Source organism: Glycine max, chromosome 18 (assembly GCF_000004515.6).
Source record: "Glycine max cultivar Williams 82 chromosome 18, Glycine_max_v4.0, whole genome shotgun sequence".
Taxonomy (NCBI): Eukaryota; Viridiplantae; Streptophyta; class Magnoliopsida; order Fabales; family Fabaceae; genus Glycine; species Glycine max.
In genome coordinates, this window is record NC_038254.2 from 3,017,676 (window position 1) to 3,161,854 (window position 144,179).

A 144,179-nucleotide genomic window follows, 5' to 3' on the forward strand; every position below is an offset into this window, starting at 1 on the left:
GAAAATTTATTTTGAAATTTCCATGAGAATATAAGATTTCTCACCCCTTTAGATGAGAATAGGAATATGAAGAAACATATTTAATATGAATTCCTTGAAATGAATTATGTCAAAAAAATATTTTTTTAAAAATATAAAAATATATATTCTTGTCTTTAAATAATTTATCTTACTTTCATATGTTAAAAATGGATGTAATAATATTGTTAAAAATAGTGTTCAATATCAAGTTATGCATAAATTACTTTTATATTGTAAAAAGAGTTACTAATAACATTTTATATTAATAATAGAAGTTAAAGTAATAATTTAAGCTGAAATATGTTAAATAGAATTTAATAAAAATAAAATTCATTTTTAAAATAATATAACATATATAATGATTATGTAAGATTAGTTTATAGATTTAAATTATGATAATAAATTAAAAATAATTGTGAAACTGAACCACAAAAGATTGACTTTTTAATTTAGATTTAATGTTATATTTAAATTAAACTAAACTGAATTACATCTTTATTTTATGTTTGTTTTATATGATTTTTTATCTAAAAATCAAATCAAATGTCACAAGGATCAATCCCATAATTCCATCGAATTTGATGATATATTATTTAATTTAAAATTTTAAATATTTATTATTTTTAATTTTGATCTTATTAGGTGTTCTCATGGAACTATATTATATATATTATTATATATATGTGTGTGTAATCTTTAACTTTACATATAAATATAATATTTATGCAGCCAAAAAATATAATGATAATTGTATTAAAATAATTAATAGTAAAAAAGATATAATAATAAATTTCACATTTTTTTACTTATTTTATAAATATTATATCATTAAATTCACTTACATAAAAACTATAGTATCTAACTATTGACAAATAAAAAAGGAATAAACATGATGAAAGTCACATAAAAAATGAGTCACATGAATAACTTAAAAAATGATTTAATCTAAAAAAAATTTATTTTTTCTATTATTCATTGAATTTTTTTTTTCACATGACTTCGTTATGTTTATCATTTTTTTTATTCAAACATTATGAGTTTGTAATTTTGAATATAACTGAATTTAATGAAATAATTTTCACGTATCAAATTGATAAAAAAAAATATTCAAAATTATGTCCCACATAAAAAAAATGATAAATACTTCAAAATAATTATTTTAACTTAGAAACACATCAAATTAAATTTAAACTTCTAAAACATAAAATGATTAAATTAACAGAAATTAAGACATAAGAGACCAAACATATAATTTATCCTTACAATTTTGAGACTAGTAATTCCTGCTATTAAACAAACATTTTGGTCTCCTAAAGAAAAGTAAAAGAATTTGTAATTACATACAAGTTGATGACATTGACGATACACTTTTTATATAAAAAAAAACCGTTAAATATATTTCATTAATGAAATGGAAAAAAGAAAATGAATGGCTGGAAAATTGGGTAGATCATGTGGTGGAAAGAAAAACGAGGGGCGAAAAAAGTTGTTGGCGGTTATTTATCGATACCATACCATACCATACACTAACATACGTATAACAATTTCGTGTCAACGTATGTCTGCAGTTATTAACATTTTTTTGTTTTATTACTTCATCTTATCCGTGCTGTGACTCATTGACATCACTTTCTTGCGGGTCCCACCTTCTTTTATTGTTCCAAACGTGTCAATTCCTCAATTACCTTTCGGGTCAAACATAACAACCCCTGGCGGGTTTGGGTCCTCCGATGGGTCATTCGTTGCTTTGTGCTTCTTCTTAGATCTTTCATGTTCTTCTAATAAATATATCATTATTTATACAAATATTTGGTTACCAATGCTTAACTAATGGAAAACAAGGAACCGGGTTCAGCAAGTTTTCCTTAACTTTGATCTTGTGTTAGAGAAGCGTACAAGCTACAAACTATGCACGTCGTCTTTTTTTTTTTTTTCTTAATTACACGTCTCTTAAAAATTTTAAAAAATTACACATACTTTTCTTTTTTCTTAGATTTGAATACATCTAAACTTATATATATTATGGTAGAAAGTGTTAAGTTTTTTTAACTTTTTTACATCAGTTATACATATAAACAATATAAAAAAATTTAAAAACATAACACTTTCTACAATAACATACATGTATGTTCGCATGTACAGGAACATAGCTTTGAACAAAAAAATAATTGTTTTAAATTTTGCAAATAGATAATTTATTTTACAATGACAGATTTCAAACATTTTTTATATTTATGAGGACAAAAATCATAATCCAACTTTTTTTAATCAAAATTGTAACACTGATGACTTGTTACTATCAAATATTTATATATCATTTAAAGAATTTGTGTAAGTTTTAAAAACTGAAGGAAGACATTTGTAATTTTCTTAAACATGAAGGGAGACATATGTAAGTTTTACAAAAAAAAAAAGGAAAGACATATGTAATTTATTTTTTTTCTTCCTCTTCAATTACTTTTTCCCTCTTCGTTCAATCTTGTTCCGTTTTTCGACCAACTCCGATTGTGAACCAAGAAACCACCACCATCAATCGCCTCCTCTTCATGTCCGCAACAAAACCCCTTTGATTTTAGTCTTTGTCGTCATGAGGCAAATTTCAGCCACCACGTGTCACCGTCATTTGTTGCGGAAACCAATTTTCGACTGCCATTGACTGAATCAGAAAGTTAATCGACAGAAAAATTCTACTTGCCTTCCACATCATAACCCACCGACCAAGTTCTCCATTCACTGTCGTCACCATCTTCCATCGTGCGCCACCACCCTTTGCTGTAAGTGGCGATTTCTAGTCACTATTACCAAGCTTCAATCTCCATGTTGTTCTTCTACTTGGTGAGATGAGGTTTTCTTGCACATAACTTGTCTATACAAACTTCTCTTTGAAGGCAAATTCAATTTTCTACTATACAACTTAATGTTTCATTGATATCTGGCCTGTTTTGGCTTATTAATTTTAGCCTTTTAGGATTGTTTTGATGATTGTAGCTTTTGTCATGTGTGGTGGTTAAACGATGTTCATTTGTTTGCTTCTGTCCATGGTGGTTTGCTTCTATCTATGATGGTTAAGTATTGTTTTAGCTTCTGCCATGGATAGATAAGCCTTGATTGCTTATGTCCTAAGTGTTTAAGCATTATTTAACTTATGCTTTTGATAATTAAGTTTTGATGATTTGAGCTTTTGTCAAGTGGCCTTGTTGTTGCCTTTGCTTGGTGGTTAAGCTTTGATTTGTTTCTTTTGGGCTTTGATGCTTGCAAGATCGAGGAGCCCGATGTTGGTCAAAGACTTCTAGGAACTATGCACCATGACTGCACCTACATTTTGATTTGTTTCTATATTTCTGTTTTGGCCGATGTATTTTCGGCTTGTTTAGCTAAATTTTAATTTTTAGACTTTATTTCCTCTTACTTTGATGTAGATGCATTATTATTAGAGATATAGGATTAGTGACTATATAGGCCAAAAAATACACATTTTGTAACTAATTTGTTCATTTGAATATTATCCCAATATTAACCACTTTTTCCTTTTCTCCATTTTTCTCTCTTCCACTTTTTCCTTTTCTTTATTTTCTTTCCTCCGCTATCTGCTTCTCATGAATTATAAGATTGTATTAGAGCATATTCAAGATTAATTCAAAGGACATGAGAGAGTGTATTGAAAAAAAAAATTAAGAAGTATTGGACGTGAGGGAATGCATTGGAAAAAAATCAAAATCCCACATTGACTAAAAATAAAGTCAAGATAGAGTATATAAGTGAGTAATAATTTTCACTCCTTAAACTAACTAGAGTTGAGTTAGGTCAAAATCGCACATTTTAAGATCTATAATACTTCGATAGTCATATCATCTTCTACAACTCTATTGTTTCAAAATTGATCCTTTCTTTCTCCTTTGGGAAAAAAAGTCAAGTTTCTAATTTTCATAAATTGGAAAGATCATTGATAAAACATAACTATAATAGATATCTAACTAACTAGAGCTCAAACATGAATACTAATAAGAGGAGATGCTGCCAAATTTGATCTGATATTTTCTTCACTTCTGAAATAATTTACACGTGACGATGTGAGCTATATAAGTATGTAAAAAGTTGCCACAATTTATATAGTACTCATTTTCTAGCAGCATGTTTTTACTCTAATATGAAAGTCATTGTGCTTTTAAATATACAAAATCATAGATCAGTCATATGGAAGGTGTTCGGAAGGATTTAGCACTTCCAAATGTGGTGGACGATTCAAGCGGCAAGGATGACTCCAGCAAGCGGCAATGGCTTCTTGTGAGCATCAAGACATGCTGACACTCTGATATATAATTAAGTTAATGAGTATAAGACATGAAAAGTGAAGTTTACATCTATAATTGTGACATGAAATGTATGTATCATACAATCAGTAGATGACCCTTTGAAAATTAAGTTATGAGTGTAATAGGTGAATAATGAGGTTTATATTTATACTTGTGGAATGAAATATCTTATACAGTCGTAGATGACGGAAAAAATAGTTATTATTGTGAACCTTGAGTCATGTGATAAGCTCAAAATGGATCCAAAATAGAAATATATTATTATATATGAACTCGGATTAAGTGTAATCTAAATGATAATTTTTAGACGAATTTTGGAAAGGTCCAACAATATAAATGTTGACCTCGGTCAATATCAAAAGCATGAAAACTAACATGTATTCATGTACAATGAACCTTATCATAATGAAGACTAAAATTTTCTCATTGTTACACCAAAATATTATATAGGGATTGTTTGAGTAAGTTAATATAGAAATAATTCTAAGAAAAAAAAGTTTGTGTATAAGTTAAAATTAGTTATTCATTAATTAACCACAAATTTAAAGGATAAGGTTATTTATCCAATTATGTCAGTGGAAATCTTAACTAGATTTGAAACAATAAAAAATGAAACTCCATTTTTTCTTTCATTGTGAAATTATTCAACGCAATTTCAGCATTAAAATATTTATTTTACTAAAATCTATAAAAAAAAAAACCTCAAATACATTTATGCAGAGGAAAAATAGTTTTAAAAAATACAAATCAAACAAGCGCTCAATTCCTCAAAGCTTGGATCTGTCACTCATGATAAAATCTAAAGAAGTACTCAATATTATATACGATGAGATTTTGACTAACTAATAACGGTGAGATTTAATATTCTTAATGAAGAAAAAAAAACTTTGACACGAAATTAAAAGTAAACCTTTTATTTTCATTGTTCTCCCCCATTACCCAAAACGAAATTATAAAAAAACGAAATAACATTTAAAAATAAGCTAGAAATTAATAAAATAAAACTTGTATAAATATAAATTTATTTTAAATCAACTTATAAACTATTTAATATAACTTATCAAACACACCATAGGAGTGACAAGGACAGATATGAATTTATGTTAATTAAGGATTATATGGACATCTCCAAATCCTCCATATGATTTGCGAGTACTTTTATTATCCGTCTATTGCCTTAATTAAGGAATACCACGTCACGACTCACCAGCGTATACACCAAACGAGACAGGACAAAAGTATTCGACGGTAATAAATTTGTCACGTGCAATATTTTTAAACTTAACATGAGCAAGAGATAAATGGGTTTCTTAGACCAATTTAATTATGTTTTTAATCTCTAAATTTTTACAACTTTTCATTTTTAGTCTTTGAATATTAAATTAATTAGTTTTAATTTTTTATGTTTTCATTCGTTAATAATTTTAGTTCTCACCATTAAATATGTTATTAAATGGTAATGTAAATATGATGGGACATACCTTTTATGACAGTTAGTTTTTTTACATCTTCAAAACTGTCAAAAAAATGTTTAGTTATCAAGGATTAAATAATTTTTTGGGACTTTTGACTGCTATAAATTACTTCATTTTTGTAAATTCTACACTCTGCTTCACAGTAGAGTTTTTCCCATAAATTACTTTGTTAAACTTATTCATGTAAGAGTTTCAATAGTGTACTTATTACATTGTTTTCTTCTTTTTCTAGCTCTATCTAATTAATAATTATATTTGTTTAATTTTTTAACTAATAACCATAGTTGATGTCATCTATGAAGTTGGGGTTGTTCCGGATCCCACCCAAATTAATGTCAAACTCTTTAACCGTTCGTTATAATGCCAATTTTAGTAAAATAAAAAGACATTCTTGTTTAGGGTTCAATACTCATTATTAATTAAAAATGATGAAAAATCTAATGTCGGAGTTGTCAAAGCGATTGCTCCTATAGCTTTTTGAGTTGCTCTCTAGCGAGTTCTTTGATGACAATGAACACTTTATAGATTGGTTTGTGTGTGGCTGATCCTCAGAGGTCCCTCGTTCTTGTGTGAGGTGAAGGACAATCTTGTGCTTCCTAATCCAACGATGAAGGTCTTTGTGGCAGCATTTGCCCTTGTGGCCGCAATGGCCGCCCTTAAGGCTTCTGACTCCATGGGAGGAGAAGACGGAGTTCAACTTTGTGATTGAGGGTGTGCTGAGCAATGCGGGAATCACAATGATTAAGGATTGCGGTTAAGGGATTTTCAAGGAATCTCATTCTTGAAGATTTTTTTTTATGTTTCACCTTACTAAAGATGAATAATCCAAATGAATCATATTATCTTTTTTTATGTAAATTAATTTGTTACTAAAATATTGGTTTAGATTTATTGGGTACTTAGATCTAGAATATTCTTATGGGAGGTGAAGTAAAGTAATTTATGGAACTTTTAATTGTCAAATTATTTAATGATATATTGATTTGATTATAAAGACTAAAATGAATGAAGGATGAAAATATTAAGAATTAAGACTGGTCAAATTTTTTATTCAAAAACTAAAAGTAAAAGTTTAAAAAACTTTAAAGAATAAAAACATAATCAAAACCTTGTTAAATTTGAACGTTTTGAAATTAATTTTGAGAGTTCTGGTCTTTTTAATTGACAAAGTCTGCAAGCATTAAAATAATTTGCGTTTAATGCATGTGCTGATTCCAGATTCCAGATCGCATACCAAACCCCATTGAAAATTAACAAAAGACCCAAAATTAAATATCTACCATGAGGATGAGATGACTCTTACGTTACCTTCCCTGACATTAAATTAAATTAACACGTACTTATAGATAAACAAGGTCAATTTCAGTTGTTGGCTTGCTGCTGAGATGTTTCGTTGCACATTTGAGCTTGACTTGACTCTAGAATTCAATGTTAAGCAAGCCTATATGTATTTGTCAAACGGTTTCAGATATAAATGACATTTTTAATAAATAAAACATTTAAAATACTAAAACTTTTTAAATTTTTTGAGTCATTATCTCATTGGTATAAAATATCGATCAGCTTTGACAATCATTAATTCAATTAAAAAAATCTATCCGATTATCTTTCATAAAATTTTGGAGATATAAGATTGATTCAGTGATTGAAAAAAAAAAAAAGATGAAAGGAGAAGGGATAAAAAGAGAAAATTGTGTTTGAATTCTCCAAATTGATATTTTTAACCTGATAAATTAGAAAGAAAAAAAAAATTCTTTCTTAGAATCTCATCTTTCGGATTGTTTTTCTCATCGGAACTCAATTTCAAACGTACCAACAATGTCAGTGAATTCCATATAACTCTACCATTATTAATGTTAGCATTATTCAGATAGTAATATTTTTTTAATTAATGAGGTGTTAAATTAAAAGAAAAGTGTGTGCATCCAAATATTTGGCCAAAATTAAACCATTTAGAAAAACTTCAAAACATATTGTCAATCAGTATTATCTTTTCAATGATTAATAAAATACTATCGATTTGTGTTAATGAAATTAACTATATGAAGCAAATTAGTGAGTTTCAAAATCACATAATGGCATTAAGCCAAACCAATGGGACAAATTGAATTCAACCTTAAATTCAAGGACGAACCTCTTTATCATAACATTTATTGTTATCATGATTGCGAGTTACTTAACTATGCCCTTTTTTAGGACCTCTTTCAATAAAATATAGTTGATGAAAGAGTTCCTTGTACAACAAATATAGAAGTTGGTTATGCTACTTTTTCCTAAAGCGGTAGCTGGAAGCTGAAGAAAGGAATATGGTGATTGGTGAAATTGAAACTTTTGTCAATTAAGTTAATTTGGTGGGCTGTAATTACGAGATGACAGAGAATAATCCCGATATGAATAAATAACTTACTCATCTCTTAGATGCTACGATCAAGATTAGGATAATGTATGCACAAAAAGTTCTGTGTAGGAAGCTTTTTTATTTTTGGGGCATTGAAGCAAAGAACAAAAATACAAACTACACACAGGGTATCATTTCACCTAGCCATGTCATACATTTTAGTATCCTCAATTTGTGGAGTTAGATGCCTGTGTTTATTTACTTTGATAACTTTCTACCCAATAATTATACTTGCATATTTTATATTTATAATTGGGGTAGGGTAGCATACTGTGTACAATGTATTCTGACTTCTTTAATCTATCACGAATAAAATAATGTGTATTCACAATGTGGTGCTAATTTTTCTAGTACAAACTAGAAAGATATGTTCTTCTATAAGAATATCATAAGAAGCATTGAAATCAGATTGCCATTAGAAGGATAGAAAAAAGGGCAATAAAGATTCCGTTGTAATTAAAGAAAAGTTTGTTTTGTTATGTGATGAGAGCTGGGAAGCACGTTCCAAAAGTGTAAGTTTTCTCGGTGATCACACAATGGGAAGCAATTTCAACCAGGATTCTCATTGAAATTAATGATCTTGCCTAGATCTTTCAAAAGATATAAAAACACATATAATATATATAATTAATAGATATTGGATTAAAGGAAGCTAGTTAAGTATAGTTGAGAGAGAAGGTGTATCATGTTTCATGTTTGTAATGGGTTTGATTTCCCAATTTTTTTCCCCCTAAAACAAGTTAGCATGTGATAACTGGTGAATACAGCATGTCTCCGTTTGCTCCGCCAGCTATTTGTCCCCTGGATACATAGATATGAGAGAGAAACTGAAAAGGGTCACTGGCTAGCGTGATCCACAAGGTTGGGTATATGGGGCGGCAAAAGAGGCACACATATAATTTATATTATATGATATGATGCAGTAAAGACAACCATATAAAAAAAAGTCACTGGTTTAACCAAAGCCAACAATAAGGCCATCTATTTTTTTCCCCACAAAATCTGCATGTTAAATTAGTAACCCATTATTGTTAATTTTACTAATAACAACTGTTCAAACCATTTCTTTTAGAGACCAAGTTCCATAGTTTGGAACATTCTAGGTGACAAGTCTCTCATCTGACCAAGCCTCAAGCCTTTGAGGCCAAGATGGAAACCTTTGCCCAACATCATCACATAAGGGGTATCTTGGAGATACAAAGTTGGCTTAATGGTTGAGAAAGAATAAAACAAGGAAAGAGAAAGAAATTACGAGTTCGAATCTTCCAATTGATATTTCTAATCATCTAACATTTATCAATAAAAAAATATACTCAAGACTTAGATCTCACTAGGATATAATTCTCACTTATTCTAACCAAGTCAAATGTCATGACTTGAATCATAATCACAATCATCACATAATGTTTCCTCAAATAATGATGTTCATCCTCATGTCCATCGTCTAAGTTTGAGCCTTTGAGCTCAATTAATCAAATGTCGCCTTAGACCATCATCTCAATCCTCATGTCTTTCATTTAGGTATGATCTTGAACCTCATGTCTCTCATTTAGGCAGGCCTAGGGCAGCCATTAGAAGGTGAATCATGACCAAAATAGATAATGGCAAGAATGCTCCATTCTCATTAGTCTTTCAGCAACTACAGCTACTTTATCATTTCATAGTTTCAAAGAACTGGTGACAAATTAAATTCATTTAACATCTCTCAACCATATATCAAGGAACTTCCACTAAAAGTTGGATTTAAGAAAGATAAGGATTGATTTATTCTAGTTATTCGTTTATTTTCTTAACGAACTTATAAATGATATTTAACGAACTTGGGATATATTATTTAGAATATAATCATGTATATCAACTTAACTCCCACAAAAAAGTACAGATGTTCTGCTAATTAATTCTCCCTCATTTTGAGACTTGCTAAATTTGACTTACAAACAAAAGAGTTACTTGAAAAATACGCATGCCTAGTCAAGTTGATATTGGCGGTGGTTGAATTTGGAATTGGATCGCTAACAGTTACATCTTTGCTATGTTTACGTCTGCGTGTAAGCTTTAAATTAAAATTTGCATGCATCAGTGACCAAAATGACGAAGGAAAGTAGCAGTGCATGTGATCCAAGATTCTTGGCCATTTTGCTCACCCAATGAAACCTACGTTATCTAGAATTCATTGTTTTTTTTATCGAAAAAAATCAAAAGATATATATATATATATATATATATATATATATATATATATATATATATATATATATATATATATATATATATATATATATATATAAGGTACCAAAAATACCAATTGAATTACATACAAAAAGCCCCTGGTCATACTATATTTATCAATAAGGTGTATCTAGAATTGATTGTGAATGCAGAATTAGTTTGCCTCCTTCAGTCCTTTTCATAGGAAAACGAATAATAGTTCTGACATTTCAATGTTTAGTTCGGTTGTTATTGTCAAGAGATATGTTACCACTTTCTTATATTATTAATTTGGTAATGTATACTTCTTTAAAAAAACTAATAATTATACAAATAAACCAACATTTAGATCCAATTTCCAATGAAAAGTAAAGTCTTAATAATTTTCGTAATAAAAATTCACATTGAAAGTAATTTTCGTCACATGTGAAACTTTAATTTTAATAAGGAAACAACACATATGACGAGGGTCACCACGAGAAATGTTGTAATACTCGTATAAGAGAAAAAGAAATTGTTATTATCATTTTAATTTTTTAATGTAACATTAATTTTTTTCCACTTATATCTCATAATATTAAATATTAATGCTAGAAAATAAAACCTATAAATGATTTAATGATGATATATATTCTCTGGCAAAAGTAACTTTATCAAAAGAGCTAAAATATAATTGTGAATCTATTTATATATTGAGGTAAAATACTATTAAAGAAAAATATAGTAAAAAAAATAATTAACTAATTATTTATTTTTAAAACCATAAATGTTTCAAAATCAATTAAAACAAAAATATGACATACAATGTGAGAGAAAAAATACTAGTAATAATTTTGTTATGATTTCTTCAATCAACTTATCCCATAGATTATTTGTAATATTATTACAGGAAATAAATGTTGCCCCTTACATTTACCGAAGGAGCAGGGGAGTTTAGAATAAAAAAAGGGAAAATTGTAACCACAAATCAAAATACTCTCTCTAGTAAACGAGTGATTTTTTAATTAACATATAGATTTTTTATATTAATTATTTTTATATTTTTAATTTATTGCGAGGTTTGCTAATGAGGCACTCGCTCATTCTCTATGCAAAGTGAATATATTTGTTGATTTATTAACAATATAAATCACATTGATAGTAAAAAAATATTTCTTGAATTATGAGAATTATCATTAAATATAACCATAACTTAATAATTTAATCCATTGAGTATTTTTGGAATAAAACTTAAATTTATGATATCATCATTTAAAATTAATTAATTAATTAAATTATATTTTTTATTAATTTTAATAAATTAATTATCTGTATTATATACATAAAATAGTACTAGTGAATATCAATTTTTTTTGATAAATCTAAAATCTATAGAGGAGAAGAGAAAGATTGGGTTGGTGTGCTCAATAATTGTTATTTGTTGTGTGTATAAGGATTGGTTGCAATGACCATCTATTGGTTTGAAACTGGGCTTTCACGAGCTTTTTCTGCATGTGCAATGAATGAACGAGAGCAAGTAAGGACTATCATTTGCTGTCTTCAAACTAGTAACGCGTCTTAATGAATTGGACTGAATTGAATTTTTTTTATTAACACAAACTGAATTCAAGCATAAGTGAATTTACAATAATTTCCACACATTACCCAATCAACTAAATTAAGCCCTTGAATGGATTGAATTGATTTTCAAAAAGAAAAATATTTAATAAAAGATATATTTACATTTTCTTATCTAGAAGATAGTGTCAAAAAGTTTATACTAACTCAACATCCTTCAACCAACTATACTAAATTCACTTCACAAACATATATTTATGTTTAAAAAATATGGTTTGAGTTTTTAATAATAAAAAAAGTAAATTACATTAATATAATTGAGGAGGCTCAGGCCCACCTTACCCCCTTAAATTATGTCCATTCTTCAAAAGGTGTAGAGCTGAATGACAAAATGGAAGGTGCATGAAGTAATTCCGGAAGTAGAGAAAGAGGAAAAAAAAAAGCCCAGCTGAAATGGAGAGGAGTTTTGGGGTTCGTATCCCGCGCTTTTGGGCCTCTAATCAATCCAATTCTCTTAACTTACTCAAGGAAGCTTTCTCTATCAATTGTTATGGAGGTAATATTCACACTCTCATTGTTATTATTTCTACTACCACTTTTTCAAAAGTAGTAAAAATAAACAAAAGTGCCTCTTGACACATTTTCTCCACCCCTTTCCCTTTCCTCTTCCCCCATTCTTCTGACCCTCCTTTCCCCTTTCCCTTGCTTTTTTTTTTTACACAATGAAAGTACGATTTCATTGTTCTCAGGGTTGAGATCAGAACAGAATCATATTTCTATTATAGTTTTTTTGCTTTGTTTTGGAAAACAACACAATAAAGTACGATGTTGTTATGATTTTCAACACAAAATATAATGAAATCACACTTCCATGATTATTTTTTTTTTTGAAAAATAACACATGAAAGTATGATTCTGTTGTACAATGAGGTGAAAGTAAAATTACAAAATAGGATCTGGGGTTGATGAAAAATTGCACGACAGAATTATGTTTTCATTGTGCAATTGGAGGGTGAAAAAAAATATACAACAAATATGTGATTTTGTTGTGTACTTGTACAATAGAAACTAATTTTCATTATGTATTTTTTCACCTCCCAATTGTATAATAAAAACACAATTCTGATGTGCAATTTTAGAATATGGGTAAAATACACCCACATAGGTGCCATTAGCAAAAAGAGCATAACACAAACTTCAACAAACGACTAAAACTTCTTGGCTCTATTTTATTGTAATTTCTCTAATATTAGCAATGTGAAAATATGATCTCTTAATAGTTTTTTTTTATTTCAGTTTAGTTTTTAATAATTGCAATCCATTAAATTTTCAATTTCTTAGTTTTATTCAAATAATTTGGATTAATTTTAGGATAATTTAGATAAGAAATTATTTGATGAAAGGTTTAGAAGTAAAAAAAATAATGAAACTGGAATGGGGTTTTAGGATAAGCTATCAAGATTTCATTGAAGGAGAAGATTTAGAATTTTATTTAAATGAAATATGATACTTTGGTCAGTAAGTTTTGAAAACAAGATTATTTAAAATAGCTGAGTTGGTTCAATTAATAGACTTTGAGGAGGACATTAGGAATTTGAAATAGATAAAAACTGTGAGAAAAACTTACTTACAATAATTTTAAAAAATAAGTGACTAGTTTCGTGTAAAAAAATATTTAAGAATCAAAGTTTCACATTAATTTCATTATAAGTATATGATATAAATTATATCTAATATTGACCTCGATCAACATCAACACTTGTAAGTTAAGGTGATAAAGCATTTGACTATAAAAACAGGTTATTATATGAATTGGGCCTAGACTCAATTCATAACAAATTACATTATTAGCAAAATATGTTCCTTGGCTTTTTTTTCTTCATTAGTACGTTATATGGGCATGAAAATGAATTACGAATCACTATCCTCAGTACTCAGCAATATTTATAATGCGTCAACCACATATAACACTCCTCTCTCTCTACATGGGTGTGGGTGGTTAGGCACTCTTGTCTCAATTACACTACCCCAATTTGCTATTTAAACTAATTAAATTCACATGATGAGCAGCTAGTGCTACTTGAATAATGTGATTCATTATCATATGTTTAAATTGCTCATGATATATACCTACCCTCGAAGTAAAGAAGTGCGAGTTCAACAGTTGAAGTTTTCGTAGTTGCTATTTTAATTAAATTCATATATATAACGAGCAGGTAGTGCTAGTTGCGTAATGTGATCCATTATAATACGGTTAAATCGCTCGTGATATATCCTCAAATTAAGTAAAGACGAAGTATGAGTTCAACAGTTGAAGTTTCCGTAGTTTCAAAGATTTGCGTGTGAAAAAAATACTACTTTTGAATATACCTTTAAAGTGTGAAATTGCCCATGATATACCTTCGAAGTCTCGCACTCCACCAAAACTATGCTCGATTTGATATACAAGTAACATTTAAATGACAACTACCAATAGGCCATATTCAGTATAATCATCACTGTCACAAATAAATATGTCGGAATCCTGTTGAGTTGGTGATCCATGGTAAAATTATGGGTCGTCTTTAGTTAATTTGGATAAACCATTATATCATTTACAAAATACAAATATACAGTAACTTAGGATAAAGTACTTTTTCGATATTATTTGTCGTAATCAACGTGAATCATGCTAATGTACTTGCAAGATCAGTAGATCTCACAATCAGCTGTTTTTCTACTTCTTGTACTAATTAAAGTTTTTCATTTGAAGGTTCTGTCATCCCATCTCCAAATCAAATCAATTTTCTTTCTAAACAGGGACTTAGAAGGACAAATTCACAGACAAATAGAAGACCCTTCAGGCCCAAGTCCTAAATTCCGTTCCTTGAGATTATTGACATAGATAGCCTTAGAAAAGAAAAATCAATTAAGGATGCCTTGAAGATTCCTTCACCCACTGAATAAAATGGCCAACTCTTCCAATAGATATATTTTGATACATTCATATTAGGAATCAAATTTCTAACCACATATTTAAGGAGATAAGATGTATCTACCAATTATATCACATGTATTAATCTAGTTAAAATATTGATGATTTATTATCATAAATAGTTTAGAATTATATAAAAAAAGTGAAATGTTTTATTTCATTTAGAATATAAAAAAAATCTGAACCAAAAAAATTAATATACTTAATTTAAATCTTGAATGAATATATTATATTTTATACCCTTCTCTAGAAGTTTTATCCTATAATTTAAGCAGGTTTAACTTGAGTGAGAGAGTGGGTATGCCTGTAATTTAAGCAAGTTTTATCCTAACTAATACCTTTGCAGCATTGGTTAAGAAATTAAAATAAAAATATATATATATATATATATTTATTGTATAAATAATAGGAAAGAAAAAAATTATAAATAATATAATTTTTTATTTTCTAATAAAAATATTTTTACTTTAAATTTTTTAATCAATATCCTTATAAGTCCTAAGTGCATTGAATAATATTTGCCTAAAAGAAAAAGGGTGAGGATAAGATTGGCAATCTATTAGCTTTAATTACTACAGGGGAAGCTTGGGATTTTACACAGGGATTGCGTAAAGCTGAATAGAGCATGCAGAAATTGAGTAAGGAATTTCAATTTGGGAGACATGACATGGTAAATGATCTTAATGGTCTAATATTGTCTTACAAAGATTAGACAACTTTTCAATAATAGCATACATAAACAAATAGGTTGAATTAAAACATATTAAACATTATTACCAAGTTTATAAAGTGTAAATGACATGCACTCTTTATAATCGTTAGAGAACATCAGTTCTCATTTCTCAATTGTGCTGCATAGTCGTTGGAGAACATCAGTTCTCAATTTTAATTTCACTGCAGCAGCTACCTTCCAACCACTGCATATTAATCAACCAGAATGCTAGTGCCAAACTAAGGCATAATAGTAGCTTTATTTAATTTATCTCAATTTTCATTTTAATTATTGCTTGTAAATTTATAAACCGAGAGAAGTAATTCATGGACTTTCATATAGTTTAAAAATATCTTATTAAATTATTTTTGTTGATTTTTAAATTTATTTTAATCAAATTGACTCTAAATATTCAAATAAAAATCTGTAACTTAAAAATTCAAATAACTCTGTTAGGCTCTTTTTTTTAATTTTGTTTTCTTTCATTTCTCTTCTTATGTATAAACATAAACTATCAATGCATATGCACACATAACATATCACATTAGTGCGGCTGTTTTGTATGCAGAAGGAAGCTAACTTCATCATCATTGAAGCACACTGACAAGTATATTCTCTGTGTTGAACAGAGCATTGCTCTTTTCAGAAGTTTCATTCCCATATCTTGAACTTCAAGTTTATCTATCTTATTAAACCTTCCTCAAGCAAAGACATGAGACATCTTCGCATCTTCTATTTCCATAAAGATATGCATCACTCTGTGACCACCTTTAAGGTGGTTCTTATCAAGCTTCTTGAAAATAGTTGAAGTCATATGAAAGGACGATTGCTTCGGTAAACAATTATGTTCTTTTTTTCAAAAAAAAATTGTAAAAGAAAAGACATTATTGTCATTATTATTTTCGTAACTTTAGCATCGTTAAAGGTGTTTTAAGATTATTTTTTTTTGGCACACAACACTCTTTCCCCTAAATAATAGAATATTAGTTCAAATATGTTTTTTATTCTTGTAAGTTAATATTTTTTTTTTATTTTTGGTCCTGTAAGTTTATTTTTTTAATTTTAATTTTGGTAATTTTGTAATTTTTAATTTTAATCCTTATAAACACAAACTTATAGAAATTATAAATAAAAAATTAAAATTATAAAAAAACACAAATTTATAAAGACTAAAAATGAACAAAAAAAAATTGATAGGAACTAAAATTGAAAAAACACTAAATTACAAAAATTAAAATTAGAAATATAAACTTAGATGAACCAAAAATAAAAACGTTAACTTTACCAACAACATATTTAAGCATGGAATATTATCTATGGCAATTATATAGAGTTGAATGCAAATCTAGTGCTAATAATTAACTACTCAAGTTCAAGTTAACTTCTTAATTTCCGTTTGTTTTGAAGTTACATAAGTTGATTTTGATATACTTAATTATGTCTCTATATTAATCTTAATTATAATATTTGCATTAAAATATCTACATGGTAAGAATAATTGAATATGATTTTTTTTTTAGAGAAAGAATTGATTATGATGGGAAACAAAACATGTTGATAATTCGATTCTCTCATGGGTGGCTTAATAATCAAACTTGTACCACATTCATAGCTCTTCCCTACCTCGATAAAGGATGTCCCAAGGAGTGAAGAAGCTACTATTTGGTGTCCATTTAGAGGGCCAATAAAGTTTCATAGATTGTTCCAAATGGTAATATCTAAAGTTTAAGGGATAGCTTTGGTAACTTTGTCGTACAATCGGAAAAGAATGTCTTTGAATCATTGTTGTTGCTTTGGCATCCGTTAGTTGTCTGTACCTTCAAACCGAAATACCTAACACCGATTGAAACTTGTCACTAAAGAAAATGTACATAGTAATAAATATGAAACACTCCTTTAAAATGAGTTATAAACTTTAAAATTATTTTACATTTCAATGAATGAACTAAGATCGTGACATAAATTTACTTTTAAAATAGAATGATGTCTCTTCATTTCTCTACTACTGAACCATGTATCTTGTATATATTGTACTAATTCAATGTCAGATCAATCAATTCATTGTGCACTTGAGAGTCATAAACATCTGAACTCGAATTTTTTACTGTAACTCAGATTTGTAAAAAAAGTGAATTAATGTCCAGTAATCGAAGGAGGTGAATGTCATGAGTCATGACTATGATTCTCAGGTAGGTAGTGCCATGATTTGTAGAATGAAAAAGAATAAAAAGTATTTCACTATTTCCTCCTTCTCCTTTTCTTTTTCACTCCCATCTGGTCATAAATAATTACCACAAAGATTTAGTATGTTATTAAATATAAACTAAACATATTTTTATTAGTTGAATCTATATACAGATTACTTCTAATTAACATTCTACAATGTCATTAATTGAAAACAAATGAGAATGTGTGACCATGAAGCAAAAATATTGGTCTCGATCACATTTACAATCACAGCATTGGGTTTAAAGAAGTCAACTCATCAAGTTGTAATGGTGAGCAGGCATAATTATGTCCATCCAGTGGCAAATTTTGTTGATATATATGGTTGAAAATATGATTGGACATTGGACAATCTCTTTTCGTGGTCCAGATATGATTGGAAAATATATCATGCATGCCAAGTCACGCAAGTGTCATCCAAGGAGTCCCCGATGATATAAGATAAATTTTTATACTTGAAGAACAAAAAATTTGATCTAATAAGTTCTTTCATGTACTGTACCAATACTCTTATGTTTAAAAGTCGTGAAAGGCTAAGTACCAAATATTGTTTAGTTGCGATTAAATTTACATTTGATTTAGTTCATAACAAGGGAGTTTGTGACTGGTGATTATTAGTACAAGTGAAATATTTTTTTAAAGAAAAACCTAACAATTAGGAATTGGGACTTTCACGTATGAACTAGACGTGAATCTCACATGGAATACAACGTGAATCTAACAAAAATAGCCAGTATGTATCTCTATCTATGTCTAAATTGTGATATGTGTAAGAGTACACCAAAAAAAAAAATGTGATGTGATTTTTTCAAAATTCCATTACATATTCTTAATAAAAAATATTTAATGCTAAAAAAAATCTTGTATCATTATTTGGTTTTAAAATATAATGGTGTGAATATAAAAAAAAAATTCAAGAAAATTTACAACAAATACCTCAATTTAATTCTATACTTATGTATTATATCATGCTCTATATTAAAAAGGAAAAGAAAATTAGAATTGGGTATCTGACATCAAAGAACGATACATATTAAGTCAATATTCATTATAAAATAGCATAACAACAAAAAGGAAAAAAAGAAGTGAGAATCATAATCTCATCTAATGGCTAAGTTTTTCACACACTAAAAGATCCGTCTAGTGAAAAATATTGCATAGTATCACATATGAAAGTAAAGATCTCTAAAAAAATCAAGTAATGATGACATATAAACTACTCTCGATTATATCTGATTAACACTTATAATTTTTCTCTATTTAACTTTTAATCACATCATATCACAACACTTTCATCTCAACTATTATAATTATAATTAACTGCACATGTCAAATTGTGTATGTGGTGTGGTGGGATGGGGACAGTACAGAATTTCCAATATCCAAGTAGAGAAGGTTGCTTGATAGCACAACTTGCAAATGAAGCAAAGCGATTTTATGTCAGCCTTCTGGGGACTGAAATTCCTTTGTCTCATTCACTCTTCCACTATCTTTGATGCTAACTGCTACTTCCTAGCTCCTCCTTGCTTTTTCTCCCCAAATTTGACCGTTACTTGTTATAATTTTTGTAAGATGAATGTAACTTTTTTTTTTTTAAAGAAAATAAGATGAGCGTAATTTAGTTAATTAACAATCACCGTGAACACATAGAGAAAAAATAACTTAGTAATATGCGGTTATCATTTTATAAACAAAATTTATAAGTTTAAACATTTTTCTTTTCCTTCACTTACACGCGCTTCTATATTATTTTGTACAGACCTATAGTATTTTTTACTCAAAATAACCATATTTAAACTAAATAGGATATTGTAAACTCCACTTTGAGTATTTAGTACATATCAAAAACTTAAATTTTTAATTATCGATTAAATTGAAATAACTCCATATAAAATATTTCACACCTGTTTGATGATCAAGCTTCTATATAAAATCACTTGCATACTATTCACAAATTTGATTATTGTATTATTATGTACCATTAGTAGCCTAAGAGATAATTATTTGCTGAAATAAGTGTTTATTTTAATAAATTAAGTAATTTTTTTGTTTTTTAGTGTGTTTATTTAAATTATTTTTACTAAAAAAATTAGTTTTTTTATTTTAAAAATTAAATCTTATCTGTTCATTAAAAAATACTTATTTTAAAATTTAAACAAAATCACCCGATAACTTAAATAATGATATATAATTTGTGCTTAACAAAAAAAAAAATGATGATATATAATTTGATCCTCGTAATATCACCTTTTATTCCCCACTCTCTCCATAAATACAAGCCAGCCCTTCCTCCATTTCCTCCTCATATAAACTCTTCTCAATAACCAGATATTTCATTGCATGAATATTCAAAAAACAATGGCCATGCTCAATATCATCTCCATTCTCTCTCTCTTACTCACTCAATCCCACGCCAAAATACCCGGCGTCTATTCCGGTGGGCCATGGCAAAGCGCTCACGCCACTTTCTACGGTGGCAGCGACGCCTCAGGAACTATGGGTACGTAACATTATTATAAAGTTTTACATAATTAATGTCATAATAATGTAACATACTATAACACCCCATTCTTGTTGTTTTTTTTTGTAGGAGGAGCGTGTGGGTACGGGAACCTATATTCCCAAGGCTACGGTGTGAACACTGCGGCACTAAGCACTGCTTTGTTCAACAACGGTTTCAGCTGTGGAGCGTGTTTCGAAATCAAATGCACGGATGACCCGAAATGGTGCAACCCCGGTAACCCTTCCATCTTGGTCACCGCCACAAATTTCTGCCCTCCAAACTACGCTCTCCCCACCGACAATGGCGGCTGGTGCAACCCTCCCAGGCCGCACTTCGACCTCGCCATGCCCATGTTCCTCAAAATCGCTCAGTACCGCGCCGGCATCGTCCCCGTCTCTTATCGCCGGTATTTACAACAACTCACATATTCTACTTAACCAAATAAATAAATAAAATAGTATAAAAAAACTTTAATGAGCCTAATTTACTTTTTAAAATGATAGAAATCTAAATCATTTAAGTTGGCATCGTCTATGAGATGGTTGTTCTTTCTCGAAATGACAACTCTGCCCAAGATTCACCCAAGAGTAAAATAATTAAGTCTCAAACTTTAAATTCACTGGTAAAAAAAGATTTTCTAATAATCTTTATAAAACAAAAAAGACAAAAAAATATACCATATACTAATAAAAAGATCTCAAATTTAGCTTTCACATTTAAATTGAAAATAAAATTCTAGCTCTTAAAGTTTACTTTAAATTTTATTTATCGGTCCCTTGATGGTTTGTACCTTTGTGGACTTTAATAAACTTGCATCTTGTGGAATAATTATTATTCTCGATCTATTTCTGTCGCTTTCCCCCATGTTTCAATCTTCTCACGTAGCTTTTCACACAACAGCATCGCGTGAATTAGAAAAAGAGAGAATAATTCTAGTTCTACCAAGCTCTACTATAATTTTTACGTCTCAAATTAATTATGATTGAATAGTTTGAATTGTATAATCATAAAATAAATAGTATATAGAATGATAAATATAAATATTTTTATATAATTATAATTCATACCTAAATATATAAAATTAGAAATTGTATTTTAAGTTTATATTAATAATTTATTTGATGTGTTTGTTGTTTAAACTATAAAGTTTGGGTTTGAAATTTGCAAATGTAAATGCCGCGGCAATGGCTGCATGTGGTGAATGTGATTGGGTGTGGTGGGATGCAGGGTGGCTTGCAGGAAACAGGGAGGGATGAGGTTCACGATCAACGGCTTCCGTTACTTCAACTTGGTTTTGATCACCAACGTCGCGGGTGCAGGGGATATCATGAGGGCGAGCGTGAAAGGGTCAAAGACAGAGTGGATGAGCATGAGCCGCAACTGGGGGCAGAACTGGCAATCAAACGCGGTTCTGGTTGGTCAGTCACTCTCCTTTAGGGTCACAGGCAGTGACCGACGCACATCCACCTCGTGGAACATTGTCCCACGTAATTGGCAATTTGGCCAAACCTTCGCGGGAAAGAATTTTAGAATCTAATTACTATACCGTGTTTGGATCATTTGCGTTTTTGAAAGCGCTTTGTTTGATTTGCCACCTTTTATTTTTGGTTGTTTGCTACCTACATGGGAGAAAATGGTAGCCAACTTTTTGACTTTTGATCATGTTTTGTGGAGTGGAGTGAAGGAAATGAGGCTAAAGAAGTGTGATTTTTGTCGGGAGCTCAAGTGCCTGCAAGTGCAAATTCATAAGTCCCACCAATGCTTACTGCATATTTATTTATACATGATTCAGGATTCATGTACGGCTTTTTATATTCTTATGGATTTTTTTTTTTACTTGTAAGTGCTATATATATAAACTTAAATACTAGTGATGGATTTAATCTTAACTTTATTACATTAACCATTTATATTCAATTATTTGATTTGCAAGTGATATATTAATAGAATTGCTTGGAGACCCGTGAAGTAATTAATGATTTAATTAATCAATTGCTATTAGTAAGTAGTATTTTCTTTTATTAGAAGTATCACTGGATTAGTTTCATTTCTTTTGCCTAAAAGTTATTCATAATAAATATCATATAATAGATAAATTATTCAAGAAGAGCGTAGCCTTTTTGCATCGTTGATTATATGCCGCTTTATTTTATCTGGAATTTGGGCATGTTAGCCAAGCATGGGATAATCGATCCGCGTTAATGTAAGTTCTACATTATGCAGCTTTCAATTCCTTTAACAAACCGAAGATAACATTTTTTTCTTCTTCTTGTTTTGACTAACCAGGACAAATAGCAATGATATGACAATATTATCGGTCAATTGAAATTAATGTTTTGAAAAGATAAATTTTGACTTTGTTTCTCTTTTTTGATTTGTTTTGTCTGAGAACATTAATATTTGAAAGTTACGTTGAATCCAAACAAAAGATAATTTTACCTTTAATTTAAGATGTATCATGATTGATTTTAACTGTTGAATGATAATACATTTTATCTTAGAGTTGTAGTGGATATTATCGTCGTCATTATACTCAGTTAATTTAAGTATTTTAAAAGTAAAAGGCGATTTTATCGTATACTAAGTTGCTTGTTTTACTATGCAATTCATTTCCTTTTTCTTAATTAGTTCATAAAGCTTTCAAAGTAAGATTTATTTTATCATTACATATGTATTGAGATTCATACTTCAGTTTTTAATTTTAGATTTTATATTTTATATGCATTCTGCACGGGTCTCGTTCTTAGAACTTATTGGTAATTCTGCATTTGTCATTGTATAGGATATATTTCCTTTTGGAAGGCTTTGTAAGGGGTGTATGTTACATGTATCCCGTGCTGTTATCTTGGATCATGTCTTGTGTGCCAAGATCTATTAATATTTTTTTGTTCCTTTCGATTTTTTTTTTTAAAAAATTTAGTCTAATCTATCATCCATAACTCAACCTGAGTTTGGACTTTTCATAAACTTGAGCATATAAACTTCAAGTTGATTTATATAGTGCTTAGTCATTTATATGATCTGATAAATGACAACAGCTATACATTAAATTGTATGAAAATTGGGTACTAGTATTCTTATATTTTTGACAGTTTCTCTTACCCCAAGTCCTCAACTAGTAAGTTCATAACAGCAATCAAGAGAGAACGAATCACATTTGGTGTTGCCAGAAGCCCAGGATGGTATTATAGGGCCCTTTGTAGATGGGATGCCAACAATCATTTGAAGTTCAGTCCTACTAACGATTACATGCAGGCCTAACAATTCTAATTTTAGGGTAAGAGACGGAAAAAATATAAAAAAACTGAGAGAAAGAGGAATATCTTTTTATTTTTAGTTAAGATGTGGAAGGCAAAATAGGTGAGAAGAAAAGTTTTTATTTCGCAAAGTAGGATGAAATTAAGGACGAAAGAAAGGTTGCATAAACCTTTTTTTTTTTTATCTGGAAAGGTTGCATAGATTATTGGTGCTAATCAATACTTTAGAATATTAGTTAAAAAACAATTTTTTTTATTAAAATATAGAAAATTATATTGTATATAACTTTTTTTTTACATTTTCTTTTGATATCGACACTAAATACCCATGATGGGACATGTGTATCCAATATCCAATGCTTTATATTTGTCACCTTGTCTTTGGGGAAGAGATCAATTCACCTTAAACTTTGCATACTTAACACTAATCAACGAAAGCTTTCAAGGAAGTTAAATCATTTTGGGATCATAAAATCAAATTTGTGACACATCAACATTTGCAATTGAATATACTCTAGCAGAGTTCTCTCTGTCTCTTAATATTGAATTAAGGATGAAAAGGGAACATTTGAATATTCTAAATTAGGCATCTGGAGAAGCTTCGTTCAACGATTCAATCCCCAATTTAAACTGTGAACCTATTTGTCTACAGTAGGTCAATGTAAAAGACGGTTAATTAATCGGGGATTAAACTTCTTAACCTTTCATTTGCAACTGCACCCAAGCAAACAACATTAAAATAGATAAATTAAATAACAGACAACACTCCCAACCAACTGCAAGCTTGCAACACAGTCACAGGACCTCATGCAATGTTGAAATTTTGTATTGTCATTAACTCTGTTGTCACGATTACCAAGTTTCACAGCAAATCCTTCTCATCCCCACAAATTGATTCCAAATTTCCAATTACAACAAACACAAACAACTTATCTAACATATGATGTCTTCTTTCTTATCACAAGAGTAAAATAACACTAATCACACAGAATTGAAGAAAATTGTCAAAACTTGATTGTGTAAAATAATATTTAATTATTGAATAGACTTGGCTGAAATGTAAAAATCACTACTTTTTCCTGAAAAAAAGTAATATACCAATTGAATCCATTTCTTATATATCCTACTTAGTACCTTCACAAACTACATTGATCTAACATTTCACTTTGAGAGAAAAAAAAAGAAACTTAACTCAAAAGGACCAAAATAACATTTGACTCAATTTGATTTGAGATTAAAACAAAGAAAATGTGGGATGGAATCAGTAGAGAATGAGAGAAAGAAAAACCCATAATCTGTGGATACCATCTCTACGGTTGTCTGGCCGCTGCCCAATTACAGCACAGCCACTATATTCCGAGAAAACGCTTCCTTTGGCGAACAAAGGGTTTTTCTTCCTCGGAAATAAGCAGTGGCTCTAATGGGGCTTTCTCTGTGCGCACTGAGACTTCAACGAGAAAACAAAATCCAAGTGTTTCCTCGTACAGAACACAAACAGTGCAAAAAAATTAAAATAAAAACTACACAAGATCGAACAGAAATTGATGAAATTAAATAAAAGAAAATAAGGAATGTGGAGGGCTCATATCAAGTGTAAATTTTGAAAACACCGTCACTGTGGGAAAAAAACCGAATTCAATTTCAGAGAATGAGATACCAAACCAAAGGAGATGGCGGCACCTTCAATCGAATTAGGTTTCCCACTCAAGCCTCTCTCTTTGTAATCACAGCCCCCTTTTGACCTCAGCAGAACCACAAATATATACCATCACGATTTTTTTAGGGTTTCACTTTAGCTGTTTTTTTTAATTATTAGAAAGTAGTGTAAATATTTTATAAATTGATTGTTTACAACTAATTTATTGATAACGTAAATATTTTATAAATTGATGACTTTTTTTTTTTAAACATGTTACTTAGTACAAAAATGTGTGTGAAGTATGGAATGATATCTTTTTTTTTTGCCACTATAATATTAGTTTAGTGAATCTAAAATTTTATCGGATAAATTTATGTTCATTACTATTTACTTTAATTATATTGTGGATGAAATAGATAAAAAATAAACTAAAAAATAAAGTTTAAAAATATATTACAATTTGAATGAATTAAATAAAAAATAAAAAGATAATTTTTTCTACTTATTTATATAAATAAAAAAGAATTAAGTTAATTATATAAAAAATATTTGTTGGAATGGCCCTCATTTCCAACGACGTTGCTTGCACATTGCAAAACAGAAAGCCCTTGCTCATATACCCAGTTGTTTTGGAGGCCCAATTAAATTAAGAACATATGTGCGGATATCCAACCAGAACAGTATTGTCATAGGCTCAAGAGCGGGAAATGCTACGTGCACCATCCCTTTTGCTTGTACACCCAGCACAACAAATGTAATTCCCATATATCAGCAATCCGTAAGTCAATTATGGATTAACAATCCTTATATGTTATACTGATTGTTGATTCGTAATTGGCTTACGAATAATGAATCCATAAATCAATTATGAAAGGGCAATATGGGAATTACATTTGTTGTGCCGGGTATACATGATGCACGTAACATTTTCCCTCAAGAGCTCATAAAAAAAACTTTAAAATGTATTAAAGAAAAAAAAAAAAAGTAAATGATCAAAACAACTTCAAAAAGTTATAATTTTTATTTTTTCAAAATGAAGTTATAATTGTCTTCATCATTTCTTTCAAAGCTGTCACCACTGCATTATACGCTCCAACACCCATTACTTCTTTCAATCCCTTCGACGTTTCATCTTCATCATCAATAATTTCCTGAAATGACAAAGGTTATAATCATTTTCTTAATATACACTATCACGTATAAAAAATTCAATATACATATCTTAATATATAAAAGGAAGTCTGTGATAACTTTTTTCCCGCTCAAACTGGAGGTAAAATAGTAAATTAACCTTTGATTTGATGAGATTTTATGAAACAAAATCATGATCAGTAAACAATGCTATGAAGTAAGCCACTTTATGAGATTTTATGTTATTACAAAGCTGCACCTTTGATTTCAATTCCAATCAACTGTGATTATTTTGCCATAATGAACACGTTTCATAAGGAATGGTTCAGTGTCTATTTCGCCCATTCTCTTCACACCAATATTACCAAGATCACTTGATATCTCCGCAATGCCCTGCAATAAAGGAAGATATTATTAGTAGATCATACAAGCAATACTGAAAAATAAAATAAAATAAAGAGAGCTTTTCAAAGTTGTACATTTGAGAGAATAAATAACAAGAGAAACTTTTATTAATAGATTACGAGTAATTACATAAGTACACCTTAATCTAAAATCAAGGTTGAAGTTTATGAATTATTTTCTCACATTTTCGTGTCACACTTAGTCAAACAATAGGTCTATTCATTACAGTACAAGAAAACTTTAATTAAAATGCACTGTAAGAAAACTGTAAATTGATATCACATTTTTCTTCAACTTTCATCATATGAATTCCATTATATCAATTAAAATTGTAATTCAAATGCAATTAAATAAAACATTAAACATGCAAGTAAAAAATCATCATCAAATACATAATTAACCAAGGCCATAATTTTCCCAAATTCATTCAATGAAGTATCACTCATTAACAGAAGATAATTTTTTTAAAAAAACAATACCATAATTAATTTCTTTCGAGCTTTCTGAAGCTCGTCATTCCTCTCACGCTCTATAATGATTAATGATTGGCTGAAATCTTCTGCATCTTTAAGTGACCCATCCTTTTCCATTGCTTTCAAATGTAAAGTACCCACCGTTTTCAGAAGCTCATCTTCCATGAGCTTCATTACGTCTAGCTAACTTCCCTTTAAGTTGCTGATTCTCCAATTCCAGCTTTTGATTACACTGTATTTGATTTTCCAGCTGAACTACTTTCGAATTGAGCTTTTGATTTTGAACCTGAATAGATAATAAAAGGTGATTAATAACACACTATTCTGAAAATAACCAAGATACTTACCTCATTTACAAAACTTTAAAGCAAGTAACACTAACCTGTAACTCTTCTTGTAGCTTCATAGCTTTCCCTTTAAGTTGCTGATTCTCCCATTCCAGCTTTTGATTGCATTGTATTTGATTTTCCAGCTGAACTACTTTCGCGTTAAATTGTTCATTTTGAACCTGAAAAGATAATCCGGATAATGACCAACATACTTTCTTCGTTCACAAAACTTAAAAACAGGTAACATGACCCTTCAGCTCTTCTTGTAGCATAGTAGATTTCCTAATGTTGTTAATGTTATATAACAATACTTTCTGAAAAAACAATAAACGCCTTCAGTGTTAAACAAATTAAAGCCTTCCAAAAGCATTTTCAGCAAACATAAAATTCCTAGAATAAATAGACGGGGTAAATTTGATCATAGAAAACCATATACATCAAAGGTAATGATTGCTACTGACCCATGATGATCGTTTTTCCTCGGTAAGTTTCTTCTGCAGCACATCATTCAAGTTTTTACTCTCCTCCAATTCCTTTTTTTTTCCATCCATGTTCTGTCTTTACACATTCCAGGTCACGACTCGTTAGAGTTCATGACCTTTATCTTCTGTAATTCTGATAAGTATAAAAGTAAACTAACAAAAAATAGCAAAAAAAAAAAAAATTGGAAAAATCAAGACAGAAAAGAAGCTCATAGATGAAAAGATCAAGCCCTGATTCATGAAAAGAAGATACATGGCATATATAAATCCAATGGTACATTTTAGTTTAATCTTCTGCATTGACCAAAGCTGTCTACAATGAAAATATTATCAGTAGGTATTTCCTTTCAACTTCAAGTGACAATACTTTTGAAGTTCTCAATCTATCCTTTCAAGCATCTCTGAAACAACTGATTTACCGCTGGCGCTGTATGCACTAAGTAAATTCAATTTTGAACCGCAGGTATAGTTTGCAAATATAATGAAGAAATATTTAAAATCTGCCAAGTTTTTTTTTATATAAAAAAAACACATCACAAAACAATGTTTTTTTTCAAAATAAACATGATATACCTTGCTTGCATTCCTCATGCTAATTTTCCTTCTTCATCATCTCCATTACCATGTTCAAAGATTCATTGAGTTTTTTCATACAAACATCTTTCTCAATATTCTTATGTTCCACACCAATAATTTTCTGTTTCTGGCCTTCAATTTCCTCCTTAAGGCTAACAAAAGTATTGCTCTGCTTACTCATAGCCTCCTCAAGAATATGGGTCGTCATCTGCATAGTGATATTCAAAGTGTGCAAATGAAAAACTACTTAGTTTTTGGACAAACCAATGGGCCTAAAACTAAGTATTAAATCATCATCAACGTTTTTTACACACTTTAACTTTTACATTCATCTATGATAATTGTTATGCTTACATAATTATTTACTTTCTTCTCTTTTAATGCTTTTTCTCGATTAAAACATTAAAAATTTAGTTTCTTCTGAGTTTTTATCTCGTGGATGCTCAAGTTAGTTAATTTACATTGTTTTTTGTGTATTTTTTTTGTAGAATTAAGAGGCTTGAAAGATGGTTGAAGAACTAGAGTAGCGCTCAGCGCGTTAATAACTGCTCAACACGAGGAGTCAACCTGGAGTCCAGTTGTAGCGCGCATCTGGCGGCTTAGCCCACATCTGACAGCTTAGCGAGCATCTGGTAGCTTAGCACACGATCACTTATGTGACTGGACTTTGCACATGCACTCAGCGCGCACACTATGCTGCGTTTTAAAGGAGAAAAGGAGGGAAACTTGAAGAACTGAAAGGCAGTTGAGACATAAATAGGGCTAGGGCATGAGAGAAGAGAGAAAGACTAAATCACCAATGGTTGGGGAGCTCAACAATCAAACACTTTTAATATAATGATTCTCAGTATCTATTTAATGTTATATATTTTGATATTATTGTCTCTTTTCTGAGTTTATTGTCATGTTTCTGGCCTAATCATCCATGCACATGTAGTGTTATAGGGTTTATGTATTGAGAAATATTTACATCCTAAGAACTTGAAAAGAACATCTAGGTAATCCATATCTAGGGATAAAATGATATATATTTAGCCTGAATTATGCATCTTTACTCTAATGCAAATTATTTGATGTAGCTCTTAAGGGATTAAGAGAAATTAAATAATTTATGTTCTTTCACAATAGAGATCATGATTAGGATAAGTGAATAAATGAAGGTAATAATCGGAATAACGTTAAATAATGAAAATTTTTTAATGTTGCATCATTATGTATATCGTGACACCACCTACTTATGACAATGGGTAAGGAGAAAAAATATTAAAAGTTAAAAAATTAGTTAATAATTACTACTTAGTTTTATATTTCAATTATGATGATTATATATTATAAAAAAAGATATTTGATTAGAGTGAAAAATAGTGTTAAGGAGTTTTTAATATAAAACTACCAGGGGAAAATATCTAGCAAGGTACTACGTATTAAGAATAAAACAATATTATCTATTTTTTAAAGAATAAATTTAAGTAGTAACTTCGTTCCTATCTATAAGATTATTTTTAGTAATTTTTATAAGATTTTTTTTTTATTTTTAGATGTATTAATTATTTTTTTTCTATGTACCTTTAGTTAATTATTTTTTTTCAAACATTAATAAAAAAACAATTAATTGAATAAAAAGATAAAAAAATGAGAATTTTGTAATAATAATATAAATAATTATCAGATATTTAATGTGATTAACTAAATTAATTATTTTTATAAAGAGTGTGAATTAGTTAAATATTTTTTATGCTCTTAGTTGAAACAGACTTATAACTAAGGACCTGGAGAATAACATTTTAAAAAATATTAAAAGTAATCACAATAATTTTTTTATTAAATAATATGTCTTCTTTCTTTCTAAAACAGGTGAAACTTTCAACTTTGAATGGTTCATGCTAGAATTTTTCTTTATTTCCATTTCGTTTTGTCTGAGAATAAAGATTTATATTCATTGTTTTGTTGCTCCTGTTAACACTACACCTCAATGTTTTTGTAGTGTAGAATATTACATTAAACTCCTTCCTCCTTAAACATTGTCAAAAAATAAAATAAAAATAATTGGCATTATTTATCCTCAATTTCCGGCATTCATTCTTCTCCATGACTACATAACATATACACATTATTTGTCAAATGTTCATTTGTTCTTTTCTTGCAGGAAATCTCTTTCAGTTTGGGCTCATATTTGTGATTTGACTTCTTTTCGCAAGCGTTTCACTTCTTTGCAGCGCATTACTGATTCTTTAATTAGGGACAGATCCACATCAGGTGTTCAAGGAAAATTTCGTTGTCTGACTATAGGTCTATTGCATCTGGCTGTCTATGAACAAGCTGATTTTTGAAGATTATCAATTTTCTATAATAAAGGTTATTAGCAAGATTAAGTTTCTTAGACAAGCACACATGTTGCATTTGTTTTAACATCTTGATATAGACCTTCTTGTATTAGGGAGATTTTTTATTTTCTCTAGCTTCGGGATATGCCCCGTTTATTGTTGTATCATTTTGGGTTTAATATAATTTATATTTTTCCCAAAAAAAAGAAGCCTAGGGGCAATCGAATAAGCTAAATCAACTCACACTTATCTTTTTTGTCTCTCTTATCAAACACAATATATCCTGCCCAAAACTTAAGATGATGTTGGAGAAGATATTTCAAATCGTTTTTAATTTTTTTTTATTAATTAAAAATTTATTTGATTGTTCGAAAAATAAACTTTTTTAGTAGTTTCTAATGTTTTTTAAAATACTACTTAAAATAATGTTCTTTAAAACTCTAATTTCTAATTTTTTTTTATTTTTATCCTCAATATATTTATCTAATTTCCTAGTTACTCTTTTTAAATAAATCATGATTTTATAATTTTTTTTTATCATTTTTCATTATTTTAGCTATTTCAATACTAATTTTATCGAATATTTATAATTTAATTATTATTAACTAACTTTTTAAATAGTTTTATGCAACGTAACTTAAACCTAAGCTACTACAACTTAAGCTAGTGGCCTTAACCTTGACAAGATGTAAATAAAATGAAGACACAGTTATACTGTAATCCCTTTTAAACTAAAACCAGAAATAAAGTGAAGTTCAGTTTGATAATCTTGATGCAACACATTGAAAGCCTCAAATTCTGTGCATTCTCTCTGACTATAATATGAACTAATGGAAATACTAGTTCAGGTTGGAATTACTTATAATAACCTATAGTTATTGTCAATTTACATTTCCAATAATTACCAACCCTATTGTAGAACATCCTGACTGTAAAGATAGAGGTATCTTCATAGATGAACATACAGCAAGCAATGAACACATGGAATGTAAACTGATTCGTATAAATAAATCATTTCCACTTAAACTGGATAGAAAAGGCTAAACAAAGGAGAAAATAACCAAACTTGCGAGTTGCAACTTCTACGGTGAAATAAAAAAGAAAGACTAACATAGTATTGAACGAAATAAAGTATACCAAAAACACATCCATGATAAATGTGATCTCCAACACTAATGAAACAGTAACAAGAAATCTGAAGAGAGGAACAACAGTGTTTGTTAGTACTTTAGTCACGCGTCAACCTGCACTCAAAATGGAATAAGCTCACTATCGACCTTGGTGAATTATACATCTTTTCTTGCAGAGGGCCTTCGAACACTAGACACTTCCTCACTATTCTCACCTGATTCATCATCCACCATTTGATGTATTTTCCTTCTTTTTGTTTTTGTTTGATTTAACACGAATTCAATTCCTTCTTCCAATGTAGCTCTCCTATCTTCTTCGTTGTTCCACAATTCTCTTACCATGAACCTCCCACTTGGATTGTATTCATTCATTTCTATCAGAGCTGCCACGACCGCTTTATATGCTCCAACACCCATTTCCTTTTTCAATCTTTTTAGCCTTCCATCTTCGTCATTTATAATTTCCTGAAAAAAACCCAGTTCATACACATTCTCAACTTCTTTTTCATGATATTCATTACCTTGTAAAAAACATACAGCACACAAATGTTAACGGGATGAGACAAATTCTATCAAGAGTGAAAGATACTATTACTATCATTTAAGGAGATCAATGTGTCTAACAAAGTTGCACCTTTGATTTCCCACCAATTGTGACTATTTTGAATGGATACCAATGGGGGTCTCCCAGATCCTTTTGCCATAATGAACATGTCTCCAAAGCTATTTGCTCTGCTTCCTCTTTATTATATCTTCTCCTCCCTGTCAAAGCCTTAACAAAAGGCTCTGTGTCTATTTGTCCCATTTGTTTCACATCAATATTGCCATCAAGACTTGATATCTCCGCAATGCCCTATCATAGAGGAAGACATTATTAGCAGATCTCGAAAACAATATAGAAAAGTAGAAAACTAAAGCAACTTTTAGCCAGAGTCTGATTAGATAAACTTTTCCAGAAATACTTCAAAAAAAATAAAAATGAAACATGTTTCTATAAGTTAAATTCAGCTTATAAGCTAATGGGGAGAAACTCTCTCATATTAGTTATGATTTTTAACTTATGAGTAAACTAATTTAACTTATAAAAAAGTTCATAAAATTTTCTCTTATTTTCTTTTCCTAAAATTACTTTTGAAATTTTTTATCAAAATAGTCTTAGGAAATCCAGAGTGACTACATCATTCAATTAAAATCATATTCAAATCACAAAACACATCAAACATGCAAGCAATATCATCATCAGATGAATGACAAAGGCCCCTAATCATCCAATGACTGCCAAATTAAAAATAAGAATCATAAAACTAAACCTGATTGACATGCTCTCCCAAATTCATTCATATATAGAATCATCACTCTAAAACCAAAGATAAATATCACCATACAAATAACAACAAAATGCCCTATCCCATTAGGAAAACCGAAGATATATGTCATAAAAGAAAATTCTTACCTTAATCAATGTCTTTCGAGCTTTTTGAAGCTCATCATTGATCTCACGCTCTTTAATGATCAGTGACTGGTTGAAATCTTCTGAGTCTCTAAGTGACCGCTCCTTTTCCACTACATTCATATGTAAAGCACCAACCATATTCAGAAATTCATCTTCCATGTGCTTCATCACATCTAATTTCTCTTTAAGTTGTTGATTCTCCAATTCTAGCTCTTGAATGCTTTCTAATTGTTTTTCCAGCTGAATCACTTTGGCATTGAGTCGTTCATTTTCAACCTGGATAGGTATTCAAATGCCATTGAAAATTTCCTATTCTGATACCAACATTGATACTTCATTTACAAAGCTTAAAAACATGTAACACCGACCTTTAGTTCTTTATCCAATGCTGAAACATTATTATCTTTCTTTAGCTTCAGAGCCACCTGAAGGGAGCCAATTTGCATTACATTCTAAAAACACAAACAACTTTAGTGAGAAACAAGGACCTTTTACAAGCATCTTAACTAATCACACACTTAAACAGATAAAATAAATAGACAAATGGGTGTATTTGACTAGGAATGTTAATAGGATGGATTCCATCATCCGAAAAGATATTGCTTGAATGTCATAGTGTATGAAGTTTACTTGATCTTTTTACCATCAACTAATTTGCGTTGGTGACGATTGTGTTGAATACGAGTGTATGAAGTTTAAATGTGAAGATGATGTGGAAAAAATATTTTTCATCTTTTTAAAATTTAGTAGCAAAGGTCTGATTGAGTTGAATGTAAATTTTGGCTGATCTCTCCTTATCCTTCTATGCAAACCGATGAAACCAAGATCTGATGATGAAATTTACTCTGATGCTTGTTAAATCAAATCTGTGTAGATATATTTTTGCTTTATCAAAATAGTACGTTGTTTGTTTACTTTATTTCAAAAAAGCCTATATTATCAGCATTTATTTAATTGTTGTTTATCCATGTTTGTTTTATGGATCAATTGAATAATTATTGTTACTACTAGGCACGTGTTGTTTAAACAGTCTACAAACACAAAAAAAAAAAAAAATGAAACACACTATCAACTTAATATATATATATGTCAGAAAATCTAGAACGGATTTGTAATTTCATTATTTCAGTTGTAGAGACATTTATAGCAAAATCACAATTCTGTTGCTAACCATAACCTAGAAAAAAAATTATCAGAAGGTTGGGTAAGGGATGGTTTGCGGAAAAAAGTGAGAAGGGAAGGGTTGAGGAGGAGGAGTAGGTGGGGAAGGAGAAGGGAAGCAGAAGAAAAAAGGAGAAAGGGGAATGGGGTGCCACTTAGGGGTTGAGGGAAAAGGAGGGGTTAGGAATTTAAAATGGGCTAAAATGGACTTTTTCCCTCTAAGTAGGGGTTAGAAATAATTTTAGTAGGGATCAAGAGTAACATCCTAACGCAAACTCATCCTCAAATTATACCAAAACTAATTTTTGGATTCACCTGATCAGATTATTGGAACAAACACATGCTCAGTCATAAATAACCCTATAATTGGTTAAAGAATACACATGCTTCCGTTGAGTTAACCATACATCCAAAGTTACTTATTGTTACTAACCTTTCGAATCTCTTCAGTGAAATTTTTATGTTGCATATCATTGAGTGCTCTACTTTCTCCTAATTCCTTCATGATCAGCCCATTTTGCTGTGTAAATTTTTTTTGCAGTGCTTTGCTCTCTTCAAGTTCCTTTGTAATCTTCTCGTTCTCTTTCTTAATACATTCAATGTCACGACTCATTTTAGAGTTCAGAACTTTAATCTGTTTTAGTTCTGAAACGTATGAAGTTTAATTTTCACGGTACAAAATACAGGAAACATGCAATACTAAATTACAATGATGTTGTATGCAAGAAACTAAGTCCAGAAAAGAAGCTCAAATATGAAAAGATCAAACCAAAATCATGAAGAAGGGATGAGACACTGACAAAGCACATATATTCCGAGTAAAATTAAATAGACGAGACTTCTGGATTAAATTGCAAATAACAACTGAAGATTATTAATCATAATTTGGATTAAATTTTAGTTTTACATTTACTCGAGGTTTAATTAAGGTAAAGAAATCAGCACAGTTAACAAAATAAAAAAAAATTATAGTGTTCAGTTTATGAGAATAGAACCAAAAACAGTAGTAAAGCAATCCGTTTATGAAATAAAAATAAAGGAAGAAAATTTATATATTTGGACAGTAGGTCAATAATTGTATCATGATTCATTGAGATTCACAATCTATATATCCTTTCAAGTATCTTCTGAGTTTTACATGAACAAATGACATGTTGACAGAAAGAAACAATATCCAAATAAATTCAAATACAGACTGCATGCATAATTTGAAAAAATGGTGAAGAAAAATTTAAAATCTCCAAAGTTTTGTCAAAAGAAATAACACATCACAAAACAACAATTTATTTCTAATGATAGCCTCAATAAATTCCAGAATAAAGATAATATATACCTTTCTGACATTCCTTATCCAGCATAGCTTCCTTCTTAACCATCTTCATAACAATTTTTAAGGATTTGTTGAGTTCGCTCTTGCAGTCAGCTTTCAAAAGATTATTATCCTCCACATCAATAATTTTCTGTTTCTGGTTTTCAACCACCTCCTTTAGGCTCACAAAAGCCATGCTTTGCTTGCTCGTATTCTCCTCACAACTATGGTTCTCCATCTGCAAATCAATACGGATTCAAATCGCCAGAATCAAAATCTACTTAATTAAATATCGACATACTCCCCCACTTTTTACATTCACCTTACACTCTTGTTTCTATCTCCCCTCCTTCTCATTCTAATAGCCTTAATATAAGTCAGTGAGATAAATTATTTTTTAAGAAAATTAATAATTTTTGTTATCATATGGAAATAAAATGAAACGTCCAACAAAATAAAATATAAAAGGAGAAAAACATAATCATTAAAAGATAAAAATTAACAATAAATTAAAAATTAAAGGCAACGGGATCAAATTATAAAAACAAATTTCGAAAAAATAACAATATATAAGTATATACTCCTATGTTTCTTTCAAAATAAGGACCCTCAGCTCAACTTGGATCCGGCATTATATTTATCTCCTTTCCTCTCCCTCTTTCATTTTCTATTCCTCTCTTCCTCCAAGGTATATGACTAAATATATACACTCCATTGGAGATGTGAAATCATTTTTTTAAACTCTTATATTATTTCTATTTTCTACAGCCAACCTTAAAATATTAAAAGAAAAATGCAAGTAATAACAAGGGGGAATACAAAACTTCAACACATGTAGAGAAAACACTAGTATATAAATGAGCCCAAATGCTTATGAAAGTCATGAACCCTTGCATGCAGCATAAAAGGTAAAACTGAAATGGAAAAGTCGAAATTCTTATATTAGAAGTCTCAGAAACAACACCACGCGTCAGTTTTTTATTTTTTATTTTTTATTTTTAAAACCTACGACAAATGCATATCATAAACATAAAAATAAAAAAACGAAAAGGCAAAAGAACGTAAACACGAACAGAATGGAGAAAGAGAAAACCTTGGCTCAAACATCCAAATGCAAATGAAATTGTACAAAGAGAAGTAGTACCTGAGAAGAGTGCAATATGACTAGCTATGTTGAGGTAGAGTAGGTACCTTGCGAAACTATAATTCCATGAGTACTTTTAGACTATGGAAAATTACACAGATTTATAAAAGTAGCTTAATTATCAGATTCATTGTACTAGAGTTATCTCATTGGTTAAATTTAGGTAAGACTCTTCTCATTCCCAAAAAGAAATGATATTTAAAAGTTTCTTTTCCCAGTTAAATGAAAAATTATAATTATTATTTTTAGCTTCTTTCTATTAATCTACATCTACATATATCTCTGCAATGATAAAGAAAATCTACATTTATCAGTGTAGGGAATGGTAATGGTCACACTAGCTACTTTTGACAATAAACTTTTCACTAAAAACTAAATGGAACTCACACGTTCAGTTAAAATATTAGTACTACTCTTTTTTTTGACTTAACAAATATTTGATAACTTAATTAAGAAAAAGTTAAAGGTTGATAAATTAAATTAAAAGTATTTGATAAAAATAGATGTAAAACTAGTTAATAAATATTTGATATAAAACAACACCAAAGAAATATTTAATTTATCAATCTTAACTTAAAATTTAGTAATTATATATACAAAACTCTCTTTTAGGCACGCAAATGGAATGGTTTAGTGGTTTGTGTGATGAAGAGGAAAGAAAGGAACTTGGATTCATGATGAAGAATGCCATTTTTTTTATCATCAAGAAAGGAAATAAGAAACTACATACACAAAAACACAGTTCCAATAACATCAGGTGTGAGACAAGAATCCAGAATAGCTGCATAAATTAAAGGAGGGATGAGGCACCAAGCTTTAGCAAGCTTGTCGGCACACATGTTGCCTTCTCTATCTTATGTTGTTGATGAACATGATCGACGTGAGAGAATCTGATTCCACAATGAAGTCCATGATAAATGGCTAGGAGTTCAGCGTGGATGTTCGTTGTATGATCGCAAGATCCGTAGAAAATGAAGAATGACATTGATAGTGGCCTCATTGGTTAGAAATTAAAATAAGGTAGCAAGACTTTTCTCATTCCCAACGTGAACGAGAAAGTTTAAATCCCAAAGATACTAATATTTAAATATTAAAACTCATTTTTTCGGTTAATTCAAAAAATCATCATTATTTTTTTTTCAATTTCTTTCTTTTCATATATCACTATATCATATAAACTTTGTGTAATTCAAATAATGGCCCCTTTAATGTAAAGTTTTATTGTGAGAAACAAATAATTTAGTAAGATAATATTTGTTTAATTTTTTTGTTATGTAAAATTATATTGGATCAATGAAGTCATATAATATAGATTGAGTTAGTTTTTAATCTAATAGATTGAAGTAGAGTCAGTTTCTATGAGAAAACTCACTTCATTTAATTGGAACTTTGGTGGAAATTTATAAAATAGTTAAATATTAGAAGTAAAAAATTAGTGAAAGGTGGATAAACTAATTAATTGAATTAAAAACATTTAATAAAAAAATCATATTATACAAAGCTTATAATGAAACTTCCTCAATTTTAGATTTGTCTGTAAGGCCATTATAAGTATAAATAATTCATTTTACTTCCAGAAGAGATTGAAGCAAAACAGCAAGCTATGAATAACTAATTTAACCAGTAAAACTGATTCCTTTAAAGAAATCATTAAACGAACCCAACCATGCAAGTTATACGATGAAATACTGTTCATTAACATCTAATGTCGAACTTATGAAACTTAAGCCAAACAATGGACGAAATAAATTACACTGAAAAAACATCCATGATACATGCGCTCTCCAACACTAGTAAAACAGCAAAAATAAATATGAATACTTTAGAAATTTAGTCAAACATCGATCAACCTGCACTCAAAATAAGCTCACTATATAAGTCAAAAATCTATTTAGTTCCTGATTTATCTTTTAAAATCACTTTAATCCTTCGCTTATTTAAAACAAGCCAGTCACTTCTAATGTAGAATCAAAGTGAACATTTTAAAAAGTAAAATAAAAAAAATAAACAAAAAAATAAGATAAATTAAAAATTAACAGGTGATTTTGTCAAATATCTATATTGATTATTCTATTTGCTCCTTTCAACACTACACCTCAATGTTTTTGCAGTGTGGAATATTAAATTAAACTACTTCCTTCTTATACATAATCTAAAAAATAACAGACATTATTTGTCCGCAATCTCCTGGAGACCTGGACTCATACTTCTAAGGAAAGGCTAACAGACGTGAAACAAATTAAACCGAACCTTGCAAGTTATGTGGTAAAATAATAATAATAAAAAAAAAAGACTAGCATATTGAACGAAATAAAGTACACTAAAAACACATCTATGATAAATGTGTTCTTCAACACTAATGAAACAGTAACAAGAAATCTGAAGAGAGGAACTACAGTTTTTTGTCAGTCCATAAAAGAAATTTAGTCACGCGTCAACCTGCACTCAAAATAGAAGAAGCTATCAATCTTGGTGAGAAGAGTACAAAGTACTGAAGCACAAGCACAGTTACAGTTTAGGGAAGTAGCAGAATTTATAAACGATGGAAAATGGCATGATAAGAGTTGCAGATTTAGGAATGGTTTGATTGTGTTCAAATTACATTATTAGTATTACATTTTTATTATACTACTTTAACTTAAATGTTTATTCTCAATTTTCTTTTACTCCTTTCATTTTCACACTACAAAACTCATCCTTAAGTGGGGTTGGAAACCGGAACAGACTTTACATATTCACATTTCACATAATTATGCAGATCGTCAAACCACCTACTTTGGCTACTTATTTATGATAGTAGAGAAAAAATAATTAGAAGTTTAAAAATTAGTAGTTAACAATTAGTAAAAGTTTTAAGTTAATAAACTAATTAATTAATTAAAATTTTTGATAAAATTAGATATAGACTCTGGTATTGTATACTAGACTTAAAATCCGTGAATGCATAGGTTTGTTTAAAATATATTTTTATATTTATGTATAATATTAATTTTGAAATAACTATATAAATAAACTTATTAATTTTTTAAAATATTTAAGAGTACATGAAATATAATTACAATATGAAAAATAAGATTAATTATCTTTTTAACTGAACGGTTTAAGAAAATATTAAGCTTATTTAAATTTATTATGATTTATTTATTTTTAATTAATAATAATGATATAATATTTATACTTAAAAAGAATGCATTAAAAAAACAAAAAATAGAAATTATCCGACCAACACATGATGACAGCTGAACAATTATGTATATATGGAATTGCATGACTGTGGTCTTATTTTAAAAAATGTCATCATTAATTTCTTTTTAAGCATACAATTAGTTTATGGACAAGTACATTCTCAAAATGCCACAAAACCTAGAATCACACTTGTCACATTAACCCAATTGTCTTGTTTTTTCACGAAACAACAGAGGAGGGAAGGGAGAAGGCACATCAATCAACTCCCATTTTATTTTGCACCGATTTAAAAATAATAAACGGTGAGGATTGACATTAAGGAGCCCTCGCATATATACAACCACACTAAATTATATTTCCTAAGCATTTTTTTTTCATTTCTATGCTTCATAACTAGAGGATATTTTGTTATAAATTTAGACAATTATAGAAATACACGCGTCTTTCTACAGGCAAAAGATTTTTTTAATTAAAAATTTAACAAAATCTTCCGTCTATTAAACCATAGTTTGATGAAGTGCAAGATCACCAAAATACTAGCTAAGTGAAGCAACATAAATTGCGAAATCGCCAAAGTTATTTCCAACAATGGACCATTGTTTAACGTGCAAAGTTTACCAAATTTAGCGGGTTATGGCTAATGATTGGCTTGATAATTTATCTGTCAAACAAACTAACAATTTCACTCATGTGTCCCTAATTCATTCATGTGTCCCTAATTCATGTTCTTTCTCTTCTAATTATCGCATACTTGTTTAAAGCAAGTCATCTAACATCCCAATTCACTCAAATCATGCAATTGATCAATTTCAAAATCATTCACAAACACAGAAATTTCCAAAACAAAACAAACCACTGCACTATATGTAAACTGTTCAAAAAGCTGTAAAATTTGCTGAAAAAGTAACATACTAAACTAAATCTTAATCATAAAAATCAAGATAAAAATCATCCTCATCCTCGAAGACCTCCACTAGAGGTGTGGCAGCAGGAGAAATCTGTGGAGTAGCCTCTGGTGTGACCTCCGACTCTGGATACGCTTCTGGCTGCGGCTCTTGGGCTGTAGGAGCCTCACCTCCCCCCAAAGGAAAAAACTGGACTCCTGGCCAGGCCACCTGGGCCATGAATGCCTCCATGCTCATAATCGGTCGATGCTGAGCCAAGTCATGGATATTCTGCATCAGCAGGCATAAGCCATGGTAGAGGCTCTGCAGCATCAGCACTAGAACGTCTGAGCTCTGCATGGAGGTGCCAGAGGGTGCTGGGACTGATGCTGGTGGTGCATTGAGTTGTTCATTCTTCTCCTAGATAGATAGATGGTCGAATAGCAAAATTAATATGATATTTTGATACTGACAAGTATACTTTAATGTAGTCTTACAAAGCTTAAAAACTGCAGGTAGCACGGACCTTTAGCACTTCAGCCAGCTTCAATACATTCTCATACTCATCTTGTTGCTTCAGAGCAGCAAACTGAAGAGAGCTTATTTCCATTACATTCTGAAAACACAATGAATGTCTGCAAAGTTAAATTAAAAGCCTTCTGCAATCATCTTAAGCACATTTACACTGACACAAAAATATAGACAAGCGGTAAATTTAATCAAATAAAACAAAGACCATTTAGTTTAATCTTTCAGTAATTGCTATAGCATCCCACTTCCTGAAGAATCGCATAATTGCAGATTGGCCCTAACGTAACTGATAGATAAAACTACATGGCCTTTGTTTTATATAGTTTATGTATGAATGAAGTTACGACCATGATGATGGTTTAGATTATAATTATAAAGACATTCATGTCATAGAGCTTTCTGTGCTTGAAAAGCATCATAATTCTCACAAAGTGTTTTTCTTAATACTTAACGTCACTGAGCTATCTCATTAAATATTCTAGTGTTTCCAACTAACAAAAGAAGATGTTTCAAATTACAATTCAAATGAGTGTAAGTATGAGGGGTGATGAACCCAGTTCTAATGTACCAAAATAAATTATGAGTGTTTACCATAGAGCATGATTGTCCTGATCTTATGAAACTGTTCATGTATATATACACAATGTAGTTGGCTGGTTGTGTATAACAAGAAGGACTGCATGAACTTTTATTAAGTTTATGTACATGTAATTAGTGTCAAAATTAATTCAAAGGGTGACCCACCATGTTATTCACACATCAAGCCCAAGAAATGTTGGGTATGAGAAGATGTATTGGAAAAAACCCAAGTCATACACATCGACTAAAGATAACGTCAAGTTAGAGTATATAGTGAGGGACAACCCTCTTCGAGTTAACTTTTGGGGTTGAATTATGCCTAAACTCACATTCTAAAAATCTAAGAGATACTTAAAAAAAACAGTATGTCATCCTTAACAATGCCAAAATAATTTTTATTTCAAATAAACTACACTTTCAACATAAATCTTGGGCAATAGCATGTACCAATTTATTTCTCAAATGAGAATTAGGAAAGTTAAGCATGTAATATACACTCTTGATGCATGATACAATAGCTACTGACCTTTTGAATCACCTCAGTAAAGTTCTTCTGCTGCAGATCACTTATGGCCTTATTCTCCTTCAGTTCCATGCTGATCTGCTCATGCTCTTTTTTCATACATTCCATTTCATGACTTATAATAGAGTTCATGACCTTCAACTGTTGTACTTCTGAAAAGTATAACTTCATCAGAATGAAATGAAATATAGCAAATATATAAAGTAAATTCCGATGAAATTACAGAAGAAAAAATCATAGCACAGAAGTAGGCCTATATCAACAAATGCAGAAGAAACAAGTATTTGTGTCAAATAAAAGAAACAAGGCCTACAATCCTGAATAGAAGAAACACAACATATATAGTCTTACTTTTACATCCAGTGGCAGATATGCAAATATCACTATACTGGATATCAAAAGCAACACTTCTACTTATCAAACGGTTGTAAGTAGAAAAAAAATTTGTTTCTCTTTTTAATGTGTTTCTTCCAATTTGTTTGTATACACACCAATACTATAATTAATTTACTGTACTCCCAAGAAAAAAGGGAGAAAGGAGGAATAAATATTTAGTGATTTCCTTTATCTCGGTATATACTGATATAGTTTACCTTTGTGACATTCCTCATGCTTGGTATCTCCCTCGCTCGTCAGCTTCTTGATTATGTTCAACGATTCTTTATACTTGTTTTCCATTTCTGGCACACTTCTTTGCATGGACTCAATGTTCTCAACTAGCTCGGGAATGAGTTTGCTCATAATAGTAGCCTTCTCACTATGCATATGCTCCATATCTAAAGAATTTTGAATGTGGTTTTGAATGTCTTTCTCAACTCTCACAATAGCTTCGTTCTGTTTACTCAGAGCCTCCTCCACATAACTATGGTTCGTCATTTTGCTACAAATTCAATGTGCCTGCATTAAAGACTATTTAATTGTTTCTATGCCAAACCAAACAATCTTAAAATTTAAAACGAATCAAGCATCAAATGATTTCCAGAAACAGCTAGCCTCAGTATCACAATTTAGAAGAGAGAGGAAAAACACCCATATATTCATGAAAATCATGAATAAGTTGATTTAATACAAGAGGCAAAATTATGAAATGGGAAGGTCTAAAACTCTATAATGTGAAATCCTAGAACATGGTTTCCTAAAACTAAAACAGTGTATGCCTCGTAAAATAAACTTGAAGCGTTAAGAAAAAGAAAAAGCAAGAACTAAAAAAGGATAACAATGTAAGCATGTAATGGGGAAAACATTTGCCAAAACATCCAGTGCAAATGAAAATATGCTAGAATGAAAAATTTGAGATAAAATGAAAACATGCCATACCCGATAAAAAAAGACAAATGGTTAAGGCAATATTACAAAATTAGCACATTTTATGGTCAATGGTGATGAACCAGTTTTAATTTGTGCAGATATCGACTAACGGGTTTAAACTTCAAACTGAAACGTTTCGTATTAATGAAAAGTAAGAGTAGTTAATTGAGCTGGATTACCAAGTCACCGCATAGAAATCCGAGAAGAAATTTTTTTATTGAAATACACAAAATGGTGTTATTTATTTTTTTTTTTATAATTTACTATGATATTCATAATAAATATTTTCTTTTTTTACTTCTTTAACCAATGAACTAAAGACTAGTTAAAAAGACCTTTAGTTTTATTTGACTTTGGAAAACCGAATGTTATAATAAAAAAAATCTTGCCTCAACCAATTTCTTTCGAGCTGCTCGTCCTTAATCTCACGCTCTTTAATGATTAGTGATTGGTTGAAATCTTCTGAGTCTACAAGTGACCGTTCCTTTTCCATTACATTCATATGTAAAGTGCCTACCATATTCAGAAATTCATCTTCCATGTGCTTCATCACATCTAATTTCTCTTTAAGTTGCTGATTCTCAAATTCCAGCTTTGGAATGCTTTCTAGTTGTTTTTCCAGCTGAATCACTTTTTCATTAATTGAACTTTTCATTTTGAACCTGGATAGATAATCAAATGACACTAATAATATACTATTCTCATACCAACATGGATACTTACTTCATTTACACGTTCTGTTTCTGGCTTTCAATCACCTCCTTTAGGCTCACAAAAGCTATGCTTCGCCTGCTCATAGACTCCTCACTACTATGGTTCTCCATCTTCAAAATAATACAGATTCAAAGCACCTGGATGAAAATCTACTTATTTTTTGGACATACCAAAGGTAAAGCAATTAGCACAATAGACATTTGAAAATGAAAGAAATTTTTAATGTTCACTTTATGAGTATAGAACCAAAGTATTAAATTATCAACAAGATTTTTTATCCCACTTTTTACATTCACCTCCCACTCGTTTCGATCTCTATACCAATCGTCAACACATGTAATAAATGTATCAACAATTCAACATGAGAGGCATGGAATGGGGATAACCTTTTCCTAGACATCCAATGCAAATGAAAAATATGATTAGATGAATCAGAGATGGAATGGAAACATGCCGCACCTGAGAAAAGCACAAGTGATTAAGATACTTTTAGAAATTAGAAAAGTAGCAAATTTTATAGTAGACAGTGAAGTTGTGAAAATTGAGGGTGTATGGATTCAATTAAATATCAAAACTGAACAAATCTAATAATAATAAAAAAAAAAGAATGTTAGCTTCACTTTCTCTAACACTCTCCCTCAAAGACTCTCTCTCTATAGTTATAATTTATTGAAAATTATCAATTTTGATAGGATTTGTAGCTAGTGTTGAGTCTAGCTTTCTCCCATGGGACCATCCTTTCATTAAATTTAACATAATTATTTGACTTGTCATGCAATTAAACAATCTTAAATGCTTCCCTGTTCAAAAATGATTTCAACAAGTATTTATAATGTCAAAGATTAAATATTTATATGTCCCCAAATGATCTTTTCACATTAATTTAGCTAATAAAGATGATAGCCATTTTGATACACAGTGACTTTATAATCATGTACCTGTAATATGCCATTAACCTCAATTTTTTTGAAAGGATGCCAAGTTTGATCCTTCAGATTATCTTCCCATGATGAACATAACTTAGCAGATATCTCCTGCCATTGTTCACCTGGATACTCATGCAAACACAAATCTCGAAAAGGTTTTGAATCTAATTCTCCCATTCTTTTAATTCCTAGTTGAGATCAGCCTTTGAACATATCTTGCAAACTCTAGAAGGTAAATTAATGAAAACTCACGCTATTTTACACACCTTGCATGTGTTATCATATTATAGACATAGTTTTTACTGAAAGAATATTAATTGAGTCAGATCAATTACAGAGTGATTGCAGCGTGGCAGAATAAGAAGAGACGAAATCTTACATTTATACATTCTTTACGAGCATCATGTAGTTCTTGTCTATACTGTTGCTCTTTAACTACTAGGAAACTGTAAAGGTTTTCCACAAGCTCTAAGTATTCCATTTTGTCCTTTAATTGACTTCTAAAAGTAGAAATTTGATTGTTCAAATCGCCACCACTTCCTACATAATTCTGATTTCCTAACTCTCTTTTTAGCTGTATATTATTAGATTATTTATTCTAAATAAATTGTCCTCACTGGCTCCGGGTCCTAGATCCGTCACTGCACACATGAAATGTAAATGCATAAAGGGCAAATGATAATTTTATAATAAAACACTATGCTCTAATAGCTGCTTCTACATTATTACATTACCATTTTGTTTTTTGATATATCAATTACATGCCTTTGAACATAATAAGATAAGTTTTGGTAAATTAAACCAGAAAAACAAATAACATATTGGAGAGTGAAATTTAAAAATGCTTAAAAGACCTAATGAAAATGCTCTACTTTCTTTTGCGCTTGTGACTATTCAATTGCCTAATAATATGTTGAACAATTTCTTTCAAAGTGGCTTTTCTTCCCTCCTTCCAGTTCCAAATTTCAGCAATTGCATATCTTCCACTTGAATTGTATTCTTCTATTTCCATTAATGCATTTGTTACAGCCTGGTACACAGCTTCACCGCATTCACTTCTCAGCCCTTTCAATTTTTCATCATTTTCATCTAATGTTTCCTGAAATTATGAGAATCTCAAAACAATTTACTCGACCTTATTTATGTAAAATATGAACTATCTCAGTAACAAATATTTATTCATAGTAGATTGAATGAATGTGTCCTCCATCAATCATGACAGTTTTCTTTGTTATATATCAATATCAATACTTTTTTACAACACTTGGGCCACAAATTAAGACATTGAAATTCTATGGTTGTTTTAGAACTGCTACTCAGTTTACATCCTGAGAACAATCAATTTATTCTTTAAGCTGTACAACCAGACAACTATCATTTGTTGCTATTGTTGAGTCTAACTTTCCCCAACGGGACCATCCTTTCATAGTTTCATTAGATTTAACATAATTATCTGACTTGTCATTGCAGTTAAGCAATGTTAAATGCTTTTAACAAGTATTCATAATGTCAGATACTCAGATTCAATATTTATATGCTCCCCATATGATCTTTTCACATTAATTTAGGTAACAAAAATTATAGTCATTTCGATGCATGGTGAAAATATATAATCATGTACCTGTAATATGCCATTGACCTCAATTTTGTTGAAAGGGTGCCAAGTTGGATCCTTCAGATTTTCCTCCCATGCTGAACATAACTTAGCAGATTTCTCCTGCCATTGTTCATCTGAGTACTTTTGCAAGCACAAATGTTGAAAAGGTTTTGGATCTAATTCTCCCATTCTCTTAATTCCAAGTTGAGATCGACCTCTGAACATACCTCGCAAACTCTACAAAGAAAATCAAAGAGGTCATGCTATTTTACCCACCATGAAAGAGTATTCGTTGTGCCAGAATAAGGACGGATGAAATCTTACCTTTATAGATTCTTCACGAGCATCATGTAGTTCTTGTCTATACTGGTTCTCTTTAACTACTAAAGAACTATAAAGGGTTTCTACATGGTCCAAATATTCCATTTTGTCCTTTAATTTATTTCTGAAAGTAGAAATTTGAGTGTTCAAATCCCCACCACTTCTTACATGACTCTGATCTCCTAACTCTGTTTTCAACTTTGACAATAAAAATTGGAAAATCAGGAAGGAAATTATTCAACAAGGATAATGAATTAAATAGAAGTTATGAAGCAGACAAATATATTAAGCATCAGAATCAAAATATAAACAATTAGTTAATTAAATGAAAAGAAAACTCAAATAGTTTTTTTTTCATATCCCGATATTCATGTTGCATTATATCCTAGTCCTATGTCGTATCCATGCTTTCTAATTATTCTAGACAATGCTTTCTATTTATATTAGGAAAATTAGCAGAGATTTCATGCTCTTTCACCCTCTTGAATAGAGAATGCAGCCGCAATACAAGTATTTTGATTTGAAGATACTGATGTAGCAGAAGTTAGCTTCTTGGGTATAATCTCAGATTGTTTTACTTACAATTGGCATTCAGTGTGCCAAAAGTAATTGAAATAAACATTTGTTGTTAAAAGCTGGATTGGAAATACAAAATACCTATAATCCAAATTTTAACCAAGTTAATACAATTAAACCTGCAAGAAATAGATTTGGGGTCTGATTATAGAAAACCACGCAATTTCCTGTGGTTTATTCAGACACCTGAATGGTCTAATGACTCTTACTGTTACTTACCTTTTCAATCTCCTCAATGAAGTTCTGTTGTAGATCATGTAGAGCTTTACTCTCCTCCAGTTCCTTGATAATCTGCCCATCGTCTTTCTTTAGACATTCCATGTCATGATTCATATTAGCGTTTGTGACCTTCGTCAATTGTAAATCTAGAAAACATAAACATAAGAGTTGAAAAGAAGAAAGCATAGGAAACAAACACAAATTTCTACAATATTGTATAAGCAACTCATGGAATAATGCAGGAGCGTCACATGAAAGAAGTTTAGAGATGAAAGATTAGGTCTTGAATCCAAAGACGAGGCACAACATATAAGTGCATCCTGGGACTGATCCAAGTAGTCCCAAGTCTTGTGAACAAAATTGCTTTTACAGAAACAAATGACTTCACGAAAATGCTGTTTCAAACCAAAATCAAAGTATGGAATTCATGTAGAATTTGATGACAGAATATAGAACTTAGAAAATTTTAAATTCTAGCAAGTTTTCCAAAAGAAAAGATCCACCACATACAGATATCGCTTTCCCTTTCAAACAGCATATTTTAATGTTTTGTGATTCCCTCAATCTCAGATTATGAAATACCTTGATGACATCTTTCTTGCAATTTATCTCTCTCATTCATCAACTTCTGAACCATGTTCAATGATTCACTATGCTTGCATTCCATTTGAAGCAGACTTCTTTCTTTGCAATTAATATTCTCCACAAGCCCTACAATAAGTCTGCGCACAGATGTAAGTGTCTCACTATGTTTGTGCTCCATCTCCATTAACTTATGATTCTTGAACTCAATCTCCCTCTGAAGGCTCTCAATAACCATTCTCTGCTTGCTGAGAGCCTCCTTACACTTGTAACTGTGTTTGCACATTTCAACACAAATTCAAAGAGCCTGCACAAAATAAAGCCAAGTCATCATTATTATGCTTTTATTTGACAAACCAAAACACCCCAAATTCAATGTCAAACAAAAATATATGAAACAGTGAAGACGATTTAGTATCACAACATTTGCGGAATTGTCTTGGCATTGCAACTCACAAACAGGAACTCAAAATACTCATGAAAGTTTTGAACTTTGACAAAGACACAGAAAAGAATTGAGATGGGGAGGGCTGTGACAGAAATGAAAGTTTTCAATCCAACAGTTTTCACAAAGCCCACACTTTGATGCTTACAAGTGGCGGAAGCATATATTTTTCATTTTGTGTGCACCAAATGCAGCTCTGAAACATGAAGAATACTACTGTCTACTACTACTACAATTACAGTTACAGTTGTAACTAACAGAATAGAAAAGAATGAAAAAATGATCAAAACAGAAACATGGAATATAGACATGATTTAAATAATAAATAAAAAGGCATGGATTGCAATACCTGAGATGATGGCTCAAGATTGTTTAGAATGAACAGTGGAAAATGAAAATTTTGAGAGCAATAATGAGTGAAGCAATGCTCAAAACTAACTAAAATTTGAATGACTTAAATATATTTTCGGTGATCTAGGTAAGTTAAAATCTTACATGAACCAAAATCGAAAAAACACAAGCTTATAAATAAACAAAATATTTTATAGGAATCAAACATGAAAAATCGTTAACTTAGATGCCCCAAAATCATATTTAAACTAGTCGGAATGAGCTCTCAACGTGTATGGTAAGCTACTTTGACCGCTAGTTTGACCAACGTTATAGCAGTCATGGATTCGGTGTGAGTGTGATACAAGTTGAGTTTCTCATGCTGTACTGTGCACACGCTTAAATGATTATTTTGTTTAACAATTTTTGTAATATGGATATTTATAAAAAAAAATATAAATAGTTAACGAAATACATGTATAACCTTAATCTAATGATATGTTTTATGTCCACACAGAATTGTTATCAAAATATTTTTTTTTTGGGAATAATATTGCTTGTAAAAGATGAATGAAAAGAGTTATACCAACGAGCGATGAAAAACACTATCAAAATGAAAAAGAAAAACAGAAAAGATAATTCATATGCTTATAAAAAAAAACACATGTAAATGAGTAAGAAAAAGTTGTTTAAATGAATAGGAAAAATTATAAAAATGCGTAACAAATTATGCAAAATTATAAAAATGATTGTTACTAACACTTCTCTTTTCTGAAATAAAATCTGATAACACTAATTGATTTAACTTATGTGTACTTGATACAACACAATGACATTAAAAAAACTTATGTGTAAATAATACTACAACACAATGACAGAATTTTGTATCTAACAATTGTCTTAGTTTGAAAACAAATTTATATAAAGGGACTAGTCCTCTCTAAAGGAGTGAACCTTAGTCTAAAATTCTAAATTCTCGGTGAGAAAGACAACCACATTACATCTGACCACGCCGTAAAAAAATTATCCAGAATTATCACGATGTGTAAATATTAACAAAAAAATGGCAACATATTAAAGTACATGTTTTAGCCAAGCCATCCAAAAAAAGTACATATTTTAGAACATGAATTTTGATAACTATGTTTGGAATTGAGAAGCAAGAAATCACATTTAAGACATAGAAGTTATAACTATTGAATTTTTAAAATCACATTCAAAACACAGCCAAGATGTGAAACCCAGGTAAAGCAGGTCTTGACCCGTCCATCTGTTGATGCAATCAGAAATATTGAACCTATCATCTTCAATGGATTGGACTATCAATGAAACACCCCCAAAAGAAATAGGATTGGAGCATCATAGGGAAGACACTAGAAATGTTGATGGCTGCTGCTCTTTGCCTCACATTTGTGGAGCTCCATCTTTGCTGACCAATTCTCCAGCTCTTTGTTTTTGGCCTTCAAGCTCTCGTTTTCGGCCTTCAGTTCTAAGACCAACTCTGCCATCTTCTGCCTCTCCTGTTGAAGCAAATACACCCTTTGACCCAAGATGAACCAGAAAGAAGCAATCCTTATCTACTCTGCTTCCTACTCAAGCATTGCCTGCCTTTTCCAGCTCATCTATTATGCTCATCCCCTCCAACTTTAAATCTTTCTCTGGATTATCAAATACGCGAAAGAGATATAAGGTTGGTTGGATGGTTAAGAAAGAGGAAAAGGTCGTGTGTTCGATCCTTTCTGCTAACAAACTAATAGTTAACATTTGCCAATAAAAACAAACTTCCTCCAGCAGGGACTCACTCTCCCAGACAGAGGGATGCAACAATAAGCTTTTCAATTCCTTCCTCTTCTCCTTTGATGGCCAACCCTTGATAACATTTCTTTCAGCTTTTGTTTGCTTCACAGCAGCAGCCATAAGATAGTTATTTTTCATTTTATCCTGCAAAAACAATAACTGCCAACACTGTTAAATAAAGCCAGGCTTTCCACGACTCTACAAAAAATGCATGGCACTCGGCTTATAACTGTTCATTGGATAGTTTTAATTATTATTCAATAATGACTGTTGATATACTTTCCATTCTGTTTGTTTCAGTGTCTCCTGTGACAGCAACAGGCTCACTACCTAGGTTAACATCACAGACACAGATTATTAACAAACATTAATTTTCTCTTGGTTTCGTTTCTACCCATTTTTCTTCCCATCTCACTCTACCTTTCCTAACACTCCATTTATTAAATTTCTTCCTTCATCACTTTAAGTACTACCTTGTCATATTCAAGTTCAAGTTCTCGTTTCCTTGTCAGTTGATATTCTTTTTCAATGAATTTAGCATTGAGTTGTTTAACTTGCTCCTGGATAAATAGATGGTCAAATAACATAAATAATAAGCTATTCTGATGGTGACAAAAATTCTTTAACGTCAATTTACAAATCTTAGAAAAAGGTAACACGGACCTTTAAATCATCACCCAGTTTCAATGCATTTTCATAATCATTTTGTTGTTTCACAGCAGCAATGTGGAGAGAGGTAATTTCCATTACATGCTGAAAAACAATGAATGTCTGCAATGTTAAAAAAAAAAAAAAGGCTTTTGCAACCGTCTTCATGCTGACACAGCAAATACACAAGGGGTAAATTTCATCATAGAAAACCATACAAGCTTTCTTTCAACAAGTTAACCATCCACCCAAACATAAAAATTGTTATAGCATACCACTCCCCAAATAACTAGGTAATTGATTTTGGCCCCAAGGTTGTAACTACAAGGCTAAAATATACTTTTGGAGTATTAGTTATTTATACTTTAAAAGATTCATTTTGGTCCTTTAACTTTTAAAGAACCATGTGAAAATATTTTTCATTCCAGATAAACTAGAATTCAGCATAAATCTTGTACAATACCACGTTACAAGTTTATTTCTCAAATAAGAACTAAGAGATAAGTATGTAATCCTTTCCATGCAGAGGCATGTTACAATTCTTACTGACCTTTTTTGAATCACCTCGGTAAACTTCTTTTGCTGCAGATCGATCAGGGACTTATTCCCCTTCAATTCCTTGCTGATTTGTTCATGCTATTTCTCTAAATGTTCCATGTCATGACTTAGATTAGAGTTCATAACCTTCAACTGTTGTAATTCTGAAGAGCATTAAGTGTAACTTGATCAAAAAGAAATATGTAGAGTAAACTCCAATGATATTCTAGAAAGAAATAAAATCACATATACAAGCCTATATACATCAACAAATGCAGGAGAAACAAGTCTTAGTGTCACTAGATATGCAGGACCAGGCCTAGAATCCTAAAGAGGAGAAGAAACACAACATATAGTCATATATTTTTACTTTTACAATCAAATGCAAATGTAAATACTACTACTTATCAATCGTTTGAAAATACAAAGAAATTTTGTTTTCCTTCTAATGCATTTCTCGCAGCGTCTTTGAGTTGGCGTTTTAAACACATGTATCACATGATTTTCATGTCAAATATTATGTTGATGCAGAAGCTAAAAATTGTGGCTTCCGAAAATTCACATCAATTTCGGTTCAGAATCGTTTAGAAACACACACAGTGATTTCGTCTATCTCAAAATATAATATTATACTTTTGTGACATTACTGGTGCAACGTATCTCCCTGGTCCATCAAGTTCTAGATCATGTTCAACGATTCATTATACTTTTTTTTCCATTTCCAACAGATTTCTTTGCCTGGAATCAATGTTCTGTGCTAGTCCAACCATGAGTTCACCCATAATAAGAGCTTTCTCCGCGTGCTTATGCTCCATATCCATAAATTTCTGATTCTGGTTCTGAATTTCCCTCTCAAGGCTCACAATAGCCTCGCTCTGTTTACTAGGACCTTCCTCTTCATGATCACAGTCTACCATTTTGCTACAGAAGGTCCCTGTGACTATTTTGATTATTTCTATTCCAAACCAAAGAACCTTGAAATGAATCAAATGTCAAACACTCAAACTGTTACAGTCTCGTGTCACAACTTAGAGAGAAAAAAAAACCTCAAATATTCATGAAAAAGACAAAAGACAAGAGTGGATTGGTTTAGAAAAGAGAGAGAACCTGTACTGTACTTTACTCTTTAGGGTGCACAGCGTAGCACTGTCTGTGTTGTAGATAAACTGAAAACAAAATGTAGAGACAAACTTGAACTCCAAGAGCTCTTTTAGCTTCCAAGTTCCACCATGCTACGGGATCATTTTTTTATTTTAAAATAACCAAATTCGGTATGAAAGTGTGTTCCAATGACAAATTGATTCCCCGTATTTTTTTGTTACCTGAAAATATCTAAAACTTCTTATTTGCACTCAATTAATTATTCTCCCACCAAGCCTACCAATTTTTGAACAAAATGATAGTTTCATGTTAAAATCAGAAATTGGACCTGGTTAAATAATATGTGTCGACTCACTTGTGTCAAAATTTTTGGTGTTGAATTATCATTTGGTTGGTAGAAAATACATAAACATGTAAAAGTAGATATAATAAATGAAGATAGGTGAAAAATAAAATGAAAAGAAAAATATTTCGTTTGAAAAAAAAAAGATAAAGAAAAAATAAATAAGTGAATAGAAATACGTAAAAAGATAAAATAGTAATAAAGAATTAAAGATATACGAGATTCATTTTTTTTCTTCTGCTAAATATACTCACTTTTTTCCTACTTATTTTTTTTTGTCTTAATAAAATACAGGATGATGGGAAAATTGAAGGGGATGTGAATCATCGCATTCAAGCAGAATGGATGAAATGGAGAAAAGCATCGGAGATGTTATGTGATGCAAAGGTACCGATCAAGCTAAAGGGAAAGTTTTATCGTGCGGTAAGACCGGCGATTTTGTACGGAACAGAATGTTGGGCAGTCAAGAGCCAACATGAGAATAAAGTAGGTGTAGCGGAGATGAGGATGTTGCGGTGGATGTGTGGTAAGACTCGACAGGATAAAATTAGAAACGAAGCTATTAGAGAGAGGGTTGGAGTAGCGCCTATTGTAGAGAAGATGGTGGAAAATAGACTTAGGTGGTTTAGGCATGTAGAGAGAAGACCGGTAGACTCTGTAGTGAGGAGAGTAGACCAGATGGAGAGAAGACAAACAATTAGAGGCAGAGGAAAACCCAAAAAGACTATAAGAGAGGTTATCAAAAAGGATCTCGAACTTAATGATTTGGATAGAAGTATAGTACTTAATAGAACATTATGGCGGAAATTGATCCATGTAGCCGACCTCACCTAGTGGGATAAGGCGTTGTTGATGTTGTTGTCGTCGTCTTAATAAAATATAATGCAATTAAAAGCCGTCACTATTCATAAAATTAAGTTGTTGGAACCTGTAACTTAACGCCATCAATTCCAATTGGACAGGAAGGGTTGCAACGAAGCATTTTTAAAAATTAAGGAACTCTATTGAATTTTAAAAAAATTAAGAGACATAATTAAACATTTTTAAATAATTAAGGAACCAAATAAATAATTAAGTCTATTTCTTCCTTCTCCACCCTATCCCCCCAAATCAAACTAGTGTTCTTTTGTTTTTTGGTTTCTTTTTCTTCTTTTTGTTTTGTAATGGTAATACCCTTTTGTATTTTATTCATCATTTTCTGTATTTCCTTTACCCTGTTTTTATAATATATATTTTTCTTCTTAAGTGGCTTAATTTGATTTAAAAACTAGTAAAAGAAGGTTTAGAAATGGAAAGCGAGACAAACTAGTGTTTACTCAAAATTATTTTTTTTTCATTAAATAAAAATATCTTAATCTCATCTTGATTTAATGTTTCACATTAACACTTTATGTTTATTAGAGGAGATGAGATGAAATAATGTAAATGAAGTTAAGGGTGCGCTGTCAGACCCCTGAATTGATGCATTGTCTTGAAGTAGAGGAGAAAATAAAGTTAAGAAAAATGTTAGCTTTGTTTCCTGCTTCGAGCATGTTTAGAAAACATTATTTCTCAAGATTTCAGTTGTTTTTGTTGTAAAAAAGCTGTATGTAAAATAGACTGATTTAACTTGTGTGAAAATAATACAACAGACAGGTTTTTATATCTAACAATCGTCTTAATTGGATCAAGGTCGAGAGACTGTAAAATATAATTTGCACCAAAATGACAATTACTCAAAGAAACATGTTAAAATTAAAAGCCAAATGATATAGTCATACAAGTTTAACTTCAATGTCTTCTGCCACACAAGATTACAAAGGCTTGTCATTATGAATGCAGTTTGCTTCTGGGCACATGCCCACAGGAGCTAAGTGCCAAGTAATGAAATAGCTTGACATTATCGAAAAATAACTTAACCTAAACAAAACCGCTAGGTTTGCTGCTCTCCCAATATGGACGCATGCACCAGGCTGCCATGCATAATTCTCTCCCCGAAACCAACATCAACCTTTCAGAAATACAATCCTTAGTTACATGGGCAATAATTGAAACGATAACACTAATCATATAAATAGGTGGGGGTTGTGAATAATGAAAATTAACCACTAATTTCTTGTTATCTATAATTAAGTAAGCCACATACCAATAGCTTTTAAAATCTTTTTCTTTCTATGATCTAGCTATAGCTATAAAGTTTAAAAGACAAATGCAGTAACCTAATATACTTATAAACAAACCTTCACGTCATTCCCCTCTTGCGTTTAAGAACTTTCCATTGATTTGACAGAAATTGTACTCCTTCTTTCAGAGTTGCTCTCCTTCCTTGTTTATAGTTCCATAATACTGAGGTTAAGTATCGTCCACTAGGATTATGTTCATTTATTTCCAACAAAGCTTCCACCACTGCTTTATATGCCCCTTCACCCAAGTCATTTTTCAACCCATTCAGCTTTTCATCGTCATCTCTAATAATTTCCTGAAATGAAAAATGCATGAAGCTAGATTACAAAGTGCATAGAGTCCATTTTAATATAATTATAGACTAAAATGAATTAATAACCCTTGTATACATCAAATTGTTATATTAGAATGATATTTGTCCTAAAGCAGTAGCAGAACAATTGAAGGGTGTACTTCTGTTCCTGCTTAAAACAAATGCTAGCAAGCAATACACTCTAATACACTATTTCTAGCACACTCCACCATTTGGTTAAATTTATGGGATGCCCACTAAATGATGCAAGTCCTATCCCCTATTCAATGACTGCTATTTACTATTTAGTGGGACTCATGAATTTTCACCCAATAGTGGAAATGTTAGAAAGCTTGTGTTATAGAGGAACAGAGGCAGTGTAATCCAATTAATTTTAAGGTGGCGTCCTGATTTTTCAAGTATCTCAGGATGTGTTAAGAACTGGAATCTGATACGAGTATTCCCTCTTCATTGATATTAATCTTTTATAAGTATCAGTGGAGGGATTACTGAGTGTGTCTCTCATTCTCTGATGCTGGAAAACAGAAAAATACAAGGTAGAAGAAAATGCAACAGGTTTGTCAAAGGACCTGGTTCCTCCCACCTAACCTAATATCCCTCACCAATCCTTATCAGCATGGTATACACTTATGTTCTAGACTATCAGCATGATATTCACTTTATTTCACATTGTATTCTCCTTTATCAACCACCCCCTTCTTGTACAATACACTTAATAGGGATATATCAATAAAATACAAGTTAAATACTCACCTCCCAGGCTCCCATAAGCACCATCATTTTCGTATTTGACCATAAGCACAGTTTTTTTTGCAATTTTATTTTGCTGTTCAAGCCTTCCAGGCTTACAAAATTACATGAAGAAAATGCAATTTCGGGGGATGGAAATGAGCCAGGCTAGGCAAGGCTAGGCCAATTTATCAGACTTGAGTGTCTATAAAATGGCCTGGCTTAAAAGGTTATTTAAAAGTTTGAAACATTAAAATTGGCTGCTATTCTTAGTTTCCACGTCATGCTTCCCCAATTAAGCAATAATCACCTATGACTCTTCTAGTTAGCACAAACCTTCCTCGACTCCATTAAACATCAGACCCTAAGGGTGTATTCTTGGGTTTCAGAGGGGAAGGGAGGCGAGAGCAATTTTTTATTTTTAATTAAAAGAGTCATGTAATGTTTATAATAATAGATAAAAGATTAGAACATTAGGTTTATGCCAATCTATTAATTTATTTTTCTCGTTTTTTTAAATAATCAATTTAGAGAATATGTATTAAAAAAAAAACTGCCCTCCCATCACCATCCAAAACCCCACTTCCGAACACACCCTAGAGTGAAAGGATCAATATAAAGAATACCCTTAGATAACACCAGGTGAAACTAGGAAGTATTACAGGTTCTTAAAGACAAATAGTGTTCCAATCCAGAGAATGGAGATCGTCAAAACATTTATTGTCTCATTAAGGACAATAAAGATAAATAACAAAGTGAACCATGTTTGATTAAGAGTGACAGGCAATGAAGCACATAGACTTCAGGATAATTTCAGGAGACCTATAAATATGTTTAACATAGACACACCTTTTCTTTTCCTTCAACCATGATAACTTTGAATGGATGCCAATCTGGGTCCTTTAGATATTCTTCCCACAATGAACACAGTTCTGAAGCTCTCTCTTCAGCATCCTCCTCATTATATCTTTGCTTCATTGCTTCAAGGAATGGTCTAGTATCAAGTTCCCCCATTCTCTTCAAACGAATATTTCCATGAGATTGCAACTCTTTAATGGCCTGCAAGTGAGAAAAGAAGATTACTAATAAATCTTGAAAGCAATATTAGACAGTTAAAAGTCCAAGAAAGCTTTAAAAATTGCAACAACAAAAAAAATCAGTACATAACACCCATGATAAAAGTAATGAAAATATAGGCAGAGAATATCCACACAATCATAGTTAGGACTCGTCTGGATAATCAAATGAGCCATTAAAAACATTTAAATTTTATTCAAATCACTTTGCTACCTTGCTATGAATCATAAAAGGAAAAAGTGCAATGCTCTATAAAAATGTAAATTCATAACTTATAACTTATGAGACCATGTGTGCATCAATTCATAAAACACTTTAAATGGGCAAGTAAAATCATCATAAAAACACTACCAGCCCTTGACCCAAGTGAAAGAATAGTTACACTCGACTGAACCTCATTGAGATGCTCTAGCAAATTCATTTGAAGAATTAGGAGGAACACATATTTGAAAAAAAACGCTTACATCAACCAATGCTTGTCGAGCTTCCTGCAACTCATCATTACTCTCACGCTCTTTAATGATTAGTGTTTGGTTCAATGCATCTAAGTCTTGAAGTGACTGCTCCTTGTCCCTTAAATCCTTTTGTAGTGTATCTACCTTATTCAGAATTTCTGCATCTTCGTCATCTTCCATGTGCTTCAGCACACTTAATGAACCTTTTAATTGCTGAATCTCCAACTCCAGCTCTTGTTTCATATCAAGTTGTTTTTGAAGCTGAATGATTTTAGCATGGAGTTGTTCTTTTTGCCTCTGTATAAAATATAAATAGCATTAATACTTATACTATGTCATTCTGGTGCTGATGAGGACACTTTTGGTTACTAACAAAGCAAAAAATGGGCAACACACCTTTTGATCTTCAGCCAGTTTCATAACATTTTCATCAGCTTTCATTTGCTCTAAAGCAGCCATCTGAAGAGAGGTATTTTTCGATGCATTCTGCAAAACCAATAAATGTCAGCAGTGTTAAATAAAACCTTCCACAAGCTTCATGAGCAGATTATAATTTTAAATGATTTTAAAGACACGGAAAAAACAGATTATGTAAAAAAAAAATTGATTTACAGTCCTTAAGCAAAATCCTTAATGAGAGTAAACAGAATTATGGAAAAACGGAAAACCAATGGCATGAAATGCTTTGGAATACAACTCTAGATTGATCACACTCTTGTCCCTTCTCACTCCCCCAAATTTCCATTTTCATCCCAGAAATTAACATGTTTTGGATTCATGACCTTCAACAGCGTACACCTTAAATAAAAACCAGATTCATCAAATTCCCGGTGTTAACAGAATTCATTATCCACAAATTTAATGGAAATTTTTTTTAAACCAATCATTTCATGATAATCAAGCCCAATAAATAAAAATGGGAAAACGATTGATCTTGGTAGCAGACTCCTACCTTGAAAGCTCTGAAACATCTATATATCAACCATAATAATCAATCAACCTAAAACAATAAATATTATTTCTTCAATCTTAATTTCACAGGAATTTCAATCATAGTATACTACAGGAAATGCAGCAAAAAAACACTATACCTCCTCAATTTCTTCTGCCAACTTTTTTCTTTCACTTTCGTTATGTGCCTCACGTTTTTCCAATTCAACTTTCCGTAACTCAAGCTCATTTTTGTGAGATTCCAGTTGCAATTTGAGCTTTTCATGGTCAGTAAAAATCCTTTGGAAGTGATCCCTGGCACTTGACTGTATTTTCTGTATCTCTGAAGAGAAGGAATCATACCATAAAACAATGTTGTTACAACAGATCAGCAGCATTTTAAAATAATAGTCAATTGTTAAGATATAAAATTGAATTACAACACAATATTCTGAAGAAAATAATTTAGCAATGGCAAATCCTACGGTGCCAACGTCTACGATGATTCAATCAATGAATGGCTATTTGGTCCTAAGGCTCAATAAATATAGATACCTTCATTATAAGCTTGAATGAGTTTATCTTTATCCTTCATAACAAGGTTCATTTTATCTGTAGTCTCGTGGCATCTCACTTCTATCTCTTTTAAGTGCTTATTCTTGACCTGAATAATGTTAGTTAAATTCGAGACAAGTTTATCTTGCCTCCGAGCTTCTTCTTCCATAAGCTCGGATATGGTTTTGACATCACCCATCCTTCGCAGATGTTCTCCATAAATACTGTTCATCTTGTAGTCATCTGCCCGGGCAACCCATGCATAAAGACCAGACTTCTGCCCAGAATTAGTAAACCAATCCTTTTTACCATGATGATCTAATTCGTATGCTCTTTCAAATGCCAATGCATTATGTAAGCCTGGCCAGTTTTTATTGAATTCCACAAGAGCAGTTCCAGAGTGACCCCGGAAATTCCACAAAGGATTAACTCGCACTGGATTGAAACCCCTGCTTCTGTACTCATCCCTCAGCCTAGAACCACTCTCACCAACACAGCGTCCATCTTCTGTCCGTCTAGTTGGAATATTAACTACAACTCCAATCCAAGGCCACACAAACTGATCATTAGAATTAACAGAAGGATCACTTTCATCTTCCGGTTTTGAATCATTTGATGGAACATCTACATTCATGAGATCCTTTTTCAAATATTTCACTAAAGCCAAATGATTAGCCTTGTCTCTTGCTTTTCTCTTTTGTGAACTACTCTGACCCACCCCAGAAGCATGTTGAAGGAGCTCCTTGTATAAATAATCCTGCTTTCTCTTTTTAGGGCAGTAGGGGCAAGTGAAAGTCTTGCCCGATGTTCTCACATCCTGACTTCCATTTTTCAGTTCTTCATAGGATTTATCTTCATACTCACTAATTTCAGATTCACTAATATCAGTATCCTCATCAGAGCAGCTGTGAGCCATTACAGTTCCTGCAAGGCTTATTATTATTATTATTATTATTATTATTATTATTATTATTATTACACCACCTGAAAGATAAATGTAGTGTTAGAACTGACTGTTGTTCTGTTGCAGTGCAGACAAATTTCATTAAGTATCGCATTCAGAACCAGGGAAAAGCACTAAACTCGAACAGAAATTTTATTACAATCATTTCATCTAACCAAATCCTCCAATACTAGAAAAATAAGAAACTATAAGGTTCCTACAATGTGAAACTGGAACTGCACACTATTAAACAGATCAAACATGAACACAAACACACAGAGCCTGCGGGAACCACCACAAATAAAGTAATAAATACAATGTAATAAAGAAATGCAAATAGCAAGCGTAACAAACAAAACCATACAGATTATCAACCTGCAATAACTTTCCCACACTCAAAAAGGGGCATACAATATCCATATTCATCAGCATTAAAACATTGAACACAGTCACACAGATAGTCCCAGTTTCTAAGCCATGCATGCATTAATCAGCAAACGACAACACATCATTCACTGAAAAAATTCAAAACAGCCGATAAATCAACGCCTCTAGCACCACAAAAATAACTAAAGCCCTGATTCTGCATTCCCCTCTTCTCACTCTTAACACTATGTCCCACTAGTCCCGCATTGGCCCAACCCCAATGTAGTTCAAAACAGCTTTTGATCAAAACATTACACAGAGCTTTGGAAGAAGAAGAGAAAAAGAAACATTTACCACTAAAAATTAAGCAAACTCAAATATGCACCTATAAAAGTGGAAAGTATGAGAAAGACTGATGAGATCACATGCACGGGGAGAATCCAAGTATAGAGGTAAAAATGGCAGAGAGAATTTGAACTTCGAAAAAGGGAAGCTCCTTCAAAAAGATTTTCCCCTCTTCTCACTCTAACACCGAAGAAGAGCTTTTAATAAATAAATAAAAATTACAGAGAGCTCTGAAAGAAGAAAAAAAAAACATATCACTAGAAATTGAGCAAAACCAAATATGCAACGATAACAGTAAAAAAAAAGTATCAGAAAAAGACATGCAAGAGAAGAGAATTGAATTATTGACGAATTGGGTAAAAATGCAGAGAGAAATTGACCTTAGGAAAAAGTGGAAGTTCCTTCAAAAATGGATCTGGTTCTGGTGTGTGTGACCTAATAGAAAGAAAAGGAATCAAACCAAAGTGTAAAAATTCTGAATTTGGGGTTTTGTTTTGTATTGAGTGAGTTTTGACTCTCAACAGTATAACTCAGCACTACTCACTCATTCACTGCTGACTAGGGCTTCGTGCTGCTATTGGTTCTTCCATTTGGCCACGCGCACCCATGACACGTGCAATTTTGGAACTTCGAGTTGCTCATGAACCTGGATGACGTGGAGCTTTTTCATTGGAGCGTGAAATACATGGCCCCCCTCGCGAGTGCGTCAGTACTTGAAATGAAACAGAGTTCACTCTGCACAAAATGCGTTATAATTGGCATCGCCGTTCCCCGAGCACGACACAAGCCAAACTAGTTAATGTTTTTTTTTTTTTTTGTACACTTTCATGTTATAATTACCTACTAATGTAATATTTTATTTTCAGTGAATTTCACTAATTTTTTTGAATAAATCTAAGATTGTATATATATTTTTTAAAAAATTTACAACAAATTCCATCAAAAAAACATATGCCATAATCATATTCAAATAATAAAAAGGATTAGTTTAATATATAAAAGATGTTAATGTAATATTTTTTTAAATAATTAATGTAAAGATAAAAAATGAAAAACATCATAAGAAATTTGAAAAAATCTCATAGTGTTAATGATATTTACTTTTTTATTTATATTATATTTACCTTTGTGTAATAAAACTATTTTAAATACAAATAACTATACAAAATTTTCATGTGGTTTATGATTTTTCACAACAAATTTCTATGTGATGTAAAATCAGCCTTTTGTTTTAATTTTTTAGACTGTTTATTGTTTGATTATAAATACATTAAAATAAAAAAAATATTTTTAAAAAATAATATTTCCTATATTAAAAATTAAAATTTATTCAACATTTATTTTTAAACAATTTAAAATATTTAATAAAATTTATTTAATACTTTTGTATCATAAAAGTAATAAACCCTTTGTTTTTTAATGGAAAGGTGTTTCGCCTTTTAATTGTGTTCATAAAGTTTATTCCTGATGTAATAGGCTGTCAATGAATATTTTGATCCCTCGATAAAAGAGATATTGAAGTAATAACAAATAAAAGTAATAAATCTTTGTGTTGTAATGAAAAGGATATTTTAATGTAAATATTAATATTTATTTTTAAAATAATTAAAAAAATATTTGATAAATTGTATTAATATTTTAATTAATATTTCCAAAATTCAAAGTACTTGTTTATAGTATTCCTCTTAAAAAATAAATATATACCAGATAAATTATTCACTGATATTTTTATATTTAAATATTACTTATTAAGTCTGACATTAATAGAAAAAATTCAAGGTTGTGACATTTTTCAGGGAAATAAAATATATAACATTTAATGAAAATCCAAAGAATATTTAATGTTTTGTTTCAGGTAATAAAAATATTGAAAATATAAGTAATTATGAAAATATCTCAAGTGCTATATGATTTTTGCAACAAATTTCTATGCGTCGAACAGTTAATTTTATGTTTAATTTTTTAGATTGTTCATTTCATGATTACAAATACTTATTAAGAAGTAAATAAATATATTTTATATTAAAAATTATACAAAAATTATTTTTTGAAGTTTAATAAATTTAATAAAATATATTGAATACTTTCATATCATAAAAATAATAAATCATTTTTTTATCCCAATAAATAACGGTGATATTGAAACATATAAAACTGGTAAAAGTAATAAAAATAAAATAATTTTGCGGTGAGCGTGGATCGAACACGCGACCTTCAGATCTTCAGTCTGACGCTCTCCCAACTGAGCTATCCCCGCAATTAATAATAAATATGAAATAAAATATAATAATTATTGCAAAAAATATTTTAACAGTTTAACAAAATCATACTAAAACGCCGTCTGTGGGGATCGAACCCACGACCACGTGGTTAAAAGCCACGCGCTCTACCACTGAGCTAAGACGGCTTGTGATAATTTAAAAAAAAAACAATATAATTTGTAATCAAATACATGTAGTAAACTTTTATTTGAATTACTATTGAGTAACAATGTTCAATGTAATCGAAATAGTCTTTAGTGAAATATTTGAGCTTTGGAAATATAATTGGACTATAACTATTGAAACCGATGAGCCTGTAAATTGATAGATTATGATTCTAGTTCAATTATTTTTTTTCCATTTATTTTGTTTTAGATAGTCAAAGTTAAAGTATAATTACTTAATTATATCTTTTGTGGATACAAAAATGTTTTTAAACCAAAATGTTTTTAGCTATGTTATTGAAGGAGTGCTTAGATATAATTTAATTAAGCATCATTTATTAAATATCGGGTTATCAAATCAGAATTTATTTATAGATTTGACTGATAAATTTATTGAAATAAGTTAAAAGTAATACTTATATTGATAAGTATCAATATGAAATTATCTGAAATAAAATTTTAAAAAAAGTTTATATTAACATAAAATTAAATGTACTTTTATAAAGGTTTTCGAAATGCCATTAAGTAATAGATGTATCTATTGAAAAATACTTAAATATTCAGTTGAATCTTACTTTTACCTCATTTTTCTTTATTTTTCATTTTTTAAAAATGTTACTTCTAACATTTTTCTCTCTTCCTTTTATTTTTTTTCTCTATATCTCACTTTTTTCACTCATAGACTACCAAAAGTAAGTTCGAATCATCAATGAGATTAATCATCATGAAGATAAATTAGAAGATTGATAATACATACTAATTCGATGACATAACAATTTAGTAAATTTATCTATGTATTGATCCTACTTTCCAAAAGGATCAAATACAACTAAAAATGATGAAACTTCACTACATGATGACGATTCCAAAATCAACATTTAATTTCCAATTTATATTATTGTTGGCCAACTGCTATTGCAAATACTAGTTGCTGTCCTTCCTTCCTCGTTTAGTTTCTCCATTGAACTCTTCTTCAACCTATGCATTAATCCCCACAATAACAAAATTATTCAAATAGGTAACGTATGAATTCCATTACCAATACTATAGTATAAGATAGAAACAAAATTTCCATTGCCATTCAACACATGTAAAAAAAAGTTAAGGTATTGATTTGCCTTAAAAAGAATAACTAACTAGTTAGCATGTCATTTATCCATGTGCTTAAGGTATCTTCACAAAATTATGCTTGTAAATTTTATATCTTGTAAATGTAGCATCCATGCATTTGAATTTGCAAGCCATTGATTCATTCGAAGGTTACCTTAAAAGTTATACCAACATCAATTTCTCCACAATAAGATTGATCTTCACGAATTACTCTGTACTTGAGAGGTTGCAGCTCAGCTGCACCATCCCCTACCCCTATGGCTAATAAGTCTTCCACATAGACTCTACATACAGAGAAAAATAGCTTCTTTAAAGCATGAACATTTATACAAAAAAGAGTGAGATTTGCTTGATTAAATAAATAATGAATCTATCTCCAATCTATTGGTAGCATATATTTACTATATTAATGAAGCTATTGAAGTCTTACATGGCTTGACCAACAAAGTCATCTGCAGATAACGAATCCTTGTCCATGATTTTTAAGATGACCTTGTATGAGTTACTTGGTGTAGGATATTCTACCTTAAACTCAAATTTCTCATTCCACACCGGATTATTGCCCTGTCCTGCATTGTCGTAAGAGCCATTAAACCATTTTTTTCCCTCATATCCTTAATTATCTTCTAGAGGTTATGAAAAAGATTTAAATGATGACATATTAATAGTAGTTGATTGATTACATTTATAGGCCAAATTATTATACTCTATATACACTCTTGTCAAAATACATATTTTGTCTTCATCAATAGCTATCAATCAAGTCTATTTTCAGTAGTCTATTTAACACGCTTAAAATGAAGTTTAAGGAATTCCTCATATATATTATAAGAAAAAGACACAATATATTAATTTTATTTTCTATTTAATTGTTACCTCATTTTTTTCCTATATTTCTCTTTATCTCCATTACATCATTTTTTTACCTCTATTCCTCATATAAAGCTCTATAGTTACATATATTTAATTTTCTTGTAATTCAAAGCAAAAAGAAGATAGTATACCATACTAATTTCTCGAGTGATTTGAATGTCAACTCAACTATAATAGAACTCACCCTTAGCAACACTACTCCTTCGCTCTTGACCGTTGTACTGTATCACAACATACGGGTCCATACTACCTATTAACAGAAGAGAAAAGGACAAATAACAATGAAGGTTGTTAGAATAGTTAAAGTATAAGTTAGGACAGAATAACTTGAACATATATACTAAAAAGAACAAAGAATAAGAAGAATGCAAATCAAAGGAGAACCCGGTCCATAGTACATATATTGGTGTTTGATATTTATTTTTTTCTGAAAGCAAATAATTGAAAATCACGAGACTAACTCTCCTAACAAAGTTCTAAGATATTATTTTTTGGTTTGGTTAAAGGGGAACTCATTTGGTTAAAGGGTTCATGGAATCAACATAAGATATGTTTCAAGAACATGGTGTAGAAGAAAAATAAAACACATTTGAAAACAAAATGAGGCCATATATACCAAAGAAATCAGTGTCACACAACCCCTTTGCTTTCACAAGCTGCACCTCCATAAACCCAATTGCCATCTCTTTCTCTCTCTAACCGTGTCTTTGTCCCTGAAGATTATAAGCCAGCAAAATTCTTACAATTAATGTCTAATAAGTGTCTTCTTTCTACGTTGGAATGGGTGGTACTTGCTTTATATAGGACTTTAGCATTCACGGGGTCAACCACATAACCAACCCACCTTCGTCTCAAGTCTTTCCATTTTCTAAACCACAATAAACAATTGTCGATTGGCACTGGTAAATGATACAATGACTCGGTAAGCCTTCCTCTAGGGATGCTACGTACCTTAGAAAAGTAATAGATAATTGGCATTAATTAGTCTTTTTTACTCTCATCACGTGATAAATATTCATCTTATTATTATATAAAGTTTAAGTTATTGTTAGGACTTAAAAGTGTACTTTAACTAAGAATATTTATATCCTAGTGGCTCAACTTTAACCATAACTTCTTAATTTTATCAACATGTAAACTCGAAGGTAATGAACACTTGAACATTGGTCACCTACTCGGAATCTATTCAACTCAACAGTCCAATGTATAAAGGTCATTCAAAAGGGACATGTATGTCAGTTTGGTCGAACTCTCGTGGAATTAAATTAGAATGGTTTGACATGACAAGAAAATTCGTACCCGTGGGTATCCACCCGAATTTGTCCCGACTTTGACGGGTAATATTCGAGTTGATCGCGTATGGGTACGGGTTCGGGTTTTCCCCGATAACCAAAAGTCGGGTACGGATACGGGTATGGGATTACTAGACCCGTCCCGACCCTGAACCCGAACCTGCCCCGCCACTTAAAATCTTTAGAATTTTTGTATAATTTAATCAAAAGACATATAATTTTTATTACTAGTTAATTTTATTTTAAAATTTTTACATAATTTAATATTATTTTCTTAACTATTTATGTAGACACACGCGTTATAATAAATTTATTAATATATAAGTAGTTAAAAATAAATGTTTAACAATCAATTTATTTTTTTCTAAAATCAAATTTTTAATATTTTTTTACAAAAAAAATATTTTTCTAAATGGTGTGTGGAACGGGGTTGGGGATACCCGATACCCGACGGGTACGGGGATGGGACAATAAACTAAAACCCGTCGGGTATCGGCTACGGGTATGGGAATATGTTGAGGAGTCGAAGTAAGGGATTGGAAAGATAATACCCGTACGCGACTCGCCCCATTGTCATATCTAGTTTCACAACTCAAGTTGCAACATGAATAATATGGTGATATTATTTTAATTGTGTTTATCATTTGTCTCGTGTTGTTACCAACTTTAAGGGTGGTTTTCTAGATTCATGAATTTCGAAATTTGGGATCCAAGACCAAGAGTCAAATTTTGAAGGCATTGGCACTCATGATGATGCTCGTGGATCATTGCAGAATTTGGTTGAAAATGAAACCATTCACGTGCACGAGCGTTTGGGCAAGCAAAACTTAAAAAAATACATTTTCAGTTTTTATAAATGATGAAAAATAGTACTATCACTTTATTTTTACTCCATTTCTTATTTTTAAATTTTATACAAGATATAATGAAATTCAAACATCACATTCTTATACAAGTATTTGAAAAAAGGTAGCAAGTTTACAATAATTTATAAAAAGAAAAAATTTCAAATCAAACCGTTCTTAATTTTTTCAAACAAAACCAAGTCCAAGCGACAATTTCTATCAATAATTAAGTACATTATGGGGAGCATTCTAGAGCATAACATTGCAAACTGAAACACAAATTAACGTTCCTACGAAACCACGCGCACAATAGAAAGATACAGAGGTTTTGGTCTATCAAACCCAAGTGAAGAAAAAAAAACTAAATCACATATATAACATCAGCCACTTCAACAAGAAAAACTACACCAATTTTTTTGAAGCTACCCAGAAGCAGTGTTTATGAAACACTTCCCTAATAGTAGCTAATAGATCATGCCAAATACTAAACCTGTTTGTACAATCATTATGAATTTGTGAAAAAACAAAATTTATCAAATAATTTAGTTCTGTTATCATTCGTTAGTGCTTGTATATCTACAATCTATGAAATAAATTATAATGTATTTTTGACAAACATTTTTAGCTAATTATTAACTTTTTTTTATTAGCTGATAAACTTGTTTGATCATATTAATATTAATAGTATTTGATAGACATTTTTTTTATAGCTTGTTGCATTTTCTAAGATACTAGAATAAGCAACATTTTTTTAGACACTAGCTTCTTATATTTTATTTTCTTTTTACCCTCAAAATATTTATATATTTACCTCAAAAGTGTGCAATGATATTATCATACTAACAAGCATAATGAAGAGACTCATTTTCTTTTTGGTAGAGTATAAAAAAACTCATCTAAAATTATGCTAAACACAAACACAGTCACCCTATTTTCTATTTGTTACAGTTAAGTCTTCTTGTTGGTTATCTTCTATTAACACCTTTAAAATCATGTTTTACGTTCAAATGATTACGATTTAAGATTGATTTTGGTTGCAAGATAATTTGAATCAGAAATTGAAAATTTGATGAAATGAACTTTGTAAGAACAAGGTTTGAGTTTCAAAAAACATAAGGATTTACTAAGTAAATTATGACATTTTGATTGGTAAAATGTGTGGAGGAAAATAGCAAAAACAGAGAAAGGATCGAACGACTAAACTAAGTTCTTGGCAGTCTCAGCAAACAAAGATAGCTAAAGCTCAGCTGGAGGATGGATCCAAATCTGCATGTGGACTGATCTTAGCCTTTGACACCAATGTTAGCTATGAAGAACATGTATCACCTTAACATTTCATTGCCTTCTCAAAATATTGAAAGAAGCGTCATAAAAAACTGAAGGACTAAATTTAATTAAAAAACATTGACGAATTAAAATTAGACATTGGCGATGGTATAGGAAAAAAAAAGTGTCATTAATCTTTTAATAAAATAGCTTATGAACATTATTGGTTAGTTCCCTAGTTGTCAAGAACCAAATCTAACACGTGTCCTCGCCTGATTCATTTGATTGTTGTTTATCTTCTGTTTCTCCCAGAAGAATACACAAGTTAGAGAAACTCAAATTCCTGGAGTGTCCATAACAAATGTATATGAGCTCTAGCATATACTCAGTGAGATGCCAGAATATGCAAGCTAAATATGTGCAAGATTTGTCATTTAAAAAAACAGATCAATATTAATGTCCTATTATTAAGTTTCTTGCTGCAATTCTCATTCAGATTTTGCCACATATGCTCTTAGAATGATAGTAGAAAGAAATGTGAGAATGGAAGAAATAAATTTTCTTTACTAGTATTAACTATTAAGGAACCAAAATCTGTACAACAACCAGGCATGCTTTCATTTCATGGCATACAAAGTGGCATCTCTATATTACTTCAAAATAATGCAAAATATGTGTAATAGGTCTCATGTATTTCCTCTCCTATGAACGAAGAGGAGAAGGAGATAAGCTTGGATTAGGAGTAGCATTGCTGCTTGAGCTTGTGTCTTTGGAATCGTGAAGATGTTCCAATAATCTCACCACCTCATTTATGTTTGGTCTAAGTTTCTGTTCTGTAGATAGGCATTGAATTGCAAGGTGAGCTATTCTCTTTGCTTCGCGCTTTGAGTATTGGCCTTCTATGCGAGCATCCATAACTTGGGAGATCTTGTGTTTGTTGGTGAGGAGTGGTTTGGCCCATTCAACTAAACTGTGCTCCCCGCTTGGCCTGTTGTCATCCAGTGCACGTTTCCCTGACATGAGTTCCAGAAGAACAACTCCAAAACTGTATATGTCACTCTTTTTGGTTAGGTGACCTTCACAAAAAAAGACAATGGGAAAAAGGTTAGGAGTGCATTTGTTGGAGATCCCATATTGACTAATGATATGGCAAAATTAGTATATATAAGTGTTCAACAACTCTCACTTCATGATTCTCATTTAATAAGCTATCATCTGGCATTGAATTAGGTCTAAACTCAAATTCTAAGAGGGTATCAGAGACAATGGGAAAATAGTTAGGAGTGCAATTGTGGGTTCATCTTTTTGGTTCTGTTGTTGTGAGCTTCTGCAGTGATTGTTGATTTAGAGATTAATGATTACTATGGAGAGGAGTAACAGCACACCATAGATGGGGAGGGGAAGTGTAACTAATTTACTTAAAATGAGAGGTTCAGGTCAAGCTAAGGCTTTGAAATTTGAAGTTACTTTCTGGATTTGAGTTGAATTGTGGAGAGCATGAGAAATCTAAATGCAGTTAAGAAAACTCCAATTTTTAATTGGGAAAGCAGGAGGTTGTCATACACCTACTATTCCTAAAGTTCAAGTTGTTAAGTGAAGACATGTGAATGATTAATATTACATATTATAACATATCCCTACATTCAAGTTCCCTTTAGATTTGAAGTGAAGATAACGTAGAGGTCCACTTGTGTTGAAATTTAGCTTTTTATTGGAAGACACTTGGTTATATATGCTCTGATACTATATCATGCACCAATATTCCAAAAACTCAAGTTGTACGCGGAAAGAACTAAATTGAACAGATGCAGACCAACTTTTTCCTATTAGTCTAAACATATTGGAAATGCAAGTACAATCAACATTTTGGTTACACACTATTCAGGTTTCTGCATTAAACCCCCAAGTTTAAATGAATATCGACTAATGCAAGGTATGATCATAGGATGAAATGTGATACTGACTTGAAGAAGATTTAAAATACCTGTGGCTATATACTCAGGAGCTGCATAGCCATAGGTGCCCATTACCCTTGTAGAGACATGGCTCTTATCACCTTCGGGTCCATTTTTTGCCAACCCAAAATCAGAGAGTTTTGCATTATAATTCTGTTGACAAAAAGAAATTTTAGAAAGCCTATCTAACTAATAATATCTATCTCTTAAGCTAGTATGATCAATGTGATTCACTTACAGAATCAAGTAAGATATTGGAAGTTTTGAAGTCCCTATATATTACATCTACTTCATCACTGTGAAGAAATGCAAGACCCTTAGCAGCATCAAGAGCAACCTTCATACGGATGTTCCAAGAGAGTGGTTGAAAGTAAGAACCCCCTGATCCAGAAACATAGGTAGATATGAGATTTTGAAGTGCTTAAGGTACTAACAAGTAAACAAAGTCAACCCACAAAGCAACTTACTCCTGAACAAGTGATTATCCAAACTACCCTTGGCCACAAATTCATACACCAAAATCCGGTGATCATCTTCTAAGGAGTAACCAATTAGTTTCACAAGATTAGGATGACTGAGCTGCCCCAGGTAGTTGATTTCTGTCTACACAGTACAAAGTTAATCAGTCACAACATTCACAATAAATATCTAAACTACCAGCATCTGTTTTGCTAGAAAAAATGCTAACAACATACTCTCTAACACATTCTTTTAAACATACTTTTTATTGTTAGTTGAAATTTATTGGAAATCATGAAAATTCGGAGGTCTCACTTCTCATTTAATGAGCTCCGCTCATAACTTTGTAATTGAAATAAATTTTAACCAATAACACAAAGTGTTGAAAGGACTGTGCTAAAGAATGTTACTGGCACTCCTTAATTTACTATATACATTACAAAAAAACAAGGGTGACAAGAAACATGTCTTGAAACTAACTTGAAATTTATGCCACTAAACTTCCAAACACCGAGCAAAGTTCCAAAGCGTAAAAGGCCATGCCAAGTGAAAAGTGGCACTCACCAACCATTCAATGTGCCCCTGGTTGCTTTCTTGGTTAAGCCTCTTCACAGCAATGACCATTCCTGTCCCTGGTTTAGTAGGGGCAAGTGTATGCTCATCGATCCACCCCTTAAACACACAACCAAACCCACCTTCGCCCACCATACTATCCGGACGAAAGTTCCTTGTAGCAGTTCTTAGCTCATTGAATGTGAAGTTCTTCAAATTGCTGGCCTGCAATATCTCATCCTCACTTTGAGGAGTTAGAAGCATAGCTGAAGAGGACACCTTGCTGCTTAAACAACTCAAATCATTCTCTTCTTTGCTACCATCCTTTGAATTCAAACCTGCCCATATCAAAAGAGAAACATGGATTCACTACAGGCCATACATAAGCACTCTATAGACATACTCAGGGAGGGAAACAATTTTTCTACTAATCATCTCAGTAATGTTATTGCTGTAGTTTAATTCATACACTTCTCTTTTACACTTCATCATTTCTTTTTGTAAAAAATTAAAGCATAAGAAAAGAAGTTGAGGAGTAACATTATTGCAATCTTACACTACAAAAGCTTTTTCTTCAAAAAATAAAAAGGGAATAATCTCTATTATCAATTTTTCTCACTCTTTCTTGTCTACTTTTAACTTTTAAAAGCAATGGTTGGAGAGATCACGATCGTCGAGTTCTCTTGTGAACTTTATAAATCACATCCGTTAACTTTATTTTATTGCATGATAAGCTTATCCTTTTGAACTGAATTTAACAATTTTCGAATCCTTAGTTCCTTTAAATGTGCAGGGGATCCAAGTTCACGGTTGAGACACTGCAGATGAAAGAAAAACTCAATTGAAAGCTATTTATGGGTAATGGGAGACATTAGTTTAATAAATTTTTAGACCAAGTTCCTCAATCAAACCAATAAATCTGTTGCATTTGTTATCAGGGTGTTTCTATTTTTATTTCTTTTGGGGGTAATAATCACACATATCTTCGCAATTCTGGTATAGGACCATTATAGACAACAAAAACTCGAATTAAAGATCACTTATTAAGCTAGAACAAACTGGTGTCAATTGATCCAAAGTCTTTCTATTTTGCTTTGGATGTACATAACTCATCATATATTTTTCATCTGAAGCAAGTCTTCCGTGGTGTTTGTGAGTCAAAAACATTGAACGCATACAACCAACAAAGTTGGAGCATTCAAAAGTCCAATATAAGCAAACAGAGTTAAGAAACAAGCTGATCAAGTTAAAAAAAAGGAAGGTGGGAAGAACAGAAAAAAAGAATGATACCATTACGTGGAGGGCTCTCAGCTTTGATCTTTGAAGGTACACTAAAGAAGCAACCCATGAACCCAGAGCTAAGCTAAAGAAAGAAAGAAAAAAAAAAAAAACGTCTTGTCTCCTTTTTTCTTCAGTGTAACCAGATGCAGCTACAAGTTGAAGTTTTCAATTTGGAACAGAGAAGAAAGACTTGGAAAGAGAAGAAAGAAAGCAAGTATGTATGTATGGAAGTGTGAAAGCAAGAAAGTTTCCACGTGAAAGATAGCTGTCAGGCAAGGACTAATGGTATCTGCAAAATTCAAGAGTACTATTGAGTTGTGTTGGAAAGTTTTGGTGTGAATGATGTTATGTTATGGCCTTATGGGGTTGTTTTCTTGGAAATTTCATTGCACTTTATTAGACCATAGAGAAGAACTAATCAGAACGGTGTTGTCCTGGCCGCCACCGTAGTTTGGTGTGAGAACCACTTGGAGGAAAGAGAAGACCCACATACATATTTATTGCTTTGCATTGACTTGCTTTTTTATTCCGTTTCATATTACAACCATGAGCTTTTGGAGTATTTAGGAATATAATTAATTTATTGAATTTTAAAAAAATTTAGATAACTTTTATTATATTTTTTATTTTTAAATAATGATTTATTTATTTTTTCTATATATTATTTTTATTAAATATTGATTAAGAGTAATCTTAAAAAAAATGATGTAATACTGATTTTATAAAATGATACATCTGAATTGGCCAAAATATTCGAGAATTCGAATATATTTGGATATTTTTCTTTGCACGTGCTTATAAGTTACTATAAATTAATTTAAAGTAAATATTCGTTGTGGATTCTTATATAAGGAAAAATAATTAATTTAATATTAATTAAGAAAATTATTTGATATTATTTAATTTTATTAATCTCAAATAAAAATATTTCTAAAATATTTTTCATTGAAACTTATTATCATAAATAAAAAACCATTAAAAATAGAAATAAAATTAAATAAAAGATATTTTAAAATAATAACATTAAATAAGATAAAATTAATTAAATTTATTTATATTTAAATCTAACAAATAATATTATATATATATAGAGTCTAGAGGAAGTTGACGCAACTACCACCATCATAAGTCAATAACCATACACGCTTAGACCATTAGATTCGGTATTACTTTTCAGAATTCAATCCAAAAACACTAACGCACGTTTGTTTGTTTGTTTTTAATCTTATAAAATAAGTTAGGGCAAAATGCTTAACTAGATTATTTTTTTACACTAAATTATCGAGGGGACAGAAAGATTTTATTTGGAAAACATTGTCGTAATCATAGTAATAATTAAATAAATGTACGTAACGAGGCTTATCAGTTTCGTTTTTATTTTAATGGGTTTGAAGTTTGAAGTCAAACCAAGAGATTAATATGTGCCCCTTCCGTGACCGGAGCAGTGCTATTGTGGATTTGTGGCTTACTTTCTCACGTCTTTTATAATGGAGTAACCATATATCTTTATACAAACCATATATCTTTATACAAATATCAATAAATCTTCTTAATATTTTATAAGAAAATGTTAAATATATAAAAAAAAAGTTTAAGAGGAGTGCAAATGGGTTGGGCTTAACTCATAACCTTGTCCAACTCAACTCAATTACATTTTTATAGATTGAGTTGGAATTTTCTTAGTGAATTCAATTAAAATTGAATTAAATAATGAGTTCATGAATTTTAAATAAGATCAAACTCAATTCAATTAATCACATAATAAATATATAATAAAAAATAATATTTACCTAATGTTTTTTGTGTGATATGTTAAAGATTGTGTGTAATAAAATAATTTTAAAAAAAACACCCCTAAATTCTCACTCTTATTTATTTGCAAGTCACAATAATTTATTTTGATTTTGAAGATTGGGTCATTGTAATTTATAAAACAATTTTGATGATTTTGAATAACTAATTGTGAATTGTAAAATATTGAAGCAATTAGTATAATTAAGAAGCAGTAAAGCAATATTTAATTATTGATTACGAGGTTTTGCTAAAGTTAAAAAAGTAATGATTATTTTATAATTATTCAATATGATAAACCAACTCAATCTAATCTAATTAAGGCCGGTTGAGTTACTAAAAAAATAAAAAGTAAAACTAATTTAATTTAATTTAACTCAATTAAGTTTAATTAAATTAGGTTAAAAATTAGATTAAATTCAACTCAATCTAACAAGTATCACTTACTCCTCTAACATTTAATATTTTAAAACATAAAAGTATTCAATATTTATCGCATAAAATAAGTAAGACGATTAATCAAAAGACATTATAGGAAATTTAGAACTATTATAAAAAGAAAAAAATATAAAATAATAAAAAAGATGATGTGACAAAAAGATACAAAAAATATTATCAGAATAATATTCCTCTTTGCCTTATACTACCATTATATTGGTTGCGGTTGCTGGGCACCTTATCCTAATTTAGGGCATGAGATGGAGATTGATAGAAGAAAGAAACTTGCCTTATCACTTCAGGTAAGGGTGGAAACACGACAAGGCTTGGTTAGGCATAATCTTGACGTGAATTAAAAATATAAAGCTTTTATAAGCTTGGTCTATTTAAAAGCATAGCTAGACCTATGAGTTTATTAAAAAAGTCTATTTTACGATAAATATTATATATAAAGAAAATTTAACGACTATATAATAAAATTTTAAGAATTTGTATAATACTTTTTTAAATTTAATATAAAAAAAGATACATGTTTCTTTTTTAATTTGTGTGTGAAAAAAATAAGTTAAAATTAATTAGAACACACTAATATGAGATTAAAATTCATTAATCACAACTATCCAAAGAAGAATTATATTTGGAGCACTTTAAGTATTCAACAAAATATTGTAAACAAAATAAGCAAGGTACGTAAAATATCATATGTTCCATTCGATAATCTAGTCTTAATGTTAAATAATAAAATAAATAAGAAATAAAAACTAAGGAAAATTTTAATATATATATTAAACAGGTCCGACGGGTTTAACAGATTTTTTTAAAGTTTAAATTTGACTTTTTTATTTAAATATATTTTTTTAAAAAAATGAATTTGACTTTTATAATAAATAAGTCAAACTAAACCTGGAAACAAATTGGCCTAAAGACCTTTGATGGGCGGTATGACCCATTTTTATTCCTAACTCTAGGTCCTCACTCTCAGGAGGCACATAATTTATTTTTTTTGTGGTTTAGCAGGTCGCAAATAATCTAGGTTAACTAATGATATAGGACGAAAATCTTCTCTTTAATTGCCCATACTTTAAAATTTACAATTATGAATGAGTCTATTTGTTGCGATTCATGCATACTAGCTCAAAATTGACTTTCTCGTTACCAGAACAACGATAAGGATGATCATTGTGGGAAAAGTATTGTTGAAATGAGGAATTGAAGGATTTCACTTTCTCTCTGCGTGTTTTGTAATTTGCAAACTTTGATGATCAAAAACCGAAGGATTGAAAACTTCAATTGAAATTAGAAAAAGTGATTCCTTTAACAATAGAATAGTGAATACACATTTGACCAAGTATATTTTCTAAATAATAGCTTATTTTTATCAATTTAAAAATATTTTTTAAAAAATGAACCACTATTACTGAAAAATTATTTTTACATCTAAGTTATATATATATTAATCAAAATAAAAAATTTAAAAAAATGGCTAAATAAAACTAATACGCATACTGATGATGTATTTGAGACCATGAAATAATAAAGAAAATAAATTAATATGATACTTTTATAATTTTTTTACTAATATAAGTATGATTGATATAATAATAATTTTATACATATGTGTGTGTTGTAATTTCAGTTTAAGTTTAATTAGATACGTTTTTAAAACTAAATCTAAAATTAGAGTTTTTTTTTTTTTTACTTTTACGAATTTTAGTTCATTCAATTAAATTTTAGTAATCTGTTAGATTTGATTTACTTATGACCCTCATTATTTTTCTGGCTTTATATAGAATTCTTTTGCAAAGAAAGTAAGTATTCTTCATTTGGAAGGATCAAACGTCCCAAGACTTGCACATCTGGGGTATGACTGTACTGTATCACAAGATCAATGTGAAGGATCGTTGTAAACTAAAGAGGAGGAATAAAAACATGACAAGCATGTAGACTCTGCCTGACAAAATAGCCAGTGCTCTAAACCCAGTGGAATCACAATTTTCCAAACATCTATCTCTGTCTACCATGGCAGAACTTGTGAGTTTCTTGTTTGTTTTGATTTTTAGAAACTTGCGAGTTTATAGTACTGGCCGTTGGTTCCCATTTGATCTACTTTTCCAATTTAGCACTCACAATTCGTAAAGGGTGCAGTGAAGCAAGCATTCTTTTCTGATATCTAGCCACAAGCACCATAAAAAAAATGTCAACAAGTGATTACGAGTTAATAAAGATCGAGGTACCCGCCGCATCTTGTCACTCGGCCTTGTAAACATTTTGTTTCATTTCTCACCAATTATTTTACATTTAATCTGAGATATATGTTCGTATTTCGCTTGCACAGACGTTTGTTCTTAAAACACAGATGAACTGTCAAGGATGCATGAACAAAGTAAGGAAAGTACTCCAAAAAATTGAAGGTAAGGTCGAATTTTCTTCTTCTCTAGGTCAAAGTTCTATATTCACCTCTAAGAACTATTGAATCAATTATGTATAAACTTTTCATGTCATATATTATATGTTGTAAACATTCACAATACGACCTGCAAAAAGAAGTGGGAAAAAAAAAGTTGCAATAAAATATATTACAAAAACTATAATGGACTAATAGTAATTGAAAATTGAGTCCTACAATCCATTGGTACTTTAAGCTTTAAGGGTATATGCATTTTTCATTTATTTTTCAATAAGATCCGTTTTCCTTTGCTTCGTGGCGATGAAAACTCTTGCATGTTGGGTGGTTAAGTAACTTGGAGATTTTGAACTTGGAAACTAAAGAAAAAGCGTTTTCCTTGAAGCAATTTTATGTTTTATTCGTATTTTCTCGTCAGTTAGTTGGAAGTCATGACAAACATGGTTTTCAAGGCAAATTGGGGTGCATGCATAAATCAGTTGTTTTTCCACCCCCATGATCAAAGCTAAAGAGCAACCCACAATGATTACAGCCGAAAAAAGTTGGAAAAAAATACCATATTAGAGGTTACTTGTGCAGAAAAAGATCTAAAGGGAAAATGAGGCAAATTTACGGCAGAGGGTCATATTTATAAAGTATTTACGGATTAGGGTCTCTTTTAAAAGAAATTGCAGGGGGGGGTCTGTTCTGTGTTGGATGCCGCCATTTGCATCAGCGGTTCAGGTGGTGCCGCCACTAACTGTGGCAAGAAAGGGCTGACGTGGCTGGTGCTGCCAGCACCAACTGCGGCACCAGCGAGACACTTGACAACCCGCCAATGCCAATGGCGGGACATTATGCAAGAAGAGAGAGGAGTCGTATTGCACAGAGAGAAAACTGGGTGGGTTAATGATTTTCTTTTCCTTTCCCTCAGATTTTTCTTCTTCATACCTCATCTCACTGATTGTGCCCTTTAGCTTCTTTTTTTTTTTTATTTTCACTCTGGATTAGTTAGTGTGGTGACTTCACTTGGGAGTTGGTACATTCACTCACTCACTCATCTTTCAATGGCATAAAAAAAGTTTTGTTTTTTGGGGTTTTTTTAATTCACTTTTTGCATTTGGAGTATATGGGTTGGAATGAAATAATGAAAGGCTTTGGCTTCCATTATTGGTTTCTTCATTTGCATGTTTTTTCTCTCCTGGGTTTCTAGAGAATCTTGCACTTGCAGTGTAAAATGCATTTAAAGTTTTGATTTTTTTTCCTCTCGGGTGTGGCTAATTGATTTGAAATTGGTTGGTTGTGTGTGTTTGTGTTGTGCAGGTGTTTTGAGATAATAATGCTGAGGAAGAGGAACAGGTCAGTGTAGAAGGATCAACACCACATGTGTGAAGCCAATTCGGAGCACTATTCTCAATCTCATCATGCTTTGGTGGGGCACTAATTCGGAGCACTATTTATTTTTACTGCATTTGCCGTTCAGATTGCTTAGATGATACATGCAAGTCATGCTATGAACAAGCCAATGCAAGATTTAATCCATTAAATTCTTCAACATATGAGGCTTCAGATTGCTTAGATGATACATGCAAAGACCTCATAAGCAGTGGACAAGGTAAACAATCTTCAATTTAAAATCACTTTATTTCAAAACAACGAGTAAGCTTAATTGATTTTTTATTTTTTTATTATGCAGGTCTGTTGCAAATGTCCCGCCACTGGCATTAGCGGGTTGCCCAGTGTCTCGCTGGTGCTAATAGCGGCACACGCTGTACCGCAATTGATGTTGGCGGCACCCAGCCACGTCAGCCGGCACCACCTGAACCGAACCGCTGATGCAACTGGCGGCATCCAACACAGAACAGACCCCCCCTGCAATTTCTTTCAAAAGGGACCCTAATCCATAAATACTTTATAAATATGACCCTCTGCCGTAAATTTGCCGGAAAAGGATGAGTGCTGATGTAAATGTTTGGAGCTTTGGGCCAGTAAGAATGGTGTCAGAGAGGGGGGGAAACAAAACAGAAGAAAATTTAAAAGTAATACCTTTTGAATTCTATTTCCCTGTTTAGTTTCTAATTGCACATGTGCAGGTTGAAGATGTAAGTTAACCAATTTCCATTGTTTATCTCCAGGTGTCTGTAAAGTAGACATTAATGCAGAAGAGCAAACGGCAATTGTCACAGGCATTGTCAACCCATCCACTTTGGTCCAGAAGTTGGCCAAATTTGGCAAGCATGCAGAGATATGGGATGCAGGATACAACGGTGATCAGAACAATAACCAAGCTCAATTAATAAATAATCACAGTGACTATGAAAATCAGTATATGATTCCCCCCTTTGGCGAAAATCACTGGGGACCCCAATGGGGTTTTAATGCTGGCTTAGAGAATAGTGAAACTATTTATGCTGGCTTAGAGAACCAAGAATGGGCACGTAACTTCCCTGGAGAGTCATCAACTAGCAAATATGGTCATCAACCATCTCCTATGGCCAACATACATGAATATCATCATGAATTCCATCCATCAAATATGATGCAGTTTTCTTCCCATATCATGGACCTGAACAATTAACATCCACATGGAGGATGCCAACTGATGTGATGATGAATGCATACATGTGACAAATCAATGTCATTTCTCATTGCCTTTTAACTTTAGCTCTTTTACTACGGTTTAGAAATAGCCTAATAACCAAGTTCTCCTATAAAGCCATCAAATTATAAGAAAGCATATCAAATCAATTTTAAGAACTTTATGCCAATATAGAAAATTAGACAAGATATATCCATTTTTCCACCTTCACATCTAAGCTCGGCATATTTTAATTCTTATACAAAATTTTCAAACATTATCACTAAAACTCAAAAATATATAAAAGAAAATATCACCACAAAAGTTTTCATACAACAAAGATGAAATTCAAACTTCAAGCTCATTAAATATACAGTCCAAACTCAGTGCAAGAGTTTAAGAATCCTTATTAGTTAGACTCAATTGACAACTCAACCTAGTGAAAAACATGTAGCAAAATTAGCAATTCAATCTCATGTTTCCATGTCAGTGCAAAGATATTTGTATAATACATTTCTTTTACTTTCTCAATATCAACCAAAGTTGGGATGTAATCATTAGATATGAAATTGTGAAGACAGTAAAGAAGGGAATAATAAATTCAACTAGCTATTCTTTATTTCAACCTTTACCAAACCCAACATAATTGGGTCATATTGGTAAATAATAAAGTTAGTTTTTAATAACTTTCCAATTTCTATATTTGATCAATAAATAGGAAACAAATGAAGCAACTTTCTTCTTAATTTCTTGTAACTGCTGATGTCCTTTCAAAAAAATTTAATACAGGCAAATACATACATGTTCAAATCGTATCACCAACTTAGCTGTATATTTCAGCTTTAAGTTTTACCTGTGGGGTGCAAATATCATCCTGACTTTGAATTAATCTAATCTCTAAACTGGTTGACTCAGGATCATGTCCAGCACTTTTGTAGTCACTGAGTGTCCTGTGCAAAACTGCCTGCACATATTGGTGAACCTCAGAACTGTTAATTATCTGTTACTAAAACTTGGGGGCTCATTCCACAACATGAATGCCAGAGTCTAAAAATCTCAATTAATGTTACTAGTAAGAAGTAATAAATTGGTCAAAATATTTTGAATGATAGAGGGCCTTTGTTAATCCAAAAGTACTTGCACAATATCAGAAGAAGAAAAAACATAATAAGATTAAATGGCACACATCAAGAAAATAAATACCTGCAAGCTTGACACTGCAAGTTCCGCAGCAATCTCAAGGTTGTCTGGGTATTTCTGAAATTAATAAAGACAAATATTTATCACTATTATGAAATTACTAGTAAGACCAAACAATAGTCATAACTCTTAAGTAAAGGTAATACATTGCTCCAACCAAGAAGAAGTGCAGTCATGAGATCTCCCGTTCCCTACAAACATAAGAACATAGTTAAGGTTCTAGTTATTGAATGTTTGAATCTAAACAGAATGGATTAAAGAACTTTATTGAATAAATTTATAAGTTGGTTTTTTGAAAATTTTCTTGAATGATTTTTTTCCTATTTATCCCCTTTGGGCTTTGGATAAACTTCTTACTGTCTAACAAGCACCAGGTTAAACAGATTAAGATTTAATAGCAATTAAAGTAATATGTCCTGTTGGCTGTGCTGAATTTTTGCATGCAGAACCATGTGGCAGTCAAACAAGGCTTTACATGGGCAATGATGATAAAAGGGTGAAATTTTTTTGTGGCTAGTTTGCTATAGTGTTTACATGGTGTTTATGGTGAAGATTAACCCTAAACCACTGCATTCTTCTCTATTTTCCCAAGGACATAAAGATATAGCTACTGCAATTAAGATGCAGTTTTTTAAAATGAAATACATGGTGTTTTTAAAATTTTACACAATGAAAACAAAGCAAAGGTGATTATTGGAGCTCTAAATGCTAGTGAACAGGAGATCATGCAGCTCAGATCTATTTAAGGAAATAAAGTGACATATTCTTTGATACTCCATAGATTACAGATGTAAAATCATTGAATAATTCAAGCTGAAATTACCCATGCTTGACACCAAATAAATTTTTGCCATTCACTTTAAAAAATAAATTAAAATTGTAAAGATGAATATTGGCAAAACCATATATAAACAGAAGTATTTGTGGAATATTCATACCGTAAAATAAGCTGGTATTTTTGGAATAACAATCTTAAATTGTCTGGGAGGCTCTCCCTGTTGGACAAAGATAAAACAAGTTAGGTTGTTACCATGAGAGCACAGTGTGTAGAGAACAAAATCATCATTGAGTATCTGAGTATATAGAATTTAAAAAGTGGATGAAGGATGTAGAGAAGTATAGACTTAACCACTGAATGTATATAATTAAACAATTAAACAATAAACAATGATCCAAAGACAAAAACAGTTTTTCATGCATTCTTAAAAAGAGAATTGTTCTCACTTGATACGCTACCTATGATAAAATAAGTAGTTATACTTAAAATATAGAAAAACCAAATACTATTTTATATGTACAAAATACAAATGCCCAAACAATAATTATATCAGAATTTGAAGTCAGGGACAATCGGGAAACAAATATTAATTTTCAATTTCTTTCATAAGAGATTTTAAGAATGCGATAAAATAATCTCTTGTTAGATTGTTATTAAAATACTAATGGTGGACTATTAGTTGATGAAATGACACATATACAAACATTAATGATATTTTAAATTCAATTCAATAGCTTGTATGATTATGCAGAGACACATTACATTCCTACATGAATAGTGTATTACTCTCAAAGTGCATATACACAAGTACTTCTCCCATGGGAGGAACAGGTCCAATATGCATGTACATTGAATTTTACTTCAGCATACTGTTGCAAGCTGCAATGTGATAATGATGTGGTTTGTGCACTAACTATCACCACTCACCACCTTTTTGGTTGAACCACTCAGGTCAGTGTGGTTTTCAGAAAATTATGGAATTGTGGAAAATAAATTTTACAAATCACTGTCAATGCTCAAGCCATATGCAAACATATTATGCAAGATAACTATGAAAATTTAGTAATTTTGATCTCCATTATCACTCATATCTGACAATAACAACAATAACAAAGCCTTATCCCACTAGGTGAAGTCGGCTACATGGATAACACGACGTCATTCGGCATGGTTAAAAACCAAAGTTTCATATCACATATCTGAAATTAGAAACAAAAATATGACAATCAACAAAAGCATTATAAGCAGCATTTATTTCACCTTTTCTTTTTGATGACTGCCAATGAGGAGAAGAATCCCGTCTATATTTATACTTGTAATTATGACCTGAAGAGCATATACATCAGCTAAATGATTGAGAGTAACAGACCCTAATCGACACTTAAATATGACATCGAAGGACCATTTTGATCCTATAATGGAAATAAATGAATTAATGCTACTGGATTTCCTTCAAATTAAAGGACCATTTTGATGTCATTTTAAGGGCCAAATTGATGACAAAAATGTGGCATTGAAGGACCAATTCAATGTTGCATATATCTTGAAGGACCAATATTTATAAATGGAGGACTGATGTGATATCACGTATATCTTTCGAGGACCAATTGGACATCCACTCTACAGAATATAATAATAGTTCCAATTTTTTTATGTATACCATATATCAGGGCTTTCTATAAAATAACAGGCCCATATTCAAATTATAAAGTGAAACTTCAACAGTATCTACATGAGACTGATCAAAGGATTTCTTGAATTGCTTTTGAAAATCCTAGGCGTGATTAAATATATATATATATATATATATATATATATATATATATATATATATATATATATATATATGATTTACAATCTTTAATATTAAAATACTAGGAAAATAAAGAAACTAAGAAATTAGGAAAACAATACAAGTCACACCCTGATTATTTGCAAAAATAAATAGATTAAAGCCCAATATACAGTGAACTGAATAGAAAATGTTAAGGAGATACTTTCCAACAGATCCGATCAGTGAATCTTTTCTTTACTATTGGAGTCAAAACATGGTTTTAAACTTAATCGAGAAATCAATTGGCATAACATGGAAAAGTATAAAACATTTGTGACTAATTGGTCAAAACAGATGCCCTTGACTATTAAAACAACAACAGTGATAAGCAGTTTCCAGACATGGATCAGAAGGGAAAAGTCATGACCAGTACAACAGCCTATGTTGAAAGGAGAAAGTTTAGACCAAGAGTTTTCAAGGATCCCAAAAAAGAAGGGCATTTTTCAACATACAACAATAAAAGCAAACCTTTGAAGGCCCAGCTGCATGGAGAAGCCTACAGGCCTCCCGGCCATGTCCTTCAGACTGAATCCTATAATGAGTATAAAGCTTGAATACTTAGAAGGCAAAACATATATATTGTGGAGATGCTCAAACAGATTGTATATGCACTAAACTGATTGTAACAGTGGTGATAACAGATAAAGAAAAACCAAAACTCAAAAGTCAAAACTACCTTTGCTTGATGAAAATATGTTTTCAATCACTTGCTACATTCTAAATAACAAGATAATTTGTGGGTGGGTGTTGGCTCTACACCCAATTAGTTCCATGAATGACAAACCACAAGTATATTTCCAAGGAACCAACAAATGCCAGCATGCCTTGGTGCATGGCACAGCAACAGCGTGCAATGGACATTCCTAAAAAACTACCAAGATTCTTTACCTCAATATGGGCATACCCACACCCCGCACAAACAAAAATGCATCAATATGTATAAGTTGCAGCTCAAAATGGAACCTTCTCTAGTGTAAGCAAATCAATAGTATTGAAATCATACAGCAGCACATGGACTCCAAATAATTTCATTCGGAGTTATGTTCATAACTTAATCTCAACAAAATTAATCTTTTATGCCCAAAACTTAGTCAAGGACTTTTTGTATTGAACAGAAGGAAAAGAAATTAATGTGCTATAATCTATACAATAGATAAAAGAAACCAACAATATGGAACATATAGAACAGGAAAAAAAATTATGCAATCTTAATTGTTATATAATTACCTAAAGCCTGTCAGTAGTTCTGCTTCAAACTGGTTGGGAGTCAACATTGAAGCTACTGGAACAACCTGCCAAAATGTGTGTTACTCAGATGCTAACACTAGGAATATACTTCTCAAATAAAAATAGGATACACAAAAGGGAAGTATGCCTGTATCATCCTATAAAAATAGGACCCTGTTAACTAAGCAATAAAATATAATCTTCAATTATAGGTGAAGGCATAGAATAGTTCACTTCAGTCATACCTTCTCACGATAGACTGATACTAGCTCTTGAGGAACATAAAGCTTTCCTTCATCACCCATCACTGGATCACATACTGACAAGGAAGCACAATTTGATTAAATGTAAATATACATATATGGATTTATTTTCTAAAAAGAAAAAAAGAAAAAAACAAGCTTGAGGTTCAAGTGTCCAACACCCAAAAAAGAAAAAGATTGAAATCATTTTCCCCAGGTTTCGGTTGTCAATACTTAATAAAAATCACGACAAAACTGCATTCGCTATCTGGAACACAAACTGTAGTTGAGACTTAAAAAAGTGTAGTCCCTGTTGGCTACAACAGGATGTAAGTTATTTCTTCAATTTCTCTCTTTATGTATAAAGAATTAAACTGTCATTCATTGTTCCTTTTAGTAATATCTAAACATTTTCATAAAAGCTAGGTCAATATAAGATGGTCTGATGTTAAAACTTAAAAGTAAACCTGAAAATGATAAAGGAAAACACAAACATTAAGGCCGGATCAGATAACTTATCAGTGCAATTTTATGCGGCATATCAAACAAATGCCAAGTATTTTCAATATTCTCACCATACGAAAGACCTGGGTTTGTTGACCGAAGTTTGCTGACAACTTGCAATACAGTGTTTAGAAAAGACTCTGAACCAATATAACCTGAAAATACATGGATTTGGAATAGGGAACAAAGGAAGTAATGAAAATAGGGAACAAAATAAAACTGCAACAAACTGACAGGTTAGTGATTGAACACGACTGACAATATTACAGTAGTGTGCAAAGTATATCATAAATAGCATAACAATTATAATTTTGTAATACTAAAGGGAATATTGCAGGATGGCTCAACAATAATACATAGTAATGATATTGAAAAAGAGAAACTTAAGTTTGTCACCCAAAAAAAAAAGGAAAAAAAAACTTTTTAGAACACAAGAACTCCAACATCCAAAAAGAATATGATACTCAACAGACAGTCAAAGAATCACTTCATCTACTTTCAGTAAGATCAATTGAAGCATTTCATCAAGAGCTGCAAAAAAAAGTTCAATAAGAAAGACAGGTTGCCACCTATCATGGCAAAACTTGAATCAACTGCCTCCTTTACCTATATAATATACAGTTCGTGAGGTATTTTAAAATTAAATTACCTGTTAGCAAGTGAGTATAGAACAATAAATCATTTCCTTCAAGGCCTTCGATTAGATCCCAGAGTTGCTGTCCATTCAAAACCTGACCCTTAAACGTCGGATATCCTGCATTATAGCCATCAAATTTATCAAACCACAACTGCAGAATTACTTAATCAAGCACACCATACCACACCAAAACTTATTCACGTTGACAGACAGCGTCACACCATAAATCAAGCCACAGAGTCCTGAGAAGCTGAATGAAAAATTAAAGACTCAGCTTGCCTGTATGATTCGAAAACTGCACGGAATTAATTGGATCGACATCATATCCCAGTAGTTGCAGAGGGAAGACAGCGGATTTATTACCAACATACCCCTGAGAATAATAGCAAACAGCCACAAAGTCAAGGTAATTACATAGCAAGCTGCATGCAATTGATAATAACATCAAAGATTACTGCAAATTGCCAAGAAAAATCACGAATTCCATTTTTCTCAATCCAAAACAACATGCATATAAAAACACATAAACCTTAACATCTTTTCACCCTATTTAATCAGTTATCAAAGCATTTGATGTATATAATTAAGAGCATCTCTATAAGTATCGACTTTAATATTGCCAACATTGCAGTTTATTATTCTTCATTTCGACATTCAATCGGCGACACGTTAAACGAATATTTGATGCAATCGAGGTAAAAAAAATGCTGAAGAGAAAAACCTGAACGGTGTGAGATTGAATGCTGAGAACTCGACCGGTGTTCGAGGGAAGAGCGAGCGAGAGGATTGGAGGCGCCATGCGCGAATTCCTCGAGTTTCGTGCCCTTGAAAATTGGGAGAAAAAAGAGAAGAAAAAGAAAACGAAATGGGAACCGAAAGCCAATACAGCGAGGCTGAGAAAATTGAGAATCGGAAGAGAGTGATTAATTGATTTACCGGAAAATGCTCGTTTGTGGGGAAAATCTGAAGTTGAGTGAGAGCGGAGGCTTTAACAGCATGGAACAGTGTTCAACGTTGAGCCAGCCAACTCCTGCTGCGTCTACATTCATTCCGATGACGATGACACTTTTCATATGTTAATAATTTGTATTATTACCAAACTGCCACCACACGGGAAGGAATAAGAGATTCGAATTTTTTTGTCATGTAACTGAGATATACTATTGTACAAGTTTGTTTAAGTATAAGTAGCAAAATTGTACAACCCAATTCAACCAATCTAACTTATGTTTAATCTGTTAAAAAATGGGTCAATTTAAAAGGATAAAATATATTTTTTTCATATATTTTTTTTATCAAAATTGATTTTTATTTCCTATCATTTTAAATAGATCAATTCGATCTTTATACTTTAAAAAATAGGTGTATTTAATCCATATACAATAATGACTAAATGATTAAATAAAAATTAAATTCATTTATTTTTTAAAGTATAAAGACTGAATTTATTAATTTAAAATTATAGGGACTAAAATTAATTTTGACTAAAAATATAAGAATTAAAAACATTTTATTCATTTTTAAAAAAATCAATCCAAGAGGTTGATCCAACCCAACCTATCTTCAAACTACCAAAAAAAAAATTTAATTAGATCAGATTAGGCTATAAGTTCGTTTAGAGAGCAGGCTAAAACTCTCAATTCAATTTACCCTATTTAGCAAGTTAAATGGCTCATTTTTGGTGAATCAAACTCATTTTTCTATTCATGTGCTTAAGGATGTTTTAAGATATCATTTGACTTGAATTTAGTTTTTTATTTTTTAAGAAATAAAAATTAGATCAAACAGTTTTTTTAGAAAAAAAGAAGTTCTTTAAGCATTTTAAAAACTTGAATCAAAGAGTTTTTAGAAGAAATAAATCTCTATAATTCTTTTTTCTCTTCCCCTCTTCTCTCTCTATTTGCTATTTTTATATTTTAAAAAGGAAATAAAATTATCTAACAATTTTTATTTTTATTTAAAAATTATTTTTTTAGTTTTATCCTAAATAATTTGTTTAAAGTTGAGATTATCTTTTTTTTTACATACGAAATAAATAATAAAATGATTAAATAAATTCAAGCTCAATACAATAATATTTACCATATTTGATGTTTTACACTATTTAATCACCTTAATTCAAGCAAGGAAAAATAAAAATAAAAAATAAATATATTTTTAAAAATAAATTTTAAAGAAAATTATATATATAAATATATATTATTTATATTCACTCATTTTTTTCTGTTTTTTCAATTAAAAAAATAGATAAAAGCAAAACTAGAGAAAGGAGAGCTAGTGGCAACGGGCTTCACATGGATATGTAGTGAAATGTAACAGAGACGAAAAAGAAAAAGAAAAGAACAAGATGGGACAGTTTTTGACAACTTACGTCAATTGTTTTAAATAACCATAAAAGATATGGCCATACAACGTCGGATAGTATAATAAAGTGTTTATGTTTTGTCGATATATAAAGAGCCGAAGTTGCGGTAGAATATAGTAGCAGAGAATCACATCCTAAAAGATTGATATACCAATATCAAAAATGCTTTATGTTCTTTCTATCACATGTCGTTTGTTAAGATATATAGTTATGAGATGGTTATACCAGAACTTTGAGCTCTAAATGTCAAGTCAACAAAATTTAAATACATGAAAAATGATTTATCTGACAAATTGGAAAGTAGTTAGTTATTTACCAAGCGTGTTTTCTCTTTCTTTTTTTGAATTTAAATAGTATGTATTTAGTTATAAAGAGAAAGTAGTTAAATAATTGCTTATTGGATGCTTAACTACTTTCTCTTTGTCTTTTCTAAATTCATTTACTCCATATATGCATGCATTTTATTTTTGAAACACTTTTAGTTTCTTCACAGTTTACAAACTTATACTTTATTTCCTATCTAGTTACATTAGATCTAGCACCTTCTATTTCTATTCTTTGGTAATTTACTCTCCTTGCCAAATTTCCTACTATTTACTAAACTTAATTTTTGTTAGTTTATTCCTTGTTAATCTACTTTTTCTTCAAAAGGTTGATTTGTTGTCAATTCATTTTTTCTATCAACACGTACACTACTCTTCACCAAATTTTGTCACTATTTCACTTTTCACACTTGCATAAGATTTCTAAACTATTTCACTTTTCACACAAGATTTCTAAACTATTTCACTTTTCACACTTGCATAACATTATAAAAAATCCCACATGGAGTTGCTAATCCTGATGTGTAGTATCGATGTTATATAACTAACTAGCTAGAAAAAGATTAATTTAGTATTTGACGATATAAGATTAACTAGTAATTTTAGGACATTAATTAAAAAAAATTAAAAAGAAAAAGTATTTAATGTAAAAATTACAAGAGAGTATAAAAAGAGTCATGATCAATACCTAATTTTACACATCCAATAAAAATTTTATACTTTTAATTTTTTAACCAATAACTTAAAGACACTAGTTAATATTTATCTTAATTATTTGATGACAAGAAAAATCATTCGTAACCATATTTAAATTGGATCTGGACAACTTTCTTAATTTTGATGTAACATTCAGCATGAAACACAAAAAGGATTAATCATTTTTTTTCTAGAAATAAAATATCCTCATAGTAAAAAAACATGAGATTAACTCTCAAAGTATAGAGATTATTAAAATAAATTTGACATTTTTCAATAAATTTTTCTTCTTACATATAACTAGAAAATCGAATCCAATCTATCACTATACTTAAAGAAATTCAGTCATTTATTAATTATGATAGACTTGTTGATTAAAGTTTGATTGTTTTGGATGTATCAGAACCCGGAGAAAAAAAATAAAAGGTCGTTTTAGCAGCTGCAAAGGTTTGACACAAACATTTTATATCATCAATTGAATAGATTGTTATTTTCAATCGACCCAAATTAATAATGATAGTCTTACAAAACTGAAGAAAAGTAGCTTACCCGTTAACTGATTCAAAGTTCAAACAACATGAAATGAACCAACATTTTGGGTGACTACTTGGAATTGACATTCATTAATTAGCCTTTTTAATTTGGTCATTTTCATCAGCGTTGGGAAAACAAATTAAAATTAATAATAATGGGTGACTCATCTTTGCTTCTTACTCTTTCCTACGAAGGTGAGAATCCACCTCTGGTGGATGTGTGATGCACGTCATTCTTTGTGATCAGTTGCAAAACTCGGACAATAACTAAGGTACTTTCTTAGTTTGTGGTTTGTATGGATCCAAAAAGGGGAGGAATTAATTTAAATTAATATGAAAGTGTTTAATTAGAAGTGAAATTTGAAAAATCGTTATATGCTTTTCTTAGATTAATTGTAGAATGTGTCACGTAAGTATATATTGAATTCCATTATCTGAAAATTATATTGGCTACGAATTGAAATTAAAAAAGAAAAAAGAAAAACAATTCTCAGATCTCTTTTGTATCTCCTGTACTAATTTATTGGTTTGGGCTTGGTGCCCAACGTTTGGTTCGATTTTAGTTTCTTTGTTTTTTTTAGCCTTTGGTCTGCTCCCTCCAAAAAAAAATAATGAGAATTTTAGTATTCTAATTAATTTATAATGTAAAAATATATTTCATTCTAAAAGGGCATGGGTAAGAAATTTAGGACCTTAGGTAAATTATGTAAGATCCAGTTCATTACTTATCCATCTTTGTTTTATTCTTTTGACATTTAAAATCGTAAAATTATTTATTAAGATTTATATCTTAATAATTGGAACGGTTTACTCTTAATGGATATAAGCAAGGTTAGTCTAACTATGAATGTTAGCCAAAAAAAATAGCAACATAATTAATAATGATGTTAGTCTAATTAAGAAAATGGAAAGAAAAAAAATGAAATTTTTACTCTCCAAAATATGGACATTGAAAGCAGCGCTACATTGGAGGGGGCAATTAGGATTAGCCTCCTTGCTCCATAAAATAGCCTCCATGCATGACTCCATGTGTGTGAGTAGGAGAGGAAATTAGGGTTGACCATCTTAGAATAAACTCTATAAAAAGTATCACAATTACTCTCATTTCATAATCTGAATAATATTAAAGTTTTATTATGAGCGAGTGTGAGTTAATTATTATTTGATTTCCTTTTTTTTCTTAAATTAGAAGTTTGTTGATTCTTATTAAAGACTTTCATATCTTTGTGACTTATGAGTTTTGTTCTTTGTCATCTGATTTCTCTATTCTTCTCTCTCTTTTATATTTTTAACTCTGTGTCTCTCACTTCTCCTTGTTAATAACCATATACATAATAATTAATTAGGTTGACTGGATGGTTGAAACAAAGAGAAGAGAAGGAAGAGATCATGAGTTCAATTTCTCCTACTAATATTTTAACAAAATTAACAACCAATATTTGTCGATAAAATAAAAAAGAAAAATAATTCATGTCCTATAGTTTAAATTAACTAAACTCACTTGAGTAGATTTAATTTCTTTAATTATTACTCATTTCCTCATTTAACAACAATATATTTTTAAAAAAAAAATATTATGCTCAGTAAACTATTTTATAATTATTTATAAATTGAAAGATTTAAATATTTGTTTTTTTTTTGTATTTCAATTTATATTTTTTATCGTTAGAAAAAATAATCTACCACTAATTATTTTACTATTTTAAATTTTTAATTTTTATCTTCTATTAATATTTAAAATTATACGCATATAATGTAGGGAAAAGAATGATATAACTTGTGTCACTAACTAGGCCCGTCCGAGGTTAATTTGATAAATTCTTGAATTGAAATTAAATATGATGCATTTTGAGAATAGATTCAAATAATGCATCATATCGTCCTAACTTGATTCAGTGTCCCAGGTATTCTATTAAAAAATATAAGTTTTTTTTAATATTAACAATTATGTATCAATAATAAAACTTTTTATTTAATAGGTAATATATATTTAGTATAGCCTGATATTATATTTACAATGTTATTACTTTTTAAAAATATATCTTAATTTAAATTTTATATTTCTTTTATTTTACTTGAACTATATATAATATTAAGAATTATGTATTATGTTAAAAAATCAAATTGCATAATTTTGTCCTATATGTCTGGGGTTTTAATTGGATCAAATAAAGACAAAGATATACCTATTTCACCTATTTCAACCGGCCGCTTACTCACCTCGATAATATATGAAATATTTACTAATTTTATATACATACAAATTATTTTATGGAGAACATGCAATTAATGGCTCTTATTCCTACCTATCCCATCTCTCTTCCACACATTTCCCCACTTCTCCCATGTGCTCCTCTGAATTTTTGTCTTGGACTTAACCTTTAATCGCTTTCCATCCTTTTACTTCCATATATTTTTCTCACCTTTATTCATGACTACACATTATAAAGTGAACGTTAAAAGGTATACCTTAAAGGTTAGGTTGAGGTTTGGTCTAAGTTATAAGCCTCCATGTCCCTACTGAGGTTTGCTTGGTACATATTTTTCAGGCTTGTTGAAGTAAGCGTAGTTGGTAGGTTTTAGTTTGTTGAAAATGCAGGATCTTCCAATATTGAAACTAATAAAGAAGTCAATGTCCCTTCTAACTGAAAACTATTTCATAAAGATGATTATTGGATGGATAAATCTTCAAAAAGCTTTGGGTACTGTGTAATGGAGTCCCCATAATTTTTTTTAATCGCGTTCATGTAGAATATTATATATAATCACTGCGAATCAATGAACTGGGACTTATCATATAGTTCTAGAGAACAATTATTATTTAAACATCTGAAATAATTTATTATTTCATATGTGTCTTATTCATTAGACCTAGTTGCATGGTAGAAGACTAGTTGTAACTACAGACATTAGAGTTGTTGTTTGGTGAGATTACTTCAAGATATGTCTCTAGACTTGGATTCCTTGAGAGTTGGGTCAAAGTTTCACCGGTTTTCACTATAGTTATGAGCCTTCTAGCATCTTAGCAGCTATATTTTTTTAATAAATATAATCTCTTGTTGATTGTATTAGTTTGAAATACTTAGTTAATATGGTTAAACTAATCAAATTTTTACAAAGCAAAAGTAGTGAGTTATTGTTGGTATCACATCAATCTACCTACTCCTTTATGTTCTTCTACTTAAAAGGTATTTAATTGAAAGATTAAGGTTGCACTGTTATGTGCTGACGGAAGGCATAAAAAGAATAAAGGGGGGAGAAAGCTGATCAAAGTTAAAGAGAGATCATGGTGTTTTTAGTTTGAAAGTCCAAATTGGACAGAACCATTTAATGTAAGTGTGACTGTGTGGTTAGCACCTCTATGAAACAGACATATATCTATTAATAAATGCAGAGAAAAAGAGTTGAAAATGTAAAAAGGCCTCTTAAGCGCCTTCTCCCTTTCAAAAGTTGCCTAACATGCTACAAGTCATGCAGCATACTCAACTCATATACGTAGTTTTGATCCAAACCCTAGAAGTGTTCTCTACGTATGTTAAAATTAAACAAGTAGTGCTTCTTGAGATTAATATACTCTGCCTCGATTGATTGCATCAAGATCGATACTCGATAAGTTTCATATATTGTTATATTAATATTAAAAAACAAAAAATATATATTGAAGTCTTTGTGAAGATCAAAATATTTCACAGTTTTATGTATGTTTCTATTTATGTTGTTTTGTATTATCAAGTCACATTAGTACATTGATATGCATAAATAACATATGTCTGTATAATTTTTTTTCGGTGAAGACATATCTGTATAAATAGTGAAGATAATAATTACTTATTTTTTCAATTTTGTTTTATTTAGATGTATGTAAGTATCGGTATACACAGTATTAATTATACACCATTATATTGGTAGGTAAAAAACTATTGAAGTTGTTTTTTTGGTATTGGTATAGACAAATCAGATAAGAAAAGAATAAGAACAAATCTCTCTTCTTTTTCTCAATGGAAAGACATGAGTTGGATTAAGATTTAAAGTTTGGCTAGGCTCCACAACTCATATATTTCTATAAAGAGAAAAGACATTTTACATCATCTCTCTTTGGAAAAAATCTGCAACGACCCAATTAACTTTAGGACAAACTAATTTAGTAAATATTTTTCTTACACTTAGCTGCGAATTCGGAAGCAAGTGTCGATTATAAAAATAACACAAATTACTTAATTAATCAGTATTTATAATCTTTCAATATTCAGAAATCAATTTGATGGAATCAAATAAATCCGCACAGTGAAGCAAGAAGAAGATGGAAGATCAAACCAATACTAGACAAAGGAGATTGGTAACAAGAATCTCTGGATCTTATTGTAAACAAAATCAATCCCTTTAATAATATAAAGCAGGAGAGATTAGTATATGAATTGCATGCATTAAAAATGTGGTCCCCACTTATAACCATCCAAGTGAGCTTAAACCCCACCAAACTTAACTTTGTCCCCCATTAATTAAATCAATGGTTTCACACCACTATTATATATCAACCCTCTCTTCCCTTATTTGTATGGAATCTCTAGCAAAATTCCAGTAATTCACACACATCTTCTAATTCGCTTTTGTCAACCTCTTTATTAATTGGCACAACCCGTGATGGCAATATAAATAGCAAAACCACCAGCAACACCACCCTTTGTCCACGAGAGAAAGAAATCAATCACATCCTATCCAAATTCAAATCACGAAGAACAAGTAAAAAGGAAGAGATGGGAAATGCTATGGGGAGTAAAAAAGCAAAGGTGATGAAAATAGACGGTGAAACGTTCAAGCTCAATACTCCAGCAAGAGCAAACGACGTCGTTAAGGACTACCCTGGACATGTTCTCTTGGACTCTCACGCGGTGAAAAACTTCGGGCCTCGGGCCAAGCCACTTGAGCCTGACTACCAGCTCAAGCCCAAGAAGATTTATTTTTTGGTGGAGTTACCCAAGGTTAAGCCCGAACCATTAGTAACGAGGAGGGTGCGATCCAGTGGAATCCGTGGCATGAACGCCCAGGATAGGCTTGATTTCTTGATGCTGTCGAAACGCTCCGTTTCGGACCTTACCATGGTGAAGCATGGGCCCAAGCCAGAAAATGGTGGGCCCACGAGGGTCAAAATGAGGCTGCCCAAGGCCCACTTGGAGAGGCTTATGGAGGAGAGCCACGACGGGAGCGAGGTGGCGGAGAAGATCATAAGTTTGTATATGGGGAATAATGCCGCCGTGGACGGCGGCGGCGCAACGGTGGAGGCCCAAAAGGAGGTTCACAATCGCAAGCCACGAAGGGTATGTTATGTTTGTTTAATTGTTTTCTACTATTTTATGAGAAAGAGTAGTAATATATTATTTAACATATTCTTTTTAATACATAGTTTATTGAAAGTTAATAATTTTTTTGTAAGTCTTACTTATTGTTATTTAATGATTCTCTCTTATTTATATTTTTAATAAATTTTAACTAATTAGAGAGAGTGGTGCATGATCAAAAGAACACCCTAGAAGATGTGTAGCTAACACTCTTCTTATTTTATTGATTTTAATGTTGTGAGTTGTACTCTTGAATCTTTGACATTTTGTTTGAACGTTGGTGATCTTCTTCTGCTGTTTCCATACATATATAAGCAAATTGCTAGATACCGACGTGTACAAAAGTTTTGTTGCGTACATACACATGATCGTATCTTGTGTGAGCTTGGGAAAATGATCTAATTGAACATTCACTTAATAATAAATCTTTATTATATGAAAATTTATATAATCAATTTTATGAAAATAAGATAGAAGTTGTGTTTGATTTGACTTTTTTTAATCTTTAAAAGTTATTTTAATGTTTGAAAAATTAAAGTTAAAGTTATTTAATATTTTTTAATTTAAAAGTTAAATCTTCTTGAATAATAAGGAAAGAGAAAGGAGGAAGAAAACAAAGTATAAAAAGTTGTTTACTACATTTTTTTTCACTATAAAAAGCTCTTCCTATTGTTTAATTTTTGTATGATTAATTGTGTTTGCCACATTTTTTTTTATCTTTTAAAGAAAGAAAAGCTTATAATAAATTGGATTAAATATTGCATGCAAGTTCCATTTTTCTGTGCTTATTAAATTTGAGTTAATTTTCATTCCCTGTTGGTGCAAATTTGATATTTTTAATTAATTAGAAATCATTCTAAGTATTTTAAAGTAATTATTATAAAATTTAATAAATTTATTATATATGATAATTTGTGAAGAGATAACCGTGTAATGTTTTAATTGAATTTGTTAAATTTTGTTTAAGTAACGTGATATTTTTGACTGACTTGATTGGTTTTATTTTAATAAGTCCAAATTTTGCACTTCATCTAAGATCCGAAGTTGCCGTTATTAGTTGACCACCTGAATGATGACAACAAATTGGAAACAACAAAAATTTGAATGTCAAGTTTTGACATTTTCTAGTTTACGAATCAAAAAGACCGGCAACCCAAAAATTTGAAGAGAGAATGAGAGATTTTGTGAACGAAAGCATAATTGAGACAAATTATACTTAATGATTTTAGTAGCAATCAACCTTAGTTTGCTGATGCTAATGATAGTGTTTGATGGAAATAAAATTATATTGCTAGTTTTAACTGCTCAGATAAATACATTCACTCTTGACTCGGTTTTTTCACGTTGTTTATGAGACTTCTTTTGTTTATTTCTCTTTTGGTCGTTATGAGGTTGCTTCTTAAGCCATCTAACATGGTAAGTAACATGTCTCACCGTATTCTTTGTTCTCATTCATTTTGGACCATCGAAAGATGCAGAATATGTTGAGGCAGAAGTCAAACGTAGAATCGCATCAAAAGTCGGTGCTTATTTTTAAATTCCATTTATTATAAAAGTTAAATCATAGTTGTGCACTAAACTAAACACATGCTGCATAAAATTATCTTTCAAATAAATACTTTTTAGAACAAAATAATGCAATAAAAAATACAATTGATATCAATCTTATATTGATTAAAATAGAACTGGATTTTTTTATTCCTTACAATATGTTTGGAAACACGTTAAAAAATGTTAAACATGGATCCCCAACGCAATTAATAGTTACCTTTGCATCATTTTCAATATGATTTTACTTTAAACGTGAATTTCACGTGGAACCAAACACATATTTAAACAAAATATTGAAGTGGTTAGAAAAATACAATTCATGACAATTATTATCATTATTTCTATCTAATATTTTGTAACAATTTTATCCCTAGAAATGAATATTCATAAAATATTTTTGAAAAAGAAGGTATATATTTACTAAATTAAAATGTGACACTTCATCCCTTACATTTATATAAAAAAAAAAAAAAGTGTTTTCTATTTTCCAATCCTTTCTTTCAATGGTTTTAACACTTGGCAGACCCTTTTGCATACTTGTTTGCCACAATGCATGAGGGTAACAGTGAGCAAGCCAAAAACGTCAACATTGTCGGTATGTCAGCAACTATGCCGAGAAATGCAGCATAAGGACTCAATCAATATAATTATTCCTCGTTTGGTAGTTGTATAGCACCTTCAGAAAACGTGTTGTTGGAACCATTACTGAATGTCTTTGAAAGTTGGCTAACAAGAGTAGAATATTTCAATGTCAGTCATAATTAGCCTATGATATGTGTAGTTAGTTTCCTAGTAATTCGTTTCGGTTTCCATGCAAAGGCTCGTTCAAATTGCAATATTGTATCTCCATTCACATATATTAATTACCAGTTAATATGTAACTCTTCATGGACTTAAGCTAATGTTCTTTATATCTATTTTTTTCAGAAACGGGTGAGTTTCAGCCCAGTGGAACAAGCAGAAATTCATGAAGAATCAGCAGCACCACAACAGTCACTAGTTTATAGCAGTCCTTCCAGATAGTCATTTATGCAGAAGCAAGCCATTATTTATATGTTAGGTGCTTCTAATGCAATTTAATTTTGCCCTAAAATCTGTAGCCTATATATTGATAGACATGTCTATACATTTATACAGTAGTAGTGCTAGGACCAGAAGATGCAAATGTTGCTTCAATGATTCGCCCCATTTGTAGTCAAATGTGGAAATATATTTTCTAGAGATAAAGTGGAATTAAGCACATGTTATCAGTTAAGTGCCTATAATCCTAACTAAAAATATCTCGCAAAGTAGTAATATAATGTCAAATAGCAGAAGAAAAATTACACTAAATTGCATTAATAACAAGTGTTAAGCATTTCAAACCTCAAGTATGCAATAATGAGTTATTCAAACTCATATTTAGCTTGATATCATCTAGTGCCTGATCTATGTAACAATCGGCATTATTACATGTCAAATAGTCACAAAGTTCAAACAAATGCTTATTTAGATACCCTAGAGTCAAACTTATTTCTAATGGCATCCCAAAAGGCAGGAATAGAGATGTCATCAGGCACCTCCTTAAATGATGGGAGATAGTTTACATCCACAATTACATGGTCATGAGTACCTTCCTGAATTACAACATCAAAACCAAAGATGGTAAGCTGAAGCCTTCTCCTAAGCCAATTTGCAGCATCTGTAACCAGCTTAAGGTCAATAGGCTCATTACTTGTGATACTGTCAGCGGTCGGCATAGATTTTAAGCTATCAAACAGTAGAGGTTTGAGCTCATCACCATTAGATGATTTCCTCAAAATATCAGCATTTGGTATTGACTTCTTGACAGCATAGAAAATCTTTTCACCCAAGACATAAAATTTATACAAAGTGGATGAATGATCCACATATTCCTGAATAACAGCTGGAAGAGGAACACTTAAATTCTTAAAATCATCAACTTTGAAAACAATTGCCATCTTATGTGCATCACTGACACCACAAGCAACCTTAGGTTTCACTATACATGGAAGAGACAATCTAGCTTCAGCTAGTCCAGTTGCAAAATCAAATTCATCAAAGTTATCAGCCTTAAGAAAATGGGCCCCTCTGATCAAATATTTGCCTTCAGTGTTCAGTTCTACTAAGCCAAGTAGAACTTGTTGAATTTCTAGCCTATCCAATAAAGGATAAACATTACTCAGTGGATCAATAACACAGAAATCCTGGTGCTGATCCAAGTATCTTTGCAATGCTTGGATGTTCTGTGTAAAAGTAATATTATTATCTTCAATTGATAATATTTCATCAGTGGCTTTGTGGAGAACTATGTCAACACCCTTTAATTGAGATGATAAAGGCAGCTTGGATGCGAGAGGCACAAACATCAACCCATTTTGAGTAGGACACAAAGGAAATGCACCCCTCTTTGCAAAATCTTCGACACGAGAAGGCTTCATTGTATAACTCACAGTCACAGCATTGGTTCCAATTGATCTTTTATTTAAGTGGCATATGGTCAATGGAAACTCCTCTAAGTTTTCAATCTGAAGTATATTTGGATTGTGACATATGCTTTCACCTCCAACATTTAGAACAACAACCAGCCAATTATAGCTGCTTAATTTAGGTAAGAACTCCTTCTTATCAGAAATCAGATAAATAATAATGCTGCCATCATCAGTATTACTCCATCCAGGCATAACCTCACTTACAGAATCATTTAAGATGAAGCAATCAAGTGAGTACAAACTAGCAATTTTTTGAAGAACACTTGCCTTGTCATCTGGAAGGCCAACACCATAAGAAATTCCACTATGCGTTCTGGACAGGAAGAGTGTTCGGATGAGAGACTCAGCTCCTGGCCGGAGTAAAGAAACAGTTTTATCATCACCACTTTCAGCCAAGAGTACTGATTCATCCAATAACACCCCCCTCACTATACCCATCTGAGAGTGGATGCAGCACTACCAAAACAAAGAATGAAACAGTTATCATTACAACCTTTTTTTTAAAGTAAAAACATAGAAAGTAGAAAAACGTGACTTAGTTACCATCAAACACACAATATATTAGATATATGTAAATTTTAGAATCAATCTAATGAATTAGGTTGATAATGATCGACCCTCAAACCATAATTTTTCAGAATACAAGATTTTTCTACTTCCATATTTAATACAACTAATAGTCTGAGTCTCAGAATGTATGTCAAAATGTCAAATATATTAGAATATTATTGGTTAAACAATTTCCAAAGATTAAAGTAACAGATATAAGTAGACGGCAATCTGTTTGCAGAATTAGCCACATGACCCACATCTCATTCGGTTTCATTTTTATCAGAAAATGAGGAAGCATCCTGCTTCCTTATAAGATTACTATAACCAAAAATTCTTCCAAAATGAAATAACAACTTCTCTTGTATTAATCCTTAAACAAGAAGGACAAATTCTATTTCCCTTTTTCAAAGATGTCACTTTACCTTTAGTTCTAGAATGAACAATGAGACCAAAGTAGTTCAAATTGGGATCAATGTTAAATGCCAGCCCAATAGAATTTCAAACACCATAGTACTTGCCCTTTCTCCACCCCATATCCCAATCTCACCAGCTTTTGCAGGGCAAGCTTTCACACCACATTGAGCCGACACTCCAATCATAGTTAATATCACCTCCCTTATGGGTGTAGTGAAGTTCAGCTCCTATTTGCTCTTAGTTCTTCTATGGGTATAATAAGCTATGATCAATTCTTCTTTTTCAAAGGTGGATATTGCAAGGCTTCACATCTCCTATGAGGTTTTCAATCCAAGTCCATCATATCCTGAAGTTATAATGCATCCCAATAAATAGTAGACAATTCCTATTTTCCAGGCCTCAAGGCTTCACAAAACTCCCACTCCCTTATTCATCATGACATGATTAATTCCATAATCTGTTTCATAACCTACTCTTTATTTTATTTTTTTTAAATACCATTTCGGGGTAAATGCCAAGTTTCAATTTTTGACAATTGATCCAGCTTCTAGCCAAAAATATCACAAATTTACAGCACACTATGAAACTGAGTATATGAAAATGAAATCGACCAAAATGAAAATTTGAAAAGAAAAAAAAGAGAGAGAATGGAACTTTGGAATAGAGGAGGGACTAGAAGAAGAAAAAACAATGCAAAATCACATAAATCCAAAAACATGCAAACAGAATTGCAAGAAGAAGAGATGAATCAGGTAAAGAAGAAGCTCACACCTGATACAAAGATGATCTCTCTCTGACGTGAGAAAATTTCCTCTTCTAATTGGTGGCTTAATTAGAGGTTTAGGAAAATGGACGAAGTCTCAGATCAGAGGTTTCAAACGTTAATGTGTGGATGTTTGGAGAAGACAAGGAAGAGGAGCAAAACAGGACTGAACAACTCTTTAGCAAAATTGAAAGCGGGTTCATCAGACATCAACGTTTGATTCCTGATTTAACACGAATATATATTAATTTTGTTTTAGCAAATTGTTTCTTTAATAAATTAATGTTGGAGGAAGAGCGTGTATCGAAGTGTTATTCCAACTTTATTGCTAATCAGAAATTGGAATAGAATTATTTTATATAAAACATAAATAATAGTTTTTCTTTTCTTTTAATCAAAGTATTCTTTGATAAAAATAATATTTATTTAAGAACTCACATCTCTTAATATATAAATGATAATTTATGTTAACAAAATAAATTCATGTTTTTGATGTTCACTTCTTGTTAAAGATTGCTAAATTCTTTTATATTATTCATTTAAGTTAGATTATAACTTAAAAGAGATAATCAAATCACCACCTAGATGATTCAAAAATAAAAACTGACATATATTATTATTATTGAAATAAATAAATAAAATTAATTGTAATTAATTGTTAAAAATACAATATCATCTTAAGTAAAATTTAGAAAATTTTCCTTTTTTTTAAGTGTTTTTTTTTCTAATAACTAATTTTTTTATCTTAATTTTTCAATTTATCATGGAAAAAAATTTTAAACTTTAATTAATATAAATTTCGATCAAAAAATAAATAAAATTTTATTATAAATTATTTTTACCAAAAATCGAATTCAATCCAACCTAACCTAGTTCTTCTTTAGATCTACTTTTTTTCACTTCCATAGTATCTAAAAAATTTTGTGCATAATTTTATATTTTTTATTATTTTATTTCATGCAGTATTTTCGATATGATTTAAGTCATTTTGATTATTTATTATCATCATCAAATTTGATCTCCCTAGAGTTTTTACATGTCATTGCATGCAAATTTAAATTTATATTGAACATTTAAATTCTGCTAGATATATATAACAAAAGTTTTTTTTTAAAAGCGTAATATCTCCATAACCTATAGCCATGAGTCTATATTAAGATATAGATATTATTGATGTAGATTTTATCTCTGGCAACAAAATTTACTCCATAAGTAGAAGTAAGAAATTGAACTCTTGAAGAAAACCCAATCAATATACATAACAAAAGTTAATCCAACACAATAAAATGTATTTTTTTTTATGTATTGATAAAGAAAATTAGACCTATCAATAGAAACATTGTATCTTTTTTCGCCCAAAAAGAAAAAAAAATAAACAACAATAATGACTTTATATTAAATACTCCCAATAAAAAATTATCACATACATAAAAAAAATTTCCCTATCCATTTTTCATTTTTATCCTACATAAAACTTTATCACATACTAACAAGTGTACTCCAACAAAAGCACTGTCAAATTCAGTATATAAACCAGAACAAAGTCCTTCCATGCGTTTCTATATAAATCAAAGTAAAAAGGGGCAAAAAAGATTGCTTAAGCTTATTTTGTGCATACATACGGAAAAAGCAAATTAACTGAACGACTGCGTAATCCAAGCGTTACGCATAATATACATTGGTACGCAACTCTAAGTCACTAATTAAAAGAAAGAACTTACAACATATATATATATATATATATATATATATATATATATATATATATATATATATATATAACATTATTATCATGGGGAAATTAATTAACATATAGTTAGAACTTAGATGGGGATGGCATTGGTGACTGAAGGATATATGACTGTAGCGGGATGACCCATGATTTTGCGACCCTTTGTGTGGCGAAAGCAATACACGAGAGCCCCCACCGGCCACTCAACCACCGCTGCCGCCGCAAACGCCAGGAACCCGAGCGTTGGCCCCACCACCTTGCACCGGCAAGGGTTGCTGGTGTTGCCACATTGCACGCATATTGGAACCCCAATTCCAACCATCTTCAATCAAATTTAGACCTGGCTAGTTTGTGTAGTGTTGTGAACTTGGGAGTGATATGAGGATAATTTTGTGGAAGATGATGAAGTACTTTGTAACTTTGATTTTTGTTCATGTTGAAGATTAAGACCATGGTCTGTTTTTATAGAGAAAAAAAGTGTTAGGAGAAATGAGATTTGATTGGAGAACTAGTGGGTTGGGTTTACGAGCTACGTGTCTGCATGTAAAGGCATTATTGGTACACGTGTCAGTTCTTGCTTGACCTATTAGACACGTGTTTTTGTTTACTTATCTGGTTTTTGTGCAAAAACAGTCCTGAGACACGTGTCGTTTCGAAGGACTGTTGTAATTAATCATCATTCCTAAATATTTTGTTTAAGTACATAGCCATATTAATCTTCTAAAAAAAAGCTAATTTAGTCTTTGAAAATATAACTGCAAAGTATATTTAATTGTCAAATAATAAAAACTTCATTTAATGTTTTTAAAAATGTATTGTATTGGTTAAATCAGTATCGTATTAAAGATAAAGATTGATTATACATGAAAAAACGACTATTTAATTAACTAATAAAATACATATTTAAAAGAATTACTTATAATCTTTGTCTTTTAAAAATTAAAACTCAACAACATATAACAATACATAAAAATACAAAAGCAAGCGAATTGTTGAATCTTGCTATTGTATTTTTATTTAAAAGTATATGCTTAGTTGGTTAAGTAGTTACATTACTTGCATATGGTTAGCCTAATAAGATCTACAAATAGGACCATGCATAACTAATTTAATAATCTTTTATTAATCAATATGTTATCTCTTGATATATATTCTTTCTACTTGGCGTATGCCTATGATCTTTTTTGCTCTCATCTTTTGATTACCAACATGGTATCAAAGCTCTTCCATGAAAAGAGCAATGATTTCACTGCAAAAGAAGAAGAGAAATTAAGAGAAGGAAGTTAAAATTACATATGATTCATAAATATTTGTACGAGCAAGAAATGGAGATGAAAAATATTGAAGAAACTAAGGATTTTATCTATGAACAGAAACTCATTAGTTATTTGCCACAGCTAATCTCATCGATCATCTTCCATGATTGTGTTGGAGAAGCTTGATTCAACGACAACTTCTTAGCAATGTTGTTGTCACTAGATTCCTTCCTTCCCTCCTTCTTGCTTCATTTGTCATCAATAATATCGGGCATCGACCATTTCTCCTCCATTACAAGAGATGCAAACTCTAAAGCCAAACCTCAACAGAGGTGCTTTTGTCTTCTTTTTTTTCCTATTAAGCATTGATGGTTAATAAGAATTCTCCATTTGATATACATATATGTTTGTCAGGCACTAAGTGCTCTACGGACACTAGGTGTTTAGTTATAAGATGTTTTATGGAGTGAGGTGTAGGTCTCTAAAAAGTAAAAAGAGAAACAATAGTAATACACTCTCTAAGACCAACTTCAATAGAGATATTTTTGTCTTATTTTGCTTATTAAGGGTCGATGTCTCTTAAGAATTTTCTGTTGGAGATACATGCTTGTCAAGCACTAGGTACTTATTTAAGGATTGATGTGTCTGCAATTTATTAAAAATCATAAATTTTATAATTTTTAGTTCTTATTCAATAAAATTCACTCATAATTTTATAATGTTTAATAGATTTTAAGTAATAAGAAAATCATTAAAATAAATAAGTTTGACAATTATATGGTCCTCTCCACTGTTGTTGTTAATATAACTACGACGGCTCTTTCCAGCCAGCAATCATTGCTATTATGTGACAAAAATATGGTGTTCGATCTCCAATGTTGTTGTGTTGTTAATTGATGAGCAACTCACATTAGAGATGTTCTTAGATCTGGATTGCACGTCTTTGTCTCCTTTTGTTCCCCATAAATCAAGAGGGACAGAGAGAAAATTAGTATAATGATTTTATTAGTTGTGAAATTATTGTAATCAAATAAGATACAAAAGTTTAAATATGTTTTTGGTTTTTGGTTCATGTAAATTAGTATTTTTTTTTTAAATTTTAGTCCTTGTAAATTTATTTTTTTAATTTTAGTTCTTCTAAATTCATATTTTTTTATTTTGGTCCGTGTAAGTTTTTTTTTTATTTTTAATCTTTTTAAGTTTGTGTTTTTCTAATTTTAATTTCTTTAAAATTTTAATTTTTTCATTTATAGTCCCATAAGTTTACATTTACAGGAATTTAAATTGAAAAAAATATAAACTTACATAGATTAAAAATAAATAAAATATTTCACGTGAATCAAAATTAAAAAAAACATCAACTTAAAGAAATTAAAATTAGAAAAATAAACTTCTAAGAACCAAAAATAAAAATAAAAATATAAACTTAACGAGGTCAAAAATATATGTAAGCCAAATAAAAAAAAATAAGATTGAATTTTTTTTTCAAGAAACTAGGATTTCAATATTAATATTGTAATTATAGAAACAGAAAGTAATAAATTTTATATGCATAATCTGATGTGACCATACTGTAAATCTAACCATTCTTTTATAAGTTATTTACAGAGTTCAAAATAAAAGATCATCAATTTCATTCCGTGATGCTCTGCATCCTTGTGCAACAGTTATCTCCAAAATCACAATTGCTATCATGCGACATAGCACGTTGGCCAAGTTAAACAACATATGATGAAAGATCAGCAATATGAGGTTAATATGTACCTGGAAGATTAGTCCATGCTATTGACAAAACACTAGTAATAATATAAGATTAATAATGTATAAGTACTGAAGCAAATTTATATTAGCCTTAAGAAATTGCAAGAAAAAAAAAGGGTTTGAGTTGGGCCAAAATTGAAATGAGTGAGACAAAGATGGAGCTGAAGCTGATGCTCAGTTACTCATCAATGATAATGGTCTCCATTTCCTAACTTTTTGTCGTCTTCCTCAACCACTTAAATGTTCTATTCTATAAACTCTAGGATACATCTATATTCACAAATAAACTTATTGTCCTTTGCATGGCTTTAAAAGAATCAAATGTAAGCAAAATAATCAATGCCCGGAACATGAAAGTGAGCATCCGGTTCCTTCATCTTTATTATCTGTAAAATCAGAATAAATTCTCAAAGTGTCAAAGGGTGTCTTTGTGCAGCAGCAATGCAAATGAAAAACCAATATACCAAAAACGTGTATTGATATAAATTTGCAATATTTTATAAAATAAACGTGTAACTTATTTGACTACATTAATAAAAAATATTGAACCATAATTGCACTTTTAATTTATTAATTATAATCTCATTTCCATAATTCCATTGATACACCTTTACCGATTACCATCCATGATGTAGCATTGGCATATACAGCTTCTTCTTCTTCTTCTTCTTCTTCTATGCTGGTATTGTAGTTTATAATTTGTCTCTGATATATCTGATGCAAATGAAGACCATACAACTCGTACATGAATGGTTGGCATGCAACTGAAATTGGGAGTGACCAAGAATAATCAAGAGGTAAAAAAGGAATGGCTCATCCTATCCAAGAAAAAGTGTGTAACTACACTTTTTTAATTCTAAATTCCTGGCATGTGATTCCTTTCTTAATGTGCTACCCCAAACCAATTTTTTTTTACATGCACTCTCATTTTGTTTTTAGATACTGTGCACAAGTCAAAATGTATATGACTATATATAAAAATTCATGAAAGGAACTACAATAACTCTGAAATTGTGTCTTGGCATATATTTCCTGTTGGTTACATCCAACATGGTGGTGGAGAGAAATTAATGAATTGTATGTTACCTAAGAAAAATTTATATATATATATATATATATATATATATATATATATATATATATATATATATATATATATATTCTGATTGACTAGTGTGGTGTCTGTTAATAAAAAGCATACATAGAAACTAATGAAGAACTAAAAAGTGCTTAAATGAAAAGCTGAGTCTTTATAAAAAGTTAATCCGTCTCAGAAAATGATGGGAAAAGACATAAATAAAAGATACTTCTATTCTTCTATGTCACAAGTGCAAGCTACATTAAATAATTGGTTAATAAGGGGAAGAATAATGACAGCTTCCCACTTTATGCAAAGTGATGGAAGCATTCTATTCTATTGTTAAGAGGTGAGCAAAGAAAGGTTAATTTCCCCTTATACTTTTCATTTTAACAGATAATAAAGTACGATTTGGACACGTCAACCAGAAAAAAATGGTTTGAACTTAGATTTCATTTGAAACTAAAAACTAAAATTAAATCGGTTTAAAGATTTCATTTAATTTGCTTTCCTGCCATCTTGCTAAACCCTAAAAAAATAGCTAATCGTTGACAGATGAAGTCTTTATTCATTTCTTTTTCTTTTCATTTCTAATATATAATGATTATGATATGATATGATTAAATACTAATTCTAATTTTATGTTGTAAGGGAAATGGCAAGGTAGAATTTCATTTTCTGTTTTACTTCTATGTAAGATTGTGTCCACTACCCTACACAAGCTAGTTTGATGACCTTATAGTTATACCTCATGCAATAGCCATGAAAGTTAAATAGCATACACAATAGAGTGAGAGAAAACTATGGTGCAATTGATGCCTGAATCTGATCATCATTCCTTAAGCAAAAGGCAAATATTCTTATGCACCGTCATAAGTATAGGGAATAAAGAATCCACTATATTGCTCTTTGCTAGAATGTATTTGGAACATATAGTTTCTACAAAAAAAAAGTAACCCTTCTCAGAAAGTGAGGTTTTTCTCACTAAACTCTCCAGAAAGCTTATACAAGATTGACCATTCTCTCATTTCTCAAACCCCTAATTGAAAGAGTCGACACAAGGTCCCCTACATTTACAACAACCACATTCAATTCCCTATCAAACAGTGTTCAAGCACACATAATTGAGCAAACTAAGTTTGTCTTACCTCGATCTCATACTATATGCAATTTCCAAAATGACCGAAGTTACCTAATCTAATGAATGATCTTTGCTTTATCATGTCTCTCGTGCACTCAACGTGAGACAAGAACATCAACACAACCCCTTCATCATTCTTCACATACCCTCTCTCTCTCTCTCTCTTTCTCGTTCATTTTTATACCTTGACTTAAAGGAGAAAATTCCCAAGTCCCTACTACTCAGAGAATGGCTTCTCCAACACTGAGTTTGTGGCCTCAAAAGCCTACAATAGTGTTGTTCCTTATATGCGTTTCATTTTCATATTCAGTTGAAGAAGCCATAACATCTTCTAAGAAGTTAGACCAACCAGTGTTTCCTCCACCAGCATACACTGAGATCAAGTGTGCATCATGTCCTTGTGGAGACACCTGTGGTGAGCAACTTCCCCCACCACCTCCACCATCTCCTCCTCCTCCCTGTCAATCACCACCACCACTGCTACCATCGCCACCACCACCACCACCACAGTCTCCACCACCTCCTAAGTTTCCCTCTTGTCCACAGAATTGCAACCCCTTGCCACCACCACCACCACCAAGATTCGTATATGTGCCTGTGCCAGGTGTACCAAAACCATACACTTGGGTATATTATTACTCTGCTGCTGAAAACAGAGGTGTGGGGTTCCTTGTTTTGGCTGGTTTGGGAGGACTCTCAATGGCAACACTACTCTTGGATGACATCATGAAGCTAAAGCTATATTTCTGAAAATAAGTTTAGTCTAAATGTTTGATTCTCTTCCTTATTCTTGTTCAGATTATTTTTTTTCTATATCTAGTTTAATCCCCATGCACTTATTATTATGTCTTTCCTTCAGGAAAATTGATTCTGATGTGTGATGCACAATAATTCAAAATCTTAGTTGATTTTTTTTCTTCTATTCTTTACGTGTGTGTATTACTTTTCAGTTGATGATTTAGTTCATGCAGGATCACCAGGTTGCTATAATATGTATAGTATGTAGCTTGAATAAAATTTAAATCCTTTAAACATGACGATGTTATGTACCTGTCATTTATCAACCATGTTTCTCAATGTGCACCAATTTTCTTTTAGTAAGAAAACTAGTGTTTTGAATTTGATGCAACAAAAGATTAAATTAATTAAAAAGTCCCCGTTCTGAACCAAATGGGGAAAAAATGATATACAAGAAAGGGACAAACTGTAAGTCTCTTTGGTGATTATTGGTTTGGATGCTCCAGTTCATTTATGTGTGAAATTGCCCGATAATGCCAAAAGAATAGTACTAGTAGTTGCTATAATCAGATTTTCAACCTTCCTTTCTCTGTCCTTTTTTTTTTCTTTTATAATTTTGTTATCTTTATTTGCACGTCTATTTCCCACCTTGTAATAGCATGTTTGTTTTCACTGGTGTCTATTCCGTTTCGCATCAAAGAGAAGCTAAACGTGTTTCTAGTTTCTTCCTCTGTCACCAAGCAGATGAAAATGAAAGTTCGAAACACAATTAAAACTTTGTCAATCTAAAATACTGGTTTTCTCGCCTTTTTTAGTATTCAAAGTGGAAGTTTACTATTATTCGGATGAGGGGGCATGAGTACGAAGCAAAATAAAATGGAACCATATAGTTTTTTTTCCCCAGTAAATTATTACGATATAATCTATCTATATAATACCTAGGGTATTTATTTACATTGCAATGAAGCAACTGATGGTTGACAAAATATTCACAAACCAAAAAAAAAGTTTTTTTTTGTCGTCAATACATAGAAAGCTATAAATATTTTTCATTTTTCTTTTATTATCCAAGCTTTCCAGCATCCAATATAATTAACCTACAAGTCATATGTTGCGGTACATAACCGAATAAATAATTGCCAGCCTGAATCGAATGCCTCATAAATTATCAATCATGGCAATGCAATAGAATATCTTTGGACGAAGCGCATCAAATTTGCAACGAGGCAGCACTGGTAAACCATAATTCTGAACCTGAAGAAGCCTTCCACAAGATTTTTTATACTCCAGCGCAGCTGCGTCCATAGGAATTTGAAAGAATTACATTGCTCCGATCATTCAGACCGTACTGCAGTTCAATCCCTTGATTATATTGCGATGCCACATCGCACTATTAGGATCAAATCTCAATTCCCACGTAGGCCAGTAATGCAAATCTTGCTTCAATGTTAGGACTCGTGGCTTCCCATTGAGGTGAATTGTCTTTACACGAACAAACTCGCCATGTTCTAGTTCCTGCCATTCAATAAATAATTTAAGAGAATACCAAAAAAGAGCAGCTTGTCAAGTCGTAGAATAAATGTGCAGCCAAAAAACGTTATGCCATGCTATCAAACTGTGGTATTAGATCCTGAGTCATCATGGCAAAAGTTACAATATTCTTTACAAATCCAGATTTCTCGGGCCTAAAAAGGAAAAAGCTTGCAGCAGAAACATCACGGGTTTACAAATTCCTTAAATGTTTCATGTCAATAAATAAGTAATAGATCAATCTTTATTAAGTGGATAAATTAATCATATAAAATGAAACACACACCATAGATGTTCCACATGTACGCATGCCATGCATTTTTGTGTATTCAAGATCACCACGGGCACCGTATCATATCACATATATATAAGCTCTAACTAGGAAGAAAGGGGTGGTAACAGCATGTAAGTGTGAGTTACATACATGCACAGTAAATTCCATACCTTTGTCACATTAACGAAAGAATCTATATTTGGAGTTGGTTTTCCATTAATTTCAACTATCCACTGAAGAGCATATAGACCATATCTATGTACAGGACTCCCATGACACCACCTGTAATTTAACAAATTTTGTTGTAAGCAGATGCTGTAGTCATGCAAGCATGCAATGCAAGAGCAGGAGCAAGTTATTATTACAAATTTACAATTCAAACCATACATGTAGTTATCTAGACCAATATCAAAGGCCACCACATGAAGTTGACATAACAGCAGCAGTTTGTAAACAAAATACAGTAGGCCTTCATACAATTTTACATATAATTATCCTACAATGCCACTCCATTAATCAGGCACTTTTTTACACTTATGCAGACTTAAAATTTGCAAGCGCAAAGGTAAAATCATACCTTGCCACATATACACCATGACCTTCTTCGGGAAGAAATCCAAGAGCACGCACTGCTGGATGTGGATCTTGGACAATACAACCACACCAATTAATTGCACGAGCAGTACCATTTCCATCCCTAACATCTGTTCCCACAAAAAGTTCAACCTCTTGTCCCTGACACAATCACACAAATCAATAAGGCATAATCATAATACATATGCCACAAATAAAGAAAGACAAAGTTCCATTTTGCAGGCTCCACAAACTCAATCAAAAGAAAGAAATAAAACAACTTTAATCAGGGAGCAGATATTGTCACATACCTGCCGGAAAATAGTCAAGTGAAGCTTCCCATCATTGGCGTCGGATTTGTCTAAAGCTTGGCAAGCATTTTCGATGTCACGGAAGCATGTCACTGGTTCTTTGTTGATTGCTAAAACCATGTCCCCTTGTTCTAAAAGATTCTCAGCCTTTGATCCAGCCAAACAACCTTTAACACGTAAAACCTGACGTCTTACTGGATCTTTCTTAACAAGTGCCTACAATATGTGACCAAAAACGATTAATACCAAATCAAGACGATGGTAACATCAAAGCTAGTTCTTTCATGTTTCAATAAGTGAAAGAAGGTAAGGGAATCCATTAAGTAAACAACAAACAAACAAGAGGCAACATAAATTGTCCTCTACTCTGCTTGTTTGAAATACTTCTTGAGGTAAAGATGGACAATAGAAAAAACTCAAAAACTGAGGACTTGTCACCAGTACCAATCCATAATGTCATTTTTCTTATAAACCCACATGGTGCCAATTCTAGAACAAACATAACAAAAGAAATCATTTGGGTAAATTATACTGTTTTGGTATTTGTCTAAACTATACTCACATCTAATCTTGATTTTTTTTTTAAAAAAAACTTCACTGCTTTGAATACATGCCACCCTATATCCTGTCTTTTATACATTAATATATTAGTTAATCTTATGTACTACTAGGAGCCATTCAGAGCGTTGAAAGTACAACGATAAGGGAGGTCACACACACAAAATACAAGGCAGGTAAGACAATCAACAAAGTTTCTGAAATAAAAAGGAAGATAGTAATTTAGACAAAACTCATAGGAAGCTAGTGTGGTTCATTTTATTCATATTTTAGCCAATGCATGATGCATGACTACAACCATGTGACAACCACATCTGTTATAAATTTCGCATTGAGTAGAATAGGAAGCTCAATGTGGTAACTAAACCTTAGGATTCTCCTACCTAATGGACTAATCTTTTAGGTTGGTCTCTCATGTGCTTAATTCATAACAATTGGTGCTCTGGTCGAGAGTTGAGTTACGAAAATTATCAGATTTAGATAACTGAGAGAACAGAGAAAAAAAAAAAGAGAAAGTATTGAGAACAGAAAAAAGAAAAATTGATATTATTGATTCTGAAAAGTTAACCTTTTAATGCAGTTACAAAGGAGGTATTTATAAACCTCTAGCCCTTGAAACTAATCACAAAGTAACTAACAACTAACTAACAGAATTCTGTTAGTGAAAGAAAAGTAGTTAGCTGTCTAACTGTCCTGCAATAACTGTTTGTAATCAGTTATTTTTATACATTCATTCTAATAAAAATGACTACCTGCAGGCTAGATTAAGATGCAATCTACTGAATACATTGGTGTGTGAAGCCGCCAATGTAAGGGAAAGCATAGTGAAGCCACCATGGGTGCTCTCATTGAGAGTTGAGCTGCGGAAATAACTAATTATAGGCTAGATTAAGATGCAATGTACTGAATACAGGAGTGTCTTCCAATGTAAGGGGAAATAGAGTGAAGCCACCATGGACATGTTTCTTAAAGGGGGTAGCAATGTTATGAATCTTACATTGAGCAGAATAGGAAGTTAATGTGGTAATTAAGCCTCGGAGTTTTTCCACATAATGAACTAGTCTTATTGACTACTCCTCCTGTGCTTAAGCCTTAAGTCATGACAACATTCATCACAATTCACAAATAGCATCTAATTTCATATAGTAAAACCAAAAAGAACTTCTACAGTAATCATCCAAGGAAGAAAACAAATTTTCTACATGTTGGAGGCATCAGATGGTAGTGCATTCAGTTAAAATGGAATGCTATCTATGATCATTGATACACAGTAGTATTTGTTGTTGCTTCTATCTTATTTAGTGCAGGAAGGGCTACACTAGAACCTTAAATCTGGTTCTTATGCAGTAATGCAGAAAGAATAAAATCTTAAATAGCAAATTCAGCAATGGACAGGTAATCATAAATATATAAGGCTGTAACATAGCATTTTCTTTTTAAATTTTAATTGCTAAAGTGAAAATAGCATTACATATTGCATGCATAAGGAAAGAAAGTAGTCCTACAGGTAAAAACTCAAACTATTAAAAGCAAGATATTCATACCTGAATCCAATCATCACTTAATCCAAAACTCCGAGCCTTTGAAAGCAATGTTGGATAAAGTTCAACCTCTAGAATTCTCACAAGTGGCATAGGCCTTTTGACACCATTTATAAGAAGAGGTGACCCATTTGCACCTGATATAATCTTGTCAAGGACCTGACTTATTGCATAAATTGGAATACCCCTCACAAATTGATGATCTTCTGAGGTGCTGCAACCAAATTTCAGCTGCAACAGGGGATTTTAGCATCCACATAAAAAGTATGTCACAATTCAGTCAGGGTTCATCATATAAATACTCCCACTCCCTTTCACAAGAAATGAAAAAATAAAATAGAAAGTTATATGTCATGGCCCACCCTAGGCCATGACCCACACACAAGCTAGTTAACTTGGTAAGCCTTTAAACTTCAAAATTTAGCAAGAAAAAGGAAGCATAATAATTTACAAGTCCTATATTTCAACAAAATCTGTCAAAATTTTGGCAAGGTTTCTCCGATATTTGTTTTCCTAATTAGAAATGAAGAGGAATAATGGAACATAGAATTCAAGGACCAAATTGACCACCCTAGGCTTTTCTTAATTGATATTAGAATTTTAATTGAAAAGGAATAATGGCATTATAGACTTCAAGGACCAATCCACCATCAGGTAGCCATTTGAGGTTTGGGTAAAATTTCTCTTCTCTCGTCTCTTTCTAGTTTTCATCTTTCTTCTCTTGCCCTTCTTCTACGAGGACACAACTGTTTGAAGTCAGGCTTTATTATATTAAACAAATGAAAAAAACCAAAAACCATAGAATATGTACATTGTTTCAAGTCTCTCATCAGGAATTTTACTCATGACGGGATCATATAGACAAGGTCTAAATGTCTAATTATTCTTCTTCTATAATTTCTATTTGGAAATTAGTATTAAGGTAGCATTGGACTGCATTTCTAGTTCCTACCAGCGGTCCTTCATTAGTAAGTCATTTATAAGTACCACCATAAGCCCTTGTTAAGGCTTGTTGTATGTCCTAACCTTGAAAAGGGGCAACCTTATCCCCTACTTAACTTCTATTCACTAAAAGAATAGAACTTAAGGTTAATTAGCGTCAACTGTGAAGCAACCAACCTTGCTAAAAGTTTAACCTGTTAGAAGACTTGGGACTTGGGAGTGGTTTTAACTAAAATTTCTAACATGCCACCCAATGCAAAAAAGAAAAAAAAAGATTTGGAGTGTGGACATTACATAGACTCCACCCAAATCATGTGTTGAAAATTAAATTAATCTAATAATAACAATAATAAAAGCATTGCAAAGTTTGAACTTCTGATGATCTAGTCTACCTAAAAGCCACTCACTCATTATGCCATGCCAAAGGATGAACCCTCCTGAAAGCATAAGCTGTTCAAAGAAGGCTCAGGAAAGGTTTTTATTGATGTCATTAAGTATTAGTTTTATCATTCAATTTGCTTCTAGCATTTTTTCCAATAGTGGCCCTAATGAAAAATGTCCAGATCCATCCCAGCAAGCAGAGAATAAACAGTATAAACCTGAGTTGAGAAGCTTCCCCATATAGCTTGGACCCTTCCTTGTTCGTCTGTTAGCACACCCGAAAATGTACTGCCAAAATCTGTATTTAAACACATGAATAGTAAGGCATTTTATCAGTACAAGTAACATGATTTAACAACAAAAAAAAAGAAGCTATCCAAGTTTACCTGTATCAAGCTCAATTACTTCCATATTGGTTGCCCTATAGCGAGGGGAATCAGCAGATCCTATATTTAATGCAGCACAAGGATTGGTAACAACTGATTTTCTAGAAGTTGCTTGTAGGCTTCTACTCAACCCCACAAGATAAACAGAATCACCCCGGCGTAATGCTGGCTCTGAAGAAGAAAATGTACTAAACGTGAGTCTTTCAACAATATAGATAAATAATTGTTGAAGTACATAAGCCCTCAAACTTCTCCCTTCTCTCATCATCTACATCTAAAATGTTTATATCTTCAAAACAAAACTTTATTTACCTTTAAAATATTCCCTCATCCCTTGCTAGAGTAGTTTAATCATTTACCAGAAGCAATTAACTTCAACAAGAAAACGTAAAACTATCAAGTATCAACTACACATTTATGTAGTAATAAGTTCATACAAAGTTCATTACCTCCACACATATCATGATATCCTCACAGGTAAGATAAGTATTCCTTGACAGAAAGGGGACAGGAGAAATTGGAACGCACAACAAGTCATAAAAAGATTTTATTTATTATTCCTAATCACATTCAACCAAAGTATGGATAGTAGTCTTTAGTCACAGACTGATGTCAATGAGAATGAAACATGTTCTTCATTCCCAAATCTGGATCTGATAAAGATGAAGTCACATTAAAATAGTCGAAATTTAGCAATTACATGTTGAAACCCACCTGGAAGTAACTCTGCAGCACGAACAACTGAACCCCCAACGGGTCCCAATGCTGAGGGATCATATGATATGAGGGCATAATTGTGAACAGGATGGAGAAATACCACCTGCAAATATAAGAGAGGGACAATAAGGTAAAGAAAGACAATCTTCTTGTTTATTCATTTATTTTATTGGTGTCCCATTCTTTTGGAAAGATTTACCTCTCCTGGAATTTCAACAGGGAAGGCGGCGAAAGATAGCATTACATCAGAGGCAGATATTGCAACTGTATTCTTGTCAACTGCAACTAATCCCATATCTTGGGAGTGATAAATTATGACACCAGTTCCAAAAAAGTGCTGTGAATGAACACCATCAAGCATACAAGATGGGGGAACATGAACCTGCATATCCCACATGATTTTAAAACATAGGGAAACCAATAAGTCAGTACCAGTACCGTGCTACAACATCAAGCATTGTTGTCACAACTCAAAAGGGATTATATAATACAATTTTTTTATCAGAAAAATAGAAATGTCCTAGATTAATGAACTTAAACACTTAAATATGACAGTAATGGGCGGGGGAAAAGATGATTTAAAAAAAAATAAAAAACATGGGACACCAGAAGCCATATTGCATCATTCACATCAATAAAACAAAAGGCTGATAGGCAATTTGGACCACATATCACAGCTAAGACTAAAACAATTAGACTAACAAAAATAAGGGCAGACTGTTTCGATAAAACTCCCACAATGGCAGGATCAAGGGAAGAGTCAGATCCATTATGGGTCTACTTAGTCAGCCTTTGCATTTGCAAGAGGCTAATTCCACAATTTGAAATCACACAGTAGCAACTCCAACCATTGCACCAAGGCTCCCCTTCACAATTAGACTGACAACAAAAACAAATGAACTACAGCAAACCACAATTATAGACATTTTATATTACATGGAAATTCCTGGGCCCAAAACAAAAGGTAATATTTAGTTAAGGGATTAGAAAAGGAAAACATCAAGGAACTCAGGCTCCATACATCCACTGATTGTCTACTAGGACTGTCCTAAAACCATACTTAGAGGAGAAATAAGAGATATCTTGAAAAGGGAATCACATATTAAAAACATATACCCAAGTATATTATGAAATAGCTGTAAAAACAAAATTAACATTGCTAGGTTTATTCTATAATTACATTAAAAAATTAAAAATTAAAATGCGTCAGTCACCTCTGCCCTCCAGAAAAAAACTTTTTGAACTTCATTGGTGACAGCTTCTGAGTTTGCTTTAAAAGTTTAAATAATGAAAATGTTCCCTGTTTCCAAATATCAGAAACACACACCAAATGCAACAATTCATGATAGAAACATTTTGAAACACTTCCTAATCAGTTAAAATAACTTCCAATCAGGCCAAAACAAAAAAAATGAATTGAAATTCATGTTAAGACCACAAAAATTGTTAAATTTCACTACTTTCAAAAAGGAACATATATTATATTAATTTTATAAAAAAAATGAGTGAAACTCATCTTAAACCTCCAAAAACAACTAAATTTTTAAAAGTTTTGGTACTTTTAATGAGGTCACCTGAAACTCATGGAGGAGACACCATAATGAGGACATCATATAATTTTAGTATCATTCATGCACTATGCATTCCAGTGAAGCTACTTATCAAAATAGTGATAAAATTTCTACAATAATACCTCAAACATCACAAGAGTCGGCTCGATCACACGTTCAGCAACTGACGCATTTGCTGTAGCTGCAGTTGCACCCTGATAGTCCATTAACATGTCATCCTGTATAATACTTGATTTTTCTAGCTTAGTTTCCCTGGTATCATTTAAGGAAAAATCAGCAACAAGATTTCCATCAGCTGATAAATCTTCCTCCACTTTTCGTTTTTTCACCACACCATCAGATGCATTGTGGTGAGATACACACTCTGAGGGATCTTCACAATTGGTTTCCATGCTAGTGACACCATCAACAAACTCCTGATTGTTATCTCCAAACACATGTCCCCCACAAGCACGCTCACCAGTTAGTGAAACTGGCTGTCTAGACAGATTGTCAACATCTTTAGCACCCAATGATAGGAAGGGGGAATCAAGCTTAAAAGCAGGTTTAGCATTCCAAAGGCCAGTACTGTCATCACGAGTGTATATCTGGGGTGGTACATACCATTCATGCCTATCAACGGTCACTAAAACAGACTGCAGCCCCATCAACCATGTTAGTGAAACAAAATCAGAAATTTGTTATACCTTTTAAATGACCTCTGTGCATTAAATGCAAAAAGGAACATATATACAAACATATGAATATACCACTGCTTCTAACATGAAAATATTATCATGTGATTCATGTCGGATCAGAAAGTCAATCCGTTTCTAATATCAGCAACAAATGTCAAGTTCAATTATCAACAACATATAATATTGAACATAAATACAAACATAGAAATATACCACCGCTTCTAACATGAAAATATTATCATGTGATTCATGTCGGATCAGAAAGTCAATCCGCTTCTAATATCAGCAATAAATGTCAAGTTCAATTATCCACAAAAAACATGCAATATTGAACATTAATGTAGTGCTGATAATCTGCTAGATTAATGTACCAGTAGACTCCACTGTAGAGTTAGAATAAAGTTTACATCATTAAGCCAATTTTCTATAGAATAAACTTTTCATAAAATCCACCCGAGTCAAAAACTTAACAAAATGTAAACCATCCCTGTAAAGTTAGATGCTTATCATAAACCATTAACATATACAACCATATAAACTGACTTCTACAAAATCGAAGGAACATAATCTAAATATGTATACCAATCACGTGTATAAATAGTTACAAGTATAGCATTACATACCCTAAATCTTATAGACCAAAGAAAAATAAATAAATAGAAAAGGTCATTGTTTTCTTTGAAATATCATAAACACAACATAATCAGTGAGGGGCTGTTTTCTATTCATGAACCACTAGGACAATTTTATTGCAAATATATAGATCAAGGTTTAAAAAGACCAATCAATACCGTATGAAAGTTATGAAAAGAAGTAATCAACAGTATCAGCATTCTGCAAATATACACTAATTTAAAATTATATGTTGATTGCACAGTAACCATTACCTTCCTTCGATGACGATCAGTGTAGCTTATATATTCCAATGGTACTCGAGCACCCCTGGATAGCTTAGAAAGAACTGATATTAGTTCATCAAGACATGATATTTCTTCACCAGCAAATTTCTTAATTATTGCATGGCGAGGAACTCCTGCTCTGAAGAGCATATATCTGCAAAAGGTAATTATCACATGTTCAATAAAGCATGTTCTATATACCAAAATTTTAAATAAACATCAGAGGGATCCTCGCCCTCGTCCCTCCACGAACAACTCTTGCAAATGAAGACAAACTTGATGCTAGACTCAAGGTTATTTGCTAATTTGTCAAGTGATGAACAATTTCAAGGAATTCTTAAATACAAGAGATAAGTTTACAACATCTTCATAAAGTTATAATAAATTAATAATTTCATTCACCTAACTCTATACATGATTTTGATAAGCATTATCATCAATATAAACTACAATTCCCTAATATTTTCTCTGCCCATTAGGCTGTAAATAGTTATCAAGTTTGGTAAATTCAATGTTTATCAAAGTATACATACCCTGGTTCAGCCACATAAACAAGACCACAATGGAAACGGAAGTTTCTAGCCTGCAGTAAAAAGATGAAAACATAACCAAAATGAGACAGTTTGCTTAAATTGGAAGAGTAATGGAAGCAACCTTGGGGAGGGTGAGTAACATATTGAGAGTTTTAAGACAGTATGTTCTCGAATAACTACGTTCCAGTAACCACAACTGGAAACAAACTGGTACCCTATAATATATAATAAGAAAGGTAAATCGACCATTTAGAGGGAATAGTACTTTAGTATAAGACGAAAAACATCTTAAATAGAGACAGATGGACCAATAGAATGAAGGAAAAAGGCCAGCGTACAGAGATAGATGGACCAATAGAATAAAGGGAAAAGGCCAAACACTACTCTAATAATATCTTCAATATAAGAAACATGGTAAACATTCAAGACATTTTTCTTCATTTGAACAGACACCTCCTTCGGCCTCCCAAGCAGCAAGCCAAATCATATTCAACTAAGTGTTCTTTAGAGAACACAATATAAAATACAGTAAACATTCCATTTCTGAGTTCAGCCCAACTAACCTGCTGATAAGAAAGAGGATGTATTACTGCCCCACTCACTTCTAAGAAATAATCAGGCGTTATTGAGTGCAAATCTTGCACCTGATACAAAATTTTATTAAAAAAAAAAGTTAGCAAAATGGTAAGCAATAATTGGATTTTCAATAATCATTATTCAAGCAGCCAGTATAACTCTTGAGCAAGCTTCATGTTAGCAACTAAGGACCTACTTTTATGCTTTCATCAGATTCTTTCTGTTCAATATTACTTCATGGGTAAATATTTCCCTATTTCATGGCTGGCACGATGCAGAGTGCTAAGTTTGGTTCATCTTGTGTCCATATTTAATAAACCTCTTTTGATGGGTGGTCAGGCCACAAGTCGGTCGAACCCAAATTTATAATTATCATGCATTTGATTACAAAGGATTAAAGAATCACAAAATCTTCAGAAAATTACTATCTGGCCACTGTATTGCTTTCAAACAAAATTGTTAAACCAGTATAATTCTGGTCTATTATTAAATGTATTTTCAGATCTTCACAGGCTAAGTTTTGATGAAATTAGAAGGATATACAAAGTAAAAGTTTGATGATGCTCTTGACTTATTTACCATTTTATACAGTTAGGTTTCCTTCAGCCCCCCTCTCTTCAAAAAGAGTGGAGGTTGCAAGTAGATCACCATGATGCCCTTCCCATAGAAAATATATGTGTTTGGGTATGTCAACAAGTACTAAACTACTCATAGTAAATATCCAAGAATAAAAATCTCACCGACAATGTTAAACTCTTAGATGTGCCACCCCTTTCAATTTGTAATTCAATATTCTTGTTTACACTGTCATCAAGTAGAGTCTCAAGTTTCAGAAATTGAGTAATGACCTGCAATGAAATTTAGAGTCAAGTTCTAGAAAACAGGCTCCAGTGTCTAATACCAACCACAAACAGTACATGGACAGTGAAAGGCCCTGTTTTTGCAGCCTTTCAAATGCAAGAAAATAATTCTTGAAACCAATAATCACTCAATAAATGGGAAAAACTTAAAAAAAAGTGAAGTTAATACTACTCCCTCCGTCCCTATAAGACACTTATAACTAATTCACACTTATTAAGAAATTTGGTTAATATAGTCAGTAGCATTAAATTTGTCTATAATATTTTTCCAAAATTACCCTTAAAATTATTGAGACTATAACTTTGTCTATAAATTTTTTCCACTTGATTACTTTCCACCCAAATTATTGGGAAAAACTCAAGTCTCAGATCGGCTAAAGATAGTACCAAGATAGAGTATATAAGTGGGGGACTGGGGGGCAACCCTCACCTTTCAAGCCAGCTTTGTAAGGTTGAGTTTAGCTTAAAACCCAAATCCTAAGATAAATAATTAATATATGGAGAGAGAATATGGTAGTTGAGTTTTAATTTTAAAACAAAACTCTTCAATTCTCCAATACTCGTAAGAGAGGAAAAGAGATAATTTGTGGCATTTATTATTTATGAATTAAAAAAATTAAGGGTATTTTAGTAAAAAATTAATTAATGTAAAGGACAGTTAGAAAAGAGTCTTATAAGGGATAAGAAAATTTAAAAGAAAGTGTTTTATATTTAGGGAGAAGAGGAATACTTAGGACTCCTAGAAATCCATACTTCAAAAATGCTTTTTTCAACCAATGGGTAACAAAAGACATAGTAGATGTGTAAACAATAAGTGATTCATATTTGTAACTTTTCCAAGCAGCAGTCTCCTTGTCTCTGTGTACCTAAGTTGAGCATAATTATCATAAGCAGCAATTTGGATGTACAACAGTACAACTACTTCTATCCGAAAGAATCTCTTACAATTTTCCTTCAATGTCAGCCCTCCATAATCAAGTATGACCTTTTTGTGACCAGTTCTCATACTTCTAGATGAAACATAAACCCCAGTGTTTCACTAAGGACGATAAACAAACTAAATCTACATCAAACATAAAATGACAGAGAACCCAAGAAAGAACAGAAACAAAATGGGGAGGGTAGGGCAGAAGAGCAAAAATTTTGCCCTTCAAACAAACTTACTTCTCCATTGACACGAACAACAACATCACCCGGTTCCAAGTGTTTATAACCCGGACCACCTGGCACCTAAACAAGTCAAGGAGTAAAGCCAAAGAAATTGAAATGGAATAACAACTCAAAAAAGATTAACATTCTACATAACAATTTGCTTACCACAGAGTCCACAACGAGCATTCCAGTTTCACCAGCTGGAGAAGCATGACGTACTATCTGCATAATTTAAGAGCAGTGTAAATAATTCAGGGGATATTTGAAGGAAACTGCCACTGAATAAGGATAACCTGAAAAAATTATATAATAACAACCTGCTCTGTCTCACTTCTGAGGCCAAGTCGACGAGTCTCATCAAACCCTTTATGGAGAAATGTCATCTATATCAAATTTTACACAAAGAAGAAATAAAATAAGATTGTGTCATACCCAAATGTAATGCCCATTTACAGAACCAAGAAAAAAAATCTATACAACCATCTCTAATCTCATCCAATATATAAGAAACAAAAAAATTAGCAGACAAGCAGAATAAAGATGCAAGAAACAAAAATATCTAAAAATTACAAAATGATAAGTCAAACCTCTACAATCAAAGCACATCTGCAATGAGCAGACAAACAGAAAAAAGATGGGAGGATCTTGAAAGTACTAATTACAGCAAGTGTCTTGTGATCTATAACAAGCAGTGAAGAAGTAAATTAAAGATGTAAGGAATAAACATTATCTTGAGATTACTTAAATATACAACATATGTCAGTATTTTCATGCAAATCCATTGCCAAAATTTAAAAAAAGTTGATTCAATAACAATGGTAAAACCATAAACAAGAAATCATACAGTTAGCATTTGGCATTTTACACAATATATAACTAGTTGGTATCACTTTCAATGTCTAAAGTATAAATATACGCCGATAACCAAATATGTCACTTCATGTTCCAACAGTCTCAGACCCAACAAGTGCACCTAGAAACTTAGCAATGGAGACATTTCAGAAAAATAAAGTGGACAAGTCTAGGCAGGTACTATAACAACTCTTGCAAAAATAGTTTTCTCATAAATCAGTTTGGAGACAACAATAAAGAATATTTACTCTTTAACAATTCCTGATAAATAATAAGCCTACAAATGAGACATCATAATATGAAAGGAGAAAACAGAGGGCCATCCATGAATGAGTTCACTAAGGATGAAACAAAATATAACACTCAAATGTCCTGAAACAGGCCAAAATAAAACCTAAAGCTATACTTAATGCTTCCAAGTTCCTAAAGAAAGCAACTTTATATCTTAACACTGCATTTTGATTCTTAACACATAACTAACAACAGATAAATGACCACAGACACCACTAGGCCTTATTGCCATTTGCCACAGCAAAATATTTCAATTTACAAGGAAATTTCCATCAGAAAGAAATTTAATATGGTTAATATTATTCACTGCAATGTAGCATACAAAATATTTAAGCTTCGGTACCACAAAATAGTTTATTATTAAATCATGAGAAAAACACAAAAGGAAGAATCTGCAAAGAATAATTGACAGACCTGAAGTGTACCACGAGGTATAGAAACTGCCTTCCATTTATCAACATAAGTTTCACTTCCCTTTTGAAGAAACCTCAATGCCCTCACAACCTGAAATGTGAATCACTGTATTTAGTTGTTCACTTGTCCTAATTGAATTAGTACATCCCCACTTAGAGGAGCTGAATTTCTCCTTGATTACTACAGGAAGCATCAGACAAGTTCAGCAAAAGTATATATCAAGAGCTCACTCGTTCTAGAGGCAGAAAGAATGCTGATGCACTTGATGACTTGCTCCCAGCATTCAGGGCCACTGCCCTGCCTTGCCAATCTATAACTGGGGAACCACTTGACCCTCCTTTGGTCCCAGATGCTGCCTGAAATGCAAAAATCAGGAGATATATGGTTGCAATAAAGGAATGGGCAAAGACTAGACATGCATATCATATACAGTAATTGTAAATTGTAAATCACTTCTAAAGAAGACTTCAAAATCACATCAGACAAATCACTTGGTCTACGAATTAAGTTACCCAACGCTGGCACAAATTGATTTTTAACCGTTAAAGTTTATTTTTTTTCCCCTATCATTTTTAGCAATGAAGCCTGCTTTCAATTCTAGCATATTTCCACATAAAGTAATAAAAAAAATGAGGAAAACTTTAGTATGCCATTGGATAAATTACAAGACAGACACCTAAACAATTAAAATACAACCTAGGAAGGAAATTAAAGGATGTTAAAATTTGAAGAAAAAAGAAAATAACGTGAACAAACTCATAATTTGAAATTTTAATGTAAATGAAATAAATAATATTTGTTTTCACTTACTTGCATATAGAATGTGTTGAAGTCATTATACCCATCCCTGCATCAAATAATAGATTAACTATCCAAATTATACCAGTTCACAAAAAGAGCACAAAAAAGTTACAGAGATTCTACAACATACTTCTTATAATGAGGAGCATCCCTATCCAAACGAGCAAGAGTACCAGCCAAAATGGAAACCTGAAAGCAAAAGCCAAAATAATTATACCAAATTTATTGGGAGAAAAAGAACCAAGGTAATGTTAGAAGTTTAGAACACATGATTCTTTTACATCAATAAAAAGCAAGTGGCAATTATGAACACACTGAAAGACTACCAATTTGGGCCATTATTTTAAGAAAATAAGTTTTGATATATAACTTGATTTTAGAAACCAATGGCCTAATAGAAGACAACAAATGAATGTAACTGGACGTATGTTGAAAACAAACCATGATCATGATAAGAAACCAAACCAAAAAAAACTCAGCATACATCATCACTCTGCTTTGTGCAACAATGTTATATTGATTTGGTCAATTTGCCAAGAAAAACATCACTTGCTAGCCATTTGATGAGTATTGATATAAGCATGGAAATCATGTAGCTTTGACCTACGAGAATTGACTTAAAAAATGCAAGACTGGATACAGGGTATAAGTGGAATTGAACTATCAAATGAAACATGTTTGTCCAATGCATCTAAGTCAAAAACCAATTAACATAATGCAGACACAAAATCATAGATGCGAATTTTAGGTAATACCTTCTCACCACTATCATTACCAACAACTCTGATTTCTAGTCCTACACAGGCAGCTTCAGGAGCAAGTGGTATCTCCTCATAGTTCAGAAATTGTATAGCACCAGGATCATAACGAAAGAACCCAAAATCATGTACCTACAGAAGTGTATGTATTTAGTTGGTTGCATCAACAGGCATCCAGTGAAAGAGCAACGGAAAATAATTCTCAGCAAGAATTTATTAATCAAATAAATGAGAATAAAAATACACAGACACACATACAAGAACTCTCTGAGGACCATAATAATTATCAATAAATTTTAAAAATTTCTACAAAGTACAGTTTTAAAATACAAACTCTAGCACAAAAGAAATGAAATGGAGTACAGTAAAACAAAACAAAAAGGGGAACCATTTTGTCATTTCACAATTTAAAAACAAACGGAAAGTTAATAATAACAGTGAAGGTCTTTTGAGATGATAAAACACTCTTCCCATGTGTTTGGTTTCACGTCCAAACCTCAAGACTTAAGTTAAAAACATGGAATAAGAAGCTAACAGGAGTAGCTTTTGCCTTCAAATGGAAGATGGATGTGATTATAAATTGATATGATGCAGTTCCAAACTAATGTGTTTGGATTCACGTTAGATGATCCAGAATCATATTGAAATATTAGCTAATATGATTTTAAAGTAAATGTTCACATATTTGGTTCCACTTTAAGGATTGAAGCAACTTTAAATAACTTTTGCGTTGAAACAAGGAGATTTACTACTAACTTGCTTTTAGAATAAAAACATTCAAATATAAACTACACCACTTCAAAATCAATTTTGCAAACACACACTTCGTTTAAATAACAATACTCCTAAAGCAGGTAATAACAATACAAACACGTTTTTGTATTTTAAATACTTGTTATTGAAAAACAATGGCGTAGTGATTTCGTATGTTCGTAACAGTTACATAAGATTTGGCCGTCTTCATAGTTCATAGTGAAACGAGTATTTGAGCAAAGAAGTTTCTAGGAAGCAGAATGCATCATGTATAAATGACCAAAACAACAACCGAATGAAAGAAAGGATTCAACTAAATCGCAAATTATTCAACGGTTCACATCATCACATTGAGAAACCAAAGCGAAGACATCAAAAGTTCACTCACCGGATCTCTGTAAATCGGATGAACCGGAACCTCTTCGCGGTTCAGAAACATCGCTTCTGCAACCACCGGACCTACGCATTCGAAACAGAGAAATCGTCAACGCGCGCGGAAATAACTAGAAAATGAGAAATAGCAAGAGCGGCGAGGTTACCTGGCTTGACGACGTGGCGATTGGTGAGAATGATGCCGCGGCGCTTGTCGACGATGAAGCCGGTGGCGTAGCTGGCGGCGGCGGACTCGGTGTCGAAGGAGCGAGTGGCAGTGGTGCGGAGGACGACGACGGCAGGGACGACTCTGTTGAGAGCTTTCCGCCAGTCCTCGGCGGTGGCGACGTTTTCCTGAAATGGCGGATCGATTTCCATACAAAGGTCGTCGGTCTTAACGGCGGCGGCGGAATCCAAACCTTCCGATCCGAAGCTCTCCGCTGGATCTCCCATTTCCCGATGAGTGATGGTATTATTACTTGTCTCTGAGCTGAGTGTGTGTTTAACTAGGGCTGAACACAATTAGTCCACGCCAATTACTACTACTCAGCGACCTCAGGTCTGCGCGCGTCGCCACGGAATTCAATGCCTACGTGTTTTTGGGAACATAACTAGCTTGTCAATAATCAACCAATCATCGTCCCAAATCAAATCATTTTCTTCTTAGATTACTCTTTTTTCCCTACCTTTTTTTTAATTCACTTTTTCATTTCTCTCTTTTCTGACGCTACAATATTTTGTCCCTGATATTATCTTTCTAAAACTTTCTTATAAGATTGAAATTATCATTTTTTATGTTTTAGTTCTCAATTAATAGTTCTCTTTTTATTTATATTAAATAAAAAATAAAATCTATCAAAATTAATAATTTTAAATAAATTCTAATCAATGGATAGAGTTTATGAGAAAGAGTGCAACTAACACTCCTATTTTTTTATTCATTAAAATCAAACTTGAATATACAAAATTTACAAGAATTCAAACACATTTTACTATTTTTTTTTACTGCTCTAAATTACTATTATTACATCTCTAACTTAATGTATAAGAAACAAATATAACTCATTAAATTCAGTTTGGTAAGAGGGTTTGAATAGTTAATGTGAAATTCAATAATTTAAATTGTGGAAAGTTAATGGGTTTTTTTCACTAAATAAATACATTCTCTCACATGAAACATAAATGAGTGTCTCACTTATAGACTTTACAATAAATAAAAAATATTAAAATAAATAATTAATACATTTGAAAGTAAATTTGTATTTTTTTATAGTTAGAAAGAAAGAAAAAAGGTCTGTACTAGTATTTCTTAATCAACGACCGTATCTTATAGAAATATCACAAAGAGCTAATAATTGTTTTGCAGAGATAAACGAAATGGTCTTTCTCTCTTTTAATAGTAGTGCTTTTTTTTTTTCCAAATGAAAAGGTATAAACTTTAGGATTCTGTTATTAATTATTAAAATTTTGACTATAGTTTTGCAATCGTGTCGAACTTGTAGCATATGCGAAGAAAGTATCCAAACCATACTGGGGGACATTTCTTCACTAGGTCGGTTAGGTTTGTCGGCTGGCCCATTTTTCACAAGTGAAAAGTTTTTGTTTTTTTTTTTATGAAAGGCACAAGTGAAGGTTAGTCATGCAAAATTTTATTTTACCGACAAAAAAAAGCATCTTCTTTCTTTAATTGAAAATTTCAAATTAATTCAGTTTAATTATAATTTTAATTATTTAAAATCAATTTCATAGGATTTCGGCCAAATAATTAAAAAAGTGTATTCCATCCTGTTAATTACTGTTAAACGGTAAAACGTAGAGGTCATCAAGCGCGTTTAGTTTATCATTGGTAGACCCCAAAACAAAAATTGAATCAAAAGTTGTAAATTCTTACACCAGTTTTTACTACTTGTATGTCATTTTATACACCAGTTTCTTTACAAGCCAACTACAAAATCCTGCTCTTTACCAATGACAACTTAGTTTATTGACACTTACCAGTCACTCGATACCTCCACAATGGCCAGGACTGGCATCCTTCACTATGTATTATTATTCCTTCTTCTTTTTTTTCTTTTTTTTACGTTTTCTACTATGGAAATTTACCTCACAAACCGCAATTGCAAAGACAAAAAAAGTGAAAAAAAGACAGTTGGCCAGCGGCAACTATCATTTTGAAGAAACTTCAGAAGCAGCACAGCCAGCTATAGGAAGATCACTTGGGGTGCATACAAGAGCCCTTTGCTGTAAATGTCTCAGACTCTGTTCCATACTGACTTGGACCATCTCAGCCAGCATCTTCTTTGCCTTACCAGATTGATCGTCGCCATCAATCTGAGATATGATGTTGCATACTATATTCTCAAGGGTATCAGGTTGAATTTCAGATCTCGGATAAGGAGACTCTCTCAGTAACTGCAAGAGGGTGCGTGCTTTTGACTGAGACTTCGGTGTTCCTTGGACAGTAAGCTCAAGAAGTCCTGGAATGACACCTTCTCTAAGAATTGGTTCCCGGTATTTACATCGGTCACTTTGGCACATTGTCAACAGTGCTCCAACAGCATGCTCCCTACTTTGGAGTGTGCCACTTTCGAGAACTTCCACAACTGCAAGAACCCCGCCTTCCTCAGATGTCAAGGCAGTTCTGCCCTCGTCATAATCCACCAAGGATTCTATCAAAGCACAGCATTTTTCAGCCGTTTTTGAGGATTTTTTACAGGTTTTGAGAAGATCAACCATGTAAGGGATTGGGTTTGTCTCGAGAATGATGCTGAGATTGTTAGTGTGTGTTGATAAATTAGAGAGAGCCATTACTGCATCAGCTTTAGCTTGATGGCTTCCATCTCTAAGGATCTGCACAAGAAGAGGAATGACACCACAAGCACTAATGATTGGTTTGTTGGTTGAAGAGGCAGATAGAGTGAGCAAAGATGCAGTTGCAGACTCCTGCAGATTTAGATTCTGAGACTTAAGGAAACTAATTATCGGTTCTAATGCACCGGCCTCCACAATATTGATTTTATTCCTGCAAGATAAGATAAGACCAGTTCAAGTAATGAATACGACTGAATTAGGATTCAGAGGATTATCTAGCATAAAGTTAATCAGCACTGAATCTAAAACATATGAACCACAAAAGAAATCGAGGAAGACTAACTGGCTGATACTTGTATAGTGGTAGAACAACAAAATAAAAAGCACAGGATACAACAAACAAGCCAATATTCAATTCATGATTAACTGTTATAACTTCATCAGGCTATAATGTAACACATGCCAGGCAAAAGAAATTGATATCCTGGTATATTTTAGATTTTTTTTAGTAATTGGAGTTCATTCTCTAGCCAAAGTAGAATGAAATTTGATTCCCCTGGTTTAACTCTCTTGTGGTGGTTAGATATCATGTCATATTTAATTCCTTCCTCTCTATTATTGGGCAATTTAGGCACAGCATCAAGTCCATGATGCTGGCTCAAAACTACTTGCTAAAGGTCCCACAAAAGAGAAAGAAACAAGAGAGTGGAAGGGAAGGAATGGATAGAGATAAACACTAAAAGAAGTACCGTGTTCTCTTCTCAAAAAGATCTAGATTGACAATATTCTTGTATTAAAACATGAGCCAAAACAAGAAATTTTACGTATGCCTGTTCTGCATAGGATGGGAAGGTAGGAAATTTGCAATGAATGAAAATCACTTCATAATTGTTTGGTATAGCAAATATGTAGAGAGGTTGAGAAAGGAGTGCAACTCTTTCACACTCCACCCCACAAATTTCGGTCACTCCTACAGCATGAAAGTGATTTTCCACCCTCTATCCAAGCAACACTGAGTAAAAATCAAAACTTTCTACCCCATTCTTTGGTCACTCTTATTCACCTTCCCATTTTCACCCCACTTGAACAAAAATAATGAGGACATGACTCATGAGTATGAAAAAAGCCTTTCAGTGGTTGAACATCACGTTCAATGCAGAGATCTGAACCATCTCTAGAAAATTAAGCATAAAGTTGTTAAATCACTAATTTAAAAGCATTGAAGAAAAATAGATAAGTTAATAACAACTAGAATTTTCCCATTTCTATCCTAAAAATTATTAAGGCGTGCTGAATAGCTTTCCTTTTTAACCCGTTTGCTATTTTGATATTTTCCGTATATGATATGATAAACATGGCAAACCAATATCTAAAGTTTTAACTGGCACTGCTTTATGCAAATATTTAGTAACCAACTAGAAGCGACAGAAAATTAAAGGAATTAAAACTATTCCTTTTGCCTGAAGGTGAAATTTGACACGCAGCAATGAGCAATAAATGAAACTCCATAAAAAGATTACTTCCGGAATAAGACATGAGCGAAAAAGAAAAAGAAACAAAAGGTAAAAAAGAAAGAGCACCATGTGAAACAAAGGAAATCCACCTCGCAATCGGATAAGTTTCAACAACAAAAAGCATCCAATTCTTTCTTGTGATATGGCATTTTTGTGCATGCATTATAGCCATCAAAAGCAACAATTATCATTCATAAAGCAACGTAATCGACATTCTAGAATTCACAAGACAACATAGTACTCACCACAACACAAAATTAATAATAGCAAAATTACTACTATTAATAATAATAAAATCTTGCTAACTAGTTTCCTTTAGACATGACATATAGTTAAGGAACTAAAAGAATTAAATATTTATTTTGTAAAACATAGAAGAATATAAAAAAATTATAAAAAATACAATTTTATGTATCTCGATAAAAAAATTTCTTCTTTTTAAACCATTGTCTAATGGTACTGTTTAGCATTTATATAATAAAATACCAATTTGATGGGTTATTTTCTCTTTTTTATAAAACATAATATTTTAAAGAATTCAATCAACCACAAAATCTCTTGCATTCTAAGGAATGATAAAGTGGTCTTTCAATTCTTACTTTCTGTCAAGGATGGTAACTAACTACCCCTCCCTTCCCCCAAGAAAAAGGAAAGGTATATCAAGAATCATCTTTTCTAAGTAACAAATATCTAGGTGGATTATAAAAAATTAAAAACGAAGCCCAACCATCCCGCCCAAAAAAAATATAAAAGAAAAAGGAAACTGAGGGGAAAAAATAAAGAGAAGAATCAGAATCTCAGAGTACTACACTAAATATATATGCCATATACTACTATATTACATTATATACAAATAGTACATCGAATCTCAAATTTTTTGACATTATTTTATTTCAATTTTATATCGAATCCCCAACTCGATGGCTTCAAGGTATCGCAAATGTTTCATAAAGCGCACGAATTTCCAGAATCAAGAAGAAGAAAAAAGCACGTCAAACAACAACTAACAAAAATCATATAAATTATAAATTAATTAAATAAAAAATTAAACCCACTACAAATAAATTAATCATACACAAAAAAAAAAAAAATCCAATTAGTCAATAATTTAGGGTTTTTACTTTTTTTCATAAAAATATAATTAGTCAGGTTTAATTTTGGGCGAAGAGGGGGTAATTACTAATTAGTAATTAAAAAAGAGGTAACAGAGGCAAATAAAAAGGGAGAGATGTACGGTACTTTTCGTCTTTGACGGCGAGGTTGAGCAAGGCGAGGAGAGCGGGTTCGTGTGACTCGGGCGAGTCGACTCGGAGCATGGAAACGAGTGGACCGACAGCCTGGGATAACTGGCGCCGACAACGTTGTGACGTCTTCGTGAGGCGCCGGATGTCGCGAGCAGCTTGGAGGCGCAGGTCGGGATCGCCGGAGTTGAGGAGCTGCAGCGCGCGGCGCACGGCCAGCGGCGTCCGCGGCTCCTCCGTCTCGAAGCCGACGCCGTCGGAGGAGGAAGAGGGAGACAGTGAATGGGGACTCTCCATTTGAGAGAATAAAATCTGTTTGGTTTTAAGAGGCTGAGGAGAAACGCAAAGTCTGTTTCTTGTTTTGGGGTGGAGGCTCCTGGGAGAGGCGTTAAGCAACAGTTATTTGTAACTTTGAGAGAGAGAAAGAAAAGTTGTTTGTCTCCTAGTTTCAAGTTTCCTAAAAATATTAGAATAACATTCATTTATTTATACATTCAAAAAAAATGTTTCATTTATTTATTAGTATTGCATTTACTTATTATTATTTTTACAGACCCTGCGTATTTGTTTAGACAAACTAGAGATATGGAATTATTAATTTATTACTTATAAATTAATAACTCGATATCATTAATTAATTTCATATTTATTATTAACATTTTAAGAGATATAAATATAAAAAAATAATTAATATTATATTAAAAAATAAAATGATAATAATTCTTTTATATACAATAATTATAATGGAAAACAAAAGTATATAATATTATATATTATATATTAGTTGATCCACTGGATTTATAATATTTTAATTATTCTTTAGGCTCTATGCTTATTTGGTCTAGTCTTCGATCAATGTGTTACACTATTTTGTGTGGGCCTTGGGTTGGGCCCACTATTATTGTTAGCTTTTCTGCAGAATTGAGAAATGGCCAATATATTCCTTCCACGTGTTTCAAATTGCTTTCAATATTTTCAGGGAGAAACTTATTTGCTTGTGGAACGATATCATTTTTTTTATTTTTTTTTTGTTTTTGGGAATTGGAACGGTGCCATCGAAAATTTGAAACGGATTCAATTATTATTATCAGAAGATTATGTGTATTAGAAAAAAGGAAACAAAAAGGGCATGGAATATATGTTTTCCCAGCGTTGTCAATGGTATATATCTTCGGTAGGTTTGTTCAATTTCAAACAAATGAGTATTCAAGACATAATAAGAAAAATGAATATTCAAGTGGGGAGATAAAAAATGATATCCTCATTGAATTTGTTTCCTTTAATACATTCTATAAAATGTTTGATTTTTAAACGTGCTCATTTTATCAATTTGTAATGGTTGTAGTTAATTTATTGTTGTGAAGTTATCATTCGATCCAATTGTCAGAAAAATATTTTTATTTAATATAAATTATTATCACTTTCATCGTAGATCTTTCTATATGAATTAAAAAATTTAATTTAGTCAGTGAAATTAAGTTTATCAATAATTTATATATATTTTTTTAGTTGTTCTTGAAACTATTGAGATCCGATTCTATTCACTTTTTTCACTTAATTAATTACTAATGTATTTTCATTTAAGGATATTTTGAAAAAAAAAACAATTAATACAAAAGATAATTTGGAAAAATCTTATAAAAATTATCAAAATGACTTTCTTAAAAATTTCCTATAAAAGAAATAAGAAACAAGTTATTCCTAAATTATAAAATTGGATACTCATTCTGGAGAATGAAACTCTCTCTCGATTAACTTAATCTTTATATTTTCTCTCTTCTTTCATTTTAAAATAACCTCCCCACACACAACTTATGCGATTTTTTTAAAAGATTTTACACTTATTTCAAATTTAATTTCTTTTATTACAAATATGAAATATGTAATTGTCTTTAAGTTTAAATTTAAATCCAATCTTATCTTATTTCCAATGTTAACTTTTACTACTATTTTTTTAATTTAAATTAAATTGTATTACTATTGGAAATTATTACTATTAATATGAATATGTTGTTATCTCTAAATGCAATTTAAAATTTTCTTTATTTTATTTTCTATCAAATTTTTTTGTCTTTAACATATTATTATTAATAATATGATATAATTAATTTATTTTAAAAAAATTAAATAAATTTAATTTTTTTATATTTTTATATTAGTTTGATTTATTTAAAAATAAAATTAAATGCTTTTAATATATATAATTAAGTAACTTTATATAAAAAAATTATTCCATACAATTTCAAGGAATAAAATGCTAGGATAATTAAATCTCTAACACCTTTTTTAAATGAAATTTAGAGATTTAGACAACAAAAAGAATTGTCTTCGATTATACAATTGGGTACATGTTTGGAAATATTTTTTAATCAACGATCCCATGTTCTCTCTCCACATCTGAGAGCTCAAATACTACACAAAATAAAGTCTTTCTACCTTCAAGCATAAGTGCGTCATCACATGGTACTTGACATAGTATCAAACACATTGTTAGTGAATTTACATTGAGGATACATTTATAGCGTGTTTGAATAACATCATAAATCAATTATACTTTTTAAAATCAAGTTAATACCATAAAAAAGTGAAATAACTATTTATTATTTTGCTTTCATCATAAAAAATAGTTAATTATTTCTCACTCTGAATTTAATTCAAACATATATGAGTACGTGTTTGGATTGAAATTAAAATCATGGCACAGCATAATAATTTAATTAGGTCCAACCTGTGTGTGATATATAGATGATAATTGAAAGTCGTTGCGTTAGTGTATGTTTTTATTTTACTGCTAGTGTATTTTTATTTGTTTACGATTATCTCTAGAAAGTGAAGCTTTTCATTAGATTTTTTATAAATAAAAAAAACTTGGTATTTTCATAATACTTCTTCAATAATTCATAATCTGATATATAGTTTATTTTAGTTTATCCTGTACGCGTAATTATATTAAAACAATGAAAAATAATAATATGATTGCTCATTTATCTTTCCATATATTTAAACAATAAGTGTTGAATAAAAACTTATCTTGATTTGGTGAACTAAGAAAATAATATTTTATTAATTTAAAAAATATTTTAAAGTTTGTTATAACATTAGGACAATTACCTTAGTAAAATAAATATATATATAGAGAGAGAGAGATAATTGAAAAACCCAAATTATTAGGTAAAGATATATAGATAATATTTTGACAATTAAACTCAGAGTAACTCAATTTAGAATGATTTTTCTCGATCAATAAATACCTTTTAAATAACTCAGTTTTGCCGATCGAGCTTTAAAGAGATTTATCTAACCAGATGCATGCAGACTCGTGACTAAAAAAATAGTTGAAACTTGAAAAGGGTGGTTGAATAAACTAGAATTGAATGAGTGTAGCCTTTGTTGTAGAGTTGGTACTGTGAAACATGAAAATCACCAATATCACATTAAGAATATGCTAAAGGTACGGAAAGCCACACCTAATTGGAGGATGGAAGCTGTGTATTTTTATTGGCACATTACTATGCACTTTTTTCCACATGCCATGGGAGAGAGTGTTCTTAGAGTACAAGTTTTGTGTGGTATTTATTAAAGCAAGAGCATTACAATATTAATGGCATTTATTTATACGAAAAGGAAAAGCAAAAAAGTTTACAAAACTCACGGATAAGTTCCTTCCTTGAGCTTCAAGTGATTTCTCCACAAGATTCATCTTTTTTTTATTTATTTATTTTCCTTTTCTTTGGGTCCTAATTAGTCTCCCTCGTGTTACGTCTTTTAATACTTTTGAGTGCAGGAGTTGACGGTGTATTTTAGTTTCTCCCCTTCAGCAATTCAATTTTATAGCATGCATGAGGACCACGTAAGATTTCAAATGTAATTAACTGAAAGGCAAACAAAAAATAATATTACTCGTAAGGATTAAGGAAGAAGTGCTTTTATAATAAGTTATTTAAAATACAACACGCTGAATATACTTTAAAGTTTTAATTAATCTATTCGTACATGTGTAATTCATGGCTGTCGTCTCACACCCAACCCACTTGGGATTGGGTCGGATCGATTCGTCAAGATTATTATTAAAATAATAAAATAAAAATAGAAAAATTAAATAATAATAATAATAATAATAATAATAATAATAAATTGTAAAAATGTAAAGAAAATATATATCCTATCTTAAAAGTTAAAATTATTTTATGAAACACATTCAATAAATCATATTAAGTATTGTTGTATTTTTATGTCAAGTAATATATTAAATGTATACAATGTTGGAGAATTGCTCTTTATTTTATGAAGGGGAAGGAGATGTCTCATGATATGTGCTTTGAGTTTGCATAATGGGTGGGGGGCATGTGATATAGGTCATTGTTAAGCTGTCCTTTTAGAAGAGGAAACCTTGTTTTGTGATCCTTCCCCAAGAAATTATTAGAAGAAAAAAAAATCAATCGAGATTGGGTTAGTTTGTAATAGGGAAGAAGAAAAAAAAAAGATTTTGATATATATTTAGAACATGCAATACTCTTGGAAGGTGAAGAATAAAAATATGACTAAGAGGGAGTGTGTAGAACTATTTTACCTCGTGAGAGTAATGAGGAGACTCGAGTCATCACCTACAATTATTTGATCCCTTCCTTGGTATGGTTGTGTGAGATACAACTGATCAAGATCATGAGTCATGTGATGCATGGCCCCATAATTCATAATCCAATTAGTCACATCCAGGGGCAACACTCTTATAGCATGATGTGCTACAAGAGCATTGCTACACCCAAGGGCAACACTTCAGTTAATCCATAATCCATTGATCTTATAGCATACCTTGGTAGTGTGCTTGGTTTTCTCATAGTACTAGTAGATAAATTTTTTTAACTGGGAGATGTAGATCTACCCGTGGAGGATGAATAGTTTGGGTTGTACCCATATTGATTGCTCCTTTTGTGTTGCATGAGCAATGCTTATGGAATCCAACTGGCTTATCCATCTTTCAGTAATTCTCAAAGTGAGCAAGGAAATCATGGAGTTCCTCAAAATTGATCGAATAGCCCTGAGTGCATAGTGCTACATTTAAAATCAAGTCCTTTGTGAAGCGAGATAGACACTCCTTTAGATGCGTGATTTGAGCTCTTGTACTGCTGGCAAACAACTTGTGGAGGATGTCTCAAGCTTCCTTCGATGTTTTGACGTTTCCCGATTGCATGATGATGACATTAGAGTCAACCATGGAGATAATGGCATAAAGGATCAATTGATCTTGTCTTTTCCCGTAATCATAATGCTCATGAGATGGGGCAGGGCACGTGATTGTGCCATCAACAAACCAATGAATTCATATCCCACAAGGAGAGCATTGAACTGAACTCTCCATGCAGGAAAATTGGCGTTGGTAAGCTTGATTGAAGTGTGAGTATTCAAGGCCACGCCAGACGGTAAGTTAGTGATTGGAATGGTTTGGGCTCCATTGTAGGAGAACGAAGTCATGGTAACAGCCATGGATCGATTTGTTGATACCATATAAGGGTATTGATGAACTAGGTTTTTGTTATCCACTGAATGTGATTGATATATCTATTCTGTATATATAGTTGTTGATAGTAAAGTTGTTATGAGGACAACTTGCAAATAAGTGCAATAGCTTTTATAGATAAATTGAATAAGAATTTGAATACATTTAAATAATAAAACAAACAATTTAAATACATTTAAACTTATGTTGCTGTGAATTATTCATTATAATGGGAATTGAGATTGTTAAACACAATTAAAAAAACACATACATGCATTTGTAATTAGAAGTGATAATGTGCATACCCTGACTCGAGAAAAAAAAAATGGATTGATTTTATGGATTTAATCAAATGGGTTTTGTATAAAATCAATCTCAATTCAAATTAATTATCGCACATGTACTCAATACAGTATTATAGTATTATTAACTATAATAAGAATTGAAAGCACATATTTTGAATAAATTTTGATTTCAAATAAATAAAAATATTTACAAGGGAGCGAAATAAAAAGTAATATATTTACTGGGAAAAAACATGTTTAAATCAAAGATAAAACTTTTTTGTGTATAGCATAAATGATTTATCAATTGAATATCTTATTTTAATTCGCTGCCTTCATAATGACATCTATAACAATTAACGGAAGAATTTGGGGCTTTTATTGAAAGCAAAGTGTTTACAAAGCTAATCATGATACTAACCTTTGAGGCAAAGGTATGAATCATTAAAATAAATGATAGTTGGAGAATTAAATTCCTATCGGCATACTTAAGAAATTTCCTTGTGATAATAAACCCTGTTGGTAAATAATTTGGATCATTTAGTTTGAGATGATTTTTTTTTTTTTTTTTTTTATGTTGGTGAGATGTGGCGTCATGCAAATTAACGATTGGAAAGAAGACACGTAACAATGGACCAACGGTGCAATGTAGCACGGTGACTATTGTGAAGTATCCGAAAAGTGGACCACTGGTGGGGAACAAAAAAATTACCTGTAATAACAGGTTGCTTACCAAAAGAAAAACTAATTAAAATTGAATAAAATAAGAAGATAAATTATATTATAATGGAAAATATTACAAAGTTCCCCAGGTATCAGGTTTCTTTGGTGATTGAGATTAAAGAAGGGGGACTTGCTTAATAGGTATTGCTTTTTAATATATTTGATTTTTTCTGATAATATTTTTTCCTTTTCTTAAGTAAAAAGTGATAATAAAAAAATTACTTGCTTCAGCTGTGGTTCATTTTTTAAAGTACTGATAGATGGTTGGGGCCTAAAAATGAATCCAGCTAAGTTGAATTTGATTCAACTCATTAATATTTATTTCAGTTCGAATTCAACTTGAGCTTGATGTTTTTTTTATTTCATTTTCAACTCAATTATGTTCAACCTCATCAACAATTTGTTAGCACAAATTATAGGAACTAACAGTCAAATTTTATAAATTCTATACATTTTAAATTTTCAACTTATTAATAAATTTTAGATAAAATAATTATTTAATTTTTTTAAAAAATAAAACTAAACTTATTCTATTAATTTGTTACGACCATAAGATATGACAAAAAAACATAATTACAATCAAACTTACATAAATAAAAACTGCCCTACCTTATCCTAAATGTCTAAAACAATAGAAAACCAAATCAATAATATAAATCGATTCTATATATATATATATAGAATCGATTTATGAATCATATAAATTGAATTATATGTAATTTAAGTTTAAGTTATTTATTTATCAAAATTAACTTTTTAACTCAAATTTAATTACTTTATTTATGAATCAAATTCAACAAACTAATTATCAAATCAAATTTCAAATTATTTTTCAATTGATTACAGAGCCATGCGACATACATCACGTCAATGCATCCGTGGGATTTGTTTTCTTCTCTTTTGAGTTTCCAAGTACTGGCTTGAGGCTCCATGTCATCCACTTCACCTATTCGTATTGTTATTTTTTCATGAATTTGATTAGAATATATTTATAGAATTATAGTATATATTTATTTAATAATATTATTTAATTACATACATTTATATATTATAAGTTTTCTAATTTTATAATAATTATTTTAAAATTATATTTAGGATAATTTTAATTAATTAATTATTAATGTAAACAATTTTTTTTTACTAAAAATATATGAAATTTTTAATTTTCAATTTATATTTATTATAAAATTCTGTATGGTTTTGTTACGTAAGCAAATTCTCGTATACAATTAAAGAAAAATACTTATTTGACCTCTTTAGTCGAATAAATTTTACTTTTTAATCTTACACTTTTTAATCATTTATTTAGTCCCTGCACAAGTATTTTTGAATCCTTATTAGTCTCTAATATTACAGACGGGAAAGGTCTAAAAGATAAATTTTGTGTAATGACAAAAACTTAAAGGAATTTATCGATTTAAAAGTTATTTATAAAGACTAAAACAGATCATCTTTAACTATAAAAACTAAAATGAAAAGCTCATGCAATTATAAAGATTAAATGAATAATTTTTTCTATAATTAAATAATACAATGACCTGTGTATTATGCGGTTAATAATTATAATATATATATATATATATATATATATATATATATATATATAATTTAAAATACGAATATAATCTCAGGATGAAGAAGAAAATAATACTCTTTAGAAAGTAATTATAAAATATAATTTAATAAAATAATTGTAAAGTCAACATTTAATATTATGCGATAATTTAAAAAGTTACATTTTTTTTTAAATCACATAATAAATATGTTTTTATCTTGATTATTTATAATAAGATATAATAGTGAATATTTATTCCTTTCATTCTTTTACATGTAAAAAATCTAGTGTAATTGTCATGTAAGCTGAAGTTTGCTGTCTATATTTTTTTGTTACATTATTACATTTTTAATGCATTTCTCAATTTCTTTTTGAAAATTATATATGCATATGTTAATATATATATATATATATATAATTTAAATTTATATAAATGTTTGTTTAAAAACTATTATATCTTTCTTTGATTCGGACAACTAGATCTTATGCTTGTCCAAAAGTTTTTTATTTTAGTCCTTCTTGACTCTCTTATTCTTCATTATTTAATATAAGTTCTTTCTTCTAAAAAAACAAAACTATTATCTTAATAAAAGTATTTACATTCGTATATAAATAATAAAAATATTTTATTTGACATTTCGTAATTATTAGTTTTTCTTTAAAAAATGTTTACGTTATAAAGGAAAGAAATGGCCAACAACAATTATATAAAGAAGAGATTTTTTGGTATTTAAACTTATAGATTAAAAAAATTAAAACTGAATAAAAAAAGTAAGATCATATTTATATTATAATATTGTAAATCATATTTGTTTTTTTAAGGCTAATAATTAATATACTCGTAATTTTTCTTTAGTGATTTCAAGTTAGTTTAGTTCATTTTTAATTCGACTATGATATAACATTTATATCCCTGTGAGTAGAAAATAATTAAGTCTTTTAAGATGTTAGTTAGAATTCATTTTGTGTGCAAGAAAGTGAAACTTGTTAAATAAATACTCAATACATTATTATTGAACACAACAACAACGAAATGTAAGTTTCTTTATGATGAACAGTCTTTGAGTTTAAAAGTTTTTCTTATCTTGGATTAGAGCATCGATCATCCCTCCCCTAAATATTCTCTCTTAAAAGATGAAGTTAGACAACTTATAATAAAAAATAAATAATTTCTAGAAAGATCTGGTTGAAAAATAAAAGCTCAATTTTATAATATGAAAATAGATTAAAACATCTCACAAGCCACAACCGCAATTATTATGAGATAAATTTGGACAAGATGCGATGCAATGACTTTGATCGAGCTTATTGAAGTATGATATCACTCCTCCACTGAAAAAATGAATGAATTTTGATCCGAATATTCATTTACTAAATCACTTGAGATTCTGTAGTGGCAATCATAGTCTCCACTTTCCATTTTCAAGCTTTTAAAGGCAAAAAGAAAAAATTGTGAAGTTATCATGTATCCATGCTAGCCAATTATTATGAGCCAAGTGGCAGTGTTCAATATTTTGCTCCTCGATCAGTGTCCATCGTTGAGATAACATAGCAACAGTGCCCTATGGTGATTGCATTTGTATCCATATATAAATGGATCGGTTATCCATTAATTGTTGCGTATAAATGTGGCCACACTTTTTAAAAACGTGCCACCTTAATCATGCAATTGAACCGACAATTATGTTGGCCAATTCATGTTCGAATCACACGTGTCAATTCTATGTATGTACGTGCGTGTATGTACGTATGTGTAAATTTCCATCCTTGCTTTCAAATATATATCAAAAGTGACTTGTCACCATCTTGTTCTATGAACTGATTGCTCATGTGGTCCTACCCAGACTCAAATCTAAGTATATTATTATTATTATTATTATTATTATTATTATTTGCACTTTACATGCAAAAGAAAATACAAAGGGATAGCGAATTCAATTGACTGAAAATATTATTTATAAATGACTGAAATATATTTGTACTGAGAAAATGTTTTAGATAATAAAATAATTGTCGGTAAATGATTTATACACGAGTCCTATGCATCAGATCGATCACATCTAATAACGGTTAATAACTGAATGCAAGGTTTTTTTTTGGCTGAATTACATAAAGTAGAGGCTTAATCCTCTAGGAAAAGAAACTTGAACTACATCGGTTACTAAAGCATTAACACTGAATGCAAGGTTTGGTGTATTTCCAGTAAAT

The 144,179-nt window shown here is 31.2% G+C and overlaps 13 protein-coding genes, 1 long non-coding RNA gene and 4 other non-coding genes across 20 annotated transcripts; 4 read left to right on the forward strand and 14 right to left on the reverse strand.

Moving 5' to 3' along the window:
- Positions 1 to 12,692: 12,692 nt before the first annotated feature.
- Positions 12,693 to 12,847, reverse strand: MIR10441 (microRNA MIR10441). The gene has a single exon (NR_161737.1). It is a non-coding gene; the product is annotated as a microRNA MIR10441 (primary transcript).
- A 7,314-nt stretch (positions 12,848 to 20,161) lies between these two features.
- LOC100798648 (expansin-A6) lies at positions 20,162 to 22,328 on the forward strand. Its single transcript, XM_003552875.5, has 3 exons — positions 20,162 to 20,384; positions 20,475 to 20,793; positions 21,615 to 22,328. Exons 1-3 carry the CDS (start codon positions 20,225 to 20,227, stop codon positions 21,922 to 21,924), a joined length of 789 nt encoding a protein of 262 aa, XP_003552923.2. The 5' UTR covers positions 20,162 to 20,224; the 3' UTR covers positions 21,925 to 22,328.
- Positions 22,329 to 24,890: 2,562 nt separating this feature from the next.
- Positions 24,891 to 25,049, reverse strand: LOC113000297 (small nucleolar RNA snoR143). Its single transcript, XR_003265587.1, has one exon. It is a non-coding gene; the product is annotated as a small nucleolar RNA snoR143 (small nucleolar RNA).
- Positions 25,050 to 27,446: 2,397 nt separating this feature from the next.
- On the reverse strand, positions 27,447 to 38,039 carry LOC102660631 (protein INVOLVED IN DE NOVO 2-like). The gene is made up of 10 exons (XM_041011951.1): positions 37,941 to 38,039; positions 36,081 to 36,294; positions 35,181 to 35,392; positions 33,955 to 34,011; positions 33,587 to 33,862; positions 32,768 to 32,986; positions 32,473 to 32,598; positions 28,726 to 28,887; positions 27,675 to 27,800; positions 27,447 to 27,578 (listed from the first exon to the last, which is right to left on the reverse strand). Exons 1-10 carry the CDS (start codon positions 38,037 to 38,039, stop codon positions 27,447 to 27,449), a joined length of 1,623 nt encoding a protein of 540 aa, XP_040867885.1.
- A 3,222-nt stretch (positions 38,040 to 41,261) lies between these two features.
- Positions 41,262 to 44,017, reverse strand: LOC121174024 (uncharacterized). The gene is made up of 4 exons (XM_041012039.1): positions 43,497 to 44,017; positions 42,907 to 43,055; positions 41,797 to 41,886; positions 41,262 to 41,690 (listed from the first exon to the last, which is right to left on the reverse strand). Exons 1-4 carry the CDS (start codon positions 43,777 to 43,779, stop codon positions 41,310 to 41,312), a joined length of 903 nt encoding a protein of 300 aa, XP_040867973.1. The 5' UTR covers positions 43,780 to 44,017; the 3' UTR covers positions 41,262 to 41,309.
- A 2,597-nt stretch (positions 44,018 to 46,614) lies between these two features.
- LOC102665742 (kinesin-like protein KIF20B) lies at positions 46,615 to 62,756 on the reverse strand. Its single transcript, XM_041011952.1, has 19 exons — positions 62,604 to 62,756; positions 60,570 to 61,553; positions 60,176 to 60,357; positions 59,481 to 59,570; positions 59,094 to 59,381; positions 58,402 to 58,611; positions 56,572 to 56,805; positions 53,611 to 53,877; positions 53,168 to 53,230; positions 52,382 to 52,471; positions 52,192 to 52,278; positions 51,998 to 52,048; positions 51,704 to 51,862; positions 51,325 to 51,441; positions 49,147 to 49,444; positions 48,565 to 48,710; positions 47,773 to 47,967; positions 47,473 to 47,685; positions 46,615 to 46,950 (listed from the first exon to the last, which is right to left on the reverse strand). The coding sequence occupies exons 2-19, from the start codon at positions 61,483 to 61,485 to the stop codon at positions 46,720 to 46,722; spliced, it is 3,837 nt and encodes a 1,278-aa protein (XP_040867886.1). The 5' UTR covers positions 61,486 to 61,553; positions 62,604 to 62,756; the 3' UTR covers positions 46,615 to 46,719.
- A 1,651-nt stretch (positions 62,757 to 64,407) lies between these two features.
- Positions 64,408 to 64,480, reverse strand: TRNAF-GAA (transfer RNA phenylalanine (anticodon GAA)). Its single transcript has one exon. It is a non-coding gene; the product is annotated as a tRNA-Phe (tRNA).
- A 78-nt stretch (positions 64,481 to 64,558) lies between these two features.
- On the reverse strand, positions 64,559 to 64,630 carry TRNAK-UUU (transfer RNA lysine (anticodon UUU)). Its single transcript has one exon. It is a non-coding gene; the product is annotated as a tRNA-Lys (tRNA).
- A 731-nt stretch (positions 64,631 to 65,361) lies between these two features.
- On the reverse strand, positions 65,362 to 67,403 carry LOC100805025 (elicitor-responsive protein 1-like). The gene is made up of 5 exons (NM_001254179.3): positions 67,248 to 67,403; positions 66,816 to 66,881; positions 66,189 to 66,327; positions 65,913 to 66,042; positions 65,362 to 65,626 (listed from the first exon to the last, which is right to left on the reverse strand). Exons 1-5 carry the CDS (start codon positions 67,312 to 67,314, stop codon positions 65,573 to 65,575), a joined length of 456 nt encoding a protein of 151 aa, NP_001241108.1. The 5' UTR covers positions 67,315 to 67,403; the 3' UTR covers positions 65,362 to 65,572.
- Positions 67,404 to 70,572: 3,169 nt separating this feature from the next.
- On the reverse strand, positions 70,573 to 74,793 carry LOC100305440 (protein kinase). Of its 2 annotated transcripts, XM_006601657.4 has the most exons (6): positions 74,291 to 74,793; positions 73,013 to 73,338; positions 72,457 to 72,592; positions 72,228 to 72,370; positions 72,019 to 72,142; positions 70,573 to 71,110 (listed from the first exon to the last, which is right to left on the reverse strand). In XM_006601657.4, exons 1-6 carry the CDS (start codon positions 74,346 to 74,348, stop codon positions 70,737 to 70,739), a joined length of 1,161 nt encoding a protein of 386 aa, XP_006601720.1. In that variant the 5' UTR covers positions 74,349 to 74,793; the 3' UTR covers positions 70,573 to 70,736. The 2 variants fall into 2 exon arrangements, with proteins under 2 accessions (XP_006601720.1, NP_001235430.1); NM_001248501.1 differs by lacking the exon at positions 74,291 to 74,793 and having other exon boundaries at positions 70,737 to 71,110; positions 73,013 to 73,264.
- Positions 74,794 to 78,035: 3,242 nt separating this feature from the next.
- On the forward strand, positions 78,036 to 82,116 carry LOC102665867 (uncharacterized). Its single transcript, XR_419317.4, has 5 exons — positions 78,036 to 78,740; positions 78,846 to 78,921; positions 80,217 to 80,508; positions 80,590 to 80,932; positions 81,029 to 82,116. It is a non-coding gene; the product is annotated as an uncharacterized lncRNA (long non-coding RNA).
- Positions 82,068 to 89,052, reverse strand: LOC732558 (pyridoxal kinase). Its single transcript, NM_001250013.2, has 13 exons — positions 88,830 to 89,052; positions 88,615 to 88,717; positions 88,173 to 88,266; positions 87,906 to 88,010; positions 87,328 to 87,411; positions 86,756 to 86,829; positions 86,511 to 86,575; positions 85,752 to 85,815; positions 84,710 to 84,775; positions 83,610 to 83,666; positions 82,818 to 82,862; positions 82,675 to 82,728; positions 82,068 to 82,435 (listed from the first exon to the last, which is right to left on the reverse strand). The coding sequence occupies exons 1-13, from the start codon at positions 88,964 to 88,966 to the stop codon at positions 82,295 to 82,297; spliced, it is 1,089 nt and encodes a 362-aa protein (NP_001236942.2). The 5' UTR covers positions 88,967 to 89,052; the 3' UTR covers positions 82,068 to 82,294.
- A 7,239-nt stretch (positions 89,053 to 96,291) lies between these two features.
- On the forward strand, positions 96,292 to 99,944 carry LOC100819441 (uncharacterized protein At1g66480). Its single transcript, XM_006601941.4, has 2 exons — positions 96,292 to 97,125; positions 99,625 to 99,944. Exons 1-2 carry the CDS (start codon positions 96,565 to 96,567, stop codon positions 99,718 to 99,720), a joined length of 657 nt encoding a protein of 218 aa, XP_006602004.1. The 5' UTR covers positions 96,292 to 96,564; the 3' UTR covers positions 99,721 to 99,944.
- Positions 99,945 to 100,005: 61 nt separating this feature from the next.
- On the reverse strand, positions 100,006 to 103,203 carry LOC100815703 (inositol 1,3,4-trisphosphate 5/6-kinase 4). Its single transcript, XM_003552895.5, has 2 exons — positions 102,927 to 103,203; positions 100,006 to 101,645 (listed from the first exon to the last, which is right to left on the reverse strand). The coding sequence occupies exon 2, from the start codon at positions 101,625 to 101,627 to the stop codon at positions 100,182 to 100,184; it is 1,446 nt and encodes a 481-aa protein (XP_003552943.1). The 5' UTR covers positions 101,628 to 101,645; positions 102,927 to 103,203; the 3' UTR covers positions 100,006 to 100,181.
- Positions 103,204 to 104,447: 1,244 nt separating this feature from the next.
- Positions 104,448 to 105,097, reverse strand: LOC121174025 (uncharacterized). Of its 2 annotated transcripts, none has more exons than XR_005889692.1 (2): positions 104,685 to 105,097; positions 104,448 to 104,642 (listed from the first exon to the last, which is right to left on the reverse strand). XR_005889692.1 is itself a non-coding variant. In XM_041012042.1 (2 exons), exon 1 carries the CDS (start codon positions 104,970 to 104,972, stop codon positions 104,742 to 104,744), a length of 231 nt encoding a protein of 76 aa, XP_040867976.1. In that variant the 5' UTR covers positions 104,973 to 105,097; the 3' UTR covers positions 104,448 to 104,656; positions 104,699 to 104,741. The 2 variants fall into 2 exon arrangements, 1 of the variants encoding a protein (XP_040867976.1); XM_041012042.1 differs by having other exon boundaries at positions 104,448 to 104,656; positions 104,699 to 105,097.
- Positions 105,098 to 110,114: 5,017 nt separating this feature from the next.
- Positions 110,115 to 110,636, forward strand: LOC102666273 (leucine-rich repeat extensin-like protein 2). The gene has a single exon (XM_006601942.4). The coding sequence runs from the start codon at positions 110,115 to 110,117 to the stop codon at positions 110,634 to 110,636; it is 522 nt and encodes a 173-aa protein (XP_006602005.1).
- Positions 110,637 to 111,661: 1,025 nt separating this feature from the next.
- Positions 111,662 to 129,031, reverse strand: LOC100777219 (protease Do-like 7). Its single transcript, XM_003552905.5, has 24 exons — positions 128,514 to 129,031; positions 128,363 to 128,433; positions 127,219 to 127,353; positions 126,594 to 126,652; positions 126,473 to 126,509; positions 125,893 to 126,018; positions 125,663 to 125,752; positions 124,423 to 124,488; positions 124,271 to 124,327; positions 124,118 to 124,183; positions 122,834 to 122,941; positions 122,081 to 122,161; positions 121,518 to 121,567; positions 120,973 to 121,138; positions 119,531 to 120,043; positions 118,037 to 118,219; positions 117,835 to 117,940; positions 117,121 to 117,291; positions 116,953 to 117,032; positions 115,415 to 115,642; positions 113,313 to 113,528; positions 113,006 to 113,163; positions 112,599 to 112,710; positions 111,662 to 112,139 (listed from the first exon to the last, which is right to left on the reverse strand). Exons 1-24 carry the CDS (start codon positions 128,797 to 128,799, stop codon positions 111,963 to 111,965), a joined length of 3,342 nt encoding a protein of 1,113 aa, XP_003552953.1. The 5' UTR covers positions 128,800 to 129,031; the 3' UTR covers positions 111,662 to 111,962.
- A 1,211-nt stretch (positions 129,032 to 130,242) lies between these two features.
- LOC100780954 (U-box domain-containing protein 4) lies at positions 130,243 to 134,486 on the reverse strand. Its single transcript, XM_003552909.4, has 2 exons — positions 133,911 to 134,486; positions 130,243 to 131,368 (listed from the first exon to the last, which is right to left on the reverse strand). The coding sequence occupies exons 1-2, from the start codon at positions 134,207 to 134,209 to the stop codon at positions 130,513 to 130,515; spliced, it is 1,155 nt and encodes a 384-aa protein (XP_003552957.1). The 5' UTR covers positions 134,210 to 134,486; the 3' UTR covers positions 130,243 to 130,512.
- Positions 134,487 to 144,179: the final 9,693 nt, after the last annotated feature.

Coding starts and splice junctions, on each gene's coding strand:
- LOC100798648 (XM_003552875.5), top strand. CDS start 20,225: ATGAATATTCAAAAAACAATGGCCATGCTCAATATCATCTCCATTCTC. Junction 20,385..20,474: donor CGACGCCTCAGGAACTATGG/GTACGTAACATT, acceptor TTTTTTTTGTAG/GAGGAGCGTGTGGGTACGGG. Junction 20,794..21,614: donor GTCCCCGTCTCTTATCGCCG/GTATTTACAACA, acceptor GGTGGGATGCAG/GGTGGCTTGCAGGAAACAGG.
- LOC102660631 (XM_041011951.1), bottom strand. CDS start 38,039: ATGTGTGCCGACAAGCTTGCTAAAGCTTGGTGCCTCATCCCTCCTTTA. Junction 36,295..37,940: donor CACCTGATGTTATTGGAACT/GTGTTTTTGTGT, acceptor ATTGATTTGCAG/ATGGAGAACCATAGTTGTGA. Junction 32,599..32,767: donor CAATTGGTGGGAAATCAAAG/GTGCAACTTTGT, acceptor GGTTTTTTTCAG/GAAATTATAAATGACGAAGA.
- LOC121174024 (XM_041012039.1), bottom strand. CDS start 43,779: ATGACGAACCATAGTTATGTGGAGGAGGCTCTGAGTAAACAGAACGAA. Junction 43,056..43,496: donor GCATGAGGAATGTCACAAAG/GTAAACTATATC, acceptor TATACTTTTCAG/AAGTACAACAGTTGAAGGTC. Junction 41,887..42,906: donor TTACTGAGGTGATTCAAAAG/GTCAGTAGCTAT, acceptor TTGTGTTTTCAG/AATGTAATGGAAATAAGCTC.
- LOC102665742 (XM_041011952.1), bottom strand. CDS start 61,485: ATGGCTCACAGCTGCTCTGATGAGGATACTGATATTAGTGAATCTGAA. Junction 60,358..60,569: donor CATTCAAGCTTATAATGAAG/GTATCTATATTT, acceptor CCTTCTCTTCAG/AGATACAGAAAATACAGTCA. Junction 56,806..58,401: donor TGGTTGAAGGAAAAGAAAAG/GTGTGTCTATGT, acceptor TTTTCATTTCAG/GAAATTATTAGAGATGACGA.
- LOC100805025 (NM_001254179.3), bottom strand. CDS start 67,314: ATGGCAATTGGGTTTATGGAGGTGCAGCTTGTGAAAGCAAAGGGGTTG. Junction 66,882..67,247: donor GTGTGACACTGATTTCTTTG/GTATATATGGCC, acceptor TTCTGTTAATAG/GTAGTATGGACCCGTATGTT. Junction 66,043..66,188: donor GACTTTGTTGGTCAAGCCAT/GTAAGACTTCAA, acceptor CTCTGTATGTAG/AGTCTATGTGGAAGACTTAT.
- LOC100305440 (XM_006601657.4), bottom strand. CDS start 74,348: ATGGGTTGCTTCTTTAGTGTACCTTCAAAGATCAAAGCTGAGAGCCCT. Junction 73,339..74,290: donor TGAGAGCCCTCCACGTAATG/GTATCATTCTTT, acceptor TGATATGGGCAG/GTTTGAATTCAAAGGATGGT. Junction 71,111..72,018: donor TCCTGAGTATATAGCCACAG/GTATTTTAAATC, acceptor TTTTTTGTGAAG/GTCACCTAACCAAAAAGAGT.
- LOC732558 (NM_001250013.2), bottom strand. CDS start 88,966: ATGAAAAGTGTCATCGTCATCGGAATGAATGTAGACGCAGCAGGAGTT. Junction 86,576..86,755: donor TATCAGTCTATCGTGAGAAG/GTATGACTGAAG, acceptor ACATTTTGGCAG/GTTGTTCCAGTAGCTTCAAT. Junction 84,776..85,751: donor ATGCAGCTGGGCCTTCAAAG/GTTTGCTTTTAT, acceptor TATGCTCTTCAG/GTCATAATTACAAGTATAAA.
- LOC100819441 (XM_006601941.4), top strand. CDS start 96,565: ATGGGAAATGCTATGGGGAGTAAAAAAGCAAAGGTGATGAAAATAGAC. Junction 97,126..99,624: donor ACAATCGCAAGCCACGAAGG/GTATGTTATGTT, acceptor TATTTTTTTCAG/AAACGGGTGAGTTTCAGCCC.
- LOC100815703 (XM_003552895.5), bottom strand. CDS start 101,627: ATGGGTATAGTGAGGGGGGTGTTATTGGATGAATCAGTACTCTTGGCT.
- LOC121174025 (XM_041012042.1), bottom strand. CDS start 104,972: ATGGTTGGAATTGGGGTTCCAATATGCGTGCAATGTGGCAACACCAGC.
- LOC102666273 (XM_006601942.4), top strand. CDS start 110,115: ATGGCTTCTCCAACACTGAGTTTGTGGCCTCAAAAGCCTACAATAGTG.
- LOC100777219 (XM_003552905.5), bottom strand. CDS start 128,799: ATGGGAGATCCAGCGGAGAGCTTCGGATCGGAAGGTTTGGATTCCGCC. Junction 127,354..128,362: donor ATCCGATTTACAGAGATCCG/GTGAGTGAACTT, acceptor ACACTTCTGTAG/GTACATGATTTTGGGTTCTT. Junction 124,489..125,662: donor TACCTCGTGGTACACTTCAG/GTCTGTCAATTA, acceptor AATTTGATATAG/ATGACATTTCTCCATAAAGG.
- LOC100780954 (XM_003552909.4), bottom strand. CDS start 134,209: ATGGAGAGTCCCCATTCACTGTCTCCCTCTTCCTCCTCCGACGGCGTC. Junction 131,369..133,910: donor CTCGCCGTCAAAGACGAAAA/GTACCGTACATC, acceptor CTTATCTTGCAG/GAATAAAATCAATATTGTGG.